This window comes from Opisthocomus hoazin, chromosome 12, assembly GCF_030867145.1.
Source record: "Opisthocomus hoazin isolate bOpiHoa1 chromosome 12, bOpiHoa1.hap1, whole genome shotgun sequence".
NCBI lineage: Eukaryota > Metazoa > Chordata > Aves > Opisthocomiformes > Opisthocomidae > Opisthocomus > Opisthocomus hoazin.
This window is the reverse complement of record NC_134425.1, coordinates 369283-512927: the sequence shown is the minus strand read 5'-3', so window position 1 is coordinate 512927 and position 143645 is coordinate 369283. Positions and strand designations below refer to the sequence as shown.

Sequence of the window (143645 nt, the reverse complement as noted above, 5' to 3'; positions counted from 1 at the left end):
GACAACACCCATATACAATGTGTTTGCAATAGCAACAATGCTGGTTAACGGGACAACCAAACTCTCTCACTGCAGCTGACCGTTTTTCATTGATTTCACTGAGCTAAGAACATGGAACAACAAATGAATCTTTATGAATATCTCTTTTTATATATATATATATATATATATATATGTCTGAATAGGAAAAGCCTGAACTTGATCCAAAGCCTTCTAGAATTTTTTTTTTTTCATGTGCCTTATGGATGTTATGATCATTTCAAATAAATTTCACCGGTAACCACACATGGCTATGAGTGTTGGATGCTCAATTGTGTGCAGGGTTAAGCTTTTTCTACTAAAGCATTTAACCCTATTGAATGCTGAAATGTCATCTATACACCAGTAGTGTCCACAAAACCATGAGTGCACTTAACCAATTTCATTTCTGCATTTGTGATCATGGAGTATAAATAATTATAGCTTTGACCTTTTGGGTAGGGGCCAAGCTATAAGTGTAAGAGGTAAACACAATAAATAAATACATGTAAAATACAATCCCCCTGCTCTGGAAACAGTAAAGTATTTTCTGCATTTCCAAGCTAGTTGTGAGAGAGTTAGCTGAACACTCGTGCACTTCATAGAGTCACTGGTTTTAGTTACTAGAATAATAATGCAGGGACTGTAAATAGGGTTTATGACTTTTTATGAGAAAGCCATGTGATGCTTTTACAACTCTCACAAGTAATAAATGTCTACATCAATTTGATTGTTTTATGTGGGTTTTCTTCTTGCTTTACACCATGGAATGGGTTGAACTTCACTGGAAGTCCACTTGAAATTCTGACACTTCAAAATTTGTTTTAGTGCCAAATCAGAAAAAACCATTTGAAAGCCGCATTTTCTCTTCAACCACGTTAAAAAAATTATTTGGGCTGAATTGAAATAGCTTGTTCTGAAAAAATTAAATCAGAACAAAATACCTTCCTTTTCAACATATATTATTCAAAGCATAAAATTAAATCACTTTTGTTATGAAAAGACAGTACAAAAAATCATGTCATTTCACTCCAACAAGGTCCAAACACTATACTTCAACCTAGTCAAAACTGTTCTTTCTAAAAAACTGAAACAAAACTGCATTGACAACTTATTCTGATCAGAAGTCTTGACTTCAACCGGATGGCATTTTCCATTGAAAAATTGCCAGGGAAAGGCTTTTTTCTGCTAGCTGTAATCTGAAGTTATCATGTACAACAGCACTTGGAGTTACAAATTACAGCGCATTTTGAGATCTCCCAGAACATATTTTCTCCGACTCCAGCAGCACTGCTGGGCTCTGCCAGCTGTGAGGTAGAGCACTAAGCAATGGAAACTATCTGTCAGCAGCCAGGGTGCCCTTACAGATGGGTAATGAATTGGTAAGCATCCCTTCACAGAGCACTGACATGAGGTTAGTCCCACCATGGCAGGAAGCTTTCCAGGAGGGTCCCTGGTGTGTTCGATAGAAGCAGATAATATGTGGATACTCTCTCGGAACATCCCTGACATGCAACTTGCAGTCCCTGCTGTCTTATCCCATGCTACACCCCAGCAAACTCTGCATAAAGGAGTAGGAAACAGAAGCACAGCCTCTGGAACCAGGGACACAACTTCGCTCTTTGCACCCACTTGATGAAGCTCATTAGATCTGCTACCAATAGAGCATTATGTGCGTGGATGATGACTGAGCCTAGATAAATTTTACTATTCATTGCTAGAAACTGGCTTGCATCACTGCTATGCAGCTCTGGACAGGGTGACCATAAAGGGACTTCACCTCTAAATTGCAGCTCATTAAAATTGTAGGGAGCCTACAGTCGTGTGGACAGAGACGTGTACAGAAAAGTTATCAAGGTCTATACAAAGAGATATTGTTACGGTTATATCAGGGAAAGTGGTATCAAACTAGAGTTTATACTTCAGACCGCGACTAGTAGGGTATTTGGTGGTCCTTAGCTCCTGTAGAGTAATAACTTCGTATCACTCATCACTAGATAAATCTCTCTGGAAAGAAGGAACAGCTGTTTTTACAAACTGTTGTACTGCTGAAGAAAACTCCAGGAGTCTGCAAACCTCTGCACACCTTTGAGTACTCGCAGTAAGCACACTGGGCAGCGCTGCTTCCGAGGCAGGTCTCGTTTCACACTTTTGTCTGAGTCCATGTGATGCCAGGTTTGAGACAAGAGTTCATTACTACAGCCTGAAGAATCTTGCTACAGCAACTAAACTCATCCATGCACACAAGGAGCTGGAGTTGATATTTACCTTTTGAGATCACTGTTTCCTGTGCAAAGGGTGCAAGATGAGGTGGCCCTTCGGTGCTGGCACAGCTGCCTTGGCCTCATGGTGAACCTGCTGCTCCACAACATCCTTCACTCTGCTCAAATGCACACGGATGCCTGGAGACACCACAGCTGCCTCGGGTCGCTTGATGGAGAAACTGTCTAGAATAGTCTATCCTTGGATGAGAGTGGTAGCACCAGCTGACCCGCAGGATCCCACAGTTTCATTGAAAGCTCAGCTATTGCTCAAGCCAGAGCTCTTAAGATGTCATGAAAGGCAGTGAAGGATCATGGGAAGAGATGAGCATTATGGGTGGAAGAGAAATATCCCAAAACAAATGAAAAAAATCTGTCAAAACATTTACAGACTCCCTGATAATTAAGCAAGGGTGGGGAGGATCAATTTACAGATAGTGTCTCTTTCTCTCCTCACTTCTCCCTTCAAGAAAATAAATGATGAACTGAAAAGGAGAGTGAGTGAGAGAGTAAGTTTTGGAGAGAGTCACGAAGAGTTTTATTACAAGCCTGTTCCTCATTAAGGCCTTAGCAGCCTCACACACAAAAGCTAATTACTGTTTTTATGTCATGTTATTTTGATTCATATTTCCTGTCTGGAAAACAGACGGGAGTTTTGGGCAGCCAGCCAAGGCAAGGGCCACGGTATAGCACAAGTGGGAACCTGCCCCAGCCATGGAACAGAGGAGACAAGAGCCTTATTTTTTTCGATTTTTTTTTTTTGTTGTTTTGAGGAGGAAATGGGAACTTTCCATGTAGGCGTAGTTTGCTCCCAAAAAAATGTTGTTCTCCAGGGGTAGTGGAAAGAAAGAGATGTCCCACTGCTCATTTCTGGTCAGGAAGTGCCCCTGAAGAGAGGGACGTGTGGCTTTTCAGTCCCGGTCACGTCTGGCGTTACCCATGCTCGGATAAAAGGGAAAGTGATAGCTTTGCAACCAGTGCAGTCGTTAGGAAATAAATTAATTCTCTGAGGACCAAAATGCTATTCTTGTCCCTCTTATCAACACGCAGATATGATGCAGTGCTCTCCGCGGGGCTCATGTCGAAGTGCTGCAGGGGGAAAAACAAAAACAAGTTGCCACTGTTGCTGCCCCGGGTTTCCATGAGGTGGCAGCAAGGAAAAAAAAAAAACCCATCCTGTGAATTCTCTCCTCCACAAGAAAGAAGTCCCAGAATATTTTCTGCCTACATAGAATAAATGTTTCACCCTTATTTATACCCTCACTTCAATAGCATTCAGGTGCTTCTCAAGCAGACCTGAAGCCAGCCTCTCTCCCTGCCTTCAGGGAACACAGTGGGGTTAATTTACAGTTTGGGAAAGAAGGAACAGATTAAGTGAATCGTCCAAGGCCACACCATTTTGCTTTCAATCCTATCAATAAAAAAACTATCTTAGCCTCAGCAGCAGTTGAGCTCTTCTTCTGCAGTATAGTATTCCAGATAAATGTAAGATACTCTGTATTTTTTTAGGGCTACAAATTTTGGCTGAGAAATGCTGATGGCTAGGAAGTAACTGGTTGGAGCTATTACAGATACCTTCTATAAATGGGTAACAATAAAAAATCTTCTATAAAAATTAAAAAGTGTTACGTAAGTCATAATTAATTTTTCCTTTGCTGAATGTCACCTCCATTTCTATTTGCTTATTTTCTGCATACTTCTTGCTGAAGTTAAATAATTCATTACTCCTACTAAGTTAAAAAACACTTTAAATAAATTATTTGAAATTCACAGATTTTTAACTGGACAAGTAGATCACAAGAAAGCTTTATATTTTCTGACCCAAGAAGCAGAACTCTAATTCAATAACTTCTAGGTTTAACCCTTCACGTACGTATTCATCACCACTTGTTGCTTTGCAGGATATATGGCTTGGAAACTCATCCCTTAGACTAGTATGAAGAACAGGCATGTCAATTTGTAAAAGAGGCTTGTTTTTTTAAAATGTACTTATTATGGAGATTTTTCTACTTTTTTCTTTTTTTTTTCTAAAGTTGCTAATAACACTGTATGTGATACACTCATTCAGACTGCAGAAAGTGAATTACAATGCTTGAAGCAGAAGTGAAGTTTTCTCAGAAGACTAACAAAAGATGGAGCATCAGGATGAGGCAAAATCCCAGAATAACTCATCACAAAATAGCGTGCATCTTCCCCGAGTCTCCTACTGCTGCTTTCTAGCCTGTCCTAGCAATGGTGGCTAATGGCATCCTGGACTTTTTGACCAGTTGGTTGGGTTTCCCCTTGCATGGCTCAGTGCTGCTGTTGAATTTCTACCCTCTTCTGGCCAATACTTGCCAAGAGGATAAAGAAGGCATCTAGGTGGACCTTCTTCTGTAATCTGCCGGCTTGCAGGTCAGGGTTCACCTCTAGAGGAACTCAACCCTCATTTTTACACCCCTCACTGAACTGCTTCAGCTTTTTGAGTAGGTCCTAGGACAAGCATCCAGAACAAATCAACAGGCAAATATTTGATGGGTGAAATTTCAGATTATCTGTGTTGGCACCTCCCCAAATATCCAGGGCCATATTCTCACCGTTGCCCTAGAACACCAAGGGATATTTAAAGTTTTGTAAAGAGACAGGATATGAGCTTTATTTCTGACTCGAGACACTGAGATGCAATCAGTACACCACCTCATCAAGCTCACTTACTGGGGGTGCAATGTTGTGACTCTTGCAGACGAAGTTCAGCCTTCCTCTTGGACGCTCATATCTCTGCCTGCTGCTTGCCAGGCTCCTGCCAGCAGAGAGAGGTAATTGCCATGTGCAGAGGAGGCATCCCAAGGAGGTGACACGGATAACTTGGGGATAAAAAAATAGAAACAGTCAGAAGCTACAGAAGAAATATTACAAAGATTAAAGTTGTAAAGAGTACATTGCAAAGATTAATATTTGACCCTTGTAGCTATTTTCTGGCGTCTGAGCCCTCACCTCCTTTGGAGAAACCACACTGTCTTCCAAACCCCATCCCTGTGAAAGCTGTGGGGATGCAATACAAATTAACATGAACATCTGGATTTTTTACACAAGAGGAGGAAAACAGTCCTTTTCTTTTTTTCCCCAGCTATTAGATCGTTCCTCCTTTCTCACTGTCTCCCATCATGGCAGTCCTCAGCGAATTGCATCACCCTTTCCAGCCTGAGCGCTGCCGCCGCCCTGAGTAAGCAAGGGCTTTACGAGCGAACTCCAACACAGTGAAACACGGGTCTGCAGAAAGAGAAAACTTTGGCTAACTTTAATTAAGTTTGCATTACTTTTCCCAGTAGGACCTCAAATTTAATGGTATTACGTTTTAAGCTGTTTGGCAACTCTTGAGAAAACAGTTTAGTGTATTTCACTAATAAAAACAAAAGCTGTGTAATAAAACAGGCCTCTGTTGAATCGAAATAAGAAGACATTGATCCTTCTGAGCGCAAAGAAATTTCATTTGAAAGATGACACTGTTGACTGTGTGCTGGGACTAAGGGCTTCTTTCCCAGTTCATCCTTCTTTTGTCCTGACTCAAGCAAAATTGCCATCTGCTTCACTGTGAACCTGACTTGAGAAAGTGGGCAGGAATTTGACCAGCACCTTAGAGAGACAGTCTTTTTTTTTTTTTTTTGGATTTGCAGTACTCTAAATTTACCGTCTGCTTGGGACTATGGTAAGAAGGGGAGGAGTAAGGAAAGATGCACCTCTGTAGCCTGCTCCCCTCCCTCCTGCATACTGGGTCATGAAGCACAGAGCCCTGAATATGGTGGACTGGGATGGAGGACCTCATTTCGAGGCCAGAAACGCCAAATGCAACCACTGGATGACACCCCAGCTATCACCACTTACCCTGTACTGGGAGCAGGAAATAGCTGGAGGCTTCAGATATCACTTCTGGTAAATGCTGACTTGTTAATAGTGACTAAGAACCTGGTCCAAAGCCCACTAAAGTCAATAGAAAAGGTGTCCCCTGACTTAAGTGACCTTTGGATGAGCCTCTAACGTGCTAGAGCTGTAACTCCTACAGCTCTGTTGGAAAGAGCAGGAGGACAGAGGCTCACTGGCAGGAACACACTACATCTCTAGCAGCAGCTGACTACAGAGATTTATCGACCTTGTTAGCAGGTCAAAATGGCCTCAGCTGTTGGAAAGGACAGAAAAAGAGACCTGAGAGTCTCATGTAATCACCTGAAACTACTGCAGAGTAATGACAAGGCAAGGTGAATGAAAGTGGCTTAGATTTTGTTCCCCCCTGGCTTGTCTATGCTATGGAACTGCCTTCATGGTCCGTGGGATGCGTGACCTCAGATAACGTTGGGTTAAGAGAGAACATTTTCTCATGCAGTGACCTTGGGTCCATCCCATGAAATGAGATACTCAAAGCCGTGCGGGGCCTGATCCAAAGCTCACTGAAATGAGCAGGAATGTTTCCATTGGCTTGCCTGGGCACTGGATCTCTAAATATTTGGTAACTCAAATCTAAAATGAAAGCTTTCTTAAAACTTTGATTAAATTCCTGTGCGAATTCAGAAAAAAGATCATTTCAAGGTCAAGGATGCTGCAATTATTTCTTTAAAACATTGTTATGACTGTCTGTTTATGGGGTTGACTCTTCTTTTTCTCCCTTTTTTTTAAAGTTACTGCAAAGATCCTTATTTAAGCTTTAAATTGAATTAAAAACTCACATTTAATATTTAGTTATGATGTGGTTAAAAATTTTATGTGCCAGGCAGTTGCTCTTTTATTTGCTTACAATGTTGTCTTTAATGAATGCCAAAACCATGCAGCTCAAATGAGCAAGCAGATGCCAAGTTATTAACAATCATTACCTTTTACAGTAATTTTTGGCAGCTTTTCACTTTTTTGGTGGTCTAATAATTTCAAAACAGGGAACTTTGAAATATTACACCAAGACCAAACAGCACCGTGGATTGGTTGACTTCCTCTTTTCTGACTTATTCCAACTTGTTTCCTATCGTGAAATATTTTTCCACCCAACATTTGCTCAGCATGGAGTGAGGTTTACCCCTGCAGCTAAAAGCCATCTTCCTGATGAACAACAACAACTACAGAGGTCTACAGACCATGTCCAACTACTGTGTACAGCACACAGAAAGCACAGTCAAAAGCACAGTGCAGGACTCAAAGGGAGTCCTGAGCTCACTCTCAAAGTAAACAAAGGTGCATGAAATTAATGAATCTTCCCAAATCAAGATTAACTCAGCTATGTCAAAGGCCAGATTTAGAGCCCCAGGTGAGGCCCCTTTATTCTGCTAAAGCAAAGCAAAAAGTCCCAAGGCCAACACCGGGGGTGCTGCTGAAAGCTTGTATGCTTTTTAGAAGAGAGAGATAGTTTAAAGCTGGGCTGAGGCTATTCACTGCTCGTAAATTTGGTGTTGGGACCATGTAATACTGTGTCATCCACAGAGGCTCTGAGGATCACTTTTCCATACCAGGTCTTCTAATGTTCTTTATATGGTTTTCAGAGCTATTTTTTGATAGTCCATCAGTGTGCTGGCTGGAAGCAGGCAAGGCTAAGTTAGGCTGCACCCACATGTGATACCTATTTCATTTTCTGCTGTGGATTTACATTGCTGTTAGTTTCCTACGTGCTTCTCAATTCCCAGCTAATCGCAATTTCTCCATTCTTCTTATATTTTCAAGGGTTTTTCTCGATTTGTTTGTGGTTCTTCTCAGATCTTATTATGGAAACAACCGTGAGCGACCTTAACATGTCTTCTGCTTACTCTTGAGTGTTGAATCTTCCTAAAGTAAATCTTTCACTCTTCATTTCTTCTTGGAAAATAAGAAAATTGCTTAATTATATTTATTAAATTACAAACACATTGGCAATTACATAATTTTCTAAATAATATTGTTGATAACAGTCAAAACCTATGAAAAAAGTGGAAAAATCCTGGAAGGCTGTGGTGGTGCCATGCTCACTGTGAGGGGGTTCTCACACATGGGTGTTTGTGTGGACTGTGCTATTTAACAGCTGGCTTTTCCTTACTCCCTCCCCACAATTCTAAATAGCAATCAGCGTCCCCTTGTCTTGCAACCCGTGCCCAGAAACCTTGCTCATGAAACCGCAGCAGAACAGAAAGCAGGATCGAGTGCAAAGTTGAAAGTCACAAAAATAGTGGTGTTCATTCATGAATGGCTGAAGAGCTTGTGTTTACTTTGAAGAGCTCAAGAATTGTGGCCAAATTCAGGCTTGATCTTAATGGGGGCACATCTTGCTTTTCTTAGGTTTGAATCTGACCTATACTGTTTACAAATCCTGGTGTCAACGCTACTTTGGATCTGCCAATCTTTTTTCATTGTGACAGTCATTCCTTTCAGTGCTATGTCTTGGTTTTCATAGGATGATTAGTTTTCCATCTGTCTCTGGAGTCAGCAGAAACTCCTGTTTCTCCACAGTAGAGACCAAGGCTTTATAGTACCATGGCCATTCCTATAAATATTTGTGGTAGCAGTCACACAAGGCTCATCCACAGCCCCCAGATTTATCACCATATTGGCAGAAGCAGTTGTTCAATTTTTGGTCCACAGCCACCTACTATGGGACTAACAGAAGGGCACAAAGAAGACCACAAAAGCAGACCACAGAAGAGTGGCCATTTGGCTTTGAAGCTTTCTGTTTCCACCCATCTTGAGGTCCTGGGCACTGACATTTACTGAAACTTTTGCTCTAGGTAGGAGTCTTGTACCACTATTGAAAAAACTTGATTCATTTTTCTTCTTAATTCTCGGACTGGAATATTTCAGGGAAAAACAACCTTTCCAGACCTTTCCTTTTTTAAGTTGATTTGTTAGTGTCATAGATACTAGATTTTTAGGACAAAAAAAAGATGCTGAATAAAATTAAAATGAAATACTAACCCTTATTATCAGCTATCAAGGCCTCTTGTCTCCCTTTTGTGTGTGTCATATTTCATTCTGAAGAGAGGGTACATTTTATTTATTTATTGCACTTTAAAACAACTTGAGTGGATTAAATTCTGTTCCTCTAACCTAAACATTTGAAGGATGTTTCCTATCACAAGATGATGTTGCATAACTGAAGCAAGATTTTAAAAGTCACTGGGGTAAAGTCTGTAAAATTTATGGTGTAATTTATTAAAGGGACACAGTCTGCTACTTCTTATAGAGATGCGAGTATGTGTCGGGTACAAGGGTAGCAGTACCCCAGCGAGCAGCTCCGGCTGGGTATTGAGAGTCAGCAAACAGTTAGCATTTACATATGGTAGCAGTTTATTAGGAAAGTGGTTTACCAGGGAAAGAGATTCAAATATTTAAAGTTCCACAAGGGGAAGCCCTGAACATCCCTTTCCAAGATTTAGACGAGAATTAGGGAGACGAGCTCAATTACTGAGCTCTCCCATCCTGTCTGGACCAGATACTTTCCATGCAAACTTGTCTTTCCAACAAAAATCTTGTAGGCATCAGGACAAGCAGCTACCGCAGCTTTATCTTCTCTGGAACATGATGTGACCAAAGCAAAACCTCAAGTGAAATCCCAGAAGAAAAGCAGAAATGGCAGCCACCGGGTTCATGATATATCACTGGACATTTATTCTTCTTTTTTGGTGCCTGTAACTGCTCAGAAGCCACATGGTCTGATTTCCTGAGAAACCCCTTCCAAGGTGAAGCTCTTCTACTTAATAATCCATGACTAATATTGTTATTTTTACTATCGTTATGCTCATCAATAATAATGCTCCCACACATGGTGTAATTAGTCACTGTGTTACAGTAGCACCTACTTAATCCAGGATTAAGGCCTCCTTGTGTGAAGCATTGCATGGACTAATAACAAAGAGGTCCCTTGTAACGATTCCTTTGAAAACAACATTTCCTGTTTCCACGCTGAACAGAAATGAGACCACACAAGATTTACAATGAGGGAAGAATTGATTACAGAGCTTAGCAGCCATTTTCATTTTTAGGTTTATTTTTAGTGTTATTGTTATTATTAGTTCTAGGCTAAATAATTCAGGAAGAATATACTTCTCACTTGGAATTTCTAGCTCACAAAGAGCTTTTCATAGTACTGATAATCTGCAGAAATTTAAGAACAAGCTATACACAGTAAAATACCTACAATTCTTTCACATGTGGTGTTTGCACCCTACCCTGTACCCGCTGGAGACATACAAGAGGTCAGATTTGGTCCTGGTTAAATTCTTTAGCTTTCCTAACCACTTCCAGCTCTGGAAGACACCAAGATTATAGCCTTGACAAGCCTAGAAATTATATTTTAGACATTTTATTGAAATTGCTCTTTCTGTAATTCTGAGCTCTGTATACTTATGGAGTCATGAACTCCACTGCAAGTAGCAAAAAAATTACCACTGACTTCAATAAGGGCAGGATTAAATCAAAGGTTATTGGGGGTGTTGGCTCTCTTGGCATGGTTAAATGAAAAGTAATTTCAATAGCTCTGCAGCAACCTTTAAAAACCTCCTTAGAAATGTCCTGCTGTGCATGCTGAGGATGCGTGTTGGTTTTCTGTTCTGCGGGAGAGCTCTGGGCTTTTCACATCCCTCTATACCCCCTGGATGGTTTCAGTATCGTAACATACATCTCTATCTTCATTCTGACAGTATGCCAAACCCACACCCTGATATTACTGTGTCCCTCCAAACACCTGATATCCATTCTCATCTGTAACAAAACAACCTACGCCTATATGGATAGATTTGAGATCCAGTTATGGGAAGAAATAATTTATGCTGTTATCAGAATGTGAGAGTTTTTATTTTAAATTTATATTTCCCTGAAAAACATTATTTCTCCCTCTCTCATCTTTGGGAACATTGCAGACAGAAGAGTCCACCAGGCAGCCTCAGCTCATCAAATTTTCTTGAAGAACTGAAATTTGGAATGCGTCTACTTAGAGAGAGACATTAAATTCCCTGCAACAGTATGGGATGGGAGCAGGAGGATTTGTAGTGTCACCCACGGGAGGTAAATAGCACAAGAAAATCACTACTAATTGCTTCTTTGCATCCCTGGCATTTTTGAAAACCCTTCAGAAATGTAACTGTTTGAGAAAGCCACTGGTTTGCAAAGGACAGATATATTTAGTGGAAACTCCCCTTCTCTGTCCTGTTCCCGGGTCTGGACAGGAACTTTCTGTCTAATTTGCATTCTTAGACTTAGCAGCCACACTCTGCCTCCTCTTAATTTTTCTTGTGCTGTTTCTTTCTTTGTTTTCTTCTCTTGCCTGTTTTTGTCTCCTTTTCCGTGGGGAGGGGATAGAAGGGAGAGAAGTCTTTTCTAGCCAGCAAAGTATGTCGCATCACTATATTTACAGGCAGAAAGGAAGGCAAAAAGACTGAGCTGGTACTTTTATATAGCTGCTTGCAAGAGGCAGAGTCGACCTTCCAGCTACAGGAGGACCCATCACACCATTTCCCTCCAGTGCTGGGGGGAGGTCTGGGGGGATGCTCCCTTGTAAGGACCACCTCAGCAGAAAAGGAGAGGGGAGAGAAGCGAAAGGGCAGCCCTTTGGGAGTCTGTAAATATCTTATGATGCTATATGATGGTGGAAATTTTCTTGGGGGGGCCAGATGGAAGCATCCTACTGGCTGCATTCAAAGCACTAGCTGCCAGATGGAAAAGTCTGGGTGCAATAACACCAGTGCGGTTAAAATGGAATAAGCATTCCACACAGGCAGTTGTATCTGTGCAGATTATCCACGAAAACAGACAGGAGTAAGTTGTTCTGGTGTAAAATAGCAGAGACATGGCAAGCTTGCAAATGCAGCTCTGGGTTGCCAGAGATTGAGGAGAGAAGGCAGAGATGCTGTAACGGTGTGATGTGAGCTGGAACTTGACCTGGTGCTAATTGAGGGGACTAAAGTCATTCCTTTTGCCCTGTAAACTGGTCACAGCACTTTAACGCCTACTTTTATAGCAGTGTTGGTAAAAATTTGCACGTCCATAACCAACGATATTGGCACTAAACCACAGGTAGTCCAGACCTTAAATGTTTAACTAATCCTTTTGCATTGGAGGTTCTGTACTTAGAAGAAAAAAATAATAAAGAAAATATTAATAAAGAAAAAAATCTAGTGCCAGTTTGTTTAGAAATGACAACAGAGAGCAAATAAATTATTCAGGTATGTGAAATCTGTATGCAACAGTCATATTTTATAGTAGTGCTTCCCTTTGAGAATGACTTATAAATGGCAAATAAATATTTAAGAGATTTTTATATGAAAATTGAAAACATGACTAGAATTTGTCAAACATCAGTTAAAACACATCAATCTGAGTTTTTATAGCTAGTTATAAACCAGGGCTATAAGCAAGCTTCTGGTCTCTATAAAAATGATTTACCATTTATTAAAATGGCTATTTCTTACAGATAAATAAACTTACCCTCTGTTAACTACTTCTAGGTGCATCATTAATAGACAGTGTTATTGTACTGCAGCAGAAATGTTGAATGTCTGACTTGCTTGCTGCCAACACTCGTAAGCTGTGAAGAACAGCACCGTGTACCCCCTTACTCTAAGCACAGTCCAGTGTCTTTCCAGCAAGCGTGCAATTGCTCCAGACCCAGCAGAGGCTACAGGCTTGAAAGGACGGACAAGCATCATTGGCCTGCATTTTGCCTAGGAACAAAATGTTGACCCACAGCAATCTGCAAAGTGATCTGGTGATCTGTGTGTCACGTCTTAGGACTCCAGAATGTGCAGTGCTGGGGAATATAGGTGTAGGGCATTTACGCCAGGTCAGAATAAAGGCAATTCCAGCCTGTAAGGATTTATTAACCCTGGGAACAATGGCCAAATACCATCAGCTGCTGTGTTTTTGAGCAGATCTTCAGTGTTTTTGCCAAACCTGCCTGGCTTTGCTTGCAGAGGAAGGGCTGTGGATAGGAGCTCACCCGTGTATTTCAGGGCATATCTGTTGCCTCTCCCTAACCCCCTCGTGATCTGGAAAGCGGCCCTAAGGGCACATACCATTGTTCTGAAGTCAAACTTTATTATTTTTTTTAAGAACAAGCTACTCCAGACCTCTTTTTCTTTCAAACTAGGGAGAGTCCATCTGTGAAGTAAAAAGATCGTATATATCACCCTGCTAATAAGTTTTCCTCAGCAGTCGCTAAAGTCAAGTGTTAGTCTTCAGCTGGAGTCTCATAAAATAAAATAAAATAAAATAAAATAAAATAAAATAAAATAAAATAAAATAAAATAAAATAAAATAAATAAATAGATATCTCTGGCTAGGGGATGAAAAGTATCCTTTCAGCCACATTATAAACTTACCTCCCACCCCAAAAAGAATTAATATTTCAAGTCATGTAGCAAAAGCATTTCAGGGCTGAATGTGGCAGAGGAGAGAGGGTTTGTAGGGGCAATTCAGGTGTTTTTAGGCCGTGAATAAAAATATCTTTTATAGGTAATTCTTAATGTAATGGCTTTTTCTACAAATCTATTGTGAAAAAACATAGAGGAAACATTTTGATGATGAGCAGCAGCCTCTAATTGAGGGGGGGGGAATAGGAAGGTCACAGAGAGAATATTTTGTTGGAGATGCTGACACATTAATTTTTACAGGTTGGACACCGGTGAGAGGAAAAGATCGAAACCTTTTTTCTTCAGAGGACCTTCCCACCATCTGATGTCTGATGTTAATGCAAACATGTTTTTGATCTCTTTGATATCTTTTTTCTCTTCTCCATTTTCTTTGAGGGAAGTCCAAGTTTTTAGTGCCGGGCTGTGAATTAGGACTCCGTTGTTATGTGAACTGCAGGGAAACCTATGGAAATGCTTAGTGAAGTCTCTAGGGTCATAAATCCCCCTCAAGCCCATCTTAAAAAGTCCTTATCTTAACATCTCGCGCTTCACGGGTTCCCAAGGCACAGTCTGAAACCCCTGGATGTGGAGCACATTTCAGCACACCCGTTCAGCTACCTCTGAGATGATGTGCTTGAGCTGGCCACCCTTCTCAGCTCACTTCCATTGACGCTTTGCAACTGAGAACTGAAATTTTGAAATTTTTTTGTATGTTTCCATGATAGAACTGAAGAGGACTAAACTCTTCTTGAAAATGAGCTTGGAAAATGGGGTTAATATATAATATATTAATATTCATACACATCCTCTTGAGAAAAGGAATAGGTATTGTCAGGAACTGAATGTGTTCAGAAATTCAGTTTTCATTAGGGATCACTCACAGAAACACTCAGCAGCATCTCAGCAGGCACGTTTCAGATGTTCTTGAGCATCACACACCCTGTCTTACATCCCCCTTTGAGTACTCCCAGGGTGTTTATGCAGAGAGCTTTGCAGGCTGGGACTTTTCTGCAAAGCAGACATTTGGAGATCATCAACTCCCCTTGGAAGGCTGTGACATGGTGGTGGAGATCCAGTGGAGCAGTGGGACTAGCTGGTCAACACAGAAATACGCTGCTGTAAATCCCCGCAGGCAGTCCTGGGAGCCTGTACAGGAGCTCACTGCATATTTCTCCAAGCTATCATGTATTTTACAGCGCAGATAATACTCTCGTGTTATCTCTGAGAAAAAACACAGAACATAATCCCTCCTGTGCCCTGTGTCTGCAACATCCTCCTCAGGCTGCTTTGTCCCATGACTACCCATACTGTTGCCAGACCTGCTTCAGGATAAACTATCTGCCTGTAAATTTAGGCTGGAAATTTCTATCCATTACAGCAGGACATGCCTTTCAGTGGGATGCTTGTGTCCTGCTTCCCAGATGACCTTGGTATTAAGGACGGTGCTGTATGAAAGGTGCTGTGTGATACAGGGAGGTCTCCTGAAAGTTTGGACTTGTTGACTCCAAAGAGCAGCAGATCTAAGGTGCTTGTCCACAGCTGAATTAGGGCTGTAACTAAAACACAACCTCCTATGCAATACAGTCCCATAATCACTGCTTATAGTCACTTTTAGCCATGGTTCATGACGCCAAACATATAACACGCACAAACCCCAACAGTGACAGGAGGCATTCATAGTGGCTTGTTTGGCTCTGAAAATGGAAGATGTTGGGTAAAACCATCTCTTCCACCGTGAATGGGACAAAGCAATAAATAATGTGACGAAAGGAGTGGAAAGCTTTCTGGTGGGACATGCCATCCATTGGGCACTGGAACAGGACAGGCTTTCACCTGGTGGGGGGCGCTGAGCTTGCCGGGCAGGCATTTGCATGAAAAGCAACTTGTTTGTGCAGGCAGCCTGGGGAGCCCTCCACTTTGCTTAACACAAGGATTTCTGTCTACCACAGACAGGTTTCCAGCCCATGCCTCCATCTGCCCCAGGGGCCTGATCCACTTCCAAAATTCCCTTTCAACTGGGGTGGACCCAGCACCAGGGAAGACAGACAACAGCCAAGACAGGGAGTAGGCAGAGCACCTACCAGCCCTGTAAGTATGGAAATCACAAAAAAAATAATTACCTGTCATGGGTGCTGCCTTTGTCTGACCTCTGAAACATGGTAGCATTCACAGCAGATCATTGGCGCTGAAGTGAGGAGTTTTCTCATCATGAGTCAGCTATGTCTCGGCAGAAATGCTTCCTTTTTTCTATTTTATAATTTGGAAAGGATTTAGTATGGAGATGGGCTCTGGCCCTGATGCTTGTGATGTGGCAGAGCTCATCCTTAGTCTGCTCAGTGCCAAAATCTCCCAGCCTCAGTATGGCGAAGGTGAAGGACTATGCTTCCTCCCTTTTGGGTGGTTACAGGGGAGGAGAGCTTTCTCATGGAAATAAAACAATTTTTTTTCTCATTAAATATTTAAGTTTGCTTACTGGCTTACCTCTTATGGAGGTGCCTTGTGGGAAAGGCTTAGTAGCAGCCTTCCCCTTCTGGAGTCCCCCAGATGGTCCCAAGGTTGCATACACATCAACAAACTTCTCCTCACACCTTTAATGCACATTTATTTGAATAAGAACAGAGCAATATAGGGACATAAAAAATACCATCAGCTGTGCTGCTCTGTGCTGCAAGAAGGCCACCTAGCTCTTCTGGCAGGCTCCTCTTGCTGTTGGCTGAACCCTGAGGTCCCTGTTAATAGGATAGCACTGTTTATTATCTCATAGAGATCATTATAAATAGATGCTGTTAAAGATAATGCCACATTGTAAATAAAGGCGCCATATGAAATCACAATATTTAACTAGCTGCTGTTGAGGTATTTCTTTTCAAGAGAAAATATTCAACAGCCAACACTTTGCTGAGGCAAAACCATCCAAACAATCTTGGTGATAGATCCTTTATAAAAACACTTTAATTTATGCAAGAGATAGTTCCTTGCGTGTGTCTATTTTACCTAATTGAGTGGATGTATTGATTTGGAACCCCAAACTGATACAGAACCTGTCATTTTTAAACCCTACAAAACCTTATAACAGAAAGTTTGTTGCTCAAACAGGAAAACTGAGACACAGGAGATATAAACAGGTCATGTTGGCACCAGGTTTTTACCAGGCTGTGTAGTCAGATTCAGATTTATTAGTCTGGAGACAAATGTCTCTTTGGGGGGAATGGAAACCAAATGTTTCTGGCATTTTAGGTATCACATTCACTGCAGAAAATACAAACTTAGAAAAAACCAGGAAATGTACCCCCCCCAAAAATTGCTACTCCATTTACCTCAAAAGTGCCAGACTTCAGCAAACTCCCAACAGACACCCCCTCCCTTCCCCCATGGTTACTAAATGAGTGGAAACCAAAAATTACTTGCAAATTGCCCCTTCCCCAAGATTTGATGGCATCCCCCTTTGTGCAGTTGCTAGCCTGGCTTGGCAAGCAACTTAGTTCCAGGCAGCCCTTCACTTTCCAAGGACATGAATGGGATGGTGCAGCATCATGGAGAGGCCTCGGGGCTGAGATGTGGTGAGAGTTCACCCCACCTAGTGCAATTCCCACCGCAGGGCTCACAGCGGATGGCAATCACTCCGGGAAGTCTGATAGCCCAGAGAGGCTGAGAGGAGAGCATGGGGCCAGAGGGGAGGGAAGCTTAACCCTTGCATCACCCAAATCAGCTCTAGAAAACTCTTTCAGGATCAACACAAGATGAAAGCTCATTTGCATTCAGAGCTTTAATGTTTAACTTGAGCAGAGCCTGTGGCACAGCCCTCAGTTTGCAGTGTGGCATGTGCAACATAGTATGACTCCTAAGAAGGTGCTGGAGTCTGCTATCTTGGCCCAAGTTGTTTGTAGCTTTGGTGTGCATTGCATGGAGAAGGAGGCTGATCAGTACCTGTCTTCTATACCAAGAAAATATCTATGACAAAGGGACAGAGCAAAGCCACCATGGAAAGCACTCTGTTGCTTAGTGGACAGTTCTATGTAGGCAGGACACATCTCAAACATTTATCCTTGCCAAGTGATTCCCATATCAACATCTGCAGAGACCAAAATCCCCAACTCACATTCTTTGAGCTGTCAAGGCAGCCCTCAGCATTGGGATGAAGTTATAATTATGCAGGATGAAGGATTTCACTTAACACATCGTAGAGGAAGCCTGACTCAGGCAGAAGCAGCAGTATCATAAGTCAATCAGGGCAAAAGGTCTGATGGCTATTTCCCTTCCAGAGAATGGGAATAGTCATCTGGGCAGGGAGAAGCACTTTATTGTCCCTAGACAGCCTATGGCTTTTCTCTGTAAAATACCCACCCCAACAAGAAGCAGCAGATGTTTCATGTAAATCTGCCATAGGACTGAAATGTCCAGAAGGTCGGATGACCAGATGTACAGATAGGGATTGGGAGATGGAGGAAACTGCCTTTCCCCTGGAGGAGTACCAGGAAGGAATTTTCATTAGCACTTTGGATGCAGGAAATGCAAAGCCTGAGAGCTATTAATAGAAATGGCCTCTTATATGGAGGCTGGAGAAGACTGGACCTCCAGGAACGAGGAAATGACAAATCATTACAAATCCACAGAGGCTGCTTCACTCATGAGTGAAGCTGCAAGAAATTCCTACCCAGGTCCTTCCACCAGGAATTACAGACCAGGCTCCTGGCATCCATTTAACTTTGCAAACCCTCCCACCAGCTGACATTTGGGAAAGAAGGGCAAGATGTAATTTGGCTGTGGAAATGCTCATCAGAGCATTTATGCAGAGCCCATGAGGCTCTTTAGGGTTAATGTAGACATGTTTTTCAAGAAAGGTGGCTGTCTTTGGGGAGTGAAGACAGGGTACCTGAAGATGGGATCTGAATTTGAGAGGGACGTGAGGGTAAAGTACGGCTTTTCTTGTCATGGATGCTATGGCCTTGCTGACCCACATGCTTTCTACAGTGCTGGATCAACTTGGGCACTGACTGTGAAAGGAATTTAATATAGGTTCTTGAAAACTGAATAAAACCGCCTCCTTTGTCACAAACACCTTTGCAATCAGTGGGGCTATGGGGGAGAAGGGACAAAAACATATTTTGCTGCAGCTGAGTAGTCCCTGTAATCAGTTATCTCAGGGACTTGTATAAACTGTACAGTGTCTCACTGCTTAGGTTTCCCTTCATATGGACATGTGAGAATAAATGCATTAAAAACAGCTAGGTTATAAACTGCCTAGTTTTGCAGAGGATAGAGGACTCACCATGCATGGTCAGTATCATCCTTGTAATGATCCTGAAGCGGGTTAATACGTCTGTGTCAAGACGAAAAAAGAAAAGCCAAGAGAGTATTTTACCTTAAAAAACTGTATAAGGCAGTAGAGCATCCCTGTGGTTTGCCTTTTAGTTCTGCAGTGAGTACTCTGTGTCTCCTCCTAGCTGCACCATAGTACTAATGTTCTTTATCACCTCAGAGATTTATTCATCTTGCTTTCCTAGTCTGTGAAATGGAGGCAATGTTTAGCTATTGCGCAGATTAATGTCAAGCTACTGCACAGATGTAAAACACTCTGCTAGTAGTACGTAATTACAATATTATGGTCCTACAATAACACAGGCAAACCTATTTCATTTAAGTGTTGGCAAGGGTAACATCTCACTGTATGCAAAAGTTCATTCCATTTCTTTCCAGTCTGCTAAAATGGCAAAATAGTTCTATCCATTCCCTGTGGTAGTAGCATTTACAGTAGTTAAAGACAGCAAAGCAAAATTAGTTCAAAATAATGAAAACAGAGCACTATATTGTCATGCTACCTATGTTGCTGTTGCTGAATAGCTAGCATTGAGGGAAAGAGAAAGGAAAAAAAAGAAGGAATTGTTTGACACTGCCAATGGAACGTAGATATTAACAAGTTTTGTGGGCAAAGTTTCAGTTCTCCATTATTCTGTGTACACCAGTTACTTCAGGCACCTTAGCTCATCTGATCAGAGAAAGTGACAATTCTATGTCATTCCAATTGCATCACCATTTGTATTTGTCGCCTGGCCATTGCCTCATAGACCTAACATCATGTGGGTGTCCAAAGGAGAAGGAGGAACGCAATGGGGATAGAGATGCCTGCCCCTTTCCAGGGGTGAGTGGGGGTCCAGGTGGTGGGTGGACACCAGTCTGCCCCATCACCATCCTGTCAACTAGTCTTTGATTCATCCCAAGTCCCACCTAAAATGGAAAAAACTGTGCAAAGGGGAAAAATCTGAAGGACAGGTTTGCTAACGTTGATTAACAGAGGACATCTTCCAGCTGGTAGGTGCGGTTACCTTCACAAACGCTGCTCTGTGCCCCGAGAAGAAAACGATGACTCACACATAATAAACCAGATTTCTCCAACTCGCAGGAAGACACAAGAGCAAATGCTCTTTATGGTGTGAGAATAACTCCCGATAATTTCAGCAACTCCTTTGCTTTGAACAGTTTGCACTGGTCGTTAACTGTCCCTGTTGGATGTTGAAACAAGAGGGTGTGGGGGATATTAGTCAATAAAGTTGTCTCTTCTGGATTATTTTGCCGGTCACGAAGGTGTTGTTAGTTTTCATCATCTAGTTTGGATAACCTGAAGAAGCCAAACATTTATCTGTTGGTGGATAAATAATACACAAAGGTATGGCATATAATTAATTTTATTCTCTCTTTCAAAATACCACCTCTCCAGGCAGCAAGAAGAAACAGATCTCCTTCTCCCTGTTCTGGCCCTTTCTTTTTTGGATCATATTTTCATGAAAAATCTCACAATTTCACCATTTTGAAAAAAATATTTTCTACAAGAACTCAGTGTTTTCTTGTGAGTTAACACATCCAAGCTTTTCAGATGAGATTGGGGCACCAGGATCACCAAGCACAGATATTTCCTGAAGGATTTGCAGCTCAGTAGACAAGCGAAGAAAGGTAGCACTGGGAAATGGAGACAGGAGGGGATTGCCAAAACCAGAACTACAGTTCGGTTTTCTCCAGCCTTTTTCCATTTCAGGTATGCCACACAATATACCCTTAGCCCGTTAGGTCTCACGGGGCAGGCTGCGGTTTGAGTTTCTTATTGAATTGCAAATGTGCAAATAACCCCTTGAAATTTCAGATAAACATATTTTCCTTTTAAATCTTCTCCTTATTCAGAGCTGTGAATTACACTGATTTGAGTCATTAGCTTCTCCAGCTTCTCTACCTCTTTGTCGTGTCAATCCATTGCATCTTGTCTTGAAACAAAATCTGAGCCTTTTTATGGGTTCTCTGAACTTTTGATTAATTCTGTGAATTAATGACTGCACTTTATTGCCTTCAGTAGAAGCTCACATGTAAGGTACAATAAAAACCCTGCTGGAACCAAGGATCTTTCAGGTAGAAAATTATTTCAGGGACTTTGGCGAGGAGGCTGTGATGTCCCTAGGAGTCATCTGTGGAAATCCTTCCCAGGCCACTGATGGATGGTGAATCCTTTCTCTGGAGGTGTCTGTCACGTCACATCTGGCATTCCTCAAGCCAAAACAAGAACTGTTGGGCTTCACTTCATAGAATTCAGTCCACTGAGGGCCGCTGTGGTTTCACTGGATGGGGGTTGTGGTTGTGCACTTCTGAAACACACCTGCAAAATCTGAGCATCTTGCATTCACAGTCACACAGGGGGGGGGGGGGGGGAGGAGAGTGGAGAAATATGGTAGATTTTAGGAAAAATAGACTGAATATTTTTCCATCTTGGCCTGGTCCTGTTCAGAATGTGTGATTTTACTGGCTTATGCCAAGGGCTCATTTTTGGGGGGTTAATTTGTTTACATAAGAGAATATATTTCACTGTCAATATTATAGCAGAGAAGAAAATCTTTTGGAAGAGACATACATGCTCAATTGCTGGGCATTATATCCTCTTCTTTTTCTTGCTTTCTATTTCTCAGCAGCCTCTGTGCTCTCTCACTATGGGCAGTCACAACAGCTCTCAATCCAACAACCATCTTTCTTTTTCTCCTTCCTGAGGAGCTTTTAACTTTTCTTGCTACCTTCAACAGCTCAGTGCCATCAGAGGTGAAAAAGGCCTTTAACGGCTCCTCTGGTGGAGTGATTGAAGGATGCTCCATTCGAAGAGGCATCGCCAATCATGCTTCTTGGGTAGCTGATTGACATGGCCATTGTCAGCTCCCAGCTGGCCCCGGATGGACAAGCACCTGAATTCACCTGCGATCGAGGAACATGTATCATTGCTTGACAGCCTGAGCCCCATTAGCGGAGCAAGGGTCATTAAAGAAGCAAACTGCTGTCTTGTTCTTGCCATGACAGCGTTTCGCATGGTCCAACTAAAACAAATGTCCGCATTGACATTCCAAGCATAATAAAGAGGTTTCCATATCCGTTGCACTTTCATTGCACAACACCCTTCAATAGAAGTGTTCAACTAATGGAAAAGCAAAATTGCTCAGAAAAAAGAAAGAAAAGAAAAAAATCATCCATTTTTTCAACATCCTCTTTGCTTTCAGATGAGAAAGGAAAGGGGGATGTAGAGAAGAATGCAAAGAGCAAACATCTTAAAATGCCAACAAGAGCCTTTTGGAAGCTGATTAGAACCATTTGTGTGTGGTCAACAAAAAAAATTGGAGTTTGCAGAAAATGGGAGACAACCTCTGCTCTGTTCTGAGTCACAGAACAGATGCCAGCGTTTCTTCTGACTTTACAACTTTTTCTTGGCCTATCCGGGTGAAAGACTGATTAAAAATGGGGGCTGAGAATGCTTGTTGAAAAACCTCCCAGATTGTAATCCTAGCACAAGGGCAAACGGAGACTTGCAGTAAATCATTCCTGGCGGTCTGGATCACTTATCAAATACAGCAAGCAAAGACACCCAGTCACGGCCGCAGGAAATCGCACGTCCAATGGCCTGCTCCTTGCAAGGGGTCTTCGCCTTGTATTCAGTGAGAAAAAGGGAGCAGAAAACAGACTATATCTGAGTTACAGCTGAAGGGAGGGGAAAAAAAAAAGGAAAAAAAAACCCGCCAAGATTTTATGTAAAAAACCCATAGACAGGGATGGAAAGAGATTTATCTACTCCAAAACCATTTTTCCTTCAGTGGTGTCTTAGGTAAAATGAAATAAACCAAGAGGATTGAATTTCACTGGGAGAATGACTGTGAGGTCTGCTGTGCAAGCCAGATTTTCCAACCATACATTTAAAAGCAGTTACTCAAGTTTGGGTAAAAAAAAAAACACTTACCCAATTTCCGAGCAGTCTGTGAATCGTGAGGTTCAGAGATACAGAGAAACAGAGCTCTTATTTACAGCTCACATGGAGATCTTTCCAAAGGACGATAGTGTCAGGACTTTTTTTGTTGCCCTCTTGACCTCTCTGGGGCGTTTGTGTTGCACTGTGTTTTATTTTCTACCATCAGAGGCTTTAGCGAACAAAAAATTCCTTTCCCCATCAATGCTCCCAAGAAAAATGGGCAGCCAACACAAGCTGCCAAAGGTCTGCTAGGTGCCACAGCCATAAGCACTTTGAATTACTGGAGTGCCAGTTAATCAAAGGCAGCCGAAACTGGAAATATTGTGCTCATGGTAAATTTAGCATCCATTATACCCACTAGTAAAACCACTACCAGCTGAAAACACTGGAGACAGAAACTTAAACTCCAGAAATCAAGGAATCTCATTCAAGAAGAGTGTCCTTTATAAACGCAAGAGGTTTAAAATCTGGAAAGGGTAAAACTGAGAGCTCAAGGAGCATTGATTTACAAGTTGAGAGACACATTGAGTGCAGGTGAAGGAAGACTCTTTTTTGTGTTGATTTTTACAGGATTAAAGGAGATAATTAATTTGATACAACTTCATCCAAAAGAAAAAAAATGAGAGGTTTGGCCTCCAGAACTGGTGATAACAAAGTGTCTCAGAATTAATACTGATCCAACATTCAGACCTTACAAATTATCCATGAGGTGTGCTAAGGATTTCATCAGCAGTTGTTAGTAATAATTCAGTCACACTGGGTCAATATTGAGCCAAAATGCAATGGTTAAATCCCTGATGGGGATTTCAATCTATGACACCTTATTAACCTCCAAAAAACTAGCTTCTACTGTCATCTGGCATAACAATTCTCCCTGTAGCACCTGTGTCGCTATATGGACCAGTCAAAAAAATTGCACTCATTTTTCTTGTTGAATGCTTTTTCCTAGCAAACTTGGTTTCTATATTTAACCTGACTTTCAGCGGCATCACTATAGATTTTGGGTTTCTACTGAATGTTTGTAACTTTTTGGCATATTATAATCTCCTGGCATACCCTAATGCTTGTAAATAGTGGTAATATAAATCACTCCTTAGCCTTTTTAATCCAAAATGCTTTACGACATGATCTTAAATAATAGTCTCTCAAACTGTCCAGCGGTGTTGTAATGGTACAAAGCAGAGAAAGAAACCCAAAATCTGAGGAGGGGACAGTCTTCTTCACCTCTTTTCCATAGCTTTGCTTCTAATAGATATGAATTCAGCAGTGGTGAGAAGCAAACATATTCGAAACCAGAACTGCACTATTACAGAGAGTAAGACTGGACACGGTTCAGCTTTCATTGACAGAGAAAAGTACTACATTTGGGATCTCTGAGAATGTAGGTAGTTCTATTGTAGGAAAGGCTCTCTCAAAATAAGGCTGTTTCAAGGGAGATTTACCTTGTAAGATCTATCGTATGACCAAGCTCCTCTAACATAAAATCATAGTAATTTACGTTGGAAAAGACCTTTAAGATGATCAAGTCCAACCATTAATCCAGCACTGCTAAGTCTACCACTAAACCATGTCCATAAGCATTACATCTACATGTCTTTTAAATACCTCCAGGGATGGTGATTCAACCACTTCCCTGCACAGCCTGTTCCAATGCTTGACAACCCCTCTGGTGAAGAAATTTTTCTTAATTTCTAATCTAAACCTCCCCTGATGCAAATTGGGGCCATCGCCTCTTGTCCTATCACTAGTTACTTGGGAGAAGGGACCAACATCCACCTCACTACAATCTCCTTTCAGGTAGTTGTAGAGACCAATAAGGTCTCCCCTCAGCCTCCTCTTCTCCAGACTGAACAACCCCAGCTCCCTCAGCCGCTCCTCATAAGACTTGTTCTCTAGACCCTTCACCAGCCTCGTTGCCCTTCTCTGGACACGCTCCAGCCCCTCAATGTCTTTCTTATAGTGAGGGCCCAAAACTGCACACGGTACTCAGGTGCGGCCTCACCAGTGTTGAGTACAGGGGGACAATCCCCTCCCTACTCCTGCTGGCCACACCATTCCTGATCCAAGCCAGGATGCCGTTGGCCTCTTTGGCCACCTGGGCACACCGCTGGCTCATGTTCAGCCGGCTGTCGACCAGCACCCCCAGGTCCTTTTCTGCCAGGCCACTTTCCAGCCACTCTTCCCCAAGCCTGTAGCATTGCACTTGATTCTTCGACTGCTTTAAAAATAACCATAATGTTTGATATTTGCCTCCTATGAGCAGAATCCAGCAAGGAGAAGTTATCAATTTAGCAAAATCTATTGCTAATGCCTCCCTAGTTCTAACACTGCTTAAAGCTTACCCCAAATACCAGAATGGTGAGGCAGTGGATATTCTCATAAATTCATAGCTTTACCTATCTTTTTTCCTTTTTTTTTTTTTTTTATTTCTATCATGGCAAAACAGTAACAGCCTGGCCGTCCTCCAGCACAGGAACTTTATTTTTAACCAGAGGCATGGGCAGAGCTTTTTATTTGTGGAAGGGCCCCCCTGTGTCAGACTCACACCTGGAAATGCATTAGGTGGAGGAAAGGGAGCACTGTCCATCACCAGTGCTTGCCCCACTGGTAGGTCCAATGCTGTTACCAGCAAAGCTACTTCCATGACATATGCACCACTGATGCTAATTTATGTCATCAAAGAGTGAGAGATTGGCATCAACATGCATTACTGAGAGACCAGGTGAGGCAAGTTTGCAAAATTATTGTCCCTTGCACATAGGTGCATTAATGGGGACAGGAAAAAAAAAAAGAAAACAGGGCTTAAGCTTTCTGAGTTTTCTCCATAATTTCCAGCTGCCTAAACCTTAACAAGGTCTCTTTGCAGCCTCTGCACAAAAGAGCTGTGGTGAAGCTGTACTGTTGCAAGGTTACTTTAGCTAATTCTGAGGTTTCTTGTCTGAGACTGCCCTGAAGTCAGTGCCCAGTCCCCTCTCCAGTCTTAGCTAAGAAGTAGCTTTCAGGAAGCAGGTAACAGATCTACTTTCCTCTTCTTTCTTTCTAACAAAGGAAATTGGTTCTGTTTTCTGTCTCCAAGGAAGTAGCTTTATTTTTATGATCCTAATGGGGAAAACTAAAACTCTAAAATCTTTCTTTTTCTGATTTTATTTTTATGGAGAAATTTTGTCTGTCTTTCCAGCTTTATCCGAGCTGCAGCAATATTCTAACAACTAATAACCTCTTCAAAAGGGATTTTCTCTTTGCTGCTAGAGGAGTGGGGGAAGAATTCAGCTGTATCTCTTTACCTTCACTGGAAGGAAAGAAATGAGACAGATATATTACATTTCTTATCTTTTTCCCTGTGTCTCACACATATGCTATTGGAGCGAAATTTCAGTTCAGGGAACATGCCAAAAGTTAAAGGAGGATAACCATGCTCAGGGGATGGAGATGGTGTCTGTGCTGATGAGAGTCTGGCTGCGGAGAGGTACAAGCCCAAGGCTACAGCAGGGATAACTTGAAGTTACTGCTCTCTTTATATGAACAGGAAAGAAGGAGCTGCCCCTTCCACTCTTTCCTCTTCTCCAGTTAGAAAGAAATTTTCTCTCACTTCCTAACTCATCGAGAGTGCAAAGCGATGCCTCTTGTCAAATAAAATTAGTGAAAACATTTACTTTCTCAGAAATACTGCTGATAGGCTTACCTTTTGGAATGAACCCTAGCAACATCCTGTTCTCTTATTTTTCAGTCCTTGGCTACAAAATTTGTCTTCTATTTAATGGACATGTCTGAAGCTTGCAGTGATAGTGGAAAAAATTTTGTCCACTCTCTTAATTCTACATCATAAAAACCCTCCAAACTTGTGTGTCTAAAATAAGCCTGAGATCAAAAAGGAAAATATTGGCATGCGTTAAGATTGCGGCATTTATTCTGCCTGCCAGCTCAGAAACACCCTAATCTATAGCAATACACTCCTAGATAGCACAACATATCCTACAGACCAAGTTTGCTCTCCTGAGGACAGATATCTTTGTTGCTGTCTTCTTTGAAGAGAAAAAAATATCTTGCTAAGAGATGTTAAAATCAAGCCTCTGCTGTTTTTTTGCTTACTTGCTGAGAATTCAAGAAATCTTATTACTGCTGAGGGGGGAGTCGCAAATATAAACTGCAGAACTATGCAAGTGTTTGAATAATTACAGACAGGGGTTTCCAAATACACCTCCTTTTTAATACTCTATTACTTCCTATTCTTCCTGTCAAATGTTTCAGGGAAATTATTCTGGAGGTGAATGAAAAGAGGGTGAAGAAGTGGTAGAAATTAAGACGTCTTCATGCCTAAAGAATTTTAATGTTTTTATCTGTGGGGAAAAATGCATTTCATGTGAGTTCTCCTTTTTTCATATTCATTATTCATATTCTTCATATTCATACACTCTTCTTCTTGAGTTCTATGCTGTAATGTAGAAATATGATGGAAAAATTAGAATTTCTGTGATGAAGATGGGCAGCTTTCACAGAGGAGTTTTGATGCTCAGTAACTGAGCCTGAAGAGGACTCATTTGCTTCCAGCCAAGGCGCCCACAGGGGTAAGTGAGGTTTCAGAAGCACAAAGGACAGGATCACCTTCCCTTGACCTTGTCATCTTATTAAGAGGTGGATCTATATTCAGCTCCCTGTTGCCTCCTTTGGGTCTCCGCTTTCCATCTCTGGCAGAAACTGGTACCAATGCCAACTTTTGCACTGACAAAGATTTGAGCTGACACTGGTGGAAGTACATTTTCTATAAATTTGACACCAGACACCAGAGGTCTTTGCCATGAGGTGAGACCATTCTCCATCCTACGAACGCAGATGGATCTCTTTCGAAACTGTGTCAACTTCCACCTCTCTGCAACTTATTTTGCAGTAATAATACTTTCCTACAAGGGGAAATCCAGCTAGTGAGATGTGATTGTGGTGCACTGTCAGCCTGCAATGGCAGTCAGGAGAGTGTGTCAGCACTTCTGTGTTTATAAGCCACCTGATGTAATGGTAACAAGATGCTAACATGAGAGTCTACCTCCATAATCTGCCAACTGCTGGCTGCTCCACTCCTTTTTGGTTCAGAAGTTTTAACAAGATGTTTCTGGTCTGTAATCAATGTAAACTTCCCAAACAAAATCTGGTGGAATGTCCTGATTCCTGAATAAAATTCTCAGTGCTTCGTTTTCTGTCTAAGCATAACTTTGTCCTGCTTTAAGCCACTACTCTGGAAACAAAAGCAGTTTCTAATCTTCTTTTGTCATCTAGCATTTTTATAAAACAGGATGGAGCTGGCAGGTGAGATATCAAATAGAGACCAACCAGCACAGCTGGAATATCTTGGAACCAAAATGCATCTCACAGCCTTCTTGACATCGGCAGCATCTCGGACAGAGTCCTATTGATACATATCCATAAGGCTTGGTTTTGGTTTCTCTAATGTCAGAAAGCTGTCAGCCTCAGGGGGACTGAGGCTTATGAGAAAAGTTATTTGCATGCATAACTACTTAAAAATGAGACCCTCCGTCTGTTCACGGATTATGATTTTTAGTATTGTGGTCAGTGTCAATAAATGAACTAATAATTAAGCACCATTAAGACTATATATTGGTTCTGCACTATAGGCACAACTTATCCTGGCACTTTTGTTTTATTGGGAGACACACTATCTGTTTGATGGAGTGGTATATTTAATGGCATAGCCAAGCCTGATCTCCTGGTGTTCACAAGTGTGCAAAGGTGAGATGTGAGCAAGACACCCCTGAAAATAAAGATCATAAATTCAGCATTGATTTGGAAAGGAAGTCAATGGTGTGTCAGGAATACCAGGTTGATGTAAACCACAAGGTTTTATTTGCATTCGACTCTTGCAGGCTATGGGATGAGGATAGACAGTCAACAGCATGTGCCCAAAAGGCTCAGCTGCCCACAGTGTGATACCCTGTGGCTTCCCCTGGGAATCACAGTTCCTCCCTGTGCCAGCTAGAAATCCCATGAAACCTCCAGAAATGATCGAGTCGATGCTGTGCTCCACCTCCCTGTGAATCTCATATTGTTCTTGACTAAGTCCTGTCCCTTCAGGTGGGTTTCTGGAAACAGGTTTGCTTTTGTGCGTCCTGTGAGGGCTCAGAGGCATAACTGCTCTCCCAGTTCAGAGAACAAAGGCATGGCAACCCTTTGAGGGCTACCAGGGTCCCTAGCAGTGATACTTTCCCAGCGTGAGCACAAAATTGATTTCTTTCTCCTGGGTCTCAAGCAAAGCAACTTGACTTTGCAACATTGTCCCCCCTCTTGACTTGAACCCAGGCCTCCCAGCTGCAAATTCAATAGAAAGTGCCTGCTTTCTATTGAAAGCTGCTTAATTGGCTGCTGTTCTTACTCCTCCAGCCGAATTTGCATTAAAGAAAGACCTGCAATCTTTGACATTCCCATATTTAGCATATAGAGCTGGCAGTTCTCTTAACACCCACATCTGTCTCTGCTCGCCACAGCTGATTTATGTTTAATATCTCAAAGGCATGTGGTGCCAGTCCCACGTTGAGCTCTGGATTGTGGTGGTCCGTCTGTATTTGTTGAAATTGGGCCCAAAGAAGCTGGCTTGGAGCAGAGACTGCGAGGAATGCGAGCCAGTGGCCGTCCAGACAGCTCTGTCAGCAAGCTCAGGAAACTGGCTGAAAAATACTGGGAAGAGGCCCAGATTTCAAACAACCTGTGGAGCTCTCATGAGAACACAGTGTTTTAAAACAGAAAGTTGAGTGATATTCTTAATTACAGATTTAAAAAAAAAAAAGGAAGGTTAATGATGTCCTTGCCCTTGCAGAATGCAAGGCATGTTCCCCGAATTGCAGTCAATGAACAAGCCACTTTCGTCCTCCTGTGTGGAGATTTCATTTCCATGCATCGCATTAAGCATTTTTTCTTCCCAGGCAGAGATAAAGATCAGGACACTCTTGGGGTCCCATAGCTATGGGTTGACCTGTAACTCTTTACAGCAATGCTGGCCATATAGAAAAATCTTTGGCTCAGGGGTTGGCATGCGTAGGCTTGTGCAGGCAGTCTGGTGCCATCTCCCATTAGTTACCTTGGAGCTGGTGATGGGTTTTGCTTTTTAAGGCTGTCGTCCCATAAAACAGAAAGCTATCGGCCCCAGAGCTTCAAGTCCAAAGGGCAGTTTTATCTCCTGAACTAATGAGCTCCATGGTCTTGTATCAGGGATGGGATACCTTGAGCAGAGATATGATTTAACTAAGCACTTACTTTAGGGCTCGACACTGGAGTAATAGAGGGGAATGTAAGAGTCTGGGTTGTTTGCTAGATGATCTAATGGTCCCACTTGGTCTTAAATTTTATGAATTTAGGCCCTGGATGGAATCCGGCATATTGTGTTGGTCAGCATCTAGCCTGAGAATGAATTACAGTGTTTAATCATGAAGAGGCGCCTTGTATCCCGTCTGCACAGTTAAAATAGCACTTAGATGCTTTCTCTTGAGAAAACCTCATTGAGTTTTTTCTTTTTTATTTATTGGTCATGTGATTGGATCAGCATATCTGGAGCTTGGGAAATTGCACAGATTTAATATTGGGCTGCAATTCATTATATCTGAGCATGAAGTCTATATATGTTGGGACAATGTTTCTGTGCTTTTTCAAGTCAGGAAGTGACTATCCTGTATCCTGACTTGCACAGAGCTTATAAAGAAAGATCCTGTGTTCATGACATTTTATTCATAGTTCACTTGATTTTAAAATATTTTATCTCAATTAAAAAGTACTCAGATGATTAGTTCTAAAACATTAAAAGGGACTGCTCATAAAATGTAAATAGGGAAAAACCAAAAGCAAACTTGGTAAGAGTAAACTGTTTCATTTAATTTAAAAATATTTCATATGAATGGAAAGAGATTTTTTCCTGTATTTAAAAACTGATATTCTCTTTATTCTTCCACATGTCAATACTCTACAAACTTTTTTGAATATCATTGATGACATTAGGAAGGGGAATAAACAGAGAAAAACACATTAAAAATAAGCTTTTGATAGTGACTCAAGGTTAAAGAGAATAAAGCCGTCCTTGGAATATTTGTTAGAGGCTAAATTATGTGGCGCTCTAAAACTGTAACTGTCACTGTGTTTCACAAAGATTATCTGTTAAATACATGCTTCTTTCGGTCAGCAGCTTGGTGGCAAAAATTTATGCCAACTGGCCCGTGAAAATTAGTTTATGGTTCAGTCCCGATTCTCTGTTAAAAGTGTCTGTTTGATAAGTAGGGTTGTGAGGGAAGGAGAGGACTTCGGAAGTTTCAAGTGGAATGGAAACCCAGTGTAAGAGAGCACTAGACTATTTAATATCTATATTTAGTACCTCCTGATCCCCGATGGCTGTTATATGGACAGATACTAAATGCTGGCCTTGATGGAGAATTCTGCACAATTTAATAAGCTCTGGACAAAGCCTCAAATTACTGGTCCAGAAACAAGGAACTGCAAAGAACTTCTGGGGTCTGTTTCCTCTTTTTAATTACTTTGCTGCTTACTCTGCTACTTCTGCAGGAAGTTTGTTCCAGCCTCTCGCTGCCAATGGAAATGACTTGGTCTGAAGAGACCACCAAATTCAGCAAACTAGACGTTTTTGGATCATTTCTTTTCCCTCTAAACCCATAAATGCCTTTCTGGCCAGCATGTGCTGTGTATGCCAGTAGTGCTCTTTATCCACTTCTCCCTCTTCGCCAGCATGTTTTCCTGGATGCAGTCTCAAGGGGACAGTTGTGTCCCTGCTTCATCTCTGCTTTCCTAAGCTAAACAGAGCAAGGTCCCTGTTCCACTGAACATCCTCGCACCTTCCCACTGCATCCGTTCAAGTTCAGATCAGATAACTGAAGGCATGTGGTATTCCAGATGAGGACAAGTGTATTTCATCATGACATTCCTATTTTCCTCTTCTTAATGCATTCATTAGTGTTTCACTGGTTTCTTTCAAAAGAGGTCACACTAGCAGCTGGTAGTATGATTGAGAATGAGTATATATGTCAGGTCTGCCTTTTCCTCTGTCTTTTCCTACCAATAAGAATAGAATAAAATAGAACAGAATAGAATAGAATAGATTTCGACCTAGAGAAATTCGCATCCTCATTCCCTCAACTTCATATCTTGCAATCTTAAATCTAATGTCTTGTATATTACTTCATCCTTAAGGATCCTCTAGCTCTTTCCAGGTGCTATGCTGAACTACTTTTGTAATGATTAGGTCTCCAGGCTTAATCTTGCTCCTTTGTCTAATCTTGCCTGAACTTTGGTATTATGGTTCTTGAGAGCATCATTTAAAATTGATCTCCAGATGGAACTTCAGGAATTGCTTATAACCTCCCACCATCCAACCACTCTGACAATGTGATTGGCTCCCATTTAGCAGGTTTCTTACTGGGTTACAGTTTGGTGTAAGCTTCCATCTTCTTCACTTTAACCAAAGACTTCCTCTGAAATGCTACATGCTTTTTTAGCTCTGCTTAGAGAATGCAAAAAGATCAGGGAAAGACTTTATGTTAGAATTACCTCAGGTAAACTCGCATCAAATTTTGTTTATTTTCTTTACCTTGATGCCTGTATTCACTCTTATTTTCTCCTTTTTTTCCCTAAAGATTTTCAGATTACCGAGGACAGCTGCAGGCATCTGTAGTTGCTTAGGTCACCCCAGTTGGATACATTTATTTCTATCACGGCTAATGGACTGTGCCAATTTTTCCACTGTTCTGGGTGATTTTTTTTTCCCCTCTGTACACTGATTTCAGCATATTGAGTCCTCTGAGTTTCCTTCTCACTTCAGATGTGGTAACTTCCATTCCCAGTCACTCATGAGCCATCCAGCCTTTACCCCATATTCTATACAATCTGACTGAAAACACACTCACTGAAAACACATGCAATGCATTCATTTAATTTTGGGAATTCTAGTCAGTTTCTTTCAATCTCAGCTCCATCCTTACTGTGTAGCAAACCCAAGTCTTCTTTTCTGGTTCTCTTTTTATTCTTCTGGTTAAAGAACTTATGTTGTTTATTTTAATATCCTTTGCAAGGTCTAACTCAGCTTGACTTTTGGCAATTCTTACTTTACCCCTATGCTTGCTGACATCCAAAATGCAGCTTCCTTTGCAGATTAATCTCTTTTTTCCATTCTTATCCCTAACACACCCTATGAAGTGAGCCAGTTAGCTCTGGACCCTTCAAGCTTTTCCTCTCTTATTTGCAATGTGAGTCCCACATCAGTTTTCCACCTCTGGTGCACAGAATTTTCAAACAACCTGCAAATACAAGTTAGCAAAAGCTTAGAGCTGGAGCTGACTGCCCTAATCAGAGCCCTTAACAATCAGAGAACACTCTTTGAAATAAAATCAAGCAAGCAAGCAGACCTGATAGCTACAAAATTTGGGATTTTTATTCCCTTTCCTTCTTTGGGTCAGCTCACAGTGGCTGAAGTTTTATTCTGATTCTCAGTCTTCTCTTTCAGAAGATTGTCTCTCAGTTACAAACAAAAGGGACTTGAAATGCATTTACTTTTGAAGTTTTCTGGTAGAGGTATCTAACTGGTAATCACATCTCAGGCTAACCAGGTCTTGCCATTACTAGTAGTGTTCATCCTTCCATCTGTATGGTCTCACATATTGAAACAATTCCTTACCACATTACATTTTCTATCAACATTCCAGGTCTTTATTAAAACCCCTTAAATGTGAACAATTTGCTGAGAATTAAAAGATATAGCACTACTTTGAGCTTGACATTACCATCATGGTGATAGATAACGTGGTTTACCTTAAACAACAGACCAAGGTACTCCAAGGGAATAAACTGGGATGTTACAAAACGAATAAAAGCTATCTCTGACTCGAGCTCACCAATAAATTAAAAAAATATCAGCACTGAAGCTGGGAAGATCCTTCAGATGATATGGCTATTTATACCCGCAGTAACTTGAATCCCTATGTTTAGAGAATATACAAATATACTCTCTATGTCTGTCATGCACTCATATATAGCAAGACCAAGATGTATGATAATTGACTTCAGAGGTGCTATCACACTTGAATGAAAGCCTGTCCCATTGCCTGAAAGCAGGAACAACTTCCTTGCTTGAAAGAAACTTCTATGATATAGTCCAAGGCTTCGATCCCTGTAAGTAAGTAAAGAAATGAAAGTTACTCATTACTTGGGCTGCCTGTAAACATTCTTCCAAACCATTATGTAACCAAAAATTATATGCTTTAATCCAGTGAGTTTCTCCAAAAGGTGGTTGCTTTTGTTGCCTTCATTTTTAAATAGAAGCTTGCAAGGTTTCTGCAATATTTCCAATGAGAGATGTGGGCTTTCTTAGTAATTTTTCAATTTTTGCACTTCAATTTTTGTACAATTTTGCTTTTGTGGCAGAAGTTTGTAAATGCATGAGTAATTTAGGAAAACAAATACACACTGTTGAACAAAACTTAGAGGAACATGCAGCTCCTGTCCTACAGAAAACAACAAAGTACAAATGGAACCTGACAGCTGAAACTCCCATTGAGATATGAGGGCTGAAGTTGCACAATCATGGCTTAATCCTATGTTACTATTTGTTTTATGCTTGCAAAATCTGAACAAATATCCAGAGATCATATTTATTCAGCATCTCTGCCACAGAATGTCATGGAGGCCAAAAGAATGCATTCAGGAAGGGATTAGACAAATTAATGGTGGATAAGTTCACTGGTGGCTACCAAACATGGGAGTCCGGATGCAATGTCTGGTTTACTTAGTTCCAAAGATGCTGGGAGCTGGAAGGACAAACCAGGGAAAGGATCATTCTGTTCTTGTCCTTGTTTTTAACCTTGCTTCCCTAACAGTAACTATCTGCTACTAATAGAGCATTACTATTATTGTTACAAATGATCCATGTTTCATTTAAAATTAGAAGTAGCTGCATTCTGCTGCATCTTCAAATCTTGTATTTTCTCGTGAAACTGAAGTCTTCCAATCAAGACTAGGTTCTTCAATCAAACATAATTTCATCAGGAAAAAAAAATTATTCTCTATAGAATACTAGATAGACTCATAATCCCATCTGACTTCAAAATACCAGTTATTGTATCTTCTTTAGAAACAAATCGCTTTCATCATCACTTAATCATGGAAGCATTTAGATGAAGGCCCTTCCTGATTTTGATGGCATCCAAATTTTTTTACAATAAGGGTGATGAAACACTGGAACAGATTGCCCAGAGAAGTAGTGGAGGCCCCATCCCTGGAAACATTCAAGGCCAGGTTGGATGGCGCTCTGAGCAACCTGGTCTAGCTGAAGATATCCCTGCTCATTGCAGGGGGGTTGGGCTAGATGGCCTCTCCAGGTCCCTTCCGACCCAAAGCATTAGATGATTCTTGGAAGTTACCAATAAAGGATCCCACAGCTGCTCTATACCTCATTTCTTCTCTCATACTACTGGTTCACAAGATTTACTTCCACTAAGCTGTTCTGGGATTAATTTCTCATTGTCCAGCTGGGACAGTTATGTTACCATCGCAATTCACTTTCAATGTCAATTGGTTTGATCTAAGCACTAGTATGTGGTGGCACTTGTTATGATTGTGAAAAGTCTCACCTTTTTTACAAAGTGCTACTTAAGTTGGCGTTGAGGAAGAGTTAAAGTTGGTGGCACCTACAGCACTGGTTTCTTGCTTTTCTGTGTAAATCATGAGTACTCAAGAAGTATCAAACTCACCAAGACACAATTAGAATGTTGTTGAGGGGGGGTAGGGAATGCCTTTTTTTTCACTGGGGGGAGAGAATCCTTTAAACTAAATTTCTACAGACATTTTAAGTGTAACATTTCTGAAGCAAAGGACAAGATTTTTTGTTTAGTTCTGTTTTTAAAGTACTTCTATCCATGTTTTTTTTCCTAACTAGTTTGAAACTGTATTGATCCCTAGACTACATTCTACTCTATTGCAACTCTGTCAGCTAAACAGTAGAGGCACAATCCAAACCCACTGAAACTGAGCAACACTGATGCAAAAACAATGGTAGATATCAATTCACTGGGTAATTTGACTATTCAAACTGGATTAGAAAAGAAAACAAAAATAGAAAATGTCATTCTCAGCCAGCCCACATGATTCTGTATCTCACCAGTTTCATTCTTCCTCCTCAAATATATAAATGTTTGTAGCACTTTACTCAAATTATTAAAACTACTTCCAGAATGTATAATGAGTAAGTTGGTTTCTGGTTTACCAGATAAAAACAGAGCAGAAAGAAACCGCTTCTTTTTTAACTGACTAGCATCCAGCCAGACAAAACTGGATTGGTGGCCACAAAATACCGTTACAATCAAATCTGATATACACAAAGATTTTTTTATTTGCTATATACCACTGGTAATTTTATGCCCATCACCAGATAAAAATTAACAACAAATATCTAATGTGTCTTGAAATATGTTTTCCTACTGGCTCATGGAATATTTGTGAGCAGTTCAAAATGGCCTTGAATATATTTGTTCTCCTGCTTTGTTTGCTGACAATCTATATAGTTATATTATTTCATCAGACCCTAAGCTTTTTCAGAAATGTTGGAATTGGAACTTTATTGGTCATTTTTGAAAACCACATAGTATTTTTCATTGAAAGAGTATAGCAAGGATACTTAAATCTGCAAATTTAAGGTCTGGTTTCTACAATGCCTTGCAAATTGCTTTCCACAAATGTTTTCCCAGTATACTTCAATTCTTATAGTCCCTTATAAAGCAAAGTGCCTAAGGATTTTATTTAGATGCAGAAATGTTTTGATGAACCGGAGATGGACTTAAGAACATGCTTAAAGTTGAGTACATAAGTAAACACTTTGCTGAATAAGCCCAAACTATTGCAAAGTGTGACTTTTTCCCCCCCCTTAAATTCAAACAAATACTCACAGAAATGTTTTGCATTAATTTCCCATCTGGTATTTGGACAAGCAAGCAAAGAGGCAGCACAGTCTACTGTAGCCACAAGTAAATACTGCAAAGAAGGTTTCATGCTTTGGACCATCCTTCACACAGGCAGACATTTGAGCAATGGGGACTCCAAAAGGTTTTGGCACCAGGGAGCAGCAGCAACCCCACGGGAGCTGCCTAATTACTAATTACCTGGTAATAACCAGCTGAGGAGCATTAGCTTGATCCAAAGAAGACACATGCAGAGATTTCCATTTATACTAAAATACAAATATTTTGGAAGACCTATTTAAAATAATGGTCACATGCATGAGCATTATATTGCATTATTTAGATAACTTGCTTCTCTGAGAGCTACTTGTATAGCTAATTATCATATTTCCTAATACTGCTGTGATATAGTTTCCTGGACCATTGCACAGGAGACATAAAACTGTGCCCTTGCTGAAACAAATCTGTTGGTCAACCAACTCTGTTCAGGCTCTAGCCTGGTGGCCATGGGCTCACTAATGTCATCCTTATTGAGGTGAGCTTTCTGCTGTTAGTAAAACAAAATTAAGAACTTCAGGATCAGACCCGGGGGTGCTGCCAAGCTATGCAGCGAGTCTTTTCAAATTACTTCGTCTGCTGTACTTCCCCTGCACCACCAGTGTGTTTTGCAGCCCATTTGTGGAAGGAGTGAAGGAGGAAGGATTCCTTTCCAGAAAATTAAGGATTTCTCTAATCTTTCTGGGGTCTGTCATGCCGAAAGCATGGCAGGTCAATGGCTCTTGTGCTCTTGCTCCTGCGACTGGGCAATGGGCATTCACTGCTTTCCTTTATTAAATTGGAGTCCTTGGTGGGCTGCTGGAAAAAAAAAGGATTGGGAAAGGGGTACCGGGGAGGGGAGGGCGAGCGCGTGAGAGAACCACATGTTAACGTTGCCTGTGTATGAACAGCAAGCTTTCTGGCTTGACATTTATTGAAAAAATAGATCTTACACTGTATCCACCCAACACCTGTTGAGAAACACTGACCCTGTTACAGAGGTTGGATTTACACTGGCTCTGTATAACACCCTATAAAGGAGGCCACTGGTGCAAAAGATTAAAGAATGCTGTTAAGTAAGTTGTTTTATTTCTTTTGAGACTGAAAGAAAGCTGCAAAGTGAGAGAAAGCTTTCCTCGGTTATTTACTCTTCATTACTGGGGATCTTGAAGGGCCTTGTATAAACTGCTCTAGTCGGGTCATGACAACACTTTATAAGGTGCAAATGTTGAGGTGGAGCCAGTGCTATACTGCCGGGGAAGCAAATGGAAAGGTCCCTCCCGACTAAATGGAAAGTTAGTGCTAATAAAAGCTCATGACTTTGGCACGGCTTCTCAGGCACAAGGGGCCCATGAACACGGGTTTGCACCAGGCCTGCCGAGCCCCGAGCAAGTGCCCCAGCCCCGCACACGGCCGACGGCTGCATGTGCTGCCCTTGGTGAAGTTTCTCCACGTGAACTTCATAAAGTCCTTGTTGGAGCTAAAAATCATATGTTTAAGGGCCGGGGGAAAAAATCCCTTCTTTTTACTAGCTGCTGTATAATGAATAGCCCATTTCAAGGAATGTGTGAGTTCCTATTAGGCCGGAGTGAATGCTGCAAAATATTTTCAGTCAATGTGTGTCCCAGTTTTCAAACAAATGGCTTTCTGTGTATTCGCTCCCCTCTTCTCTCTGCCCTCTCCAGTCATCTGTGGGATCTGGTTCTACCTGGGCAAAGGCTGGCGGAGACGACTCCCCTGCCTTCACCAGCGGTGGGTTAAGGCTGTGTCTGCCTCTCACCCCCTTTTCATTCAGTGAACTAGTGCTTGTGATGGGAACCTCCACTATTTTGGGGTCAAAAAAGAGAAGCAAGGCTTGCAAGGGGTCACAGATACTGAATAGTTACGTCCAAGTAGGACAATAAAGGATTGACCTTGACCCAGCCATAGACTTTTAGAGCGTGAATATAGCCTTGATACATCCTGAAATATCTGAGGCACCTACAAGGGGCTGCCAGATTTGACACAGGACCCATATCCTCTGGGAGCAACTGTTGGGGCCAGAGAGACCCCTGAGGAGATTCCAAATAACTTTAAACAGCTACATGTGGGTTGAATAACTTAAGCCCTTTAATCTCCTTCTGTCGGAAGTTTGGCTGGAAGTGTGGAGACTCAGAAAATCCCCAGCTGAAGAAGATAAACACAAAAGTGATGTGTCCACTGCTCAAAAGAGAAAAATACAAATGAGGCACATAAGCAGGAGGTGTTTGCTTTCACCAGCAAAGATGTAGACTCGTCAGAGGGGTGAGGACCCCAGTAAGAGGCTGTTGCACTCAGACATCATTCAGCAGAAGCATACAGCGCTTCTGCACTGCCTCAGAATGAGCCCTTTGCTTTGGAGAACATACAATGCAAAGCCTGAGTTCATTTTTCTGTTTTCCCACGTGTCTGAAAAAAATTGAACCAGAGCTAAGACAAGATCTGGAGAAGTGGGCAAAGCAGCTCAGAAGTCTGCAGAGGTTCAATGCTGGCTTCAGGATGTCTCATGTTTGAGCTGTGACACGATGCATCAAAGGGCCACTTCAGGCAATTAGTTCCTGTCCCTCCCCCAGTTGCTCCTGTCACCAAGCTCTCTCTGGCTATGGGCAGGGATGGATGGACTGTGGGCAGCAGATGTTGGGGTGTGAGAAAATCTCCCTTTATTCAACGGGCCTTTGAGGCAAGCTTCCTTCTCACCCCACCCCTTCCACAGCTCTGTTTGGAAACAAACACAATTTGTGTGTAGGAATAATTCCTTCATAGCCAGGAAACATACCCTAAATAAGACTTTCTTCTAATTTTTTTTTTTTTTAGTCCCTCTGGGCTGGGAATAGTCCCTTATTTTCCATGTAGAGATGTAAGGCTGGCATGTGCTCTGCATTTGCAATAGTTAGAGCAGCTGCATGGAGCTTGCAGAGTTGGGCTTCTTGTGTGTTAGGAGAACTAAGCCCTGCAGGTTCAATTAATAGACTTTGGAAATGAATCAAGGCCTGACGATCCCCAGGCTTGTTTTAAGTGAAGGAAGGTGGCTGTTGGAGGAGAATTAGACCTGCCAGGATCTTAATGCAGCTGGGACACACAGCAAGAGCCTGGAAAGCCAAGAGTCTGGAACCTGTGCTCTTATGGCTGCCGAGCCAAGAAATCCCGTTCCTGGGACAATAAACAAACAGGAACGGTCTGTGCAGATGAATGCATCGTCTTTTGGTTTGCATGCACTGTAAAATCCATATGCTTCCCAAGTCACAAGCCTGAGCATTTAGCTCTGAGGTCTTTAATGAGAGGGATGAACAGAAAGCAGTTTCAGAAAGTGGGAAAAGGGTGGGATTTTTATTTAAAAAAAAAAAATCCAACAGTGCTTTTCAAACACTTAAGGGCCCATTAAATTAAAAAATCTTTCCATTACTAATTTCAGTTAATTACCATCTTAAACAAATAAAGACCTCAGTTACTAGGATCAAAGGCTGGTGCTTCAAACTAAGGCAAATTCTCTTGAAGTCACAGATTTGGAATAGCGCCTAAGCACACACTGCAGAGCTGGTGATGCAGAAGGCCAGGGAAGGTGAGCAGCACGAGAGCTGACGGGGAAGACAGACCTGTCCCCACACCTCCCTTTCACCTTAACCTGGAACGTGGGCACATCCCCCTGTAGTTTCTACCATCCAGTTCCAGAAGCAATCACGGGGCTATTCGCCAGCTGCTGGTCGGCTGGGTGTTCATGTTCCCATCCTTCTCATTAAGTCTCTGCATTTTGGCTCTGACAAAGCCTAAGGTCAGAGTAAAACGTACTTGGTTGCTGATGACTGATGACTAATTTTGGGTGAAAAGTCCTGCATAAGGAGTTTTCCACCCAAGAACCTAAATTCTCCATTCTGGCACTACTTGAAATCCATTCAAAAAACAGATTTCAGGATAAATCAACCAAGCAAGAGGAAACTGGCATGCTGGCTGAATATTTAATTGTTGTATCTGTGCAAACAGTAAAAGACAAGGAGTGGGGAGGCCAGGAGGGAGGAACAGAAATGCTCTGGGATGACTGGGAAATGCACAAGTTTTTGTTTATCAACTCTGTTTATTTTAAAATACTTCCAACTGGAACATTAGGTGCAGACATAAAAATTAAAATAGAAAACATCCTGGGCCAGGCTCATAGAGGATGCAAATTGGCATGGGACTTCCCATGGCTTCCTGCAAACCCTGCTGCATTCACACCAGCTGCACTCAGATGCTCTCAGTTAAGGCAAATAAAGTCAGCTCCACCACTGCAGTTGATTTTGCAAGGAGAAAGAGGGAGGGAGAAAGAGATGAGGTCTCTGAGGTACCTGTGAGCTAAATCATTTGGGGCACGGTGGGTCTGACTGAGACCAGAAATGAAGGGGAAGCCAACACGGGTCAAGGAGCACAGGTGTGCTCCAGATACGAGCAGTGCTACAGCTCACTGCCGCTCCTGGGTGGTCCAAAGGTGTACTCCCACTGAGGGCTCATTGCAGTAAACCAAGCCCTCACCTCCTAGACTTGCCATGGACTCGAGGGAAGCAAGTTCAAGTGGGGTCTGCAGAAAGAATATGATCATTGAGTGGTAACAATGCATACAAATTACCATCAGACTGTGAAATTCAGCCTTGATCTGTTAAAAATGCTGGAAATGCAGAAACAAAGAGTGGAGTTAAACTTCATCTGCTCAAAAGGTGATGGTGAGACCTTTCCTAAAGTCTGCGTGATACTTGTTGCACATTATTTTAATGGTATTAATAGGAATAATCCTATGTTTCCTTAGTGCATAGATTAACCCCTTGCTGAAGTGTCAGAATGGCTGGACCAGGCTATGATGGAGCCAAAACTGACTACAAATCTGTGGCAGCCCTAGCAGATATGAATGACTACGAATGGTCACATCTCCAACTGGAAATATGTTTTGCCTCTCCTCAAACAGGCAGGAGTCTCCGGGGACATTGGAGGTTCAGAAAGGCCATTTTCTGCAGGAGCCTGGAGCCTGTTTTTCAGTAGGGAGAGCAAAGCAGAACCATTTAAAACTGAACAAATGATGTAGGAAATAGAATACTTACTCTACAGAAGAACCTCAAATGAAATTACGGTCAATGCACATTTGATCAGTTTTGCCTGCTTAATGCACCTTTATTAGCTGAAGATAAGAGCCAGTGACTGCGCTTGCAATAATACCATCACAGAAAAATGCCCCAGTGAACTCTCTCTGAGATAACATCTTCAATAATCTTTCCGGTGTTAAATAAACAGCCAGAAAGGCAAACAAGAATGGATCCAAATATTCCTTTCTCCCTAGCAGTTGTGTTTTGGGGAGTGGAATGGTTCTGGATGGAGGATCCTGCATATGGCTTAGTTAATGGATCGTGATACGAGTGAAAACCTTCCTAAAGAGGAATTTAAAATAAGGGCTCAAAGAAGAGCCTTTCTTGTCATAATTTATGGGCTGAATGCTTGCTTGAGGAATGCAAATAGTCCCTAGCAGACATGCCTACCATTGACATCTATGGGAACAGGCACTTCAACCAGGGAAGCTGGTTTTTGGGCTGCTGAGAGAGATTAGAGAAATGTGGCGGCATGTGGTAGTACCTCTAAGGAAACTATTAGCTGAGGAAGCAAGTTACAGTTCTCTAATTTTATTAGCATTGGCCAAATCTGGGAGTTCTCACCTAGACTTTAATTGGCCAAAATTTCTCTTGAAGTCAGTTGGAATCTGCCTGAGTTATGGGCTCCGTAACAGCTGAAAAAGGTCTTCAAGACTAAACGCCACTGCCCTTTCTTGTACCAGATGCTCTGATTAAGTGTCAAGAAGTCCCCACAAGGCAGTTTATAGGCAAAGGTTATGGGCTTGAAGCTGTATAACCACTGTGGCTGACAGCGAACAATATTTTCCCTTGCATCTGAACACTATTAGGGAGAGAAAAGAAGACGGAACCACACTTGAAAATGTGAAGCACAAGCAAAAATTTAGATGGAGACATCTCCAGGTCTGCCAACATCATTAAGAGCACATATTTTGCTATTTCATCTCCGTTTCTACCATTTTCCATAAAACAGCATGCTAACTTCTGGTCTTCAGGGGTGAAGGTAGAGAAATAATCTCCATGAAAATTAACCACTTGAGGAGCAAGTTCTCCAAACAACAACTTCAAAGAAGATTCAGAGAGCACAGGGGAACTAAGCTATGCCCATGACTCTTCAGCTACCAAAGGTAGCTCATCTGGAGATGGAGCACAGATTGCTGCTTCATAGGCACATTTGTAGAAGAGAACAGCACATGAGGTCCATGATATGCCAAGTCCCTTCAAGGATTCCCTCTGAGCTGGATCTGAGTCAAGATTATATACATTTATGATGGAGCCAAAATCCTCAGCCATTTCACTAAGCAAGATGCTGAAGTGAAGACTGATATAGGTTTGTAAGTGAAGGCTCTAAAATCAAAGCATGAAGATAAATACCAATTCAAAAGTGAAAAAAAAAATCATGAAATGTCTGTCAAGGAGAAATCTTGACAAAACCCAGAGAAAAGATGGACTGAAAATTGTCAAGCTTTTCTTCATTTCTTACTGGAAGCAGTTGTAATTTGGTATCCCCCTGGAAGCCACAAACATCTGTGATTTGGGGGCCATGAAAAATGATCAGTGATGAATCCAAATTAATGAAATTTGGAAGGAAAATTCTGTGGATATATTTGGGACTTGCGATGGAATTTTTTAAAGACCTTTAAAATAATGATGGGCGCAGTGTCAACTCTATTCAGCATGCTACTTATACCACTTCTATGCTTGACCTAAACAGCTGTTTGATAGCTTATTTTTCAGCATGTTTTATCCACTCTCTATTTTTTTTCATTTCCCAACAGATTTTTATTACAAAAACATCAGTGCATGTGTTTTGATTTAAACAGCTAAAATGCTGGTTAATATGGGTTATTTTAAATGGTTGAGGCTTGTTTCAATATATGGAACTTTCCTTTTCTTTGGAAAATTGTAGGAAATTAAGACAATGTTCTTACCTTGAACTCTCTAAGCTTATATATATTAAGGTTTGGATGGTGGTCACGTGTGAGTGTGTAGGCACATACATATATATGCATGTATGCATTCATGTATGTATGTGTGTATGTGAATCGAGAAGAATGACCTTGAACATATTGGGAATTTCCTAGCAGTAGAAGTGATAGGCCATTTTTCTTAAGACTTTTATTGGGGTCTTTTTTTGGGCTAAGGTGTGAAAATTGGCAGCTCTTAGCATTTTCTGACAGACTGCTGAAGATTGGCTAATTAGAAATCAAGTCTGATTCCAAGTCAAACAAGCTGAGACCACTAAGTCTTCATAGGATGTTTGTCTGAAACATTTCAGTGAGCGCTAACATTTTCAGAAAGAACAATATTGTTAACCCATGTTCACAAGTGCAATATAGCACTTGTTATAAAGCAAAACCAGTATAAAATTTGCTTTATGTGAGTGATCAGTCTTCACACTCCTTCCAGCCAGGAAATAGAGCCCAAACCATAAGATTTGTTTGTTATTTATGCAAGTGATAACACTGATTTAAGTGCAGAAGCTGGCTTTTTAGCAAGTGTTTGACGGTTTATTCAGTTTCCCAGCTGGGGTGATTAAAGTCAAAGGATTTCCCAAAGGTCACAAAATTCATTGATGCACCAGCCCCCGTCGAAGCCCTGCATCCTCATCCACTTGTCATTCAGCCGGCTCCTCTGTGCTCTAACAAGCACCACACCAGTGAGGCTGAGGACAGAATTTTGGCCCCATTTCCTCAACCTTCTTAATTTCAAAGTGCTCTTCTGCTAAATACACACCGCAGGCTTCACGAATCCACAAGCTGGCCCGAGAGACCTGGTAGACAGTGCAATAATTTTCACCAAAGACATGACGGAAGCTTCATAATACAAATCACGCAGAATTGGGTCTGACAAAGCATGGGCAAACATGCTAGTGTGAACAGAGTTACTTTGGCAGAAGGAGTCAGAGTGGAAGAAAACTTGCTCTATGCTCTTGTGCACCATTACTCACCCTGTGGTCTGCAAACTACTGGTGGTCCGTGAGGCATCAGAACATGGCCCAAGAGATGATAGCAATTTGTTTGTTGTGTTGTTTTTAATAGAAAGGCACATTCTAAAACAAAAGTATATGAAAGGGGATAAAATGTAAGTCCAAAGCACTTAAACTTAGCCTCATTTTTATTTGGTTGTAAATGCAAGCCCTCACGGCAGCACCACACAAGATGGTCCTTGGATTTTACATCCTGCAGAAGTGAGGTTGTCCATGAATTTAAGGATGCTGAGATGCATTAAGGCAGAAGATGGAATGGCTGGAATGAGAGAGGCCACGTGCTCTCATTCTGCACTGGGGCACTGGTAGTAATATCAAGCTTTCCAAATGATCGGGTCATATGATTTCTGATTTACATGTCATATCAAGGTGTTGATTATAATGCTACATCTGTTTTGGGAGTCAGGAGTTCTGCTTTCTTCCCACCACATCTGCTTTTACTTGGCTAGTCGTTTACACAACTTCTTATGCCTCTCTTTGCTTGTAGTAAAATCAGGACCATTTTAGTGAGGGTCATGCCCTTCTATCCTTTTGAGGACTGTCTACACCATACAAACCATCTGGAAGTGCCCGATATGCTGTTAGAAGGTCACTTCCATTCGTGCTGTCTGAATCTCTTGTTCATCACAGCCCTTTAGTATTATGAATGATGCTGACTGAAAGTTTTGTGATGAAACTTTGGATCCGGTGGGCAAGGGGTGGGTACTATGAAAAGTGAGATTATTGTGAAAAGCTGCTTTGACAATTTGCATTGCCAGTGCGCTTTTCCACAAACAGACAAAGTAACAATATCATGAATTGTGAGGCTACCTGGCTTCACAATCGCAGCACAGAGGAGATTACCCTAAAGTATTTTAAGGATGAGACAAGACTTTGTGAGAAAGCAAAGAGGGCAATTCTCTGTCTCTGAAATCAGCTATTTTTATTCATTCTGTGTTGAGACTGAACCCACATAGAAAGAAACATCAATTTTTTCCACTGTGAACATTTAGCCAGAATAATGCCAAAAGAATGGGAGCATCCCCCATCCTCTCACATCAGTACTGTCGGATTCCTTAGGCTTTGTACATCAGTATGATGTTAAAATGATATTAAAGCATCTGTGATTTCATGGCCATCATGGAGCCATGTTGAGGTGGCCTCAGAGGTGATCTGCATTCCCGAGATGTGTGGTCTGGACCATGCAGGCTTAAGAATGCTCTTTGTGGTGCAAATGTTAGCCCTAAGCCTGTTTTATTTGTTCTGACTGTTTAAACCACTATCTCTTTTTGAACACGGCCATTTTTTATAGATTGTAGAGATCATTATTTGTACAGTTAACTGCTCTCTCTTTCGTTTTTAACTGTTTTTCTTATATACATATGAAGTACTTTGGATCCAGCAGAGTTCATAGAGTACAAAGACCTGTGCAGGAAAAAAATATTTGCATTTCGCTAGTATTCAAGAGAAAGGTCAATAAAATAAAGCAAGATGAGAAATCATGGGGTGAAATGCTGGCCCCGCTGTAGTCATTGGGAGTTCTGCCATTGACTTTAACGGAGGCCAGAATTTCACCCGCGTTGCCTCAGATATGGAATGACTCCTTTTTGTCCACATATTTCAAGCCTTAGGAGGCAAATGGAACAGAAATAAATCAATCTCCCATCAGAAATGCAGATTTCACCTTGTCCTTTATGTTTCTGAATTCATAAAACATAAATTCTGGGCAAACTTTGAACTTTGTTTTTACTGTTATTCCTTTGGATTTCAGGAAGGCTGTCTATTACAGAAGTTGCCTGAATGGGTTCTATAGGTGGAACAACCTGAACGACAGAAATGCACAGCATTCTTATGAGATGAAAGCATCCCTCATACAGATCCAGGACCGGACAGGCTGCCTGCTCCACACAGTAACAAAGACTGAAACCATATTGGCGTGGAGCCTGATACAACACTAAATGCTTCCCTGTGGCTTTCTGCTCCCAGGGAGAAAGAGCAAAGAAATCAGCGGGGAGACCAGTGGAAGTCATGGTTTGACAACATCAAAGAGCAGCTTGGACCCTATCCTTATAGAGAGAAAAAGGTTGCCAGGATCCCATGAGTTGGCTGACTAATAAGTGAAGTGCTGCCAATGCTCTGATTCAGGACGACTTGGGGTGACCCAGTGAGTGATGGCCATTGCTGGTGGAAGAAGTTAACAGAAAAAAGCAGGGAGATAAAGAAAAATAACCAAGCAAATACAGGAATTGGGAACGCGTAGGAGCACAGGGGGAGTCGCCTCTTGAATCAGAAATGTCTGTGTTAGTAGTAAGGTCAACAGTGACTTCTGAGAAGGCATTTGCAGTCTTTATTACTGCTTCCGTCCTCTGACAGAGACACATTGGTGTGTGGTGCTATTTGTCTTGTCCACACTGGTCAGGATAACAGACAACGTTAGGGGGGAAGGAAGAAAATACATCATTTAGAAACCAGGATGTCCAGATGTACATTTGCACTGGGATTTCGCATATTGCATGTGGGTCAGCTGCTGATAGTTATTATAAATGACCTTGTGCTCCTTTATGAAGACCAAGTCCCCAGCGAGGGCTGAGTGACTTGTTTTGCTCATTTGTGTGACAGAAAGCAATTATAGTGTGTGGTGGTCCAAGGGACTCTGTGACAGACAAGGGACAGCCAGCTGCCTTTGGTCAAGGAAAGGCTTAGTGACTGTTTATTGGGTGAAGGACAGCTCAGGGTGCATGGAAAATGTTTCCTGGTTCTCTGCAGGTTGAAAAATCCATAAAATGGATGAAAATTATTGCAATATTGAAGTTCATTTTCCTAAAGGAGAAATTCAGAGGAATGTGGTGAGCAGGGTGGCTCCCAGTTTGCTGTAAATCATTTCTCCTTCTGCTATATGCCAGTAGGCTCTGTCCCTGCAGCTCCTGAATTTCAGCTCCTGCTGAACAACATTGCAAGACCTTGTTTTCTCCAGAGGAGATCCCAAGGCAGTATTCAAGTCAACATCTAAGAAAGGAGAATGATTTTGGCCACAGCTACACCTGTGGCAGTTGGATCTTGTCTTTAGCTGGACCACTGGCTGACCAAAGCGGTGGGGAAGGAGAGCTGCTCCTAGCCTCCTTATATTTTCGGCAAATCACTTCCCTGTATTGCCTTACCTCTGATTTTTGCCTTAGCTGTTTAAATTGTCAGCTCTTCAGAGAGGTTTTGTACAGCACCTATTGCAACAGGACCATAATCTCTTCCAAGGCCTCTGAACACCACAGTAATATAAATAGTAAGAAAGCATTTATCAAAGCATACAAAGGAAACTCTTTGTGCTTTGATTTAAAGCATGTAAAATGAGTCTTGGAAAACATTCCTCTAAAGGAGCAGAGGATTAATTAACACTTACCCAGCCCATTGCGACCACAGGCAGCGCTAGGAGCCCTCAGCACTCACTGACTTGCCCCCAGGATTCGCTTTCATCAAGACGGGGTACAGACAGGCACTGGATCTTACAGGGCATTGCAGACATAATGGCATCTCCTTGCTTTATCTGGGTTTGCTTTTCTGTACAAAGAATTCAAAAGAAAATAAACGGGCACAAAATTATGGCGTATTTAAAAAGATGAGGAAGGAATAATTTAGCATCCTTGAGACTTAGAGTGCTTATTGATGAACTTCCATACCCTGATATGTATTTGATTAAGAACTGCCTTCAAAAATTGAAATCAGCAAATCTCCTCCTGAACTGAGGGGCTGCCCACAGAGCGGCCAGCTCTGCCCCCCAACTTCTCCACCACAGGTCCAGAGGGAGCTGTGCTGTGGCACTGAGCAGCATTTGCGGGGACATCGGGAGTCCTCGCAGCTGCTGAGAGCAGAGTTCCCAAAAGCCGTTTGGTCTGAGTTCATCAGTCCTCCTCGCTAAAAGACTCAAAGTTGGAGTCAACTGTGTCAGCTGGTTCAGATTGCAGAGCACAAGAAGGGAGAATGGTTTTCCAGCTTTTAAGCCAGGACGATTTGTTTGCTTTATTTTTTTTTTGTATTGTAAAAATGGTTTAAATCCACAAAGTCACTCTTCAGAGTTATAGAGCTGCAATAAATCCTGATCTGTTTGGACTCAGTTTCCGATTAATTTTTTTGCCAAGCACCCTAATAAAAATTGATTAATTTAAAGCTATGGGGCAAAAACATCCATAGAATTTTACAGCAGCCATTTCTTTAGCTGGAATATGCTTTTTTTGTACGCATGTTTGAACCAGGGTCATAGCAATAGAAAGAACTGGTAATTACATTGCCTGTAAAAAATCATTAGACAGGAATGGAAATTTATAAAACCCCACAGTTAATGGCAGATGAATACATGCACACAAATACACATATGTACTTGAAAAATATTAATATAAAGCATAATTATGGGATGTGGACAGGAAAGGAGACTGCTCTGAGGTTTAAATGAGTTATCTTCTAGGTTAGTGGGGTTTTAGCAGTCTTGAGGAGCCTCATACATTCCTTAAAAATGAAATTCATGCTGTACCACCACCAAGAACATCCCTGCAGCAGATTCCTGGGCAAGGAGTGATGTGGGGTGAATGTGGATGCAAGAAGGGCACCCTATTCAAGTGTGAGGAGCATCCTACCCTGCAAAGCTTGCTGGATGGGAATGTCCAAGTCCACAGCAGATCCTGAGAGCCGGATACACGGGTTAAAACGAGGAGGGACTGTGCCATTTCTGTAGCCAGCCATAAAAGCAATGTGCCCTAATTTCTCAAATTGAAGTTTGTATAAAACTGTGAATGTCAGGGCTTGACATTTATTGTCCACAGTCCCAATCACCGTCTCAAATCAGGGACAGAAAATAAACTCTCTTGACTTGAAAGAATCTGTTGTCTGCAGAGACCTGAGTGTTTCTTCCTAGGAGTATTTATGAACCCCAGTGCAATAGGTGCTGCCTGGACAGGCAAAAATCATCCTTTGGATCATCCGGGAGCAAACACAGCCTGATGTAGGCTTTTTTAGCCTAAGAGAAACAAAATTCTGCCAACCCCATGGGACCCCTCCAAAATTTTACATGGGTGTGATGCTGCAGCAGGATCTTGCCGAGCCTCCATTCCTGCCCTGCTATGGAGGTCTTGCTGGCATCCTGCACGTGCAGATGGTGGAAAACTGCATCGCGGCATTTTGGTTGTGGTTACAGGGCAGCAGGGCTGCAGCGGCCACCCCCTGCCGTGGGAGAGGAAGGTGGGAGTTAAGCTACAGGTCTTGGGAAAGAAGAATTGGTGTCATCTCTGTTTAACTACTCAGCTTCCACCTCTCCCAAGAAACGCGCTCAGGAAAGATAGGGATATGTGTTTCAGGGAGTGAAACTTCGGAAAGGGATGGGATCCCGTCACCTGGGAGCAAATCAGGGAGACCTCTGGGTTACACCTCACATAGGTGGTCTGGGCTAGTCTTAATGAATACACAGGAAACAGAAAAGTATGGGGGAGAAAATCATTTTTCTTTCACTCGGCCATCACAGTACAAAAGGATTATTCTTAAACTTCTGCTTTAAAAGCATCGTCAGTCCTTGAGGCCAACTATTATTAAATTTTAAAAGGAGCAGCAGAAGCTCAGAAGTTGAACATGAGGGTTCATTTACATGCTCAGTTCAAAGAAAATTTAAAAAAAAAAATCAAACTTCAAGAAAAATAATCTCAAAGAAGTGAGATTTTCTTGCCAAATTAATTCAAAGGATTTTTCCCCTCCTATCAGATGCATTTGTATCCAAGGACAATGTTCTTTTCCCCTTTTTGGAAAAGATTTGGGCTGATGTTTGTTTATCATATCTTATTAGAATTTACTAAAATCTTTTCAGCATAAGACCCATGGCGTCAGCTCATCTTTCTTCACTAAACCAATAAGCATGCACTAAGACACGATGCGTTGGGCTTCCTGTTTACGTCCGCAGATGGCAAATTAATGCGTGCTCATTCCCCCGATGTATTAATCTCGCCTTTTCGCACATAATCCATAAATGAAGTCCAGATGGAAAGAAATAGCTTGAAATCTCTCCCTCCTCCTGCCCCCCCCCCCCCCCCCCCCCCCCCCCCCAGTGTTGGGAGAGGGGTTTTGGTACCACTCATTACACTGCATGATTGTTCTGTGATTCCTTTAATTCTTAAGTATATCACTATCTCCCAATACCAATATAGGATTATACTGCTGGTATAATATAGCACGTGATATATTATGGTTTCTGCGCTACTTCTCTGCTTACAAGACCAGGGTTATGAAAAAGAAACTATTGGACATCTGTAAAGCAAGTAGCTAGAAACTAACAGACACTAATCCGACCTCAGTGAATTCCGCGAAGAGACTGACAACAGACATGGGATTATATTTTTCCAAGGCTTACAAAACTAGACTTGGTGAATGTTGTAAACTCTCAAATTGTTTATATGCTTTTCACAGTGGTCTTGCTGGGTTTAAGATTATGTTCTACATTCCTCATTTTTCAAGGGAAAAAATTTTCATGCGATGCCTACAATGCCTTTTGTAGATAGCTCCTTCGAAAGCTTGGGTGGCTGTTTCTTATGATACCTTTGCCAGGTGACAGACTGTAGAATTAGTATTACCAGTTGTGTTTTAATCACACTGGCATTTAAAGTTGTTTCACGGTGTATATCTATCTGGTATTTCACAGGACTTAAAACACAACCACATGATGGATGCCTTCCCCACACAATTTGGAAGTGGAGAAATTACAACGTGAACTTGTGCCCTAAGGGACCCGGAAGAGAGTCATGTCCAACACTCTCTCCCTCCATGCCAAATTTCTTGTGCCTGTTAGGACACACCTGCCTTATGAACAATATTCACCATTTTCCAGGCTTCAGAGGCATTCCTAGACTTCTTGATACCCTTTCCCCACCTGCTCCACTTGGTCATCTCCAGCTGATCAACACTTTATGGGTGGGAATATCCCGTAGTGTTCATTTTCTGCAACCACAATTACGTCAGGGCCAATTTCTGATCGTCCTGCTGGGAAGAGCTGAACCTCAAGTGAGTCTGAGCTTACACAAAGGCTTTCCAAACTGACAATGAATCTTACCTGTCTAGTTCATGCCATGGGAAAAATTCATCAAAGGAAACTAAAGAACTGAACCAGCTACACATTCATCTCATCCTAGTAAAAGCAAAACCACAGATACATGATTTTAATCCTCAATGATTAAATTGCTTAAAGGAGTTTACTGCACCGGGGAACGCTGAAATATTTTAGACACAATGCCAGCAATTTGTTTGAAGCCCTGCATGCTGCCGCATGCACTGAACTACCCGTGAACTCGGGGTGGCTTCAGCGTTCCTAACACTCAGGTCATGCCACAGCATCGGTTCAGATCACAGAGGAGTTTGAATCCCAAGCGAAAAAAATCACTTTGCAGAGACTGCAGGAGCAGGCACAACTCTGAAATCATGTGCCAGGGGTTGAGCTGACAGAAATGTAAGCCAAGAAGCCACCTCTTCTGGGTTTTATACCACCACACTCACCTCAAAGCAGGGCATCTTCCTGCAGATGTTGGAAAATTTGCTGGAGAAAGGACTCTTTCTTCAGTAGCTAATGAATAGGAAAAGCTCAAAGATCAAAATTAATGGCCATGCAAATTGCAACATTTTAAAAAGGTTTTTTTATATAGGTGATTTTGGAGTTCTTCGGTTCTTTTATTTTATTTCAGAGCATTTTATAGAAATGTTATTGTTCTCTTTGAATGTGAGTACTTTATTTTAAAATATTTTATTTACTTGAGAAACAACCCCCTCTGAGGAAACCAAGAAATCTGTGCCAGCAATGAGGAACTGAAAGCCAAAGGAAAAATGAGAATCAAACTGAGCAAATGAAAATTACCAAAAATATAAAAGTAAACCCAATTTAATAATGAGCAGCAACCTTTACTTTAACCTTCAAAAAGGGAAAAAATGTCTAGACAATCAAAATATTTGCAAGAAAATTTGCAATAAAAATACTCATCTCTACTCCACTAAACACGAAGGTAGGATCTGGTGGAGGGATTTTTATTTCTCATCCGTAAATGCTCTGAAAAAAAAGGAGTAAAGGAAAAGTTATGCAACTTTAGTCTGAGTAGTTAATTGTTCAAGGAAACAGTTTCCTCCAAGACTGATAAGTGCCATAGGCTATTTCAAACAACGGAGCTATAAATCAAAGAGAAGTCCTGCTACATTATACAATGAAATAAAAGTGATTTGCAGAACCCTGACTGTTTCTTCATTACCCTTAATCCTATACCATTAAAGTAATGAGGAACTCTGATAAGGGTTTCAGACAGTGACAAGGGAACCGGAAAATTATAGGCAATTTTATTTAAAGCGTTTTCTCTCAGAGTTTTTGGTTTAAAATATAGTGAAATATTGTAAATACTTTTACGAGGTTGTCATGAAAAAAAAACTATAAATGAACCTAAAACTGTAAGCTTTGTTAAAAGTTGAGAACAGGATTGAGTCATGCTGCTATCCTGGATTAAAAAAATGAATATTTTATATCTTAGTATGCTTTTTTGCATGGCAAAAATTCAGAATATTTAAAAAACCTAAAGCATTATTTTTCAGTGGCACATGAAGCCTATTCAAAATGTAGATAACTAAAACAGTTTTTTGTAACCAGTATAGAGAAGACAAGTGAATAATTAGTTGTTTCCTTGAATCACAGATGTCATGTACTTTTGACAAAATATATAATAGAAACATTACACTAGATCACTGTCATTTACAGACATGTACAGAACAACTTGTAAAGATACGATATAGTTAATATATGTAGCAGATGTGCTAGGATAGAGATCATACCTCTTTTTATATAATCTAATTGTGTGTACAGTTGTAGTCGGAATAAATATATGTCGTACTCCTATTATGCTACAGACTTTGTGACATCTGTATCAACATTTTCATCTTCTGGCTAGACACACACACGTACAGAGACACGGAAGGAAATCCAGAGCATCAGGCATGACTTTCCTTTCTCTTTCTCATGAAGCTGGGCTTCCTTCCTTGGCAGCAGAGGACTTTGCTTACTTTCTGGTTTGCTTTGGGCTTTGCCAACTCCTTGGAAATTTTCAGGATAGCAGATTATTTTCTCCATCAAATTAAAGTGGGGCTGCACGTGTGACTAGGTCCAAGCATCTCTGCTGCACGCAGCACGAGGGGACCACAGACAAACCCTATTGACTATTTACCGGCAGCAAAAGCAGCAAAATGCCGCCTGGGCTGACCTTAATCTGGACAGTTCATAAAACGCCACACTCCCCAATGCCGGGAACACTGCTTTAATTCTTCTGAACTGGATTAAAAGAAACATATGCTAATAGAGGGGTTGCTGTTAGTGCAGCTGCTGTACACAACCCCGCGTACTGTGACAGAAAAGCCATAACTCACTGCTACTAGTGAGCTTTCTGCTATTTATTTATTGAGCTCAGCCAACAGACTTCTAAGTGATTTAGATATTCCTCAAGATAAAAACAGTATAGTAGTCAGGATTTTTTACAAATCTCGCATTGCATCAGCAACGGAAAGGGACCAGGCGGGAGGGCAGAGAGGGGGGAATCTGTTGGGTGTAAATGAGCATGGTTTAGTCTTTCTGCTGACCAGCATTAGCAAAGACCAGGAGGTTTTACTGCTCTTCAGGCATGTATTTTGTTTGTTTTCAGTACAGCAAAACAGACAACATACACATGGAGGGGCAGAGTATTACACTAGTGGAATGGTGACAGTTCTCCGAGATGCCAAGTAGAAAGAAAAGTAATAAACAGCAAGAATCAAAACAAAGGAAGCTCTGGGGAAAGAAAAAAAATCAATTACTAGAGGGAATAAAAATGTCACTGTCAGAGGATGACAGGAATTCCTAATATAAGGGATTTAGCAGTGAAGGACAAATCCCTTTTTTTTTTTAACTTAAAGGCAAAATATATGTTAATTCTGATGAGCATTTTTGAACTTTGAACTCTGACCTTTAAAGCCTCCAAAATAAACCCTGTCGAACTCCAAAGAAATGGCAACAAAATGCAGAGTCTGTCCCTTGGGTGGCTTTGGCCGCACACCCGTGGCATCGTTTGGCTGTGTCCAGTGCCACCGTGGTGGCAGCGGATCCTGCGGACGGACAGACAGACAGACAGCGGCCAAACTCTGCTCCTGTGCCCTATCCACCAACCAGAGTCACCTGGTGGATGTTTTTCAGGAGTTGCTGGCATTATGGCAGTGGGTAAAAGAATCAGGCTGGGGAGACAGACTGTTGGTATCTCTGCTTTACAATGGATACAAGAAAGACCACATTTTACCCCAGACTGCACCTTTCCTCCCTCCCCCAGTTTGCCCAAGTAAGGGTACAACGCAGTGTTAATCACGGAATAATTTATGTCAAGGTATAAAACACCCAGAGCCATTTTAAGTTAGAGAGTCCTTTAAAACCTGCCCAGCTGAAAAAAAGCTGTTCTCAGTCACTCCATAAGCAACTCTGGGCCTTAGAGGAATAAAAATGTCGCCCCTTCTAGCCCACTTTTAGCAAGTTTCTGGGAGCAAATGAGACCTTCTACAGCAGTTTGCAGTGATCCGAATATTTTCCGAGCAGTTAGCTACAGATATTTAATATGCACACAAACGCATCTCTGCCTTCGCGTGGCAACGGGAGCTTACCAACCCAAGAACCATACAGGACAGAGATCGTCCTTAAACCTTAACTTTGCAAAAGACTCCGTGTGAGCAGAGGGAGGTGAGCAAATCACGTGGAGCAAACCCTGCACCTCTTTTGCACTGATCTTGGTGGACCATTTTTGCATTGAGTGAGAAAGAGGAAATCTGTGTTTATAACATCTCCTGAGCTTTAGCACTCCCTCTCTACCTGTACTGTGTCCTCAATAAGTATAAAATAGTGCCATCTACTGACATCATTGCATTTTAATACTCTCACCAGACGGTTGAAACAACTCCTGTTTACTCAGCAAGAGACCTTGAAAGCTGATTTTTCTATCCCTTCATCGTTGTATTAACTCTCTAACCAGGACATGCTGCTCAGACGGTACCAAAGCAGCTGTAAACTCATACTGGAAGAAAATATACTAATACTACCAAGGCTGTTGCAAGGGATTAAACTTAGTGATGTCAATCCAGAGCTCCTAGTAATAAGGCCAAGATATCGGGCATGTCTGGATTTTCCTCTGCAAAACTCAGGAAAGTGTAATGGGGAAGGCAAGGATGGTTAGCTGTCATCAGCAGTGCTCAAAAGGCATGTTGGTGTGCGAGGTGCACGTGAAATCCCTTGTCACGTTATTTAAGAGAAGAGGAAACACCTGAAAGGAAGGACCAGAGACAAGGCGATGTGGCTTGCGGCAGTAACATGAGTGGGGCCACGGGCGTGTTATATATGCGGAAAAAAGTATGCTTGGGAGCTGCACACCTGCAGAGGAGGATGTGTCATCTCCTGCCCTCTGCTGTCAATTAAGACACTTTCGAGAAAATTACTTCACAGAGTTAACGTTTTCCAGATAGGTCCAAAAAAGGAAAGAGGAAAGGGAGCGTGATTTCCCTGGTTTGGAGATCTGTGGCTGGAACAGGTCAGTGTTGATATTAACATTGGTTTCTGATAACACCAAGATCACAGGATAAAAATGAGAACCTCCCCAAAGGTAGAAATACTCTGCATACTTTCACGTTGCTCATAACCACTCTAGACCCAAATGCCAATCACGGGAGAAAAACAATGTGCCATGTGCATACCTAATGCTGCTGATATCCGTAAATGAAAAAATTCCACTTACCAGAGTGATTGTAATTAAACTAAACTAGATCCTTGCTGATTTGAGAAGACGGGAAAGCTTTACAATAAAGAGGTTCCTCAATAACACTACTTAGACAAACTTGACTTGCTGTTTTGAGAAGACAGGAAAGCTCTAAGATAGAGAGGCTCCTCAATAATTCTACCCCAGACAGCTCAGCCTTGGGAGGGCAGAGGTACCAAGCTACAGAGATAAAGAGGCACCAAGAGGGCAACAAGACCGGAGCAAAACAACCTGGAAGGACACGGTACACGTGATCTTAGAACTGAGTTTGTGCAGAAACAAAGGTTAATCAGTGGACACAGTGATGAGGAGTATAAGCCTTCATCTTGAGACCCCCAAAGACCACCTGAGGACGCTAACAGGCATGCGTGAAAGATATTAACATATGATAATTAGTTCTTGGAAAAGTCATGAATATGCAAAGCATTTCTCAGAAATATAATGAATATGTATATTGTGATTGTATTTAACCTGAAATGACAGGGTGTTTGGTGCGCACGTTTGGAGGAGAGATCCCCCGTGTGCCCTGCGCCGCAATAAAGAATCCCTGCTTCATACCCCTCCGACTATGGAGTCTGCAGCTCCGGCTTTTCACAGCATCACTGCTGAGGAGGGTTTGTTTTGAGATACACATATAACCCAGGTTTTCAAAGCATACAAACTGCATAGAAAATGTGTACGTATCTCAGGACAACCTTGATTTAGGAGGTTCCTTCCACCTGCAGTACCTACGGCAGCATGTCCCAGTGGGTGGTTTCCCATTTCCCAGCAGATTTACTCAAAACCCAACAATTCCTGCATCTCCCTGTGCTGGGTGAGGTGCACCCGATGTCTGCCGGTGTGCAGTCCTCCTGCAAGCCGTCCACTTTACTGCTCCTTCATCCTCCCACCCATCTAATTGCAACAGGCTTTGGCTCCTTGTCCAGAAGTCCCCGAGTGACAAATGAATCTGTGTAACTTTCCATTTACCAGCCTCCTCGAAGAGGATAAGCAAGCGCTTGATTACAGCATGTTATCAGATACCAGCACTGGGATTTTTCCCTCTCCTGTTGTTTTTACGATGACGATAAGTTGTTACAATCTTTATTTTACAAGACAGCACTCATTGCCCGGCCAACTGAGTGGGGTCGCTGATTGCCATGACTTCCCTGCAGGTATAAAGGCTGGTGATTTATGACAGGGGAAATTCATATTAACCATAAATATCTTAATAACTAGCCATCTGGGAAAGAGAGCAGGCTATGCATCCAACACAGACTAATTGCTGTTTAATGGGCAGCATCTACAGCACTCTGTAAAACAATGCTTTTGGCAGCGGGTGTTGCTGAGGTTATAGAAAGGGCTTTTAATCTGCAAGAGGAAACATGCCACAGCGGTGCTGACTGCTGCTCTCGGCTCAGCCCTATAGCCTGCGTCCCACAAGAGCTGATTATCTTCTTTTAGAGAGATGCATTCTCCCACCCCTGGCCAACACCCGGACCTGAAACACCCAGCCACAGCGTGGTCTGCCGTCAGCGTGGCTGTGGCCACCCTCCAGCTCACACGTGCCCAAAAGGAGACTCACATCTACCAACCTCAGGATGAGGGTTGTACACTCAGCTAAAGGCTCATTAATATTTTGTGTCTCCTTTATTCAGGAGGGCTTACAGGTAGTTAGGTGCTAAGTTGGCAGAGGAGGTGGAAGGTGGATGCTGGGACACCATGGTTTTCTACATGAGCTTCCTGCACAGTAAGATGGGAGGTCTGGAGACCTCACAGCTCTGTGTGACCACCCCGTGGGCCCCATGTCCAAAAAAAGCTGCTTCTTACCAGCTCACCCATTGCTATTTTGTTCTTAACCCAGGAGAGACCGCTCTCTGGATCAATGCCTTCTCCCAGATACTGACCTCCCCACTCCTCTCTTAACTCAGACTTCAAAGGAACCAAATCCCTGTAGCACTTTCACTGGAAGGGGAGATAAATGAGTCTGAGGATAGTTCCCATTTTTTAACATAAACCCCATACCTTTCGGTTCACAGGGTCTCTTTTAACCCATAGGGAGTTTTCATCTGTATTACGTCCTCTGCAGAGGTCTGAGCCAAAGGACCTCCTCAGGGTTTACACCCAACTAAGGTATTAATGAAAATAAAGTGAATGCGATGCAACCTGTGGTTCTGCCTAGATGTAGGATCATTTACAGTTTCTTTGAGATCAGCTGAGGTCTGGCAGGAAACACTGTTCATGTATTAAGTATGTCACCCGCCTTTGTATTCGGGATCATTGTTATGAGAGTGCCCTGTGCAGAAATGAGTGATGAGAAGCCACAAAAATAGTTCAAAGGTCTGGCCATTCCCCTGTTCAGTCACACTGTTTGATGGAGTGTAGCTGAAAACATTATTAAAGAACTCTACTGTTTTAGCAAAATTCTTCAAAGTTCCCTGGACCAAGCGGAAAATATCTTTCCACTGATCTTCCTTTTCCTCGCTTCTGATGAATTTAAAAGCAAGAGCTATGAAACACTTGTTATAAAATATTTTTGGACTTCAAAACAGATCTAATGTTCTGGAAATAGTCTACAAAAAAGATTGTTTGGGTTGCCTATCATACATGAACAGTAGATAGCAAAATAACTAAATCCTGGGGTGACTAGAAAAGTTGCTATAAAAGAAAAAAAGAGAAAAAAGGACCAGTGTACCCCTGGAGAGTAGAACATGCCCTTCGAGGCATTCACGAGGCATCAGATTTCTTTAAGTTAATGGTCAAAACAAGATGTCACCTAGGAGTAACACAGTTGGTGAAACACTTGAGGAAGGTGACAAATGCTCCGTCGCGCTGTATGTGTTTTCCAGCCCTGCAGCTAGTTTGTGTACGCCACGCACAGCTGTCCTGAGGCCAGGCTGGCTCCTGGAGAGCATGTCCTCAAACACGCCAGAGCAATAAACATGGGCTGCAGATGCTGCTTTACGAGGCATATGCCCAACAAATCACTTCTGATAAATACAGAAAGTGTGGAGATGTTGCTCCTCCTTCTCCATGCCTCTTTTTTTTGCTACCTGTCACTCCGTTCTCACTCAACGCTTTCACTTTGAGCGTCAGTATTGACAGACCAGTGTGTCAGCTGCAGGTAATTATAATTGTTCAGGTGTTTAAATCCTCTCATAGTCTCCTCAGCATCACTCAGAAGAGTTTAACATGTCAGAACCTGATCAGAAAGTTGCCACACTCCTCACCACAGTGGACAGCAATTTAAACAGTGTTTAATAAGCACTCACATAAGGGAAGAATGGCTGGTGGTCAGAGGAGAATTTTTTTTTAATAGGAGATTTAAAAAACCCAAAACTGTTGTTATTTTTCCTTTGTGATTTTGCAAAAAACATCTTGACACCTTTGTTATAAGACACACTGCTCTTCCTCTCTGCTCTAACAAGAACCTTTTTGTATGCATGAGGGAAAATCCATCAATTCTCTGGCAGTCTTCCTGGATTGTCCTTTGGGAGTGAGGAATCACAGAAAGGAACTAGAGGAATCTTTGTCATTCTGCAAGACTCTTATCTCGGTTTCTTCACTTCACTTCTGACACATCTTTGCCCTTCAGTATCCACAGCTCCAGGGACGCCAGCTCAAGGCTGCCACACCACCAGTTGCAAAAAGTTGTATTTATTAGTCTCCACATAACTTCATTTCTCAATGCCAAACACAATTTTACATGGTTCAGAGACCACTTTTCCAAATACCAATTTCATTGCTTTTTCTTTTTTCTCCCCAGCCTAGGACAGCAATCTGGCTGCACTTTAAAGATTTTACTTCCCATCTTTTATCTCTTGGAAGGGACTTGGGAGGTTTATTGCATACTGTGATCTTATCACCAGTTACTCCAGCACAGTCCTTGGCGGTAAATGGGGAGGGCGTCCGGGGTGTTCCGTGGCAGCTGTGATTGCACCATGGCGTTCGTGCAAGGGGTCCCTTCCCACCACGAGCTTCTGCAAAGCTCCTCTGCACCTATACATATATACAGTCCTTCTCAAGCGTCGTTGGTGGTTTATTTAAGCACCAAATGGTCACTGGAATATTTTGATGGGATATTTATGAGGACTTTAAACTACTTTGTCATAGTAGTGGTGATGTTACACCGCATGCTGAAAGCCCTTCCAACTAAAGGCTGTTGGACACTTGTAGTGCTTATAGCAGCTACAGCAAAAAAGAAATTAATCTCCTTTTTAAGTTATCTCTGTCATTAATTGCCAGCGTAGCCAGTGGGTTGGGTAGCCCTAGCGGATCAGTCACCTATGAAACAGGTTTAATGTTTGACAATCAATGCTGAGAAAGGAAATAAAGTGACTTGAAAATTATCTTCTTTCAATGTGTTTAGCGCCTACCAGGATCTATTTATGTGGGTGAGGATATATCTTCATGTTTTCCAGCATCCAAATTCACCAAGATTAAACACCAAGAGCTAAACCCTTGTCTGACAGAAGCCAGCTTCTGTGGGATAATGTTGATTTACACCTGCCCAAGAGCTAATCCTCTGAATCCAGCCAGAAAGCTTTTTCAGATATCTGAGAAAAATAAAACCAACAATGCCTATTTGCTCTAGTTAAAGAAAAAAAAAAAAAGATAAACAGACTGAGTGATACATGGGAGAAGAAAGAACTCTCCCATCCAAAAATAAAAGTCGGGGCAATCGCCAAAAAGAAATGGTATCGTTTAGGGGCAGATGAAAGAACACGTAAGTTCAGCATGATGTCATGGCTGTTTATGCAGTCAAATCGCTCTTTATCATACACCAGACACATAATGACTTTCTAAGGCTCCCACTGGACGGATGGTCTGTCTCTGTAATAAATGTTGACAAGTTTTATATAAAACTGTATATCATTTTCTATTCCCAGTGTAGCCATTTGAACCTGTGATTAATAACCTCGCAAATCTTATCTGTTTGAAAATAAGAGGAGCTGGGTTTGTTTCCTTCAGATTAGGATTCAGGACTTAACAACAGGAAAATAGCCTGCTGAGATCACTCTGGTTTTCATGGCACATAAAAGTAAAAACCAAGAAAATAGAATTTAAAAATACGCTAAACATTCATATCACAAAGCAAATAAGATACTTCATGAGTCATGATAACATTGATTCATGAAGTCTGTAACCACACAATTGTTCTATATCAGGCAGAATAACTGTGAACAGAGAGACAGGCACTTGTACATTTAAATTAAAACACTAATTGGCTGATAAGATGTACCACAAAACATAATATCCAGACTCAAACTTCTTGGTCGTTTGTCAAACTGAAATAAGAAAGATTTAGGCAAAGATAGAGAGCAAAATGGGGCAAGAACTTGGGATTCCAGGTCCATGTTTGGCCTGGGTACAGCTGATATCTAGGATTGCAATAAAAGGGAGAAAAACCAGGGAAAAAAAAAAACCTCTCCTGTCACCTTGCTCCAGTCTTTCTCTGATGTCTGAAAAATACCCAGAATTTTATTACGAGAATACGCTGGTTTACAGTCAGCACAAGGAGAAGAATAAATTAAAACGTGGTGATAAAATTACACAGTTGTAGGAGCTGAGTCGAGCGTCCTGCCGAAGAGAGAAATTTCCTCTAAAATCCACTTAAAATCTGCTTAGAGCGCAGTATTTAAAGCATTGCTAACATGGCTTGGGAAAAGAAGAGCTAGCTCTGAACCTCAACAGCTTTAGCCTCTTCTTTCCAATTCTCCCACTAGTGCTTTGCACCTACAGCCAAAGCCACAAAGGACAATGAAAAAATATTGCTGGGTCCTTTCCCCTGCAGAAAAATGGCAGAAAAGAATTAAAAAGGAAGCATCCAATCTGTGCTTTTCCCCTGGCAAAAATCAAAGTGTATTCAGCTGAAATATGTCTTGCTCATTTGGTTTTCAGCTCTCCGGTACATCAAAATTTTCCTGTGAAATCAAGCACTTCCTGCCAAGATTTTAATTTATTTTAGAAATGTAGCTTTCTGTCCAAAATTTTCATCAGATTTTCTCTTAAAATAGCTTAGAGTTATTGCAATATTAAAAAGAAAAATTACCTTGCCTTTGACTTCCACACAGTGGGCTGCTCACAGAGGCTGGAGATAAGCACTGAGAACTCTGAGAACTGGGTGCACTCTTTAATTAAGTGCCCTTAATATAAAACTTTTTGTCTGCCTTTAATTTTATGGCACTTTCATGCAAAACCAGGGCAGTGAAGAAAACAGCCATTTCTCTTTATGCTTTTCGTTAAGAGACAACATCAGGGTCACCAATAATTCACCTAAGGGAGGAAAGGATGGAACTGGAAAACGAGGCGGATCGTGGAAAAACATCAAATAATCTCTGGAGAAAAAGCAATTTACCCTGCACTGGCAGATGGGTACAGAAATGTGGATTTTGGTCTAACACTTGTCTCATAGAAGGCACCTCCTGGGGCCTGGACCCAACCAGGTTAACACATTTCTCAGGGGAAAATGTTGAGGTTTTTCTCATCAGTAAATGAAAATTTAATCACCGGTTTATTTCTTGTTTAAGAGTGGTGGTTTTCAACCATTGAACACCTCCTGGCAGCCTGAGAAACATGCAGTAACCCCAGATTTCCCTCTGGATGATGGAAACTTTCTGCTTTGCGACAGCAGAAAAAATTGCCAACAAAAAATAGGGGGGGGGGGGGAATCAGTAAAATCAAGGAACTGTGATAGGTTTTTAGGATAAGAAAAATTAGCACATTCCAAATAATTTCTGGTCAACAGTAAGTACATAGGAATAAAATTCAGTGTTGCTGTTTTAATTCTTCCTCCTGTAGCGTCCATATTGTCTAACAAGTGAAAATATTAAGAAAAAAAGCAAACCCATTTTGGCCAAAAGCAATAAGGCAGCTGTGTGAATCCAAATGATTTTCACTGCTGTTTATCACTTCAGAATACAAAGATCATAACATAAAAATAAATTGCAGAACAAGGCAAAGTGAGAAAGTAGATAAAAAAATTCAAAATATTATTTTCTTGATCATCACCACCATAGGACCATAATCAGTCTTTGTGTCACCATGGACTGCTAACAGTACCAAACCGGGTTAAGGTTTGGGAAATAAATGCAACCTATCTCTAATGCAAACATGTAACATGAAGGAAATAAATGTGTTTGTCCACGAGAGGTCTCTAGAGCCCTGAATAATCACAGGATATTTCCACGTATTCCTCTTCTCCTGCTTTGAAATGAAATGGGTGTTTGGATGCTCATGTCCCTTCACCAACTCATGGGGACCTCCATATGTGCCTCCTCTGGATCTGGCACTTTTTGGCTTTCCTCACTCAGGAGGAGAAGGAGGATGGATGGGGTATCTGCACGAGGGGTGGTCAAATGTCTCCAATGAGGAGAAAGCAGTCATTGTAGCAGCAAGGAGCTGCAGAATCACAGAATCACAGAATCACAGAATCACAGAATCACAGAATCACAGAATGGTAGGGGTTGGAAGGAACCTCTGTGGGTCATCTAGTCCAACCCTCCTGCTGAAGCAGGGTCACCTACAGCAGGCTGTAGAGGAACTTGTCCAGGCGGGTCTTGAATATCTCCAGAGGAGACTCCACAACCTCTCTGAGCAGCCTGTTCCAGTGCTCTGTCATCCTCAGAGGGAAGAAATTCTTCCTCACGTTCAGATGGAACTTCCTGTGCTTCAGTTTGTGCCCATTGCCTCTTGTCCTGTCACTGGGCACTACTGAAAAGAGCTTGGCCCCCATCCTCCTGACACCCACCCTTCAGATATTTGTAAGTATATATTAGGTCCCCTCGCAGCCTTCTCTTCTGCAGGCTGAACAAGCCCAGCTCCTTCAGCCTCACCTCGTAGGGGGGATGTTCCAGTCCCCTCACCACCCTGGTGGCCCTCTGCTGGACTCTCTCCAGTAGCTCTTCATCTTTCTTGAATTGAGGAGCCCAGAACTGGACACAGTACTCTAGATGAGGCCTCACTAGGGCAGTGTAGAGGGGAAGGAGAACCTCCCTTGACCTGCTGGCCACACTCCTCCTCATGCACCCCAGAATGCCATTGGCTTTCTTGGCAGCCAGGGCACACTGCTGGCTCATGGTTAACCTGTCGTCCACCAGGACACCTAGGTCCCTCTCCGCAGAGCTGCTCTCCAGCAGGTCCACCCCAAGCCTGTACTGATGCATGGGGTTGTTCCTCCCCAGGTGCAGGACCCTGCATTTGCCTTTGTTGAACCTCATCAGGTTCCTCTCTGCCCAACTTTCCAGCCTGTCCAGGTCACGCTGAATGGCAGCACAGCCTTCTGGTGTATCTACCACACCTCCCAGTTTGGTGTCATCAGCAAACTTGCTGAGGGTACATTCTAACTCTTCATCCACGTCGTTGATGAAGAAGTTGAACAAGGCTGGGCCCAGTACTGACCCCTGGGGGACACCACTAGTTACTGGCCTCCAACTAGACTCAGCGCCGCTGATGACAACCCTCTGAGTTCTGCGATTCAGCCAGTTCTCAATCCACTTCACTGACCACTCATCCAGCCCACAATTCCTGAGCTTCGCTAGGAGGATGTTATGGGAGACAGTGTCAAAAGCCTTGCTGAAGTCGAGGTAGACAACATCCACTGCTCTCCCCTCATCTACCCAGCCAGTCATGCCATCATAGAAAGCTATCAGATTGGTGAAACATGATTTCCCCTTGGTGAATCCATGCTGACTACTCCTGATAACCTGCTTTTCCTCCAGTTGCTTGATGATGACAGCCAGAATGAGCTGTTCCATCACCTTTCCAGGCATGGAGGTGAGGCTGACCGGCCTGTAGTTCCCTGGGTCATCCTTCTTGCCTGTTTTGAAGATTGGAGTGACATTGGCTTTTCTCCAGTCCTCGGGCACCTCTCCTGTCCTCCAGGACCTTTCAAAGATGATGGAGAGTGGCTCAGCAACGATGTCCACCAGCTCCCTCAGCACTTGTGGGTGCATTCCATCAGGGCCCATGGATTTGTGGGCGTCCAGATTGCTTAAGTGATCTCTCACGCAGTCCTCCTCAACCAAGGGAAAGTCATCCTCTCTGTAGGCTTCCTCTCTCACCTCCAGGGCCTGGGGTTCCTGAGGGCCTGCCTTGGCACCGAAGACTAAAGCAAAGAAGGCATTCAGTAACTCTGCCTTCTCTGCATTCTCCATCACCAGGACACCCGCCTCATTCAGCAGCAGCCCCACATTGTCCCTAGTCTTTCGTTTGCTACTGATGTAGTTGAAGAAGCCCTTCTTGTTGTTTTTGACTTCCCTTGCCAGATTCAGTTCCAGGTGGGCCTTGGCCTTCCTCATTGCATCCTTGCATGCTCTGACAACATTCCTGTACTCTTTCTGCTTTAGTCAGTTATTGATGCAGAAGAATTGCCCAATGTTTACAGCACATTCCAAGAAGACTTTGTAGAACAAACATATTCTAAAAGTATTTCTAGATGGCAGTGGACACATTTGCAGAATCTTTTCTCACAATTTCACAAGAAAAAATTCTGTCTCTTTCTGTTTGTCTAAACAATAAGTTGCAAATTTCTGGCCAGTCTCATCATTTACTTCTTGTGGGATATTGTTTCTTCAGTCTCAGTAACTGCTCTTCTGAGTACATGTGAGATTAAATCCAGTCTCTACATATCATTCCCACAAAGTGTATCTCCTTGATGAAGAGCTGGAGCATTCCCAGCACCTGGTGATTCCTCTTACTGCCCCCTGACCAAAGACTAAAGCAGAAGACACATATTAAACAGCTCACCTAGAGACAGCAGCAGACTTTATTTTTGGGGCTCTTCATTCTCCTGTGTTAGTCACTGTGACTGGGATTCGCACAGGGTGCAAGTGGAGAACATGAAGGGAAGACAGAAGCTGCAATACGCTGAATTAATGCTGGTTTTAACCAGAACTTTTGACAATCCCAGCAACCATTTTTGGCTTGGCCAGCTTTGATACTGTTAAGTCTCATCAGAGCGTGTCACAAGGAGAGCAGAATTCTGCTCTAGGAGTTTCAAAGAGGAACAAAATAAGTCTTTATTTCTTCTAGCACACATTTCGCCAAATCCCCTTTGGCTGTCCTAAGCAGCGCATAAATCTCCATAGCTAATACCTTTGCATATTCTTCCTTGGAAACCTTTTCATGTGCTTCCTTTACCAAAAATGGAAACATATCCCTGAAAGATAAACACTGCCTGCCTGGGAGCGGCACCCCCACCCAGCCTCAGGCGAGCGGGCTCTCCGAGTCAGATCTCAGCACAGGCTTCCTCAGATCACGGCCCCGTGGAGCCTCTGTGAAGATGCCGGCCCCCAGAAGTTCTGGGCTTTGAACAATGAATGCCTTAAGTGTGGTTTTCAGCTTTCCCCCCTCCCCGCCCTGATTTGTGGACCATTAAAAATGTTCCAGCGGGGATACAGGATACCCTTTAAAATATGGAGATTTCTGTGTAGCATATGTGAACTCTTCTTCCTAACTCTCCTTTCATGGAGCCCCAGGGAGCTGCTGGAAACGCCAGCCCTGGGAGATCAAACAAGCTCAGGCTCTGTGAATCAGACAGGGGAAACAAATTCAAGAGACAAGGCCCTCCCGGAAACACCCTCCAGAGTCGTTAGAGAAGACAAATTGGAAGTGCGTGTCCCAGCAGACTAAAGGTTGAGAGACAGCAAAACCACCCTGAGCTCATGAAAGGAGAACGCAGCAACATGAAGTGAGCAGAGGTGGCCAGGGTGATGCTTTCCTCTGGGACTGCATTGCCGATAGACGCACCGGAGCTTTCCACCAGGACTGACGGTGCTGTGTCAACGCAACTCCAGCTAACGTGGAAGGCAATGAACACACCCCTGTGCATTTTGCTCCCAGCACCCATTTACCCATGCACTTGCATAAAATTGCCCAGGGTCCTTGCTCCTCAGTCAGTGTGAACTAACAAAGTGCCATGAACTATGTAATTTTCTACAAAATATTGCAAAATAACACTAACAAATAGCATTTAAATCAGATGTCTGGTGTGGGTGAGGAAGGATTTAAATAAAATACATGCAGAATAGCATCTCCATGTAATGATTCGATATTTTTTCCTTGAGACAGAGTCAGTCAAGTCCATGTAAAAGAGGGTGCAGCATCACAACTCCTCAATGAAGCTGACAAAGCCTGAGGGAGAAAGAGATGTGAGAAATGGGTCTTCATCATCCAGTTTATACCAGTTACAGAGAAGCCTCAAACATCAGAAGAGCTTCTCTGTGCTCCAGCACTTCCCAAACACCACATGAGCCTTTGAAGGGCTTACTGTTGGCCAAAGTCAGGACCCAAGAACTGAAACCAAACTCCGTAACTACTTCACACAGCAGAAGCGTTCGGCATTCTGGTTATATCAGGACTGGCTTGTCCATGGACAACTACTGTGTTTTGGAGATCCTAAGTGTGAACAAAGATCCTGAGTCATCTTCTGAGCATCACTCCATGCCTGTTTGTTTCCATGTAGAGCTGGACTTCTTTTGCATGCTTTGCCATGTCCTTTTCTCTCTGAGACAGATGTAAAAACTTGGAAATGATGTTTAAGGAACATTTTATCCACAGTTCATTAAGGTGAGGAATAACTGAGCTAATCATCACTCATTTCAGTGTTTTTCCACCACTTCCAGAATACCAAATTATCCAGGAACAAGGTGCTCCACCAAATATCCAGATAATGCTAACTGTGCCACTTCAGCTGATCTAGTCATCACTATGAAACCCAAAGACTAGCAGTGATTTGAAGGAAAAACCTTGGTATTATCATTGTGTATATTCATAATATTTATTAAACCTGAGGATTTTTCATAGCCATTGAGCTCTTCACAGTCCGAAGCAGCGATTTCCAACTGATAACATGCAACATAACTTCTGAAAAAATATTTTGTCATTCTTTGCAGTCACAGATTTAATGATTTTACTGGGGGTGACTGCACAGCATTTACTTGATGCAACACATACCAGGTATCTACAGCAGGTGCTACCTTGTTTTGCTCATGGGTTTGACTGCGTTTTTTTTCTTTTGTAGACTTTCCCTTTTCTTCACCTTGCTGGCTCCATATCCTACCCAAAAATGCGTAAAGGCTGCTGTACGTCTGGGCAGAGCTCACAGGAGGCTGCAAGGGTGTACGGAAAGCTATGACAAATGTAAAATAAACTCTTGGGTTAACATTTAAAGAATGCTGCTATAGAATTGGCCAGACAATTTCTTCTGCAGAGCTTTCCCGTGGGTAGAAGACAGACCATAGCTCTTCCTTCCCATGAAAGGCCCTTTGATCTCCCTTGATGAAATGCTTTATGTATTTTGGGAGTTTAGAGTAATTGGCTTTGATGGCTCAAGGCTCTTCCCCATCCCCAAAACTTACTCTATGTTGCTGTTTGTTCTGAAAGCATCATACAACACACGGCTCTTCCAAGTGCACGACAGATCAAGACGAGCATATTCATGGCTTTGGGAAAAATCTCATTAGAGGTCATTTAAAATACTCCGTCTTTATTATGAAAAAAAGTTTTGTATGGCTTCTTTGTCTTACAAATCCCATGTCATCAGCAAACTGCCTGACATGTACAATTATGAATTTCTCCACAGCGGCTGCAGAAGAACTCAGCCATGTCTGATGGGACTTAGATATTTGGACTAAACACTACGTCACCCCTCCTGTCACAGCTGAGGGTTGCCAGCCCAGCAAAGCAGCGGTGCAATACTGCGGCTCCCAGGAGTAGAGCATCGTCACGAGAACAGAACATTTCTCATCAGCATGGAGATGCACAGCTACATCTTACATTGGCATTTATGCCGAGCAACTCTTGTTTTCTCACCTCTCCATGAGTTACAAGACTTATTCACAACTATTGTTTTGGTGTGGAGAGTACGGTAAACAGGTTGGATCGGAAAAGTCACTTCTTTTGTTAATCTAATAGAGGAAGGAAAACTTTCCTGACATTATGGTTTTATCAGCTTTCAAACATGTGGTAGAAGCCTACATACCTTAGAATAACAGCAGAAACAAGACTGGGAAAGGAAACACTGAGATCTGGATGCTTTAGTAAAGGCAACCAGCAGCACAGCACATTGTGTAATCTCAGAGCTTTTCCCACTCCTCATGTCTGCAAAACTATTAAATGTTCACAAACTTTGGGGTCCTGTAATTAGTTTTTTTAATCCCGTATGAACTGAATAGCTAGCCCTTACTCAAAGGACATTGAGGATTGACACCAAAAGCAACAAACAGTGGAATTCCCCATGCTTCATCCAAAAGGAAGGTTTAAAACGTTAATCATAAGGTATCGAGTATGCGTAATTTGGGCAATTTAGCAGAATTTAAAAAAAATTGCTTTTTCCAAGGAATAGGGATGCCAGGAGTGAAAAACACCATTGTCTCCTTGCCTGAATAGTTACTACTTTCTTGGCCTAAAAACATGAATAGCATTTTTGACCTGTACAAAGGTGTAAGTCAGCTCCTGGATGTCCTCATGGTCACTTTTTCTCTGTTTATAGATACATACACAATGTTGGCTCATGTCACCACAGAGATGTGCTTGGTACCATGCCTTCAGCCATGACACTGCTCTTGGCCCTGCCCTGGCACAGCGGCTTGCTGGGCTTTTTGGGCAGGCCAGTTGTTATCCTGTTGGTGTTGAGTTCCATAGTCCTGTCTGGATGCATTGTATCCTGGCCCCTTGCCATAGGACCTGACCAAACCTGGCCTCAATCAACTTAGATTTTATGGTGGAACTTCTTCTGATAGGGATAATCACCATTTTCACCAGATACCAGAATATTCAGTTGTCCACAACAGCACTTTTTCTGCGCTGGATGCAATATGCAGGATGCAGATCTGTCCCTTCAAGGTGCAAACAGGATGAGACCAAAGGCCTTTCATCCTTTTCCCATCCTTTTCATCCTCTCATCCAAAACCACGCGTACCTCCTGACATAGAAATTTGCTGGGTTCAGTGAAAAAACTCAAATGGCAGAGTCATACAGGAGTTAAAACCAAGGCAGCATCTGTTTATGTGTTTATGTCTTATTTGTTTATGAAAGTCTCAATTGTTGATGGTTGAAGGAACCACCTTAAGACTACTGTAATTATTCAGTCCTGTTTTCTCCTTGTGTGGGTGTTTTCTTCACCAGTGGTGGGGTTCCTGCTTTGGCAGAGATTGGCTATGAGTCCCTTTCAGCCCAGTTTTGAACAGTCAAACTTTAAACAGATATGGGAAGTTATTTATCCTTGCAATTGGAAACATCTAATTAGCATTTTATAAAGCCAGTTTTATGGAGTGAGGTCTCTATGTACTGCGGAAGGTTACTGCATAATCATAGGACCACAAAGGCTAGAAATTTACACCATACTTTAGAAAAAGAAAAGACACAATGATGACAATTAAAAAAAAAACCCCAAACCAAAAAGATGCTTCAAGCCAACAGGATGGGTGGGAAAATTAAGGTCATCTCTCAAGCAGAAGGACAAAATGAGGCCATAGTGTTAGTTGAGGTCATGGGGCCCAGATGTGCTAGAGACTCCCCTGAATGCAGAAACCAAAGTCACTTGGTCATCTGCAAAAGAAATCTCTATCTTGTTTAGTCCCTCTGACAAATACTGTTAGAAGAGACACTCTGTAGAGGTAAAATTTCACTCCCCCATGCCTGATTCTCCAGGGCTGGCACAGCCACGGGCAGCACCCTTACCCTCACTCCTGTCAACATCTTCTTGCTCAAACAGCATCTGACAGACCTCCTTCTGCAAATCACTTTTCTAACACCTATAGCAACCAGAAATTCCTCGCCAGACTCAGATGTCACAGGGGGTGTGACAAGGACTTCGGCTATTAACAATTCCCAGGTTTATTGTGCACAGGGCCCTTTCTAAGTTACTGCGACCAAAGCACTGCAGATGAGCTCTTAAGGCATGCTGTCCCATGCACAGCTACCAAGCAATGCAGGAGGACACACCAGAAGAGCATGGCACTCCTACTTTCCCCTCTCAATCTTTCCTAGGTAAGATGATAAATATGTGAGTGAGGCTGCTGGGACATGTCAGATATGCATCTCCACCTCCCTGCTGTGGATTAAGAAAAAAGTAATCATTCACCACTCAGCATTTTTAGAAAGTCTCGTGTGCACAGAGCAGACACCTCCAGACATCTCCTTTGGTGATGTTATTTATAAGTGGACCAAACAGCTTGTTAGGCTAATTGCTCCTGGAGGGATTTAACTCTATTGAGAAAGCCTGAGCAGGGCTCAGCTGTTCCAGAGCATTAGCTGCCACTCCTCCCTTTGATTTACAGCCCTCATAAAATTTTATGGCCAGATTAGAATGAACTTCACTTGCACTGTGCTTTTAGTAAAGTTTTTATTGTGCTGAATAAAAGCAAAAATCAATGCTGTAACTAATTACAGCCTCAACCAGGAAAGGAAAATACCTCAAAATGGGGGGGACCCAAGAAGCCCCCTAGAAAAGATCCCTTTGGAGGCCCTGCTTCAGACACCTGAGCTCTGAGTCCAAGTACGTTAGGAGAGCCACAATAAAAAAGTCAAGGTTTAGGGAAGAGCAATTTTGGATGGAGAAAGACAAGATGTGGCTTTTTATGGTAAACAAGAGGGAGCGTGAGGCAGTTGGGGTTCCAGTAAATGGGAGAAGGGAGTGGGTGGTTATCAGTCATTTTGTCTGGTATGCCTTTGAGTCATTTGGCTGCTGAGCTTGTTCTTATGGAGGGAAAAGTCTACTTTCGAAATAACTGGTTGCTTTGCAGAGATAATTCAGCCACAGAGTACATTTTTTTGATAAATTACAGAACTCCCCGGACTACTCTTTGCTTCACCAACTGTAAGGCTAGGACATAAATCCAAAGAGAAAAAAAAATTTTTTCTTGCCTTCTTTCTGCTGGTGAAATACAATGTCATTGAAAATGGCCTTTATATCTATATTGTGAATACATGAAAGATTGCATGAAGGAAGGAGAATAAATAAGCCTAGTAAAATATTTACCATTCTAGACATCAGTAGCCAAGGCCAGATTGATGGCAAATGCTTAGTTTGGGGCTGATAGCCTTTAAGTGACCTCTTTACAAGTGCCTGAATCATGAAATTCAACATGCATGTGAGCTCCAGTGGGACGTGCAAACATTTTGCGCAAGCATTTTGCCGTGTCAGGCACTGGCCCGTTGACAGCAGCAGGAATTACAGGTGTTCAGTTCCTCCCAGACGCGCAAAACACAGATGCTGGAAAGCAGCTCACCCCGACAAGGCTCCAGCTGCCTCCCTTCGTGCTGGATGAGAGCAGATCATATGCTACATTTCACTTCTGGCCAGGACTTACCTCCATTTACTGCATTTTTTCTCGAAATTAATGATTTTGGGCTGCGGAAGCATTTCCCAAAATGGATTTTTCCACCGAGAAAGGAGCCGCAAGAGAAGGACCACTTCATATGGTCAAAGCGTGGGGCTCGGTAGATTTATTTTAAATTAAATAAGTTATTCCATGTGTCTGGACACAAGCTCACTATAAACTAATTTGAAATCCAGTGAGAAAACCCTCGACAGTCAATTTTTCAGTCCTTCAAGCTGAAATACCGTACCAGTAGTTCATCACCTGGCAAATAAACCTGCCAGCTCAAAACTTTCTTAATCATTTTCTTTACCCTGCTTGAACTTTTCCAAACTGAACTCTGGAGTGCTCTAATTCTCCACCCACTGGCACCAAATGAAACAAGTAAAGAGCTCAAAAGGAGAGCGATGAAGACTAAGTCATCCTCCTCTGCCTCCTCCACTGCAGGAACACAAACTTCAGAGACTGCGAGTCGGGGGAGATACCTGCCGTTTACCCCACAGCATCCCTAGCTGCAGCCCAATTTCTGTGAGTCAGAAACAGCCAGACCAATACCTTCCTTGATGGGCTGGATTTTTAATTTTTGACCTGGACAGGGAATTTTTTTAACAGCAATTTCTCTATTTTTCCAGAGTAATAATTAACAATTTAATTACCTGCATTCTCCGACATCCTCCAAAGACCTTGCTTGATTATGTGCCTGTATTCCTTCTTCTAAATATTCATGTTTTAGTCTTCAAGAAACAAACAAACAAACAAAAATAAAAACAAAAAGGAAATAGATGACAAAAACTCCACAGAAAAGGGGAACAGATGTTCCCGAGATCATAGCAAAACAAGCCACATACTTAGTAGGAACAAATGGTGATGTACAACATAGTTATTTTTCTAAGCTTTCTAAAATTACCTGTTTGACTGATTTCTTATGTGTAAAAAGAGGCACAAGGCCTTCCCTTCTGTCCAAGTACCATTGTCTCGAGTAATTTAAAAGCTCCCTGTTTTGGTGCATTGAGACTTCCAGCACACAGACAGACTTAAGACATCTTTAAATTTGTGCAAGACTCACAAGAATGCGTTTCTTAATACCATTGCAACTAGAGAAGTATTTATAGGAGAAGTCCGGCTAAAATCCAAAGCTGCGAATCAATGACTATCCCAAAAGAAATGCAATTGTAAGCCTGCTCCATGCGTACAGCCGATGGTGTGGGGTGCAAGGAGGGGCACACACTTGCACCTCAAATCTGTGCATTCGGTGGGGTACAGCTCACACGCAAAAATGCAGGACAAGGACAATGTTATTAATTAGGGAGTGGGAATCTCTCTGCCCTACTGCACAGCTGCAGAAGAGACTGCTGATAAACTCAGCCTGTTACATCAGATCAGGCTGTTGCTTGCATCATCCCAGCCTTGTTCAGGAACGCACCCCAAATTTGAACATGCAGTCATTGCCGTGATATATATAGGCTGAGTAATTTTATATTCATGCACCTCTTCTGCACATAACGCTGTTATAGTAGTAACTGTAAGAACCATCTCAGAAAGTATAATTCTTTAAAGTCTATTAAAGTCTCCTCCAGCATGAACCTAAGCAGAAAATACACGTTATATACACGTGCATCCAGATTTCACTACTTTCTTCAGTGAGGTGGAGGTATTATTACAACAAATCCTTATGATGCTCCCAGCAGTTGCATAGCATTGCTGCCTGGTATAAAGAATGAGGCACCTTTCCTTAATTCCTTCTGTCCAGATCTCCCATGTAACTATTATTTCTTGACATCTCGTAAGTATGTTTAATTTTTAGTACTTAACAGCAAGATGCATCTAGGTAGGGAATGCACTGTAGGTTACCTTGGGCCAGGAGCTATCAGTGACTAACATGGGTGTCAAGATTAATATGGCATCTAAGTTCAAGTGAATGATGAGAAATTCAGATTGTCTTCTAAATTGAACTACCAGATCCTGGCTTTCCTTCAGACACGGAAAAAATGTGTTTCTATCACTTATTTCATTGGCCATTAATGCTGTTCCTAGAAGACACCTCATTTAGATGTGCTTTCTCATACTTCTTCCAGTTCAGCTCTCATACAGTCACAGACAAGACTATTGAATCAGTGTAGTTTCCTGTAACAGCTTTTTCCCATGTTTTAGTGACTATAACAACCAGAGAGTTCAGAAAGATAGAGTTTTTATTTCAAAAACAAATCTGAAAGAACAGAGGAACTGCTGCATTGGGTCAGAGATCCATGTAGCCCAGTGTCCTGGTCTTCACGGTGGGGAGCAGCCGTCAGTTTAGGAAAAACACCAAAAAACAAGAGTGTGGAGTGACCCCTCCTAGTGCACTCTTCCTGCAATCAGCTGTTCAGAATTCTCCTTTAAATTGCCTCCAGACCACCATGGTTAGCAAGGTGCACAACTAAAAATTTATCTATCGTCTCATTTCTCTCCAAATCTCTTTATACCCTCAACCTCCGCAGCATCCTGCAACAAGTTCCACACTTAAAACTGTGCATCTTGCAAAGAATAGCATTTTTTTTGAAAGCTGCTGCTTACTAATGTTGCTGTGACAAGCTTGCAAATGCTCACGGGGGAGAACCATTGGTTGCAGGGCACCAGGAGGAAAGGTCAGGTCCTTCAGCTTTTGAACCAAGCTGCAAATTTGGAACCAGCTGGGCGGCTTCGTCCCTGCAAGAAAAGCAGCGATGCTGAGCTCATTTTCTGCAGAAAGGGATGAGAACAAGGCACCCACCCTTTAATTTCTAACATGGTTTTGATTTGGAAGCAGATACGAGATGGGAGCCTACGGGAATTTTGTCAGCATTGCCAAATTGAGCCTTCCTGGGATGGATCTAGAAATGTCCAGCACTGTCCGGACTTGCTGAGGGTGCCTCGTTTGGGCTTTAGCGGAGACTTTCCGGGCTGGGTCATTTCCTCCACTGTGCAGGTTCTGACAGCCAGTGAAGGGAGTGGAGCGGGTACCTGGCAGCAGCTACAGGCCACGCTTTTCAAGTTCAACCAGCAGGCGTTTGGGGGTTTAGTGGTCTATTTTATGTGCTTTAGATGTGTCTGGTTTTCAGAAGCTGAGCTCGCAATCTCCTGAAAGCCATCTGTGGCATTTCCTCTGACAGCCAAGAATTAGTGTTTATTTTAAAAAGCAAACTAAATGTAAACAACCAAACTTGCCCTTTTTTTCATGAGAGAAAAGACTCAATAGGGAAAAGGTTCCAGTAAAAGACTGTGAAAATCATGTGGCAGGAGAAACAGCACTTCACCGAGAAGCACATATTTTGTCGATGTAATCCTTTCCTCTAGAAGAGGCGTTCCTGGATTGATTTTCTGAACATTTATCTGTTCTGTGCTCTAGTCTGACAAATACTTGTGTGAGCAAATTTCACCCTGTAAACAGTTAGCCTGCTGTTCGGGGTAGAGGGCTCATTATTTTTATAATTTGACAGATTGCCTAATTATTGCCTCCAGAATGGATCATCCACCAACTCATAAACCTATATGGAGACCTATATAAAATCCTTCATAAACTTGTATAACAAACAACTGAACAAGTGCCCGTGGTTTGTCTGAATGTATGAAGTGCTTGCACAATCATTCTTTTTCAAATAATATATAGAGTGTTTGCCAATTTAATAAAAACATGAAGCACTACATGAACAATATTTCCTAACATCAGATAAAAAGTCTGTGCATTTATGCTTCAAATCTCTACGGAGCTGTAGCCACATAGGTCAATACAGGAGGATGGGAATTCTTTATGTCTGCTTGCCCGTCATTATTTTACCTGTAATAAAATTCAACCAAGCCCCAGCCTTGCGTTAAGCCGTTCAGTCGGAAATCTGCAATGCATTCATGGAAAACGCCACTTCCAGTCAGGCCATTATACACCACGGGGCAAGCCTGCTCATCCAGCGTTGCAGAAACATCAAAGGACTCGTCACCTTTGGTAAAAGTAAAAAGGGAAGAATGTCTCCAACCTTCAGTAGTATTTTATCTCAAAAAAATCCCAAGATCTATTATTTTTACGTATGGTTTTTTCTTCTCTAAAGAGCAATAGTTTTCTTGTCTGCTTTGTAAATTAAGTAAAAGCTTTGATCAAGCTGTATTTCCAGAGCAGCTTAATCCACCTCATAACGTACACTTTGACATCCCAAAAGTGAAAATCACATCATTTCTCTGGATTAGCAGAAGCAACAGTCACCACCAATGGAAACCATAACTCTCCGACACAGCTGCCTGTGGCCCTGGTCCTGCAGTGGACACACACTATTTCACTGATGACACCCTGCACACATGACTTCACTTCAGCACAGGAGTAAATTTCCCAGGGGGTAAGATTATGCATTTAGCTTTCAAACTTGCTCCAATGACCACATGGAATTTCACTGAATAGTCTTTCCTCCACTAAATTAACTGCGTGCCATAAAAGCTGCAGGCAGATATAGCTGGGCTACATTTAGCTTACCGGCAGTAAAACTGACTCTGTATTTGTCCTTGATAACACCATCCTCAGCAATCTCGGCCAGCGAAGCATTAGACCACTCAATGCCAGCCTTCCTCCCATCGGGGAAAAAGACATAACCTACAGTGAGGCTGCAGGGGAAAGAAACAGAGCAGAATTGAAGTTCAACCAAAGCTCAAATGGACCAGACCATTGGCCTTCCAAGGGAGCTCAACGCTAAGCATGGCCTTCATCCCGGAAAGCAGCAGGAATAAATAAAAAAGGTTACATTGTGGGATATTGTGAATGCTGAGCTGAGGAAGCCATGCATGCAGGAAAGATGAGGCTTGCAGGATGGATTGTGGTGGGCAGGTGGGACAGGCAGGTCACTTAGTCCCACTTGGTCACAGGGCCATGAACGCTAGTCTTGAAGCTCCTGGACGCAGAGAACACTAGTCAGCAAAGCCGGGCTCCCTGCGTAATGCCCCATTACAGGCAGACGCACCTTCTTCAATAGCTGGGAGTACTCTATTTGTACCTCTAAATCATCTAGACAGCAAGACAGGCAAGACAGCTGCTTCAGAAAAACAGTAATTGAACAGGAAGGAAGTAACTGACGGTGAAAGCTGCCCTAGTGACTAACCGCAAATGGAAAACTGGGCGGAGGGAGTGGAGAGCAAGAGGGTGTGGATGCAAATTGGGCTACACAAGTTCAAATCAAGAATGTCCACATAGGCGTCCTGCAGAGCAACTTCTGCCACATTTAAGACGTATGTTTTTAGCAGCGTAGACTTCCTTGGTTACTTACTTAGTTGTGGTAGCCGGAATATTAATAATTGTTAAATGTGCTGCGGTCCCATCCTGTAAGTGAGCAATAAAGAAAAAGCAGTCTAATTTGTGAAGACTCATTTGTGTGGATCACAGGCTGACTTAACCAAGAAAACATTGGATATAACTCAGGTTATGCAGTGTGCTATGACTTTGTATCGCTAAATCTTCTCAATACATCTTCTATGAAAATCTGGCTGCAAATGAGAGTCCAAGAATATAAACCAGAAACATTAAGGACAAATTAAGGACATCAAGGACAACAGAAAGTCCACAGCAAGCGGACATAAGAGGCGGGAAACAATACATGCAGGTATGTCAGCTAGCCATGTTCAAAACCGATGGGCAACCTATCAAAGCGGGCCCCGCTTTGACCTGACATCTCTTCTAACCTATATTGTTCTATGCCTGAGAGGAGCATAGAAGAAAAATGTTAACTAAGATGGAACTGGAATCTCTTGTTTTTATTCATTTCTCTTCCATCCTTCCATCCCTGAGTCTGAATCCCTTCATGCTCCGCTTGGGCTGCTCTAAGGCAAGTATAAGCCTACACTGCTATGTACAGACACTCAGGGTATGAGGACTCCAAACTTCAATCAGCGATGAACTTCAATTCCTTCTTAACAGTCAGGTGGCTTTTAATTAGCAGAGGAAGAAACATAGTTATTTTGAGTCCTGAATAACGATGAAGAAAAGGGAGAGCTTACTACCTGGCTATACACATTACAGTGCAAAAGCACAGTCTTATGAAAAGGAACACAGGCATACGTTAAATCACAGCAGCTACTGGATCTGCACATATATGGGATATTCCAGGGTGTGTTTTTGTGCCAGCCAACATATAGCTGGGAAAAGAATGTTTATTCTGAATTCAGTCTTAACTCCTGTAATGCTGCCTATAACAGAGAGTTTAGACTTCTTTACGCCTGTGTTGGCAAAGGAAATGCCTTTTCAGGAGCATCTGTTCGGATTGCATGCCAGCTTGCAACGCCAGCACCCAGCATTTCCCCAGGCTGTGTGCTCCCAGCAGCCACAGCGCAGACACTCCTCTGGTACAGCCACAAGGGCAAAGCAGAGGTCAGAGCCGAGAACAGGCAGAAATATTTGCTGACTGCTGTCATGAAGGCTTAGGATGCCTTCACACACCTCGAGCTCTCAATTTTTGTGAATCAGCACTGCATTAACTCCATCGAGCACTGGATATCTGCGGCAGCTGAGAATCTGTCCTGCAAAGCTGTCTGTCTATTTTTTTCTTTAAAAAGCCAAACCAAACAGTTTCAAGTTACCAAAAAAACTTTTGGTTCAACCAGTGTAGCAAAATCTCAGTTTTTACACATGTAGTTCTGCTTTTGAAAGCTGCTTCCAACATTGATATGGGCTAATGATGGCACCAGTTAGCACTTCTGATTGCACACCATGGATGCTCCCAATGCCTTATTTCTGGGTATTTAAATATGAGAACACTTCCATTTTCATGGTTTAGTTGCATATTGGCATGCTAATACCTACCTCAAAGCGTGCCAAAATCATGACATACCGGTAAATCTCAGACCAGTTCCTGATACCTTCAAAAAAGATCAAAATCACCCAACCTGAAGTTAACCATTGCTGGAAAACATGAAATAATGGTACGTGGCTTGACATCAACTTTAAGTAAAGAAATTCTCCAGTAACTGATAACAGGCTAAGCATGTCCCCAAAACAATAATGGAATTGTTCCTCTTTTTCCATTAGTTCGAGGCCTAATGGAAAGGGGAGCAGAGTAATATGTCAGGTCAGACTGATAACAGGTCTACATACTGGCCAAATCCAGGAAAATGTCACAAAACATTTTAACAGCTCCAAATGTGTCAATGACTTTGCAGCAGGTCAAGAGGCATGAATGGACCAAATTCTCTCCATCATAAATCTCTGCACTCATCTGGCCCACCTGTGAGCTTCTATCCCATCTCCCCCTTAAACAGGAATATTGCTGCCTTGAGGACCACCAGCCTTAAATGAGGTGAAGAGAGGATGGTGGGATTTGTGGTTCAGGGAGACTTCATGCCTACTTGGATCTAGGTACTCTTGTACCTAAACTTTGATGGATAACAAGGACAAAAGGAGTTCTTTGCTCACACAGGCTCTTGGAAAGGCAAATTGTTTCGTCCTCAGCCACAGTCTCTCAGCCTTAGAGGCTGTACGAGCAAGCGGGAGTAATCCCAGGACTGCAGGTGTCTTAGGAACAAGCTGTCATGTTTCTTCTTCATTTAGAAACTGTACCCGCAAGGATTCAATTCAGAGCGTTATGACGTGTGAAGTTTAGCATAAAAATGGTATTTCCTCTGAAATGTCTTAACTTCATGCCCAGTCATGAAATTGGTTATTTCTAAACATAATTTTTAGTCCCATTGTCCTGCTAGTGCCATCTATAGTGAAGGCAGTCAAGTGAGTGAATTGTTTCTGGTGCTGTTACCATAAGAGTGGCTCCGAACACCTTTGAGGGAAAGTTCAATTTTCTCATGATTTTCTATTTCAATTTCTCCAACCGACTGGCCCCACTGCTCATGTCGGAAATGTTGTTCCCTTTGTCTGGGAGAAAGAAAAGAGTGAAATGACACAAACAAAATCAACAAGGCAAAGTGAAGGCAGCCCCAGTGCCAATCTGACAGACTTTCATCCCAAAATGCAGGACAGATTTCAGAGCATCTGGATCATGGCTATGCCAGATTTTACACATTAGCAACCACTTTCACATTTCCCTGTTACTGCTACATAATGTCTTACGAGACACCTGAGAATGAAATAGCAGCAACCTCCCACCCTGACAGACTATAAAAATGCCCTTTGTTTGAAAAAAACGCTGTACAACCAAACAGCTGCTGCTTACAAGTCAGCAGATATCACCAAAACCAACACGCTATTGACACTCATATTTTCTTCCTGTATTTGTAGCTCTCTGAAGCTTGTATAGTAATTAAGATGCTCACTTTAGCCCTCCTTTCACACAATTACATTCGATCCTTTGCTTAGATATACCTGCACCACTGGTTTTGAAAGAGGTCTAAATCAGGTTGTTAGCAATGAAAAAAAGAGAGAATAAGAAATATTCCTAATGCTCAAGGTTCTACAGACCAAAACTGAGAGCAGGTCGCTCCACCCACATATCAGGACAAACCCGTCTGTGTGCGGGATCCTCCTTTGAGGTTGCCAGGTCTGGTGTGGTATTGAAACCAGGAGACACCCAACAAGAGCCATGTCCTTTATTAGCTCACTTCAAATTAAACCCATCTTCTAAAATCACCCTGAAAAGATCTGTAGAAAAATTACTATTAACTCCAGAAGAAATTAATCTTGCCTCTCACTTTTTGACCCTCTGGAAGAACTCAATGGTCCACGGTTCCTGGGCAAAAGAGCGTGCAAATGTGCTGGGGTGACTGTCGACACTAAAGTTAAAGATTTCTGTGAAGTTCTCCCATCTAGGAAAAGAGAGGAAAAAATAAAAGACATTATTAGCTTCCAGGTGATACTAGGCCAAGTTGTGCACTTGCTACTCTGGCAATGGCAGTCTTTGTATTTCATCGTTATTGGCGAACTTTGGTTTTCATCATTTTAAATACATTACAACTTTTCATGGAAGCAAATAAAAGGAAACTGAGAAGAGCAACAACAGCCTGCAAGGGTCAACAGATTACCTAGGACGGGAAGCTGGCAGGGCAGAGCCACGAGCGAAAGCATGCTGCTTCCTCTCATGTAGTCTGTTCAGAGGTGCAAATGCAGCGTTACGCTAGAAATGCTGTGCTACTTTGACAGCAAATCCTTTTTTATCAGACAAACAGAGTCCATAAAGAGAAAGCAGAAGCAAGAGCTTCATGCGTTACCTTGTGCACATGACCCTTTGCAAAGAGTTACCAAATCTCTAACCGTGAACCCACTACACATCCCAAAGCAAAAGTGAAATGCTCTTACTGGAAAGCAAATTTAACTGGTACAAGTTCGCCTTCTTCTTCACTCCACTGCCGACGGTAAGGTCCTTTTCTGTAAGGCAAAGCACTCTAACTTTGTATCACTCCTAAACAAACAGCAAAAAGTTTCTTACATGTTTGGAAACAGATGCAGTAGGGGACACTGCAGAAGGATGGTGCCATTGTGTGCTAAGGTAGAATAGTAATGCTATATTACAACCCCAGACTGGATGCAGACGTTACTAGCTGTATTTTCATTCCATAAAAATCTATTGTTACCACATGGCTTTTGGTTCTAGTCGGTTGAATATATTTCCAGGTAGTGTTCAAAAAGCTTTGGTCTTAAATGTAGATAAATGAAAGTATAGACTGCTGGAGTACCTGAGTAATCCATCGAAGCTTATTTTCCAGCATGTTTGGGGCTCTACGTATTCAATAGTGAGACCTCCTCCACTCCAAATCTCTTCAGATTCATCACTCACCATCATGTTTGGATGTTGCGGGTGCTAAAAGGATGTTTAAGGAAAACGCTTAGTTCAGTTGTGGGGATGCAACGCCGGTGAATTCCTGCTCTGATGGTCCTCTGCAGGAGGAACATTTGATTGAAATGGGTTTTCAGTTCTACCTGCTTCTGGTAATCACAGAATCACAGAATCACAGAATGGTAGGGGTTGGAAGGGACCTCTGTGGGTCATCTAGTCCAACCCTCCTGCCGAAGCAGGGTCACCTATAGTAGGTTGAGAAGGAAAATTGCATCTAAAACACCCAAGTTATATGATAATACATTATTGTTTCAGATAATACATCTGAAATACTTGTGTGAAGAGAGGTCACTGCAAGAGCTCAGCTCCTGACGCTAGTGACTCTGTCAAGCTTATAGCCACGCTGACGCAGGGCTTTGGGGGTAAATATATTTTTAGACTGAATTTCATGAACCTCTAAAAGGATTTAACTTCCTAGTGCATGCAAGCTTCCAAAACTCTTCAGCTGCTCTTCAAAAATCTGTCTTGTTTCCTATAGCTGCCACCTTTGTAAAAGAGAGCTCATGCCTGTTGCCGGAGGGAAGGATCTAAGACGGTCCTGAACTCAGCTGGTAGTTCTAAGTAACAAAGCCACAAAGTAGTATTGTTATACTAAATATTACTAGAAAACCAAACAATGCACATCAATCTTCTCTGGTTCGGTTTTCTGCAAATAGGATGTCTCCTGCTCCTTCTGGTCATGGCTATTCAGCAAAACAAAATGCTGAACATAAAGTTAGCTGTGTGCAAAGGGGTTTATGCCAGATGTTCCCCCCTTCTTTACTATGTAGTCATTTATTTATTATTAAATAAAATTTTATTTATTAACTATTAACAAAAAAGAAAATCCACAGTCAAAATATATGATTAATACTGCATTCTTTTTAGCAAGAATGAAGCAGATGTACATACAGCTTCCTAAAAGCTTTCCTTTCTCTTTGCAAGAGGCAATTCCATGATTTTTATAGCATTCACCCATTTAAAAAAGGGAAAAAAATCAACCATAACCATACAATGTAACCTATTACCCACATGCTGCACATTATCAGAAAGACTGAATGCTCAAATTCTTCCTGGGAGACTTACCAAGAGCTTTTTTTAAGAAAAAATGCCACGTTTTGTGCACTTAATCAGCAAAAGGAAATGAGTGTCAGATACCTACTCAAAAAATTAGACATAACCAGTAATCTGGCCAGTTCTACCACTGTCTTTAGTCACAGCACCAGTGTCTTACTGTTAGGATATTGATGTACTGAAGATGCAGAGAACATGAAGATGCAGAGAACATGAATTTTTGCTTGGGATTCTAACACAGGTTCAAGACAGGAGTTCAGCATTGCTCTTGAATGTCCTCCACACCCACCACTTACTTCAAACTCTCCTATTCCATCCACCCTCAGGAACAGCCACATCTCACAGATCCCATCGGGACGTTTGGCGAGACGAGCGATCACAAAGGTCCTGTCGCTCTCTGCAAAGCCGGTGAAGTAAACCGAGTCCAGCGCCTAGGGAAAGGGAAACGGGTTTCCGCTCCAGCCGGAGGCAGGAAGGGAGGGGGAGAAGGTGAGTAATTCTTTGTTTTCCGTAAGTTTCTTCTCAGGACTGAAATTTTACTTTCACTTTTTGTATTTAATAGCAGCCACCCCAGAGAACAGCCAGTGAGTTTTGCTAGCAGCAGTGAAGCCTCATTCACAAGACAGGCCAGCCTATGCACTCAGAAAACATTTAGTTAATCTGGCATACAACACACACACATCAATTATTGACACAAAAGCACTTTTCTTTCCTTGTTTGTCCATTTCCTAGTCAGGTCACACACAGAAAGCAGAGAGGAAGCAGATGAGAAGCAGTTTTAGCGAGGGAACATCATTATCGCATGATAGCCATGGACAAGATGAAATATTATCCTGAATTAAGACGATTATTTTGCAACGAGAAGTTCCCTTGACCAAAATCCTTATGAAATGTGTCCTCAGAAGGTGTGTCTGCAAGGAAGAAACTGAGCCAGAAACATGCTATTTCCCCATCTAGCTCCAAACTGTATCTACGACAACTTAGCAGAAACATATAACTAAAAAGGAAAAAGGAAGAGAAAGAAAGGAAGTCATAGGAAACCCAGCACTTTACTAACACGATCGGCAGCTGTGCTGGTGTAGGGCCAGTTAACACCTCAAATCTCAAAAACCATTAGGCACAGAAGTCCGTAACTTCAAATTCAGATGCGTATTTTCACATATTTGTGCAAAATTCACTCAAAGTGAAGTTTTAAAAGCTGCAAAGTGGACATTAAGATTTATGTATGCGTTTTTGGGCATGGGTGATGATCTGCTGCTGAAAAATTATTCATCGCAAAATGCAAAAAAATACTAAAATCAGATTATTATTGCCTTTACGCATACAGGTAAGGGGGAATTTTGAGGGCACTAAGCCTGGAACTACACACAGAGTGAGCCTACTGGATACCAATCCAAAAACTCAGAGACATCATTTCTGGAAGTATTTCCAGATCTGTTTTCAGACCTCTCTCCTAAGTGTTGCTCCAGTGCTCCTGCTTGGAGAAGCTGAGAAGAAATCACAGACCCCGTGGCTGTATCTCAGAACACCCTGGGTGTCAGTTTGATTCGGAAGATGGTGTCACTCCTGCCCTACCCAATTTGGTTGAGATTGGCAAAACACTTCAAACCGCTCCAAGCGGCAGCTTAATTAGTAGAAAGGAAAAGGTACAGAAAACAGCTTCTTTTTTTTAAAGGCTAAGCAGCAGCCTCAATGGATTTGTTAAATAATGTGACTCCAGCATTCCCAGAAGGCTCCAGGAAATGTTAGCAAGTTGATGTTTCAGAAAAATGACTTGGAATCCAAAATCTCAGCTGGCATCTGCAAGCCGAATCTTGATGCGGTGAGGGAAATCGAGGGAAATGCTGTATCATCAGCCTTTCCGCTTCCCCCTCTCCCCAGATAACACAGCAAAGCCCACCCAAGCCTCCCTGTTAGGCACAGCGGGCATTTTGGCAGGATGGCACGTGAGCACACGCAAGGCACAGGTTGCAGACGGAGGGCTTGTTATTTATTAAGCAGACAAGTACACCTAGAAAATTAGGTTCAATTCACCAAGTGTGCAAAAATAAAAGGCTTATGTGTCTCATAGCGTGTCTGCTTTTTCCCAGCTGGTCTGATTGGAGGCAATCCCCTTCCCTGCAAGGGACTGCCAAGGCGACGTCCCCACGCTGCCCTCCCTGGGATTTGTCGAAGGGAGGGGGACGAGGATGTGGGTTCCGAGGCTTCAGGGGAGTGCCAGGCACCAGGATGCAGGGGGTGGGGGGCCCTGAGGGATGCAGGTCCCAGGAGGATGCGGGGTGCTGGGGAGCAGGGAGGGGTGCAGGTTCCTGGGGGATGTAGGCTCTGCAGATGGAGGGGGTGTGGGTCCAGGGGGGTATGGATGCAAGGGGAGTGGGTGTCAGGGGAGAACGTGGGTCCCAGAGGATGGGGGTTCCAGGGATTGGGGGGTGAAGGTGCTGGGGTCCCAGGGGGACGGGGGGGTGCCAGGGGTGCAGGGAGAGGGGGGTGCCAGGGATGGGGGAGACAGGGGTGCCGAGGAAGGTGGTGTCACGTATGGGCTCCGGGAGAGGGGGTTCCAGCACTGGGGGTGCCGGGGGGGGGGGGTGGGGGGGTGGCGAGACACTCACGTGGGGGTCGGGGCGGAGCAGACGCGGCCTCCGCGGCTCCGCGGCAGCTCCGCCGGCCGCGCGCTGCTTCCAGGCGCCGTGGCAGAGCAGGAGGCAGCCCAGGGCCCAGCGCTTCAGCGGCACCCAGGCCCCGGCAGCGCCTGGGCGCTGCGGCCCCAGCAGCGCCGGCAGCGCCAGCAGCGCCCCCAGGCCCAGCAGCGCCCACAGGGCCGACAGCCCCAGCATCGCCAGCAGCGCCGGCAGCGCCGGCAGCCCCAGCAGCGCCAGCAGTCCCAGCAGCGCGGCGCGGAGCGGGGAGCGGGACTGGCTCTGGCCACCGCCAAACCCCGCCTCGGGCCCGCGGTGCCCCGGGGCCGGTTGCGGTCATTTCCGCGAGGGGCTCGTCCCAGCTGCCGGCGCGCTGAGGTCACGCTGGGAAGTTGCATTTGGTCCTTTTATTTTTTTTTTTAATTTTTAATTTTTTCTTTTCCCCCGAGTTTCGCCCAGCCGTATGGATCCTGAACTCCCCTCCGAGCCAAGCTTCTCGGGAGCCCTCCGGGTGAAGCGTGGCGGTGCAGGGCAGGTGGGCGTTCAGGCGTCGGGGGTACGAGGGCAGTACCAGCGGCTCTTCCCGAGGGTGGAGGCTGTTGATGGTCCCAGCGCTTCGATTCGGACGGCGGTTCGTGTTGCAGGTTTTCTGGCCCTGGTTTATCGGGCTCTCAGCCTAAGCAGGGCCGTCGCTTGCTCCCGCTGCCAGCTCCAGCCAACGGGCAGGGAAAAGGCTTGGCAGCCCATTTCATCCAGGACACCAAAAAGCAAGTCGCAGCGGGCGTCCCTTCAGCATCTTTTGTGGGTACCATTTCTAGAAGCCGTATTTTTGAGGGCTTTTGGCTGGCTGCACAATAGATCTTTTTATTCCTTTCGCAATTAGCAAGCATTTAGTCTCATTTCCCTACACTGAAGTAAACCCAGCCTCTCAGGAGTGGCTGAAGTGTGGCTGACCTCGCCTTGGAGAAAGACGGGGCTCTCAGAACCCACGTTTGCTTTTGTTTTCTGAGTGTTCCAACTCCCTCTGAGCTCTAAGACTTCCTGTTCCTTGGAAAAGCATTTATTGTACATTTTTATGCCTTGTCTCAATTGTCCCTCAATTTGGTTATAAAACCACCTCTGCTGTGGTTTGTCTCTAACGATCAATGCTTATGATTATTTTGATTTTCTTCTTTGAATGCGACTCATTTTTAACAACCTCCTTGGCTCTGCTCCGTCTTTTTGCCCTTTATCTAGTCTCCTCTGATACTGACGTGCACTTACTCTGCCTCTATGATCATGTTTCAATCTATCCTTCACAAGTCTTCAGTGTCTTAGATATTACTTTTACTTTCTTCTTAGAAAGCTTCCTTATTTTTACACAGTTCCCCTTTTCTAACACCGGGCACAACTGTTCTGTATTGCTTTATCACTATCCATAGAACACATCAAATGAAAAGCAGAAGAGAACTAAAAAGCAGAAGACACCAGACTTAAGACAATAAGGTTCAGAAATTTATTTCTGTAAATCGTCATTGCTTCAGTTAATATTCAAGGGGTGCATCTTAAAGTTAACCACATACAGTAGGCAGAGAGCCAGAGAGATAATAAGGTTATTTTCTTACTTCAGATTGTGTAGCGGAGGGACTGAAAATGGTCTAAAAATAGATGTGTCACAATGTTATCACCCTGCACCGGCAGCACAACAGGTACGGTTCAGCACAGAGAAAGGCTGCAAAGGGAATGGATTATGAAAAACAGCTTTTACTTTTAGTTAAAATTTAAACACAGTATTGACACAAAGCAATACTCAATGGGGAAAGATCCACACAAATGAGGAAACCTTTGGGACTTTATAAACATGTGCATAATTAAACCCTCATCAGCTCTGGTCTGCCTGAGGTGTAAGGGCCTGAGGCAAATGACAGATTCTTGTAAACTCTTCCTTTTTCTCTTAACGGAATCCACGAGCAGCTTCACTGCCCTTTGCCAAACCGTTGGGAGTCCTTACACAAATCATGTGAATTTCAGTATTGGATTTCTGAGGGCAGGATAAATGGGGCATGAATATTTCATATGTTCCGCTGATATGTGAAGTATTCAGAAACTCCCACAGCCTAAACAACGCATCGGTGCAGGTACTGTGGCTGTCTCTACGGAATCCGTAACAGAGATAAGCTCCGTTCCTTCCTACGAGGACAGAAAGCACGGAAACAATTTCCTTCGTGCAGCATTATGTTTCAACATTTCTTAGATAATTTGTTGGAGGACTTGACGCTATCTCTGGCAAACAATTTATCTTGGCAGTACTGTTTGCTGTGGAAATGGGTTCCAAACCAGCAAGACTTGCAGAGGAACCAAAGACCTGACATGTCTGTAATGTTTTTAGCATGGCAAAATCCACGCTGTGAATATTAACACAAGTCTAAGATCTGCTCCACACACCTAGCAAAAATGTGGGGAGAAAAATATTCAACTGATTTATTTGGTTTTAAGTTCGGGAGGAAATGAGGAACCTGCAACTGATGCATGGCACTAAGAATACAGAGAACAAAGCAAGCTGAATTTAGGAATTTCTGGTTAGCATAAATTTGCTAACTTGCTCCTAAGCATTTGCAATATTGACCATCAAACTTCTCATTGCATAATGAACACTTTAAACAGCACTGCCTCTTTTAAATCCAGCTGCCTGGCAAAGGAAACTGGTATGTTAGGACTATATTCCATCAGAAAAAATACTTCGGCACCCTCAGAAATCAAGGGCCTAGCAAAATTAGACTAAGCATAGCTCTGAGGTCCAAACTGGTTCTCAAGATCTTTGCACTGCAGTGAACACTGTATTTGCTGTGCAAAGCTATCCAGTCTCTCTAGCAATGTCTGAGCAGAAACCAAAGCCAAGGGAAAAAAAAAAATGCATTGTGACCTCTCCTCCTCCAAGAGCTACAAGTGTAACTGGATTTTCAGAACTACATCCAGCAGTAACGGCTAGACTCCCATCTGTAGTATGAGACCCAGACATGCCTGTACTTCAAGAAAGCTCAGATCTGCGACAGAATTTGCTGGTTTCAGCCTATATTTAAGTTACATGTCATTATATGTGATGTTTCTTTAGAAAATTGTTAAATAACTGCTTTATCTATACACCTTTTCTCCCTGCATTGGCATCTGGAGATACGCTGTTTGCCAGTGTTGTACGGTCAGTATGACTAACGCTATTTGGTCTGCCCCGGGGGCTGCAGAAATAAGTGATGCGCCATCCAGTGGACAAACGCACGAGTTACACTGCGCTGACAAGTCATTAAACATCAGTTCCACCGAAACCGACTGCAAAACTTCCACTGAATTAGAAGCTCTCAGCAATGAAGCATGTGTGGGAACTGCTGAAGTGCACAGCCTCCCGGGTGTGGCACCACGCAGAGTCCTGTCTAGCTGATACTGCTAAAAAAACCCCAACGCGGTACCTAACTTTTTTGTAACTTCTGGGTAACTGTCATTTATGGGCCATCCTGAGAAAAAAGCAGAAGGAAGGCAATGTGTTTCGGTTTGCTCACTATAATCAGCACTGCACCCCCATAAGCATGTACCTCAAAAAAATGCTTTTCTTAATTTTGTTTTTATTCCTGGATAAATGACATGTACATCATATTACGGGAAACATGGAGGGAGAAGGATGTTTTAGAAAAACATCAGCTCCTATGATTTTGCATCTATAGATGTTTACATACTTTCATTTGAATAGCAGATAGCGTGGCATCAAGTAACTTCTTTCTTTTAGAGTAACCCAGCTGTTGGGAAATAGAAGACTACACACACACAGAAAGAAGCTTTTCTGAAGCCCCTAATGTTTCAGCACAGAAGCAGAAGGAAATGCAAAAAAAAAGGTAGAAATACAGATAAGACACGTGGGCAGCTGTATTTTGTTGCACTCACGGACAGAGACAACCCCTTACGCGCTTGCTGCCCGCATCCCACTAGATGGTGTTCAGCTACAAGAAAAAAGCCGCTAGCAGAAGCGAGCCTGAGCGGTGATAATTTCTCCTATTTCAGCTTTTTCACCTTTTGCGTTTTAAAGCTATTGTCAGCTCATATACTGCAAGGTTTGCTATTTTGCATCTCATTTTTAAAGCACCTGGGTATTTGTTTTTCCTAACTTGCAGTGGAAAATTCTGAATGAGTGTCATGCAGTAGTATTTCCACAGAAAACACTTTGTCTAATTTAACTACTGATGTTGAAGCCTAGGTTGACCAAATATAGTAAACGGCCACAGAACACGTTCTCCACTTAGACGCCAAATCACCCGAGACTCCCTGAAGCTAACGAGGGACCACAATGACACAGCACCACGAAAACGCGCGTGGGCACACAGCAAAAGCCCCTCCCAGAAGATCGGGAGTAGGACGCGCCGGATCCGCACGCGGTCATCGCAGGTGCGGGCAGCTCTGCTGCTGCGGGGCAAGGCCTGCACAGGGCGGGAGGCAGGGCCGGGCCTCGGGGGCTGCTCCCCCAGGGCAGCACCAACGCGACGGCCTCGGGCCGTGCCCCACCGCAGCGGCCTGCGTGCTGCCGGGGAGCGGGGCGCAGCCCGCCCTGCCGGCGGGCCCCGCCGCCCTCACCCCGCGCTCGCCGCGAGGGACCGGGGTTTCACCTCAGCAGCCTCACCTCAGCGCCCCGCGAATTCCGATTTTAGCCTCAAACCGTGATTCTTTGCAGACCCGAGGGCAACACCGCCCAGCTGCAGCGGCCGGAGCGGGCGAAGCCAGGCCGCGCCTGCGGCGAGCCGGTGCTCGGGGCCGCGCAGCCCGGCCGGCGGCGCCACGCGCACGCGCGCCGAGGGGCGGCCGCACGGCGCCGAGGACGCCCCGCTCGCCGCGCGCACCCGCACAGCCGGCCGTACCCCCCCCCCCCCCCCCCGCGTTGGTATGCGCCTGCGCAGCGCACCCAGGGGCCAGCCCCACCCGACGCGGCGCCTGCGCAGTGCGGGACGCCCGGCTTCCGCGTCCTGCGGCGCTGCCCTTCCCGCTTCCGGGAGTCCACAGCTCCGCGGAGCGCCCGGCGACGGGCACGGTGGCGGCGACGGCGGCGGGGGCTCGGCCCCAGCTCGCCCCACCGCGCCGCCGGCGCGGCGCCAGCCGCAGCTCTGAAGGCAGCGGGGCCGCCGCCGCTGAGGTAAATCCATCCCCGCTGCCTCCCCGGGACACCGTCCCCTCACCCAGTCGGTTCCCCTCAGGGCGCCCGCCGCCGCTCCCCCGGGCGCGGCCGCCGCCGGCCTTCCCTGCGCCCACCAGCCCTGGCCTTCGCGGAGGCCCGACCCCGCGAGGAAGGGACGCGGTGGCCCGGCGAAGGAGGAGCGGGGAAGGTCAGCGGGGGTCAGCTCGGGCCCGGGGCTGGGCGCCCCGCCGGGCTCCGTCCCCGCCGCCCCCCGGTGCCGGCTCCTAGCGGGGTGTTTCAAGGTCTTGGCTGTGCTCCTGCCTCTTTTCGGGATGTTGAGAGGAATAAAAAAGGAAAAAAATCATCTGTCAGCAGCCGTGGAAACGAGCGCGTGGAAGCGCCCCTGTGCCCCAGCACGGCTGCGGAGTCTCAGCTGCCGCCGTGGGAAGCTGAAAGGAGAGGGAACAGCAACGGCTGGACGCGCCGCGCTGCTCGCAGCGTCCTGGCCCTTGCTCCAGGGAGCTCTGCTGGTTCATGTGCTGCTAGTTCTACTTATTTCCAGGAGGGAAGGACAGCATTTGCAGGACGTGGGAATGCAAGCAGTTCCCACTCTGAGAGGGCACATTCGTGCAGCACAGTGTGTATGCGATCATTGCCGTCAAAAAAGGGTTGGGAAACCACTGGCTATTTTCTATACTACATATACGGTTGTGTAATGGTATCAGGATGCTGAGTTGCAGTGATGTAACTGTTCGTTCTGCTGAAGGCATAATTAGGTTTAAGTCACTGTGACTGTTCACATTAACAGACTTAAATTAGATCTTTTGAAGTGGATGCTCTCTGAATTTGAGAATTTACAGATGAAGTAGAGCTGTACTGATTCATGAGTAGATGAAAGTGATGTAGAATTTTAGAGGTTTTAGATTGGAGTTAAATAGCTGAAAGCTCTTTGTGGCTGAAAGAAATTGTTAATACTTTTCCTCTCTCTGAAACTTCATTGGTTTTGCTCTAAAGCAGTATGTTTTATATTGTATGTATCTGATGGATTTCTTTTTTATGACTTTTGTAAAGACAGAACTTTTAAGGGCAGTAAATGAATAGAATTCTGTAGCAGTTAGAAGGCTGGAAATGAATGTAGAGGAGATGTGAGGCTTTATTTGTGTGTAATATGAGGAACCATTGAAACAGGGTTTAACACTCCTTCAATCAGTATTGAAAATTTCTAGTGAAAATAGTTCAGGTTTGATCCGTTGCATTATTTTTTAGGACCTGGAAGGAAGACTCACGTGTGGATATGTATATACTAACTGACAGAAAAATGTGCTTGCCAGCCAGATATTGCAGTGCAATCAGTAAATGCAATACCCAATGGAGTGTGAGGATATAGCATATATTGACAAATGTGAAAATTAGAGTAAAAAATTACACTCTAAAGTAGAATGTGATGCATCCAGTTGCCCTTGGCAAAGAAGGAAATCTTTCCGTTTCCACATAACAATACTGGTACTGGTTTAAGCATCTAGCTTTCTGGAATCTAATCTGAATTTGAGTTTGTGGCACTGTTCCAAAATAGGTGAGATAAAAAGCGCAGCCATTACTCACATGGGTTGTGTTCGTGACCTTCTCTGAGGTGAAGGTTGTTCTGTAATCCAGAAGTGTTCTGTCCTTGCTGTTGTAGCTCAGTGAAGCCTTTGTGTATTGGATAGTGTGTATCTGGTAGTGTGTGTATTTGCTGGGCACCAAAGTCTGTGAAATATATTTTCTTTCACTCCCACATCTGTTGGGAAAAAAAATCTGTTACCAAAAAGATAGCTTGTGGAACATCTCAGATGTTATTTGTTACTTATGGAAAAGTGACTTGGTGTCACCAATCTGTTGGGTTTGCTGATAGCAAAGCTGTTTTAATACTTTTTATAAAAATGTGTTCTGAAGACATGCATAGTGGTTTTTTTTTCTTTCATTTTGCATAAATTGTTTTACCCAGAATTTTTATTGCTGGGTTTTGAGGAGGTTTATAAAGATGCTACCGGCATAAAGAGACAAATAGTTAGAGGACCGGCTTCCCAGTAAGATGTCTATACTTATGCGTAAGTACTTCTTCTATACCCTTTTTCTGAGATCATGTAGAAGGAGCATAACTGCTTTGCAAAGCTGAAAAGAAACAATTCCAGTGTTTTCCTGTGGCCTGGTACTTGCCATGTAATAGGCAACTGGTGTGAGGAGAAATCATTACAATAGCTTGAAACTTGATTGTGTTAAATATGTATTTACTGAAGGTTGTCTCTTGAATTTGTTGTCAGGTGTTTGTAAAAAGCATCACATTAGTTATGTATTTCCAATGTAAAATGTCACTGTGTGCCTGCAGTAGAGTAGATATGGGTCAGTACAAAGAAGGACTACAAGGCATAAACAGGAAATTAATGAGAAATATGGCACAAAAGATATTAAGTTAGAGCAAAAACAACAAAGATTTAGAGAGATGATGAGCTGTGTCAGTGAGGGTATGAGATAGATTTGGGGATAAGTTAATAATAACACTTTGAATTTGTGTCGTGAGTTGCCATCACAAGGTGTTTCAGCTGCTCTTTTCCAGAGTTGTGTGCGCGGTGTTGCATACATCCCAGATTCTTGAAACTGGGCATATCTCTTTGTAATTACAGATAGCAAAAGTTCAGTCTGTCAGGGCTGAACTGGGATTATAGCCGATGGAGTGGTTCTTCTGAATACTTGCTACTCTAGCCATCCTTACATGTGTTGTGGTTGCTGAGAAGGGTCAGCCTTGAAGCCTTAGCAGAGGGCTCCTTGCACAGAGCTGGGCTGTTGCTGGGGCTGAGGTAAAGGATTCTCAGTGCAGTTACTCGTTGATAGAGTTATTGGAGTAGTTTTATTTGTTTGCTATGAGGTTGTTTGCTAGAGCAGTCACTGAGAAGTTGAAACAAGCCACAGTTTACTTACTAAATGGCTTTGCCGTTTGGATTGCATGTACCTGTAATAAAAAGTATGTTGTTAGGTGTGATTGTGTGTAGACGTTATCTGATGGATATTTATCTGTCAGCAATGAAAGGTCCAAATTGCCCATGGAATTAAATGCAGTAGTAGGTGCGCCCGTTTGGGTTACTTAAAATTTTTGCAGTTACTGATGTTAATGTTTACCCTGTAATCTTGTAATGAGACTACAGTTCTGTGAGTTTGATTAGTCACAGATTCTGTGCTTTCTAGGCAGGATTTAAATCCACTGTGTGTAAGCGCTGCGGGATTGTTATTCTGGTGTGCAAGATGTGTTAGTGCCCCTACGACTATTTACTTATCAGTACGCAGAGATGTTGAAATAAAGGCATTCTCTTTAGTGCATTGTAACTGAAATATGAGGAGTCTTAGCAACTGTCCATTGTATAGCTTGAACGAAAAAGCAACAAAAAAAGATTTAGGATTTGACATCTGATGGATTTTTAGCCTGTATATAAATTCTTGTCTCTGTATCTGTTAAAAAAAAAAAAAAAAAGCAAACCACACCTAGATTTTTTTTCCTGTGACAATGTTTTTCCTTTCTTCCTCAATAAATAGCAGGGAAAAGGACTGTGCTTAACCGTGAATTGCCCTTTTTTAATTGACAGTGCAGGGGCCTTGGATACAGTAGTTGTATTGTATCATTCATCTTCCTAGTGTCCTTGGTAACCTCCTTCTTCCAGTAAAGTTAGAGAAGCGAGGTTTGCTGTTGCAGTGGATCTTGTTTAGCCCCATTAGAAAACTAAAAACAGCTTAGGCACAGTCACAAGATCCATCTTTCCAGTGATCATGAGTTTGTAGTGTAACTTCTTCAAAAGTTTAGGGGGTTTTTTTATTCCAATAATATATCTGCATTTTGGGCCTACATTTCATTAACAATGAGGCGCAGGTCTGATGAGACATTCTCAACCTAAGAATTTAAAATAACACCTAAGAGTAGAATGGCATCGGATTGGGTTTAATATAATCACCTGTGCAAACACATGACATTTTGCATGAAACATTGAATAATTTAGTTTTATCTTCCAATGCTAGATAAAGATTTTTAAATGGTGACATTAAAAACTGTTTCTTGGCATATTAGAGATTAAAGTGTCGTGCTTTGTCCTGGAGGGTTTTGGTGTAAGTATACAACAAAGACTCAATGTAAATTTGCTTAGGACAGGCATTGAAGCAAATAAATTCATAGTCTGGAGGAAAGCTGTGAGCGTCTCGGTGGGGATGCTTAGCTGTTCATAAAATCTAACTGCGTTTCAAACATTGATCCTCTTCCCTTTGAAGGGGGACAAAGGTGAGGGATAATGGTGTAGGCAGCTGGAGAGGAGAACAACGTGGAGCTGCAGGGGAGATAGAAGGGGAGGGAGAAGTCACATGAGAATGACTACATCTGTTACTCCAGCAGAAGCTGAACTGTGGTGGCACTTCCACATAAACCAGTAACTGATGAGGCTACAAGAAACACTGAGATTTTGCACAGAATTGCCTTTAGGATTAGGTGGCTGACTGCACAAATCGCATCTCTGTCTTGTCAACGAATTCTCTGTTAACAATTTCAAATGATTACTCTGACTTTAATGTTTCACCTGCGGAGGCTCAGCATGTCTTCTTCTATTGCTTGTCATCTTTGACTCAGAGAATGGGTGGGTGACATTGCAGATTAATGTGAAACACTCAACCGGTGTCGTCTTGTGTGTTTCTACTTAGCTTCCACAAAATGCCATGTCAATGACATCTTAATGATTGTAGATTTCACAATATTGTGAAAACTAGTTTAACAGAAGTATAAACACTAATCTGCAAAGCAAAACAGAAAGCAGTCAGTAGCTTCATGCGGTTATGTCTGCACAGTGAGCATCTGCATTACCTTTTAGGCTTACAATGGAATATGTGAGTTTGTTTAAATAAGTCAAGAGGCTTCTCGTTTTCAGGGGAAGTGTGGATTGGCGTAATTCCCCTTGAATTGAGATAATTTGAAAATGTATACTGAAGAACTCCATCAGTAATGTAGTATTTGGAATATTTTTTTTGTAACAAGCTAGTTTCAGAAGCTTTCCTTTAGAAGTAAGTGGCTTTGTGTTTTCTACAGCTGTTAAATGTCAGAATCCTTATATTACTTTCAAAATATATTAATTTAAATTAACCTTCCAAATAAGAGAGTGAAGCTTCCATGTCACAAAGCTAATTTTAAATACTAGAAATTAAAACAACTGAAGAAATAAACCTAGGCATTTCTTTAGCCAACTTTAATCAGATGCAAATTTGAAATTCCTACTCCAAGCTAGTCATTTTATTCTCTACTACATAAAACAAAGCAGGAAAAATCTTCCTTGATCACATACTGGAGATTTAATTGTCAGGCAGATGTTATTGTTTGCAGCAGTAGGACTGGGTGAAAGAACAGCAACGGCAGCCAACGTTGGTGCGCAGGGGTCGCAGCTTAATTTGTCAGAAAGCAGTGCGGCAGTGCTTTCTGTGCAGCATCCATGTGGTCACTAACTTTTCCAGTCAGAATTTCAGGCCCACACCTCTTCTGCTCTCTTCCCCAAACAGACATCTAACTCCAGGTATTGTGCTGCTGTCCTGCTCCAGATGCCATGTGGTGGTTTCCAAAAGTTAACTGCTAAAATTTTCAAGCTTTGAAGTACCTGGTTTTCTAAATAAAAGAAGTTAATTCTCCCCTTCTTTCATTATGAAAAAGGAAATCTTCTACACTTACGAAACTACTAATCCTCTCTTACTTTGCACAGTCTGTGTTGAATTTGAGTATTGTGTCTTTGTGGAAAGGAAGGAGTTTGATCGAAGATTGTGGAACATTTGTATTATGAAATTAAGCATGGTTAGAACAGCTTATGCTAGAATTTCAGTTCTTATAATGATTTGTATATCATAAGTTGTATGGTAATTATTTGCCTATATGGTGGAAATTCTAGCAAGGAGAACTTTCTAAGTGCATGTTCACTTTGGCATAGTTGTGGGCCATTTTCTTTTATATACGGATTCTGGAATACGTAGCTTCTTTATTTTAAATTGGCCATAGCTTAGTCTAATAATTAGAGTTAAAATAATTTTTTTGTTATCTTAAAATTAGAAGAATAGTGCTAGGCATGCATGCTAGTTATTAATAACCTGCTACCAAAAACATTGCTGTAAGCTCTGAAAACAGTCGAGTTTAAGATAAAGAAGGTGATTATTTTTTGTGTACTCTATTAGTCATACAGGAGTGGCGAACAGGAAAAAGTAGTAGGTCTTTGGATAATACTAGTTTGTCATGCTAAAATCTGTACATCCAACTTGTTTTAAAAAACAATGAACGAAACAGAAATAATGTTACTTGACACACTGTTTAGAGTTTTTTAGTTTGTTCTTTGATAGGTTAATCTAAAAGTTTTTTCCTCTTGATCAGAAGCTTGTTTGCTGTAAGTATATGCACTGTATTTCAAAGTACTACTAAGTATATTATTTGTGCTTAACACTGTTTTCCTGATGAAGCAAGAGTGCTTCACTAATCAATTTGATGATGTCTTTTCAGATTACATCAGATATGACTATGTGAATAGCCTAGGATAGCCCAAAGGAAGGACATGATGTCAGAATAAGATACAAAACATTTGCGAGGTATGTGGTTGTTTTTCTGTTGTGCTAAAAATTTTCTTTGTTGTCTTTAATATAGTTGAACAAAATGAATAGAATAATTGTATGCCATTTTATTTGTATGCCAAAGGAACTGCTTGCAGAATTGATCTAAAATTCACATTTGTCATGACATACTCAAATACTGATTTTTTTTTTCCAGAATCTTGATGTCTGTTCTGATTTAAGCTAATTTGTTGATTTCAAAACTTGCCTTGATTGTAAAATAATTGTGTATTTCTTCTTCTGAGGTATTGTACCTTAGCTGGAAGGAATTCCAAATCTGTGTTCTATAGGAAGTTTCAGAACTGGGAGATTGTTTTTGATTCATTGATTCCTCTCAAATACTTTGCAACATCTGTGCAACAGGATGTCTTGAGGGAGTGGGGCTTCTAAGTAGTCCTTTGGTGGGGAAAAAAAAAGACATTTTGTTTGAAAAAATGTTCCAAATTACTTATGTATTGACCGTTTTTAAACAAAAAGATAAAATTTGGGAAAAAAACAATGCTAAAAAACCAGAAAAAGCTAGTACTTCTGCTGTTGTGAATTTGGTTGAATTTACCCTAGATTTGAGTTAACAAGACCAGAATTTGCCAGAGAAAAGATATTGTGACAAACTACTAACATGTGAATGCACTGTATTTGAGAGTTTCTGCAGTACTGCCATTTATCTGTTGAGGAGTTTGGCTCTTTAGAGCATTTGTTGGATATTTTGTGTGTGTGATAACTTTGCTTGGCTGTCAGGTTTTCGTATACTTCAAGGCTTAGTTGAAAGTTTCCTGTACATACTTTTTGTGGGTCCTTTCTTTTTTGAGAGAGAAAAAGTTAGACAAGAGTATTGCTTAGAAGTTTTAGATTTGTGATTAAATAATAGCTGATTTGCCTAGTTATCTTCATGTTCCAGCTGCTAATTATGTAATCTTCATGAAATGTGACTTTTCTTTTACGAATCTTGACCAGAAGGAGTAGTTGATGTCCCAAAGTGCTGTTGAAATTAATTGGCATAGATTGTAATTTTAACAGTTAACATTTAGACATATTAGAATAAGTTTAAGTAGCCAAAAAGAGAGGGCCTTTACTTATCCAGGTTACGTTGTTTGAATTGCTTTTAAGGGAGGCAAAGTTTATTCTTTCCTGCAGTATTTTTTGAGTGTGTGGCTACCTTCATCCATGTCTTAATAGCCACATTCTGGTAAGAGAGGTGACTTTTGTGTAAAAAAAACCCCACCAAACAAACAAACAAAAAAACCCTCAAAACCCCATATGGGGATAGAAAACCCAGTGTAACTACTAGATAGTGTAACATTGCATTGTTAGGGACTAGATCCAGCACCAGAGCTATATTTCAGTTTTTGTTCTGTTTAACAACCGGAGAGTGTAGCCAACACTTAACTGCCTCCTATGAGTATCCCAGCTAGCCATTTTAACTGTTACTCTGGGACTTCTACACTGCAATCTGCATATACTTGTTTTCATTTGTAGTCTCTTGGATTATTCCTGCCTAGTTCTAGCCTTAAGATCTAAGGATCCTAAGAATTTACTGGGCAGAATATGTTTATCAGAATTGATTCCTTGTAGGTAGGACTGAGAGTTTTATAAAGGATTTTAAAAATGCATAGCTTCATCTGAAAACTGTCTCAGCGTGAGTCTCTTTCCCTGATAATGGTCATTTTGACCATTTTAGACTAACAAAGTGATCTCATATTCAAGGTCTCAGGAGGTAAACTGAAGTGCCATAATTCCTAGCAGTCATATTACCATTAACAAGGGGGAAAAATGGAGGCTTTGGCGTGACTGTCAGCAATCAATATAAATGCTTTCAGGTTTCTCTCAGGCATGGCCTTTAATAGCATGAATCAATATGATTTTCAGAACACAGTATACTTTTAAAGTAGCAGGTTATTCTTGATGCATAATGTTTAAGCTTTAATTTGTCTCCTGCTTGTTGATAGCACTTCAGTTCTGTTATTTTGTTCGTGTCCTTGCTTGCTGCAGATATCTGGAAAATAATTCTGTTTTCGTGAAAAATATTAAGATTTCAATTCTTGTTTTTGTTCCACATTGGAACAAAACAACAACAAAGCCCTAAAAGGGTTTTCTTGAAATTAAATAAATGAATGTGTTATTTGAAAATCTGATTCATGTAATCCATTGCTGGGCTAATTTAAGTACTACCATTTGTTTCCCTTAAATTTGGTCTAATCTGAGAGCATTTTGTAAGTTATCCAGAATATCGTTCTATCAGGTTTGTGGCTTTTTCAACACAGTAGCGCTTTTGTCAATAAACTAGTGGCTTTCTGACTTGCTCTGTTTTTTGTTGTGAACCATGTACTAGAACAGCCTGATTGCCATTCTGTTTTTTTCTTCTGCTCTTCCCTGGGTTGCTGGAGCAGTATTAAAAGTCATCAGTCTGGTCCCATAATTTGCAGTTTTCTGAGAGACGTGGGATGTAATTTAGTGAAGACTTCTCCATTTTAGTTTGAGATAAAAGAAAGAGGTTGCCTTTTTAACAAAAGGGGAAGAATGGTTTACGAGGACAGCAAGATGGAAATGAAACCATTCAAAAATCCTTTTGTCAAGCATTGAAGTTCCATGATTATAAAACAGTTATGGGATTATAAAGCTCAGTAAATGACTTACAAAGCTATTGATGAAACTTTGTAAATGAGTATCTTTTGGTAACAGAAATATTTCATCTTTTCATGGTCATAGATTTTTTTTTTTTAGGTTTTGATAAAAAATCTCAGTAATCTATTTTCAATTTAGATATGTTTTATCTTAAAGAAATAAAAATTGAGAGCCACCTGTGTTTCCAGTTTCCTCATGCATGACAATGGTGTCTTTGCTTCCTACAGGGCAAGGCCAGAAAACCATGCAGTCATCAGGGCACAGATTCCGTGATGTTGAGCACCACTCGCTTCTTGCTGAAAATGACAGCTACGATTCCTCTTCCTCTGAGGCTGACATGGCAGAGAGGGTTTGGTTCATCAGAGACGGCTGTGGTATGGTCTGTGCTATAATGACATGGCTTCTGGTTGTCTATGCAGACTTCGTAGTGACTTTTGTCATGTTGCTGCCTTCCAAAGACTTTTGGTACTCTGTGATCAACGGTATTCTCTTTAACTGCTTGGCAGTACTAGCTTTGTCATCGCACCTGAGAACTATGCTAACTGATCCAGTAAGTATGCGATCGTTCCTTGACGTTGAGTTGTTCTCTCCTATAGCTCTGCAGAGAAATTTGGAGAAGTGGTATCAGTGTCCTCCTGCTAGGAAAAGTGGTCTTACATGCAGAACCCTCAAGTCAAAGCGATGATATCTGTACTTTTCCTGTTGTTCGATTAATGAATCCATGAATAATTTTTGACTTGAGGAGCAGGCAGTATAAGATTAATTTATAAGGAAGAGGTAGGCTCATGAGATGTACAGTTTATTTGTTAAATGTTAACCCAGGTTCTGAAGAAGCTAATAAAACTTTAGTCTTTTCCATCCTAATTTTTCTTACTTTTTTCATCAGATGTGTTTTCAAGACGTCATAAGGTGTTGTAGCTTCATCCTGTTTTATTGTTTGAAATGTATCTTCCATTTATGGCACGTGAAAGAACTTCTAGAGGTAGACATGCTGAAAAACCTCAGTCACATATTGACATGAAGTACAACCTACTGTCCTACGTGATTCATGCAGTATTGTGTTTAGGTATTTAGAGTCAATGGGAAGGGAGATTTACGTTGAAGCCCCATTGCAACAGTGTAGGTGTAAGAGGTCTTGAAAGTACGAATTTCTTAGGAATTTTACTCTTCAAGAGTTCAAGAGATGAAATTGTTTATTTTGTACTAAAATATGTTATTCTTTTTAGGGAATGAATGTGGGGAGAGAGGGGTGAGGGGAAAACTGTCTATTTTCTCCAGATTTTTGAGACAGTAGTAGTATTTATAGAAGTTATGGGAGTGTTTGAAAAAACAGCAGGGTCTTGTAGTCAATAGTTTTCTAGGTCTTTGATTTACTTCTGAGCCCACGCGTGGTGATGAAATGTTATGACTTCTACAGACTGTGACAGCTAAGAAAGTTAATGGTTTAAGGATAGATTGCTTAAAAATATGTCCTTGTAAAACTGTTTGTCTTTCTAGACGTATGTTGTTCTTTATGGATAGACCTGATAAAAATTGAGATGAATCACTGCCTTTTTTGCTCCACTCCTTTCCTGCTGACTCCCAGAATGAAAGACAGGACTGTGTGATAGAAACTGAGATTGAAGGAAAAAAGGAATAAGCTACCTCAAAACATATGTGAATTAAATTTGCTCTTATAACTGTAAAAATAGATTTTTCATTGAAAGGAATTGGTGACTGAGACTATAAAAAATGTTTTTGAAATAGAGCATATTTTTGTCGGCAAAATGCTAAAAGCATGGCCTAAAGTTATCGTCCTTAGTGATAGGTGAAGAGGTGAATGTGAGTTGTGTTTTATACTTATAAATTTACCTGAAACAAGATAAATTTGTGCTTTAGGAGATCTCTCTGAGATAATTCACTGTATTTGCACCGAAGTATTAACTTCAGTGGGAACATTCGTATAGCAGAAAGCACTTCAGCAATTCAACATGAGTGTTTAAGAAACTCTGCTTCAGTTCGTATCCCTGCGAAGGCCGGCTGGCTCAGGTTTGAAGCACCACTTAGCCAAAGAGTTCACCTGGGGCAGATCTTGGGCTGTGTCTCGGGTAATACAAACACAAGATTGTTGTTCCAGGCAATAGGCAACAAAAGCTTTCTGCCTAAGTAGAGAGGTGTTCTGCAGTTGAATCTGGAGTGCCTGCTGGTTTGTTAATTCTGTCCTGAAAACTTACTGAAGGTGTCTGTGTGAAGTGGTGATGTTGCCGGTGGACTTTTTTTGAATAAGAAATAATTATAGAATGTTGCAGATGATTTAAGGCAGCCTGGAGAAGGCTATCCCTGTGTGAAGTAAGTGCTGGCCAGGAGAAGTTGGTACAGAAAGGCCATTGAGCTTTCACATCCTGGTTTATTTCGCGGTCACTTCCTGTCACAAATAAGCCTTTAGCTCTGTGAGTAAGCAAGGTGACAGTGGTACTTTCCATTAGTTTCTTCTTGCTAATCCAAAGTTGGCTTCTGATCTCGTGAGGTTGTAGATTAATGCTGTAACTGGAAGAAGCAATCCTGCCTACTATTCCCATCCATTCATCATCTTCCTCATTGTGTTGAAACAGCTGCTAATACAGCTCTGTGGTGAACAGCTCAAAGAACTAATCACTGAAAAATAATTTCTTTTCCTGATGGGTGATTTTTGTTCTGGATCAGTTCCTTCAGCTGTTTACCGTGCAGCTACACAAAGTCTCACAGTAGCAGAAGGGAGCAGAGCATACTAGATGTAGAATAAAGAAGCCAGTGGTGGTTCATGGTGACATAATACAGCCAAAAGCTGAAGTATAAAGGAAAAAAGAATGACTCTTGGTTCACAGAAACTTGTGTTCATGGGGCAGGTGGCTAAATCTTGGATTCAGAGAGTTGTAGTAACTTCTTTAACGTAGTACTTGCTGATTTGATTTTTGTGGATGGTTTAGCCTAATAATTGAATGTCACAATAATTAACATATGCTGCCGTAAGAAAGCGTGTCTCTCTTAGGAGTGCTTGTTCAGAGTAACTTCTCAGGAGATACTGTACCTGTAGTGCTTGTGTCTGTGTGTAAAGATGTGTCTTCCTCTTAATTTTATGTATGCTGGTGACAGCAGATTCTATCAGGATTGTGCTAATACTTGGCCATAGATGAATTGCTGAAACGAAACTGATTTTGAGGTCAAGCAGAGGTAATCTATTCATTTGGAAATGATTCTGGCTTGTGGCACACTAGCTTTAAGTAAGTGAACTTATTTCAGCAATTATCCTGAGATTACTGGTATGAAGTCTATAAAATGTATTTTTAAAAGCTCTCAGATCATTTAAGAAGCTTTCTGTCCTTTAATTGGAATGATTTCAGGGGGCTGTACCCAAAGGAAATGCCACTAAAGAATACATGGATAATTTGCAACTGAAACCAGGAGAAGTGATCTACAAGTGTCCGAAGTGCTGTAGTATCAAACCTGAACGTGCACACCATTGCAGGTATGCCATAGCTTTCGTTAAAGCAGTTATGTGTGTTGAGTCTTTGAACAATGTTCCTGATATGTGTTAATTTTTTTCCCCCAAATTTCTTTTGGTATCCAGTAAACTTTCGAATTCATACATTGCAGAGTAGTTTATAGATATACTATAGTGTGGCCAAAAATAAATGTGGATGAGGGGGAAGAAGCAAGAGACTCAAGAGTGTTTAAAAATATTCATACTGTGGAGTCTTAAGTACTTTTTGATCTGTGAATATTTTCCATCGGATCATTCTAGTTATTGTGCTGTACTGTTGATAATGCAAGGCAAAGGGAAGAATCTCAAGGAGATTTCTGATAGAAGCTGATTTGAGGAATGACTCCTGCAATGTTAAAATAAGAAAATATGTATTAGTTTTAAACTGTCACTTTAATTTATGTCTTTGTAGTGTCATTTGAAGTTATATGTGAATTGGCAGATTATTTTCCCAAAGTTGTATGCATAATTGGTTAAATGCACTTATGTTCATTGAAGAACCGTTTTAATAAGGACAGAAATGATGATAATTTGAATTTAACATGCTATGGAAGAGATAATAAATGTATCCATTTTTAATTAATTCTCAATCTTTTTCAGGCACTGTGGTTATGCATTTGTAATGTTCATTATGTGAGAGTTGAAAATAGATATGCGTGCATAGTTAAGACTTATATAAATATGTAAATGTTCCTGGTGGCGCACTCTAGGTGCAAGGAGTGATGTGTGTTACATTGTGTGGCGTATTAAATTTGAGTCTCAGAGTTAGTGCCTGTCAAAAGTACAGGGTGAAGTCTTGTCAGGACTCTCAAATTATTCTGTAGGTTTGTGGTTTCTGAATTAAATGTCTTGGTGTGTGTCACTTGTCTGTGTGAAAGTTATGGCTGAGAAGCTATTTCCATTATATATACTCTGCCTTGACACTGAAATCTTGTTCTTCTCTCAGATGTGAGTGGCTTTTTGTATCTGGAGTGTGAGGCGGAAAGTTTCATGTATAAATAGCCAAGTATAGAATTATCTTCAGTTTATCTGTGGTGCAGGTTAGCTTTTGCAGGGATGCAGGTACCAGGCCTGCCTTGATGTGCAACGAGTTTGGTTCTGGCTGGCTTTGTTAGCTCTGGCCGTGTTACATGAACCCAGCTATACCGATTCTCGGAGCAGAGTACCAGCTGTTAACCTCTGCGGATCCGAAACAGCTTTGTGCAGTCTGTTTAGGTATCCTGGCACTGTGTTTATGGGATGTGGTAAAGGGACGCCTGAGAGCCTCTGCGGAGTGTAGGTTGGATCTTGCTAATTGTCTTGTCTCTGATTCAGGCAGGCTCCTATGGAGACTTTGCAGGTATTTTTGTGAAGTTTTTCCCACATCTTTGGTGAGATGTTCCTCATAAGGACAAAGTGTGCATTTTAATGCTTGCACAGTGCGTAACTGACTTCACAGAACATCGAAAAGAGAAAGCCAGAGCCTGAAATTGTATGTGCTATCCTTTTGTAAGCCTGCTGTCGTGTTGTTCTCAGCAGTTGAGTATCTGGTCTAATTGCCTTTGTTTCTTTCATTCATACAATACATGCTACTAGTAGTTGCTGTGAAATTTTCTTAAGTAAAACGAAGGATTTTTCTGTAATTTTTTGAATGTTGAATACATACTGCATAAACCAGCTACCAGAATCTGATTCTTTGCCATAGATTTAGCACTGCAGAAGTGTACTGAATAGAAAAAAATAGGTTTGTTTGATTATGCTGCCAAAATTTTATTGGCTTACAAACCCATTCCAAGGACCTTAAAAGGATGGTCTAGTCCCAAGTATTCAAAGTGGCTATTTGCTGATAGTAGAGACTTGAAAATGGAAATTGAAGTTGGTTCCTGTTGGGAAATAGTTATGCTGAAAGCCACAGTGCATGTTTTGAGTAGTAAATTATTAACAGAAGAGGCTCTTATGATGTAGTTATGAAAACTGTTGTGCAACACTGCAGCAGAAGTTCTTTTGAGGAAGAAAAATAGTTTCATTATACTCAGTAGTGATGGGGAAAAAGAATAAAAAACATTTATTTACAGTTAAATATCTAGCCCCCATGAAATACATTAAACTAATATTTTACTGAGTAGTTAACATTTTCAGCAGAAGGAAGGGGCTTATCCCGAGCGACTACTCTTTTGTTTTCACTGAAGGAGCACAGCTGTCATTATTTCTGGTTTATTCTCAGTGCTTGGGTTTGTGTGGGGAACAGTTATTCAGAATCCAGTCACTGAGATGTTTCCATCAGTCTTCCTGTGAATTTTGGTTATCCAGACCAATTTCTCTTAAGCCATTAGCTGTATCTTTCTGAATGTTATCTTTGCCATTCAAAACTGTAATTGCCTCTTCAGTTGCCTGAGCGCATTCAGCAGCAGTGCCAAGTTGGAGAAGACCTTCCCTTGTCCACAGCTGTTTGTTTTCCTTACCGTATTGCTGATTCTTCTTGTGTAGGGGTAAGTGTTCACGCATGGTGAAATGACCCACGTTGCAGCTAATGGAGTGACTTCCCAAAACTCTTACTACAAGGACATCTATGCTTGGACAGGGGAAGGAATAGAATACAAGTGGTGGGGGCAGGAAGAAGGCAGAACCACTGTTTTAAGCATTGCTGTGAGTTTGTTGGCTGGAAGCGTTTGCTGAATTGCCGTGCGAAATTGGAAATGAAGGCAAGGTTCCAGACATCTGATGTCTTGGAGAGCTCTGCGTGGGCTTGTGAGAAATACTCAATGAGCAAAAGTGTGTCCTGCCCACCTCACATCCTCCAGCATTTGACTTGATTGAGTCTGGATGTGATTTTACTCAGTACTTCACATTAATATTCTTTTTAGAGTAACAGCATATATTCTGTGTTACATTAGGAAGCTTGCATGGCTGTAGTGACTGGAGTTAGCTCACCTTCCCACAGAGCTCAGGAAATTAATGAGAGGCTGAACTTGGAGGCAGCAGGCTGTGAAATGAAAATCTTTTGGAGACCGTTCTGAATGCCTTCTCTCGAATGATAGGAGTTTCTTCTGCACTAGAGAATGGTTGCCGTGTTTAGTTACGGTATTGGGATTTTCATGTGTACCTGGCAGTACTTGACAAGTAATTTGCATCAGAGGATGAATTGTCTTTAACGTCCAGAAAACAAGATGCAGTGGGAGCTTAGAGGCTGGGTCATGATACCTCAGGGCAAAGGAAGCTTCAGAGGAGCAGTGAGAGATTTGGGATTCTGTCATATAACCTGCACAGGAGTATGTTCTGCCTCTTGCTGAATTACCTTATAATCAAGCATTTGTGGTGACTATGCCTTGGAGCATTGATTTCCCACAGACACAGGCCCTTTTTTTCACACTAGTGACAATCATCTAGCTTTGCGTTGTGGCTTGTCGCTGCAGCACGTGTAGATACCATGCACAAATAAACATGTGTTAAAAACAAAGGATTTTGAACAAGAGTGCCTGCATTTTTTAGGCTTATTTGGCTTTGTAACTGCTGAAATGAAAATGCTTGATATTTTGGATGTTCTGTAGGAAAATCTGAAACACTTTGAGTGTGGGGCTATCTTAAGTACAAAGCTAGAAAAATGAAACACGAACATCATAGAATTGTTTGGGTTGAAAGGGACCTTTAAAGGTCATCTGGTCCAACACTGCTGCAGAGAGCAGGGACATCTTCAACGAGATCAGGTTGCTCAGAGCCCTGTTCAGCCTGACCTGGAATGTTTCATGGGATGGGGCATCGACCACCTCTCTGGCCAGCCTGTGCCAGTGTTACACCAACCTCATTGTAAAAAATGTCTTCCTCATATCCAGTCTAAACGTACCCTCCCTTAGTGTAAAGCCGTTACCCCTTGTCCTATTGCAACAGGCCCTGCTAAAAAGATTGTCCCTCTCTTTCCTAAAGACCCCCTTTAAGCACTGAAGGGCCGCCATGAGGTCTCCCCGCAGCCGTCTCTTCCCCAGGCTGAGCAGCCCCAGCTCTCCCAGCCTGTCCTCCCAGCAGAGGGGTTCCAGCCCTCGGATCATTGCTGGGGCCTCCTCTGGCCCCGCTCCCACAGCTCCAGGTCTGTCCTGTGCTGAGGGCTCCAGAGCCGGATGCAGGACTCCCAGGGGGTCTCACCAGAGCGGGGCAGAGGGGCAGAATCCCCTCTCTCGCCCTGTGCCCACGCTGCTGGGATGCAGCCCAGGGTTGGCCGCCTGGGCTGTCAGCACACACTGCTGGGTCATGTCCAGCTTTTCATCCACCAGTACCCCCAGGTTGTTCTTGGCAGGGCTGCTCCCAATCCCTCCATCCCCCAGCCTGTATTGATACCTGTATTGATACTTAAGCTATTGATTTAGGGAAGAACTTCAACACATGTTGCAAGTCTTCATTTTCTCGTATATTACTGTTGATGTTTGGCTGCAGATGGACATGAATAAAAGACAAATGAGCCCTCTGGTGCTGTATAACCTAGCACATGTAAAATGGACTTACTGAAATATTTTCTTTCTGGAAGTAACCTTCACTTAAAATTGGGCAGAAAGTAAGCAACTACTTGCAGAACTAGCAAGGAACAGTAGTGTTTAAGTATTCATTTAAAAGTATGCAAAGAATGTGTGCTGCTTATAGTTTCAATATTTTTGTTTTATGTCCAGGAAGTGAGGTGTGACACTGTAAGCTGTTCTTTAGTTGTGATTTTGATTACATATGTTTAGAGTTGCACGGCCAGTCGAAACCTCAAGAGTGACAATTTCTCTTTAAGAGGTGAATTTCTTTTTTTTTCTGATTCACAAGGTAAATTTATGACTTGAAAGTCTGTAAACTTGAAATAATTACTATGTCTAAAAAAGCTTCTACAGAAAGGAAGGGTTTTTTGATACTGAATGTAGAAGCAGCTGAAGCTTTTCTCATTCAGTGCCACAAATGTCTAAAACAAGTAACTGGGTTCACTTGGTTGTGTGTTTGGATATGTAATGATCTTATATTAATACTGTTTTTCTGATGTGAAGAGTCTTATCTACACAGTTTTCTAAGAAGCAAAATCTGAGTTTTAAGTGAGCAAATGAAATGTTAGTAAAATCGCTGTTTGCAGTTTTTCAGGAAAGTAGATTTCAGCACATCATCTTATGACTACTGGTTACCCTTATTTCTAGATTAAAATGAGAAGTATTGTTTCTCAACAGAAGTCTTTCTTCCTTTCCTTCAGTATTTGCAAACGATGTATTCGAAAGATGGATCACCACTGCCCGTGGGTGAATAATTGCGTCGGGGAGAAAAATCAGAGATTTTTTGTTCTGTTTACGGTAAGCAAAAATCAAGAGCAGCTTGATCTCAGTATTAATCAACCTTGATGATAACAATTATGGTTGTGCTTAGTAGTGAGTAATGGTTTAAGGTCACAATTGTTTTGTGTTGGGGTTTTTTTTTTTTCCCTTCTGTGCAAGATATTCTTCAAGCAGGAATATACTTATACTCATTTTAATCTGGTGAAGTGCTGTTATTTTAAACTATCTTAATTTTGCTGTGTTTTATGTAGTAACAATTGGTTACTAAATCATAGAAATGGTTCTGTGATTTAGGGGGCTAATCCTTAAACTTGTTATTGCCCACATTTTTAGATTCAGACTTAATTAGATTTTGTTTTTACATCATTGTATTGAATTGAAAACTGAAATAGGAAAGTATATTTACTGTGCAGTGGTGAAGGCTGGCTGAAAGGAATGTCTTATATACTACCTGGCAGCAGTCAAAAGTAAGCACTCTCTTTTATTTTCAGATGTATATAGCCCTAATTTCAGCTCATGCGCTCATACTGTGTGGGTTTCAGTTTTTCTCCTGTGTCCGAGGGCAGTGGACTGGTAAGCAAATACTTCACTTTCACTGTCATAAGCTAGTAGATATTAAGGGAAGGTCACAACATTCCACCTATTTCTGTCCCATGTATGAAATATTACAGAATTTCAATCTTTTTAAAGTGAGGTCCTGAAAATGTTTCATACCTGTTTACCTATCTCTTTCTTTTTTTTTTTTCCTTTCTTTTTTTTTCCTTCCCTTTAATCATTCACTGTAACAACTGCGGCTGTCAAGGGCGTTCTCGCTCCCATTCCACATAGTAAGAGTTTACCACTTCTGTAACAGGACAGAAACGGATAGCTGGTCCTCAGCCACCTCTGCAGTGTATTACCTGAAGCTGCCAGCTGGGCTTTGTGTCCCCCACTGCAGTTCGGTGAACGGCAGCTGAAACATAAGCAGATTTCTCCCTCATTCTGTTACTGGAGCCAACTGTGGGGCACCTGTAGAAAAGAAATTTCCTAAACCGCCCTAGTTGTTTGTTTAGGGCTCTGACTTGCATTTCTTAAAGGTCCAGTGTGCCAGAGCTCATTCTGATCTTGTGCTTTTGACAGAAGATGGGTGAGCATACGTTCTTCCTGGTACCTGAAGCAACAGGGGAATCCACGTGCCTGTTTTTTTTTTTTTTTGCTGATTGTTCTGTTGAATTGATGGAATCTTAGTCCTTTTCTTGCTTGAAGCATTCTGCTTCCTGTATACTATCCCATTTCTTATTTGTTTAACTATAATTGAGATAATCAGTTGATCAGAGGATCTCCAGAGATGTGACTGTAAGTGTAGGTCAGAACCTGATTACTTTGTGTAGTGAATTAAAAAATAAAGCAATTGCAGCAACAATGGAACATCTGCATTAGCTAGCAAGTCAGAGCTGACAGGGGTGATAGTTTGTACAGCATTTGTCATGAATGAAACTTCAGGCTGCTCTACATCTCTATGTATGTGCAGTTCTGAGTACTTAAATCATCTCATGTGCAAACATTTATTTGACCTCCTTGAAATACTGAGGCAGGATTGCAGTAATGCAGTACCGTGTACTTTATAGGAAGCCAAAAGTGTTACTTCCTTAACATTATGTATTTCCTTGGGCAGCAAATAAAGCTGCTGCAGTGCTAGAAATTAGAAATCTGTTATGATTGTGAAATGTAGTTTCAAGTGTCACATATTTAGCTTTTATTGCTGTTTGCTGAAGAGGGGATGTCTCAGTATGAACATGCTCTATAGATTTTTTTTTTTTTAAATTTTATGGGTTTTTTTAACTACATACGGTGTTTTCACAGAATGCAGTGACTTCTCCCCACCTGTAACTGTGATCCTGATGATCTTCTTGTGCCTTGAGGGTTTTCTGTTTCTCACTTTCACTGCAGTCATGTTTGGCACCCAAATCCACTCAATATGCAATGATGAAACGGTAAAGACCTCTACTTTTGTATGCTGTAACAATTACTCTAGGAAGATGTGATTAGATGTTGTTTTATTTGCATGAGGGGAGACTCTTATTTTGGAGAAAACCCCAAATCTGAAGTAGCCTGCCATTTTTATTTTCTGGAGTTGTAAGAATTGAAATACTTTCCTGGGGGTTTCTTGCTAACAGAAGTTCTTGCATTCTTTGCTTTTCTGACATAAATTTTATAATTAGGTTTTCAGTTACAAAGACTGCACAGCTTCTGACTTCAATTGGACTTGCACTTCTCAGCTGTCACAAACTGCTGATAAGTGTTGTGAGAAATGACTACTTTTCTCAGGGTTACACTTAAACTAGCTATCTGGTATCAACCCTTCACACCCTCTACTTTCATATACTTCATTAGAGTACAACCATAGTTTGGATATTTGGCTCCCTTGCCCTTAGATCTGCAGTATTAAGCCTGGAGAGGATGTTTTGTGATGGATAATTGACTGGAAACATAAGGAATTTGAATCTTGTGGCTGTTCCGAATTTTCTCATGTGAGACTGTTTAAAAGTGTACCTCTGTACTGAAGAGTAACTGTGAAAAACAACTGGTAAATACTTAGCCTTCATTAGTGGGAAGCACAAGAAATTATCATCAAAATAATGCATTTGGGAGGGTAAGCCCAGATTCAGTAATTGCAGTACAAGAGCCTTCTTGGAAGCCTTATTGCCTGGTTTCATTTACTGAGTGAACAGCTTCTAGTGTTAAGTATATTGCGTGCAGATTCTTTACTTTAACATCAGCTTTTGTGGTTATTTTGCCTTTTAGTTTGGGAATGAGGTAGAGGGCAGAGGTAGAGGTAGACCAATGTTGTACACTGTGTATGTTCTAAGTCTTCTGCCCTGTACCTACAGGGCTAACTCAGCCATTCTTCTTTCTTCCTTACTGAATAAATAACAGTAAGAAACTAATCAGCTCACTAGCTGTACATGAGAAGAATGCAAAAGTGTCATCGGTTTTGATAACTGCTGTTAGACTTTACGAAACTTTGGACTTAATAGTGCGTTGCTGCGTGTCTGTTTATATGCAGGAGATTGAAAGATTGAAGAGTGAAAAGCCAACGTGGGAGCGGAGACTACGTTGGGAAGGAATGAAATCTGTCTTTGGGGGTCAGCCTTCACTCCTGTGGATCAATCCTTTTGCAGGATTTCGAATCAGGCGACTTCTACTGAGAGCAAAGAAAGGAGGACCTGAGTTTTCTGTTTGAGTCTAATTATGCTGGAACTTGCAAGAATACTATAGAATATTTATTTGGGGCCAGAGAAGGCTGTCTACGCATAATCTGTGACAAGGCGATACTGATATAAGATTTGCTTGTAGCAAGCAGAGTTTTATATGTTTATTGTCACAGATCTCATTAACTTTCAGAGACGTGAACTGGATCTGTAATGGTCTGAACAGCAAGATAACAAAGGAGAAGCACGTGGTCACACTAAAGAAGCCAAATGTCATGCTACTGTAATTTATTTTATGAGATTAATTACCCATTTTTGTTAAATCCTTTTTATTTGATAAATGTTTGGGGAATTACCTGATTTTTATAAAAAGTATATACTTAGGTGCAGTTGTCAATCATAAGGAGGAGCATTATGGTGAAAGTTATCTCAAGTGAGACCTAGCCTTCTAAATCCAGTTTTCAGGGAGTAGTGGTTTGTTCAGTTTTAATTTATATTTCAGCTTGTCCTAATAAACAGAGCTGTACACTTGTGTCCCACTTCAGGCACACATTCCTCATATGCAAGTGATTCAAAGGACTGGTGCACACAAGAGCCTAACACACGAGAGGCACTGTTACACCCCTGCCAAATGTCTTCCCAGGCTCACAGAGCGTGTCTTGTGTTTGGCAGTATGAATGTCATATGGCATTTAGGTAAGTTCGAAATCTTCAGTAAACACCACTTTCAACTAGCGGCTGTGAGCCCAATTCTGCCCTCAGATATGCATCTTCAATTCTTAATGCATTGATTTTAGAGGAACTGAAGTGTAGGTGTTTGAGGATTGTATCTGCTGTGTGCCAGGGGAAAGTGGGACCAGTCACTGTATCCTCCCGGGTGAGATTGAAATGAATGTACTGTAGGTTGGAGTTAATTCACTGAAAACAGTTGTCTTTGTAAGGTCTTGCCCTGCCTGTTTTTTTATTGTACAGACTTCTCGTAGAAGGAGAGCTTTTAATGTAGTGATACCTTGAACAAAGACATCAGAGGAAAGAGGGACGTTGCCTCTTTCTCAAGTACGACAAGTGCAGAAAGATCTGCAATAGAAGGAATTATTTTGAATTTAACTGTTTTCCAACCAAAATAACTTTAAAAAAATGAGAGCAATATAGATCTGGAACTGCTTTACGTGGGCCTGACAAACAGCAGTGCTAAGAAATTTTTATAAACCTGCAAGTAATGAAATACAAGCTGCAAGTAAGGAAATTCAGCTAAAAGTGGGTTCTTTAAAAATTACATTAGATTATTTTTTTGTATTGTTGTTAATCTGTTCTATAAATTACTGACAATAGAAAGGATAAAGCAGGAACCTCGATGCATAGCTTGAAGTCGTGCCTAGAAAGTAAATAGTTCCCTGTTCTGGGACTTGCCTTAAAATTGTCCTGTTCTTGCTTTTGCTTTGCCAGTAGCACTGATCTGTCCCACCTCAAGCAGTTCAACATGCTGAAGAATCTTGCGTTATAAAGTTTACGTACTACAGCAGCTATACTTTCTGTTTTCAGTGACCTGCTTCTCCATTTCTGTGTATCTCTTTGTGGCATCTGGATTCCAGCTTCGTCAGGTTTTATACCGTTGGTTGAATGAAATGACTAAGGGATCCATTTGTTAGCTATGGCCCTGCGAACAAAGCTGTGCAATACTGCGTAATACGTTCACTTTGCCTGGGGAATGATGTGTAACACCGGACAGTTTCTAGGGGTACACACCCAGTGAAACTGCAGTCATATGAGCAAAACTACGTCTCGTGTGACTGAGGGGAGAGTTGGAAGTTCCACAAGTATCTTTGTATATTCAGCTGCACATCTTAAAGACTGGGGGGAAAAAATGTGTCTGGCTTTGTCATGAGGCTCTTAATGTGTATATTGTTTAATAAAATATCCTGACGAAAATCAGAAAATACCACTTCAAGCGGTTGAACCCTGTGACTTAGCAAGTGTGTGTGTGTGTGTGTGTGTGTGTGTGAAATCAGGTTTACTTGGCTTTTCAAACCCTTGTTACATTGTAATTTTTTTAATGTAAAAAAAATAAAGTAATTAATTGAAGTCTTAGTTGATTAACTTCTGCTCTATATGTCACTTCTTTTGCACATATAAGTGCATATTGACATCTATTTAGATTACAACAGCTTCAGGGTAATGGTCTTGCATCGTTTGGCTTGTAATTTGTATGTACATGCATATCAAGTAACAGATGATACTGCTCTGAATTGAAGATGCTTCACTGCTTATTAAGGCTTTTAAGCTGTGCGTACTGCTTAGCTGTTCTTAGGCATTTCCTTTTCTGCATCCTCTAGTGTAACTGCTTATCTTATTAGTACTTGTTTGTCTTAACGTGGGAAAACACATGGCGAATACTTCCTATTTGAAAACTCTTGAACAGGTTATCTCAGGCTTCAGACTTTCAGGGTATTTGTGTAAAATACAGGTTTGGACTACCTAGTTCCTCTGTGCAAATGTTGACTTTTTCCACTAGTTCTGTAGCTCCAAAGACAGTTAATTACACAGCCTAGCAAGCAGCAGTTCAGGTAGCTGTCAGCACAACTGACCCAACAAGGATGAGGGCGAGGAGAAAACAAGGTTTACAGAGGCAATAAAGGATGGACAGGCTGGAAACAGTTTATTTCCCATTTACAACAATTCTAAAAAAATACTTTGGTACCTTTCCTGGGTGTAATGTCACACTTTTGTACGCTGCTGTTTCTATGGAGAAAATAGCTCCAAATCCGTTTGTATAAACCTTGGGCCACTGCTGCTTGTATTTTCAAGCAGGTTAATGATTTGATTATATTTGTATGCCGCAGCAGTTAGGCTGTGCTGTATTTACATACATTTTAGGGAAGAGCTTGTTTACTCTCCCAACTGGAACAGACGGCTCTGCAGATGGATTCTGCTAATTTATCTCCTTTTTATTGTCTTGTTTAATTTCTAGTAGTAATGTCAGGTTGTTTCATGAACCCTTTCTGAAGTTTCAGACTGCAGCAGTGACAAGTGAGAATTTATTTATGGACTTCTTAATGCTGCTTCTGTGTGGAAATGTGTTCCTATGAAAGTTCTCACTTCTTTCTATTGACAGTGTTAATATGTGAATGTATTCAATGCTGCTGGAGAAAGAATGTGGCGTAAGAGGTTTTGAAATACAGAAATTGCACTGTAAAATGATTCTGGAATCTCTTAATAACACGATATGCACCAGCATTACAGTTCTGTATATTTTTTAAGTGTTATTCCTCTGAACAGAGTAACAGTTCGATTCATGCAATGTACCTTGTGGCTGAATATGGATGGGTGCTTCTTGATTGATTGTTAATTTTTTTGCTTGTGTCACTTTTTTTTTTTGTTCTGAATTTCTTCATGGAGAAATACTATCATTCCATTTTTGCAGTACTTCCTGACTGTATTACAGTAGCATATATGATACCGTAATGCACATTGCTCTGGAAAATAGCCAGCATGCATCAAAGCAATCACAGTCTTAGTTTCTGGATAACATAAGTGAAGCTGTGCATCTCCAAAATGTTTCTGCAGTTTCTTTTAATACTGTAGTGCAGGATAAAGTTAAAATAAGACCTAGATTCAGTGTTAATAAAGACAAATGTTGTAATTGGCTAGGAAATTGATAACTTACAGAGAAATAGGTAAGACTTTATTACCTGAGATGCATGATTCATGTTGTTCTGACAAAGCAGCTGGCACTTTGCCGGACAACTTATTTTTAAATGATGGCTTTGAACCTCTTTTGTTAACAAAATCATGATTCCAATAAAGCTGAGATCTAATAAAATAGTCACTCTCAAGGTATGTTTGCATAAGAATATTGGTTTAATTTAGAGTGGGGCATGACATAAGGAAGCCAGAAGGAATTTTTGCTATGAATATATTCTGGCCCTTAATACAGGCCCCTTGGAGGACAGGGAATTACTCTTTCTGTAAACCCTCACCACAGTAGCTGATTACTGGAGACTGAGTCTGGTACCTGCTTGCTCCTGGACAATTTTTATTTTCTTCTGTCAGATAATATCTTAGATTGTTAATTACATCAGTCTCAAGTGAAAGCTGGGCTTTGCAGCCATAGATGATTCTTTTCTATGAAAAATATAAATCCCTAAGGTGGAAATCCCTAAGGTATTTGCATTGGAGAAATCAGTAAAGAAACTTGAAAACTTGGTTTTGAATTAAAAAACGCAAACTGTCCATATGAAATATGAGAATATGGCATTTATTTCCCCAATAGATTTGTTTTCTTACCATCAATGAGTTTCAGCGTACATTTAATTTCTAGAAAAGTAACGTAGTCTACATGATGGAGGAACTGGAAGCAATGTTAGGTAAGTACAGTTGCATCTGTCATGCAGCAGGAATGCCTGCAGTGGAACCTGGTTTCCAGATATAGCTGTTTCAAATCAAAGTTATCAGCATATAACATCAGATCAAATTCATCATAGGCAGTAGAAAAATAAAACATTGTGATCCTAGGTACATTCAACCCAGTCTTCACTGCTTTTCAGATCTCTCTTGCGCTGTAGAATGGCAACTCTGAAATATCTCCCCAAGGAATGAAAGACAAAGTGTTGCCCTTTAGGTGAAGGTTCGCTTTCAGGCAGTAAGATTGCGTTTCCGTGGTGTCCTCCACCCGAGGATCTCACAGTGCTTCGTGAGCGTTAGTGACAGGAGCCTCACAAAGCCATAGCTGGGCATTGTCGTCTCATTTTTGCTGTGAACAGGGATGCGTGTGGGCGGAGAGATTTGTGCGACGTGGCAGAATCACGAATTCTCCATCGTGTCCTACTGTCCAGTGTGGCTGCCCATAACCCCTCGAGAGCTGTCTGATGGAGGTCGTTGGACTTTTGTGCAGATGAGCATACATTTTGTACAAGTCCAGCAGTCTGCTTTCTAATGAGGTTTGATTTATGCAAAACAAACACCGCACCACAGTGACCACACTTTAGGAAAGTTTGAGGTGGATAGTCGTCTGTTGGGATCATTTTACATAGTTGTAACAAGGTTAATGCTTGGTCACCTACTGCTGATTAAGCTGTACATTTAGTGCAGAAGGACCTTATGTTTGAAGTACAAACATGTTTGAAAATACATGTCTCACAGGAGACCTATGTCTCCCTTTGCTTATTTAGAGCTTTGCAGTTTAGGTTGTAGACATTACAAAGATACATAAAGCTACAGCAAAATTATGTCTGTGTACTGGGAAAATGGGGTTTTTTGCATTTTTGGTATGACTGTTTCTTCTTCCAAGTATGTTTGCAGTAAAAGTTCGTGGAAGATAGCAGTTTCTTGAGCTTTCTGCCAGCTGTGGGTTTTTACAAGACCCAGCAGCCACGGTCTGATGCAGAGATCCTTGCTGCTGTCTTGGAGCTGCGTTAGGTGTGCACACAAACTAGAGGATGCATCAAATGACTCACAACTGGCCTCTAGATATACGGGAAATTATGGAAAATAACCAAATGTTGGCATTCCTGATCGAAAGTAAGTGACCAGCATTAATTGTTAGCTGGTCTATATGCAGTAAGACATACGTGTGTGGAATAGGAAAGCATCGGCCTGCTAAAGGTTATGAAGATATTCTTCCTAAAGCTTAGCAAACACCAGGAGAAATGGGAGTGCAATGAAATTTTTAATGGGAATAGACCTTTTCATACTGATGATTCAAGACATGCTGTACTCATTAACGACTGCCAGGAGCTGTGTAAGGCATTTGGCTTCATGTAGACAGCAGCCGAAGGCTTTAAAAGGGTCGTGATCATACTGAGCTAGGTGATAAATGCAATCAGAAGCTCGAAGAGCTCACAGTCTTGGTCTTACTGAAAAGAGCATTAACCCCAATTGCCTGTGGAATGAGGGTGGCGGTGGTGGGAAAACCCATGGTGAGGCTCCTGCTGCAGTCTGGTACCAGGTGCTCGACTCACGGACGGCACAGAGTGTGACCGACAGATCCAGCTACGGGCAGGGGGGTGCTGTGCTTTGCCTCTGTAAAGAGAAAGGGGCCGTTTCAGCACAGTTTCCACATTGCTCCCAGCTTCTCCTTCCACCTCTCCCTATGAAATCTCCTGCTTGGGTATCACTGTCTGAGGCAAGACCTGCACTACAGCGTTGGGACCTGTGCTAGAGCCTAGTTTATAGTCTTCACTGCCTGTGCTTGTAGAAGGAGATGGAAGGGATGTTTCGGGAGATGCTGTGGGAGAGAAAAGAAAGAGAATTAATGTGGGCTTGGCGCTGTTCAATAGAGCAGTGCCCAAATAAAACCAGCGAACCATCCTATGAACCAAGGACCAGGAGCTAGGGGGATGGGGCAGGGGGATCCATCCCAAATTCAGGCACGTTCCAGCACATTCTTCCTTCCTGGTTTGTGATGAGGCACAGGGTGGGCTGATGGGCACGTACCAACTCTTCTCAGTATTTTGCACTTGGGAAATGCCCCCAGCGGCTGTGTAATTCTTCCTCTCCTCATTTTAGGAGAGCTCAAGCCACTGGCCACTGCACTTCACCTATAGAACACAGCATCTCTCTAATCCCCCTTGCTGTAAGGTGGTTTTAAAAAAAAAAAAAAAAAAGCAAGCTATAATCATAAAATCATAGAAAGTTTTGGGTCGGAAGGGACCCCTAGAGGTCATCTAGTCCAACCCCCCCCGCAGCGAGCAGGGACACCACTAACTACATCAGGTTGCTCAGAGCCCTGTCCAACCTGGTCTTGAATGTTTCCAGGGATGGGGCCTCCACTACCATGATGCCAACATTTATATGGCTGAGAAACAGCAAAATACGCTGCAAGAGGTATGTGATTGTTATGGCAGAAGGAGACTGTGTGCAAGACATTGCGATTACGTGGCAGCGGTTGTTAAACTGCAACTCATGTTCTACTTTTTTTTTTTTTAGTAGCATGGTCTGTTTGCTACTACAGTGTGATAAATGCCTGAACTAATATCCACTGCCTAGAAGCAGTGCCCAGAGTGGCTGAAGATGGTCTTATTTTCAGGTCATATTGTGTTCTGGTTGACAGCAACCAAGACGCTTTATGTAGGGAAACTCTTGCCACTAATAACTGTGTGTGCTTCTTTGTGGTATTTCCCAGTGCTGCCCAGGATCGTAGAAACACACTGTCACCAGTCTTGATTTCTTCTTTTCAATCTTGTGATGTTTGGTAGCGTTTCAAAATCCCTCTGGATCATGCTGTTACGTGAAAATTTCAGCTTCTCTTTTGGAAGCATGTTTCCAGACTGCAGAATAAAGGAGTCAGCAAGGGGGAGACTGTGAACTCATTCAAGTGTCATGCTTAAATATATAAATAAACCTAAAAGTCTCTTTCTTTACTGCTTCTCCTATCTAGTCCCTTCATTATACTGACAATAATAGCAGAAAAATGGACACATACGGTCTGGAGCGGTGTGAATCACAGAGCTCATGTTGCTTGGGAGGACATGTCCAGGCAGTGGTTCCAGGTTGAGGTTGGGAGGTCCTGACTGATACTGGAGATCGACGGTGGTTCCTGCAGTGGAATCGGGAACAGACATCACTCTTTTCATAGTTACCGAGAAGCAAGATGCTCTGGGCCGTTTCTTTTTTCCAGAGAATGTGGGAGACCTTTGCAGGTGGGGGTTAATGTCCTGGCTCATCTTTGTTTCCTTCCTGCCCCTCTGTCCTCCTTGTTCTCAGCCTTCTCACTGTCTAGGGACAACCTCCCAGGATGGCTGGGGTTTGAGCTAATAACCGACTGTGCTGTTCATCTCTCTCTGTGCGTGTCCCAGTCACTGCTCTTGTCAGGGTTTCCCATATAGTTATAACTTTTGCATATTGCTAACAAAAAAAATATAATGTCTTCTGGCAAACTGCATCAGTTTGGTACGCTGCCTGAAATTCAAGTGCCCAGCTGGTGTGAAGCACCATAGAGTGTATCCAGGGACAGTTTTATGGACATCGGATTTTCAGAGATAGGCTGGTAAGAATTGTCTTGGGGATCGGACTGGAGCAAGAAGGACCCATGTTCAAGCTACAATTCAACCTGAGCCTTCACCTCCTTCTACCCAAGACCAAGTTCTCTCTACCATACATCCTCCAGAGAAGGACGCAAACCCAGTCACGAAGTCCTGTAGTGGCTTTGAAATAAAAGAACTTTGCCATCCTTTCTCAGTAGGGTTCATACCTCCCAGCAGCATCTCCTGCAGCAAGCTGTCGATCCTGGCCACACCAAAGAGCTTCACGAACTGGACTTGCTCTATCATCTGCCAGGTGATGCTCTGTAGCGGGGGCAGCAGGAGGAGGATGTCGCTGAACCGGCCTCGGGAATCATACTGGCGATCGTTGATGTAGTCCTCCAGGTTGACTTGGACCTGGAAGCGCATGTTCTTCACCTTCCCAGGCTCACTCAGGCCTTTGCAGTCTGAGAGGGGAAAAACTTGGGTTAGTTACTGTAACCAAGAAGTGTTACGCTGTCAGTCAGGCTTGTACACAGAAAAGGATGAGATGCTAGTGATCCTCTGACAACTATCTGTCGGAGTCTCCAAGTTTATCTGACAGATTAGCATTGGGCTGCCCCTATTTTGTATCTCACAAGAAGCAGGGAGACATAGGGGGAATCTGAGGGAAAACAGTAAGAAAAGAAGCCCTTGCTTCAGATGGATATGTTTGGCTACTGCCACTAGTGAAGACGAAGGATTCAGAAGTTGAACCACATCTGTCCTTCCAAGGAAATGCATTCCAAGGTCTGGAATTTTCCCCTGAAAATTTTGAGTCCCCATTACTGCCACGAAATCCATGCAGATTTAGTGCCTGTATGTTGTAATTACACCCACTGCAGCATCAGATTCTTGTCCTTCTTTCCTGTCTTTGGCCTGTGGTTGATCTATTTTTTGTGGACCACTGGTCCAGCTTTGCTTAAGCAAGTAAACGTGCACTCTGGGTAGGGTGAAGTGCTGAGATTTACAGCTTTCCACTCCTGCCTTTCCAGCTGTCAGACCAGTTCCTTCACTGTCTACAAAGAATTCACAAGCACCACGTTTTAGGGATCATCGTGCCAAGAGATTAGATAAAGTGGTCAACAAATTATTGTATGTCAGCAAGTAACTCTAAGGATATGCCTACTTGTTAGCATGAATGGATTTCACTTCTGTAGAGCTTCGCACTTTTCCCTTTTAGATGAAATCACAGCGCCTCACTGTCACAATGATCTAAAGCTTCACCGAGATACCGCTCAGCCAAGAAGGTAATTTGTCAAACTCAATCTGATAATACCACCCTTACTCAGGTTTACAGCAGGCTCTTTGGTGAGTCAAAGTTCATGATGTTTGTAAAACTCTTGTATCTTGATTTTAAATCAGCAAATACAGCACGAAATAACTAGTGGAAGATGCTCTAATTTCTCCATGCTAATAGATGCCAAAGACTAATTGGCATTGTTCTGGACTTCACATTGTTCCCTCATTTCTTCTCCAAGCTGCAGGGCAATACACCCCAAAGGGACTTGTGTGTTGTACTGTGAGGAGGTGGTGTGTGTGCTGTAGGCATGTAGAAACAGGTGTTGTTGGGGGGACCTGGGCCGAGAGAAACCCCCGTGTTTGTGGAATGAGAATACAGCAAGGTTTCAAAACAAGCTTTTGTTTTGCCTCTGTGTTTCCATGTTCTCCATCCTGTGCAGATCAGCCCTGCCCTTGGTCAGTACTGGCTTCCAGCAACATCCATTAACAGACATCCTTGATATTTCTGAACAGTCAGCTGAACAGTCCAGCTCTCTGTGGTTTTTAATGCTGCTTTCTGAACTCTGATGCATACGCCACACTGCCGCTCAGTTGACTTATTTCGCTTATGCGTAATTCACTATAGGCATATATGTCCTTAATAGTCATCTCCTTCATTTCAGACTGATGGGCTTTTCTGAAGCCAAGCTACAGAAGCAACAAAACTCCTCTAGGATCTGCAGAGTCTTGCACATCGGTCTGGCTGGAGTTACTGCTTGCTAAACAGCAAAGTGCTCGGGAACAGGGCACTCCTAACACGTCCTTGCTGCACTGCTAAGTATTGCTCATTACAGCAGAGGCCAGGGGAAATGCAGAGCTGCTGCCAAGGGGTTTTCCTGGTGACTGGGGAGCCCTCAACTCCTTTTCAAGCCCCATGTTTGGCAATCAGGAAGGAGGCTTACCTGGATCAAAGAAGATGATGGCTTTAAGGCAGGCATACTCATTGTCATCAATCTGGATGTCCCGCAAGGGCTTCACCAACTCATCCAAGATTCTGGTGGCCACACGAGCAATTTCCAGTTCTGGGCAGTGCATTGGGATGATGAAGTCATTTCCTGGGGAGACAAGAGAAATTCAGCATCAGATTTTCGCTCTAGCTCTACAGACAAGGTCTCATCTAGAAGTTGCCGCAAGGCATGTTGCCAGATAGTCCCAGTGCCCATGTGTGGCAGACTTCCAGTGTGCAGCTTCATACTCAGATTCACAATTGAGAAGCAATCCATGGGTTTCATTCTTTGGTCCTTAGTTATCTTGTTTGCCCATGTCAGTGCACCCACACTGTACACAAAGCCTGCTCCACGTTCTGCTCTGGCCTACCTTCTGTTATACCTAGCACCTGCTTGCAAATGGTGTCATATCTTTATTTTTGCTGTGTTTTTTTTTAAAACAAAGTTCTCGCTCCCTCTTTTTTTAATGTGTGGATGCTAAGGTCAGTATTCTTATTTTTCCAAGAATAATGCCTCCTATATTTTTGGTGGCAGAGAGCTACATGACAAGGAAATACCTATTTGAGCTGCAATTTTTAATAGACCTTTCTGCTTAGTGTTTAAGCACTGATACCCAAATACCTCATTGCCTGTGTCCTGGCAATCTGAGTTACAAAAACAAGGCAATGCAGTTTGAGATGCCATTTAAATATTGACGGTTTTCTCATCCACAATTTCAAAGCAGTAAGGGAACTGTTGTAAAAGTCCCGGTGAATTTGCTTGCTCCTTTTTACGCTTCTCCAGAGACCTTCTCGAGCACTAAGTCTCGAGGCAGATGTGCAGACCATGCCCAGGAGTCCAGAGGGTATTTCAGGCAAGCAGGGTACTTGGCAATGTCTCAGCTGTGTGAATTATAATAGGAGGAGTGAATTTCCTTACTTTACCTAATAACAGAAAATCCGTGTATGGTATGGACCGCTTGGCTACGCCGAGGAGCAGGTGTTCCCCTGCGTGGGCTCTGAGTAAGGCAACCTGGACATGGCACAGAAGAAAGAGATTATATTACATTTGAAGAGCAGAGAACAAAATGGTGAGCTGTTGCTGTCTAGATTAAGCCAAATTTGGTGTTTGTTTAGATATGTCAGATCTACAGGTAAAGTACTATTAAGAGTTAGAAATTATTAATGTATCTTCACTTTTCAGAAGTGCTATGTTCATGGCAAATTAAATAAAAAGTTATCTTCAACTGAAAAAGCAGAGAGGTGTGAGTAATTTGAGTTCTTGGGAAATAAATGTCTTTTGAGTTCAACTATCAGGTACCAATAAAGGAAAAATGAGTCTTTCTTGACTGGGTTCTTGTGCAGACTGGAGTGACCAACTTTATTATATCTTGGGGGACTTTGGCTACTTGGCTTGTTTTTAATCGATCCCTTATGCTTTATTATTCTTTCTCTCCTGCTAGCTTATTGCTTTGCGTGGGGTGATCTATATGTTAATGTCAGATTCTCCTGCTGAAAGGTATGGCTGGGAATTCCCATAGAAGGTGGTGGGTTTGCAGGGAAGAGGCGTTTGCATTTTACCTGGTCATCAAGTGGGAGCTCACAAAACGCTGGGATGTATTTTGCCCATTCAACCAGCACCAGAAGCTGCTGTTTCATGGACTCACACACATCATTGATTGTTGCAACCTTCTTCATTGCAATGTCTGCACTGTGCACCGGACTCAGCGATGAATACTGAAAGAGAAACAACCTGGTTGCACTGGGACCAGACTTGTGCTGTTTTCCCCTCCTCGACAGGAACAATTCATTGGTAACACAGGGAGCCTTCACAGACAGGAACCTCACTAGGTCGTTGAGAAGATGCTTGCTGTGTGGTTGCACACCTATTTGCTCAGCGGTGTACACTGCCCAATGCACAGCCTCCACGAGATGGTGCTCGGTCCCAACAGACACTCCTCCCTCCTCCACCTCCTTTCCCACTCTCCAGGCTGGCTCAGGACAAAATCTGATTAATATTCCTGTTCCTAGCAGTAACCAGCAGCACTGGGGCTCAGCCTATCACTTAAGCCAGCCAAATGCAGAAATGCATCCAGCCTTCCTCCCCAGGCAGCTGTCTGGGACACCCATTCCAATCTTTAGAGAGCTGCGCAGAGCATAGAGTGTTAAAACACAATAATTTTTTAAAGGAAGCGGATGCATTGCTGCATGTGATATGCAACATCTGGACCGTATGTTTCAGTGGAGAAAGGATATTTGCATAAGAATTTAAAGGATGCACAGGGTGAAATTCATTGTGGAACATGAAATAAGAAAGCAACCAGAGTTAGCTGAAGCCCAGCGATTTTATTAGCTTTATTTTTCTCCCCTAAAAACTGTTGCCCTCTTAAGGAAGTTACAAAAAAAAAAAAGGATGATTGACCATGACAGGAACGTTATGTTCTGAGCAGGACAGCGTGCAGCAAGGAGGGATAAAAATCTGCATGAAATGCAATGCATTTTCAGGGGTGCAGCAGCAATTTAGCCTGGGGGCAGAGGGGACCTGGGGTCTGCAATATCCTTCAGCCCTTGGAATTTCGGCTTTGCCTCTCATGCCAAAGACTGCATCTGCTCCTTGCAGGACCTGTTGTCTTGATAATGCACCAAGGATTTCAGTGTCTGTTTTTTAATATCTCTAATGCATTTTCTTCCTTGTGGCTTTGTGCAAGAGCCATCCAAGGGTGGAAAAAGATCCAGCCCTGATCGTTTTAGTGAGTTCATAAGCCCATATGGAATAGCTGAAAGCCGCATACTCCTTCGGAGGGCTGTCCCCACATTTCATACCTGCTGTGCCATGGCCTCGGCCTGGGTGAGCACGGTGATGGAGAGAGAGCCGTTGTCCTCGTAGCTGCTCCTGCGAATGCTGATCCTGTCACGCTCATTCTGCACGGCTGAAATGAGAGCGAGCAGTGGTTGTGTTAGCAAGAAACTTCCCACACAACTGATGGCTGCCGTTACTTGTGGTCCCGAAACAGGGGTGGATGGAGCTTTAGTGACTGCAAGATCCTTCACCCCTGCTGGATGCTGGAATAAGATTAAATAGGCTCCAGGGGAGAGGAAAAGGCCACCAGAGAGGGAGAAGACCAAGCACAGGAGCAACCAAGGGAAACAGGACCATTTGGCAGTCAGAGCACACGCTGTGGGATGTTAGCTGGTCCCACTGGTGTTAATGCAGCTCAGGGAGAGTCTGGGGATTTGATGTCGACCCTTTTCACCGGGTAGTGCACCCACACTGCTGGAGTCCTGGCCTCTGACACCCTTTTTGCCATGTCTGCACTGAGGACGCCTCTCCTGAGCTCCCAGTACAGCAGGACGCTCCTCAGGTTGCATCACCAGAAAAGCCATCCTATGATCTGACCTCAAAGCAGCCTTGAAGTGTCCCCTGCCCCTGAGGCATCACAAGTGGTGGTCCCCAGGGTACTTCTCCACCACTCCCAGGGAGAAGAAAGAGTCACCTCATTAAGGAAGCTCCAAAGGAAGGAAGTTTAAAGTCACCAATCCCACCTTAAAACCATTCCCTCAGCCTTGCCCATCACGCTGCTAACGTCACTGAGCCCATAACCCCAACGGCGATGGCCACACACGGCTGAGGGAACATACCGAGCCAGGGTTTGTCTCCAGGTCTGCTGGTATCCTGCACAAATCACTGCCGCAAATCAGCTCAGTGTCCAGAACTGTTAATAACAGTGATATAATGCACCTTGGACACATATCGTGAGCACAACAGAGTGAAGATCAGCCATGGCTTTTTGCAAACAGAAAGGTAAGGCCATGCCATGGTCAATTAGAAAAAAACACTGATTTTTTGAGGTCCATTCCACCCTTTAAACCATCCTTTTTCCTGAAACACAAACCACATCTAGCCCCATGCTCCATCAATCCTGCACATTGAACATAGGGCCCTGATTTATTGCACTTGAGCTACTTATTTTTGCAGCACAGGCTCCAGGAACAGACTCGCCTCCACTGCAGCTATCAAGTAAAACAGCAGCTGAGCAAAAAGCAGAATTTAGACTTAGTCCAACCTTTTTTTCAGTGTTAGTTTCTCCCCCAAGCCCTATTTCCTCCACCCAGCAGCAAAAAAGTGCACATGGGGCTGGAGGAAGGAGCCTGAATGCAGACTCAGCATTTTCCTGACGAGTCATAGATCTGGGCTTCATACAGCTCAGAAAGACAGTTGTCAAGTCCTTAAAGCAGAGGAAGCGGGAAGATTTAGCATGTGGTGATAATGCAACACATCCTTCCTCCATGCAGCAGTTCCAGGCTCCTTTTGGTTTTATTTAGGAGGAATGACTCAGACATAGCTGTCAAAGCACGATTCACTCTGTGCTTTAACCCCTTGGATGTGCAACAGTGAGGTTTTGCCTCAAAAGTAGCCACTGGAGAAGATTTTTCCAGCATTTTTTTTTTGCACAGTCAGCAAAATCATTTCGCCATGACTCTTTTGAGAGTTTGCCTCGTTGCTGGGCCTTGCTTTAGAGCAAGCATCACTCCGCAGAGGGCATGTTTGCTTGAATTCATGCGAAGGAGGAGATGTGGGCACATTTTTGTGTGCAGGGTGGGAAGATGGGGGCTTTTTCAGCTCAGATCCAACCACTGCTGTGTTTTCCTAACTGATTCCTGATGAGAGGCCAACAAAGTGAAAGGGCAGAAAACAAGTAACAGTGACAAAAATCAATATCTCCCGTTATCAGCAGGAGTGTAGTGTTTATTTTCCAGGACCTGGGGCTCAGCCTTGCTGTCAGTCAGGACCTGCTCGCTGCTGAGCTGAGTGTGCTTGGGGGCATCTGCTGGGGTCCAGCCACCAAAGCCATTTTGCACCTCGGAGCCAACCGTGCATGAATGGCTGTAAGGGGCTGGAAAGGTACATCAGTTTGTAAAAGATATAACACACATATACATTACTGGAGCTTTTTCAGGCTATAGATACTACATAGAGGTAATTAGACATCAATTTAGAGAAAAAAACAACTACAGCCTTTGGGAGGCTCTGCTAACCTAGTTAGGCAGCAGCATACATTACCCTAGGCATGGAGGTGGTGATGGAAGATGCTGTTCAGCTGGGGATCCCCACTGAAGGTGAAGGTGGTTATAGGAGCCATAATTTATGATTAATCTTCAGAATAGTTTAACTGTTCACAGCTTTTTTTCACACCAGAAAGATGAGCAGCAGCATCCAGCACTCAGTAAAAACACCTGAATCCATGTCATGGCTGACGTTCTTGGAAAGTCCTTACCCAACCTTCTACTCCTGGTTTCATATCAGACGCTCCCCCACGTAGCTCTCTTGGGGTGAGTGGGCTCTTTTTGCCCACTTAGAAGAGAAAGTACAGACTTTGCCTTTCTGACCAAGTTACACATCTTATTTCACATAGGTCCTACAAACCCAGGCAGACCTGGTCCTAGTCCCCAGTGACAGACTCCTTTGAGAGGCTTCAGCCTGTTTTTCTCCCAGGTCCTTTTATGGCACATATTTCAGTGCTTCCCTCATGCTCTGATAAGCTCAATCTTCAAGTGTAAGTGGATGGTACAGACCGACTTTCTCAAGGTGATTTGAGTGTTATCGCTGAAAGTAACCAAGATGCGATGGAATTAGATACAAAAGCAAGTTAATGTTTTACCTGCCACAAAATTAATCTATTACTGTGTGGTAATTATATTGCTATATTTATTGTGCTTGTAAAAGGGAAGGGACAGGTCACTCGTGGTGAGGCATCGGGAGTGCTCGAGGGGTGTGCTGGCCCTGAGGGTGGTCGGGCTCAGATGTGATCTCTGCTTTGCAGTCAATAAAACTCAGCAAGCTTGCAGGAGCGACTGAAATCCCAGTGCTAGATCCCACTGTCTCCCAGGGACTACTATTCCAGTATGTGCCTGGCAAAAACTTTGCTCCTCTTTTTCTTTTCTCTAATCCTGTCCTCTGCACAAGCGCTCCAGTTCCCAAAGCCAATAAACACTGGGAAGGGCCACTGCAGCCCTGCACGAGGGGACGTCAGCGGGAGCAAGTCCCCATGATGCTGCCAGCCACGGACAGCGTGGCCCGACCCGGGCTTTCCCATGAGGAAAGGGGAGAGAGGACAGGATGGTGCCTACATCTCCCTCCGGGGAATTGTCCATGGTTACCGCGTGCCCTGACTGTGGGAAACGGACAAGTAAACAAACACATTCTCCATCTGACGTGGAGGAGCCGTCAGAGGGGTTTTGTTGTTCAGAGCAAGCCTGCGTCCGTTTGCCACCAGCGCATCAAGGATGCCGGCAGCCAGGCAGGCTGCGGAGCACGCACGGTGGCTCTTGAGGAAACAGCGGTGTGTTTGGGGGATTGCAACAAACCCGCGTTTCCCAAACATTTTGTCCTTGCTGCTTTGCCACATAGGCACAGAGCCGGTGACGAGGAACCTCAGGGAGTCCAGTAAACACAGGCACAAGCGTAGGTTGGAGGGGGACAGCAGCAAACCCGTAACTTTCCACAGTAACTGCAGATGTTAAAGCCCTGCCTGCATGGGAGTTAATGTTTCCATTATTATTCCACTAAAAACATCCTCATTTAATGCCGATGGGGTTGGAAATGTATTAATAAATGGCATAAAGAGAGAGCAGCAGGAGGGTGGTGCGAATGCCCCAGCGTGCTGCTGGCAGCATTTCTGTCTCCACCGACAGATTTACCCTTTCTGCTGCCTGGTTAGTTTATATGCGCAAATAATTTTTTTTCCCCAAGCTACTTCTGACTTTGTAGGTGGGGTATATTTTATTTGCAAATAAATCCCAATGTTAGACACACATTTAATCCTTTCACGGGCTTTTGGCCTGATTTATGACTATTGCAAAGTAGGGAAGTTCCTATAAGTTTTCCATCCATCTTTGCAATAAACTGCAGTCCCAGCCTTCTAAAAGCTGGCAGAAGAGATGTGCAAACAAAAGGTATGAAACAAGACAGAGGTCCTGTGAAACGCTAATAAAACTGTCCTATAAACCTGTTCAAGTTACCAAAAATAAATCAAAAATAACCTCAAATCCTCCTGCTGTATTGTGGCCATAAGTGATACAGTAATTCTTTTTACATCTGCGTAAAACTAAAGGAGTTACATTCGTAAATTACTTTAAAGGGGATAAGATGTTAAATATTAACCCCTTTTCTTTCATCCACAAACTGAAATCTGACAGCGCAGTGCTGGCATTTCTGAAGGCTTCCAAGTTTTCAGATGCTCAACTCTGTGTGAGTAGATGACCTGGCTCACTTGAAAAATCGCACCCTATTGATCTATTCAAGGTTAAATATGATCTCAGTAAGACGCTAAAAATAGTGTCCTGCTGTCTTCTTCGGATGTTTAAGTATCTGGTGCACTCCTTGTTCACTGATGCTGTAGTGACCAAAAACCTGTCCACTAGCATTGTGCGAAACCATCGAAATCAAACCTTCTGTGCAAAGAGAGGAAATCAGAGTGAACAGCCGGAAAATCCCCGGAACACCCAGACCACCCTGAGATACAGCCCCAGCCTTACCCACAACACAAGATTAAAGAAGTGAAGCTCCTGTAGAAATCTTCAATTCTGACCATAGTGGCATTTCGGGAAACAAGAAGGGGTTTGTGCTGAAGCAAGCCTTTTCCTCTCCTCTTGTCCCAGCATCAATGATTGTTTCCTTGTAGTTATTGAAGTGAATCACTGATACCAAAAATGTGATTGGGATAGGGGTGTTTCTGAATGAGCTAATTTCTAGGAAATCTGAGGACTGGAATTTCGACAAGACTCAAGTTTTGGCCCTTGCTTGCTCTCACCAGTGCCGACGGAACCTGGATCCCATCTCAATGCAGAAGCCTGGAGGCATGGGGCTCCTGTGTGGGACAGTCCTGGTCCTTTCTGAAGGCAGGATCAAGTTCAGAGTGTACAGACAAGACAATCTGAAGGACCCCACTGATGCTTTTCTAAACAACCTCTGCCCAGCTGCCCCAAACCCACAGACAACCTATAGCCTGACTGCACTCTGCTCCCAGGACCAGCCCATGCTGAGACCTTCAGCCCTGTACTAATGCTGGTGGCCTTATAGACAGCCAATTTAAAGCTAGCTTGGGTACCTGCATCGTACGGCTTTTTCTTTAGGCAGAAATTTCGCTTCTACCAGGCTAGATAACATAGCTCCTCACAGTTTCTTATCCACTAGAATTGTTTCCAAAATAGAAAAAAAGAGAAAAAAAAAATATCAAAGTGTCACATCACATCTTACAGCACAGGAAGATTGGGCAAAAAATCACTCTGAATCCAAAATTCCAGTTTATCAGTTAATTTTGCTGGGGAAAAGCAAGTTTTCCAATATTGCACATGCACCCTTCGAGCAGTGTGTCAGTGGGGTGTTGGCAGTGGGGAGCGGGCGAGGGTGACACAACCCTGCTAACCCCACCCCAGGTGTACTGTCACAGACAGGCTGGGAAAAGGTACGTTTCCAGATTCTTCCTCTCTACTATGAATAAGCTATGCTGTTACCACGCCCTGGAAAGTCTGATTGCTGTTATATGGGCTGGCTGAGAAGTAGTGTGCCAGAGAAAGACAGTGACAAACCCTTGCGTGCCAGTGCTGGGACAACGGGACACACTGAGTGTGGAGCTGTGGTCTCCCAGCATGAATCAGTGCATGCCACCAAAAAATTATGCACAAATATTTGTATCATCCTCATGCTGCTCTATCCCAAGACATTGCTTCTCTTTTTCCCTTATGCTTCACAATGCTGTTTAATATTAATCTAGAACCACCCTAAAGTAAATAACTGTGTTCTTTTTGTGCACACGATTGGGCAAGAAGATGTCATTCACAGTCCTGCACATATGCTTTGGATATAGCTCTGGTCATCTAAGCTAATTGCTGCAAAGCAATTGCTCAAGGTGCTTTAAAATCTTCCTTACTAAATACATGAGCAGTTTGTGAGCACACAACCTGACTGTGCGCTCATAAAAAAGTTTCAAAGAATGTGACTATGTGGAAGTTGGGATGAGTCATCTTCCATTGAGCTGCAATCAATAATGAAGGAATGAGCCAAGTTTTTACAACTTTTACCATAAAACAAATAAAAGTCATGCTTCAGCTCAAAGAATGGAGCTGATAACCAGATTTCAGCCTTTCCAAGCTGTGGAGCTTGCTGCATCGGCAATTGGTTCCAACCCCATCTAGAACTGACCACATATGCTTTGGTTTGGTCCTTATTAGTTTGAGGGCTATTTTTTTCCCACCTGCTGTATTTACTCCATTTCTCCTAAGTTTAACCCGCAGGCATTTTTGCTACATCCATGACCTATGCCAAATTGCAAGCCACCCTTGTTCTCCAGAAAAACACGTGGTCGGAAGGTTGGAAAGAATTTTTCATCACCAGTGAAGTCTTATGAATTACCAGAAATCAGTGACAAATTTCCCCTCGGTTTCAGTGGGACCATGACTTCACCCCGTGGGGAAGAGGTGTTTAACTTGGTGGCATGGAAAGAAATTCTCAAGTTCCTTTCTAGCTCACTCACCCTTTAGCTGTCAGTGGGCTGGAAAAGAGCAAAACTGAAGGGTGAAGAGTGCTGAGACCATCACCCAACTACCTGCACATCAGGGGGATGTACCATCAGATGTGGGTTGGACCCCCCCTTTGCTAAGTACTCAGTGTGCAAAGACAGTCTCTGCCCAGAAAGCTTGGAGTAAGTAAAATAGTATCATCCATTCTCTCCCCCTAAGCAAACACTGAATGAGCAGAAATCAGAAATGCAGGATAGGTCCCAAACTTTCCCAGGGAAGCTGGCTGTAGGGAGGTGCGGCATAGGTTAACAGAAGCGTTTTTTCTCTTGCTTAGCCTTAGGCCACTGTGACACTTGGTATTGCCTTTAGTGCATTGGAAAGGCACTTCCCAATGTTCACTGGTACCCAGATGCCCTACAACGCTCCACCTCCCTCTTAGTACAGCCAACGTAAAGGGCAAGAAAAGGCATCAGCCAATATTGGATTGGCCCTTCAGTACTAGTGCTAATAGTGGCTCTATAGTCGTGCCATAGCCACCGTGAGGACAGCACTACCGAAGGGTTTGGCTCTGACTCAGGTCCCAGCTCAGGGGACACAGGAGCTGGCTGCCTCTGGGAGTGCTGCCCGTCTGCCCTGTGCCACGGAGGAGCAGCTCTTGCACTGTAAGGCTGTACCTTGCCCAAAAGGTTGCACCAAGCTACACGAGCATCAGCCAAGTCAACTGCCAAACGCTACTCTGCAGTAGACAACTGTTGTCATTTATGAGATTGAGGACAGCAGGTCCTCGCTGAGATTCTCACAGCTGGGATTTGGAGTCTCACTAGAAGGTACGTAGCAAGGGAATTGCTGTTGTGAAGTGCTTAGAGACCAAATAAACACTGAGGAAGACCATCCCTTTCCCAGTATAAAAATATCGGAAAGAGCAGCCTCCCAGGATGGGTGAATAGTGTCACAAGGCTCGAATTCAAATTCCCATCTAATAAGATAGGAAATGGGGATTTCAGCTTCGACAACAAGGAACCTCACACTGTGACATGTAAGTATCATCTCCCTGGGCTAGGACTGCTGCTGCTCTCCACCATGCTCTGCAGTGGGAGAAGGGCCAGATTCAGCAGCATGCAGTTTGGAAATGTCTGTTACCTTCTTTCTTCATGCCAGCTCTGAAGCACTTCTTCAGCCTGCAGTACCTGCACTGGTTTCTCTTGTCTTTGTCTATCACACACTGTCGGCTGAACCTGCGAGGAGATGGGAAATAAAACATGGAGCAACCAGCCTGGCATCCACACCCCACTCACTCTGACACCGTCCCAGACCTCACTGAGCTACGCATTGCCTGAACCCAGAGAAGAGTTGAAGGTTTGCAAGAAATGGATTGAATCGGTGTTGGCTTGGCCCAGTTCCTCATCTTCACCACCACCATTCCAGCCAGCTGGAAGCACAGTGATTGCAGACCACCCAGCCTGCGAGGACTGTGATGGTTTTGGCTGTGAAAGAATGACTGTGACTCAAGTTGTGCTGGTGAAGGAACTCCATCTCCCACTTTCAGACAGTTATTGGGCGTTTGGCATTGGGCTCATTTGATCCTGCTTGTTAACCACTGTTCTGCCCTGCATAGAATAATTACATTATGGGCCACAAGCCTTCTTGTGTCTGCAGCCTAGTTTTAAGGCATGTGGCCTCCTAATTGCTGTTCATTTCAACGGGGGATTTAGGAACTTATGTTCTGTTCAAGGCATGGCCCACGTAGACTTGGCAGCTCTTGCCACGGTGGGTGAAGTGATGGAAGAGGACTCTGCCACGCAGAAAGGAGATGGCATGGGTTGCTCTGGGACCATCATCAGGCTGTAAAAGCTGAGGCACTTTCCCAGGCTGGTAAAAAGCCAAAAGTACAAAGGCGCGAAGACTTTCCAAGGAATTCACGCCCGCGATAAACAACAGAGGTCCAAGCTGGCCTCATAGAGCTTGGCTCGCCAAATAAGGATTTGCAGACAAATGAGCATTTGCCGTTTGCTTGGCCTTGCTGCTCGGGATCTTCTCTGAGCTGCCAAATATCACAGAGCTTCGTGGATTCCTGGGGAGGGGCAACAACTTCACTCCCAGGAGACTAAGAGCTGAAATTTCAAAGAAATCAGTAGTAGCTGTTGCCTCTTCCTGCAGGCAATCCACAGCTCCTGGGATAGGCACTGTGTGGGTGGACACTGCTGTCATCCTGGGCGTCTTTCATGGCTGTTGTGTTCTGGAGTGATAAGGACCCCAGGAGCATTTTGAACAAACAGGATGACTCGCATTACAAAAATTTGGAACACCTTTAAAGGAGGAATAGCTCTGGAAGGGAAGGAAAACTTCCAGGTTTTAATTAGAGATGAAGGGCTGGAGTGTATTCAGGATTTTTTTCCCCTTTCCTCCTGTGCTAAAGCAAACACCATTTTTCTAAGGCCAACCAAGATAGCTGCTGTATAATTTATAGCCTCCTCTTCGTAATCATTTCTCTCAAATGTATACCTGTGTGCCAAAATGGATGTGAATCATCGCTGGTCCACGCTAGGTTCTCAGAAGGCTTGTAAAATCATCAGTGATATGTCAGCGTACATAGTTTAATGTGTTTCAAAACAAAAATGGAGAAGCTGTGAGGGAGGTGGAGGCTTTGGAGGTGACAAGTTCTTGGATGCTTGTTGATTTTTACTGGGAAAATCAAGACAGACTGCATTTGAGACGAAATCTCTGGAGCTTTGGTCCTTTGCCACCTTGGCTTTCCCTCGCTGGGCTGTGACGAGGTCATGGTGTTACTCCACACCCAGAATCTGTACTTATGCATCATACACAACAGCCAAACCTCAGGTCTGTAAGTTTCCCTTGATTTACACCTTGGGGAAAGCAGTGACAGTGAACTAGCCAAATGGATTGCTTGGTGCCACAAAAGTTGTCAGGGTCCAAGATGGGATAGGACTTATTTTACTCCTTGGGTCATTGTCCTCCAGCCAACAGTATTACTGTTGCTATTCACAGCATGGTAATCTGGCATTTGGGATACGGGCCCCGTTGTACAAAGTGATCTTCACCCCAAATTATTTACAGCATCAATAAATTGTATTTATTTATTGCAGAAAGGGCAGGTACCTGCAGGAATAGACATGGTTCTTGCGGACGCTCCTCCTGAAGAAGCCTTTGCAGCCGTCGCAGCTGGATGCCCCATAGTGTTTGCCGGTCGCCCGGTCCCCACAGATGGAGCAGAGGGAGCCGATGCCATTGGTGAGCAGGTTGGTGTTTGCTGATTCGGCTGCGATGGCCTCTGCAGGCAGAGAGCAGGGACCATTAGACCCATCTGTGAGGGAAACCACAATCAGTTGACAGCAAGCTGGTGTTTTTAAGTGAAGCACGCCCTGTCCCAGCCCCGCCCCCCTCACCCCCCACCCCCATGTGCACATGCAGTATGTGTTGCTAGTAAAGCCTCCAGATTGATGGTCATGCTCTTCGCAACCTCAGCTGAGTGAAACTCAGTTGCTTTGCTTCTGATATTGGTGTTTTCCTTTGCTTCAGTGAACAGAGAGATTTCAAGCTGCATAACCCAACAGGGTCATGAAAATTTAACAATTAGCACTACTTTTCTTGACAGATGCAGAGATACCTTACCTGGATGTGAAATATATGCTTTTGAGGGATGGGGAGCCACCTCCCCAGTTAATCACCTGGAGAACCTGGGTCAAAGCTGGTGGCCGCAGAAGACAATGGAAAGAACATCACGAACTTGAATAAGTAGAAAGCAGAGAAGAGACAGCAGAGGCAGGAAGGATGAACTACTTCATGCACATGACAGAGGTGTTGGAGACAAAAGGCTGCTCTTCAGAGCCCCTCTGAAGCTGCAAGACAGAGACAGCAGCTCACACAGGGGTCACTTTAGCTCTCCTAAGTCTGGTTCCTGCTCTGAATTGCCCTCTGAAAAGGCTCGTTGCTTTCCACTGAAAAGCAATAGAGGGGTTCAGGAAGATTGACTTTCTAATTTAGGGACCTAAAATTAGGTCATATGAATGCCCTCTGTCATGTCCTCTGTTTGCACCCACTCATTTGGGGCAGGAATAGCTCTGCCCCTGCCTGGCCCGTGTATACACTGCTGAAAACTCCCCTTTAAACTTCTCCCTTGGCCTTAACCACCAGACTTGCTGCCCTCTTAATCCTCCCAATTTGAGGCACAGCTTGGGGAAGAAAAAAAAAAGGGGGGGAGGGGGGAAGAAAAAAAAGGAGACACTTGAGAAGACACAGATGACAGTGTTTACATCTCACTGAGAGGAATAATGTTTGTGGAGTCTGTCCTGACCTGGGCACTCACTGCAGGACAGTTTTGTGAATTTATCACACCCCTGGGATCACATTCTTCGCTCCTGGGGAGCCGATCTCGTGCTACAATGACCTCAGCAAAGTCTCTGGGACAAGATACATCCTGCCTCACAGAAAGGACAATTGGTGATGAGAAAAGCTCAGCTGCTGTTGTATTGAGCAATGACAAATCTTAGAGAAAATTACTCAAAGAGGAGGAATTGGCATCTGAGCTGGACAGTCTAGAGAAAGTTTTTGAATGCATAATGCTTAAAAATAACTTTGGATAATCCACCCAGAGCATGTATATGTACAGAAAGAGAGGTGGCTATTTTTGTACGTGAATACACATCAAAAATTTATAGTGAAAATATTTGCTATGCAATGAAAATTGTACTCCAAAGCCAAAAAAAATTAAAAAGCCAATAAAGCTGTAGCTTTTTGAAAATTGGAAAGTTTTTCAGCTAAGGCTAAGACATTTTTAGCTAAGACTTCACAAATGCAAAGGTCAGACTTCCTTTCACCCTCTCAGAAAAAACTTTTTCATCAGTATTTCTTCTTCTAAGGTAAGAATGAATAAATAAGTAGGTTGTAGCAAGATGGGAGCAACATGACAAAAAAGAATGACAGCATCAAAATCATTCTTAGGTCATAATGACAGGAACTGAGATTTACCTGTTCCCAAAATCCATCTAAATGCTCCCAGCTCTGACATTTGTCAGTAAGTGGCACTTGGGTCCTTCGGGAACATTGTCTGCATCAGAGGTGCATAATGGTAATTTACATTGATTTTTAGTTTCTTTACATTTATTCTTCATTTTATTTTGCTTGTTAACTCAGTATTAAATGAGCTGTACTAGAATATTCCTTCGAGGGTAACTGTACTGCTAAACATTCGTGCATCTATTGCTCCATCTATTTTTTAGAAGGAACACATGACCATAAACAAACGCACTGAGTGTGCTGGATGCCATTTAAAAAAATTGCACAACAGAAATAAAGATAAGAAGGCAAATTTTCGCTCCACTCGTGCTTTCTCTACTGACTTCAGAGGAATTAAGCCGAGGTCATACAATTTGGGTCGCTAATGGACCGTTCATGCTTCAGCTGGGTCCAGATTGCAAAATGTTCCTGATGCTGGAAAGCATTTACTTGCCAGAGAAGACTTTTTTCCGTTATGTGAGTAGGACAAGTGAGGACTGCTTGCTGATCTAGGGAAGAAATTAATAATCTGGCCTTAAACAAAGTATTACTGGGGGAAGGACCATCAGCACTGACCACGTGAGGGCCCATGGAATTTTGCAAACCAAATTTTGCTCTCACTTCCACCCATGAAAAGACAGAGAAGCCCATGGACTGCAGTTAAGTTGGGTGGCTCTGTGTTAGGGCAGATACAGAGCTAAAAGTTCAGTCCCTGTTATGTAGCCACATGTACTTTTCAGCTTGGTTGAACATGAACAGAAATTAAAAAAAAAAAAAAAGAAAACGAACCCCTAAGCCAGTATGGACATGTTAATTATGGTGATAAATTTTAATTACAAAATCCTGTCACCAACTAACAATGAGTTCCAAATGAGAATTATCTCAGAGAAGAGCAAAGGCACCACTGATACTGTGCGCATCAGGAGAGTGTTTTAATGTGGCTTTCAAACCTACCCAGTATTTGGGGAATGTCTGGGATTTCCCTGGACTGGTCACTGCTAGGAAAGAGAGAGGAAAGCCAGGATCCCTGCCAGCACAGTCGCCTGTCTGTGAAATCCACTGAAAACTGTGGACCGTTTACTTCAGCCCTGCCTGACACAAAGTGATAACCTGCTCGGATCTTCATATGACATGTTGTGCCTCACTAGAGAGATTGCTACCTAGAGCTCGTCACCACAGTGAGATGGGCTTTGGGGCTGCTAGGATGGATCTGGTCAGAGTCCAACTGGCTCACAACAACTGAAACAAGCTCACAATTGTCCTCACTACCCTGGAAAGAGATGCTCAGAGATGTGTACTGGTTACACATGCTCATCACTGTGGTATAACAGAACAGTTCCTAAGCCATGCCACAGTGCCTCTGAAATGTTGTCTGGAGAGAGGCAACTGATGATGCTCTCCAAGAAGAGACCATAGCTCATCTTGACCTTGTGTGGGTCCCAGGCTGAGCTGAAGACCTATGATTGTGACCAGACTCCTCACTAGGACTGTCCCAGACCCTGACTGGCAGAAAAATCTGGTTTCAGCCATCTTTTGCAAGTTATCTATAAGCAGCGTGCAGATTGGGAACTACAGCCTACCTAATGTTGATGAGAGTATCCCAGTGGCTTCAGCAGCTTTGAGTCCAACCATGCTCGCAACTGAAATGCATATAAATTTCTGTTACCTACTGTCTCTGTATGCAAGTCATTACCTAACCAGAGATGAAATGAAGATGCCAGGTTTTACAGTGATAAGAAATGGCAGTGAGGATGGTCCTAGTGAGAAAACTGCTGGAGAATGGTATCTGGCTTCCACCCAGATCTGGAGCTCTGCACAATACCTGACCACTGGAGACCTCTTTGCTGCTTTTCCTTTCAGTTATGTTACTGGCTACATCTCTTCTAGGTGCACATTGTATAGGAGAATTGGCTTACAATACTTTCCAGAATGTCTTTTACTTTTATGTACCCAGAAATCCAAGCCAGTCTTGGTGCACACAATTTGCAGCTAACAAATCCCCAAATTACATGTGCTGGGCTAGAATGTAAAGAGATCATATACGTGGGTTTAGGGCATGCACACACAAACTGGGTGGCCAAAGCCAGCATTGCGAAACCTGTGCATACAAGTGTAGGGCTGGATGGGGGCTAGCACTGAAGCGCTGGCCATGTGCAGGTCAGCTGCTTTCTACATCAGCTTTTAACAAATAGAGGGGGAGTTTTTGACATGAAAAACATAGCTTTGACTTAGTGTTCCCAAATCCTACAGTAATAATGACGAAGAGGCCAGCCAGAAAGGCCAGAGCTCCTTGCAAGCAAGCGTGCTGCTTGAAGCATGGTCAGGCACTGTCAAAATATCTTTGCTGGTTTTTCATGGTCTGAATTGGGTCAGACTGCAGCCGGGCTGGGAAAGGTGTTTCACCAACCTTGTGCCAAAGTCCCAGGGATCAGCATGGTATTTGAGTGCTGAGACAGGAAAGCAAGCACCACTGTGGCAGAAAGTGTTCACTGACACTCGACTAAAGAATTAGTGAAACATTTCAATAATGCTTCGTATTTTAAGCAAAATGACAACTCTGACAGGAGTGTGAGGAAATGAGTATTAGCAGCACATAAAAACCAAGTGAGAATATGGCTTGTAATGCCAGCCAAGGTAAAGGAAACAAGTTAGTACAGAATGAGAAAATTTCTTCAGTTACAATACATATTTTATAAAGGAATGACAGGATCAACCTTGATTTCTGTTCATTTCCTTTTGCCATTCTTTCTAGTTAAAAGAGACAATTTTTTACACTGCTCCTCCACTCCCGTAACAGATTCTATTCTTTGTTTTGTATTAGTCTCAAAATATTTGGCAAATTACGGGCTACTTAAAGGTGGAAAATCCAGAATATATATCTAGGCAAATCTGAAAAAGTAGCAGCTTCCTGAAGCAGAAAGCTTAGCACTGGAAGTGCTCCTTGTCATTAATCAACCCAAAGTTTTGACGAAATAATATTCCAAAGAAGGAAAGAGTTGGTTTCAAGAAAGCAGGACCCTATTTGAAAATAATCTAATTTTAACTTTTAAAATTGTTCAGAATGTAAGAAACGGTCATAAGTCGGTAAAATAAATATTGTATCCCTTCTGGTTTGTCTTTATAGAGGGCAAAACTGCCGTTAGATTTAGTAGAGGAAATAATACAGATGAATCTTGCATAATGGGAAAGATATGGCTTAAAACAATCCAGTGTATTTTTAAAAATACCTAAAATGAGATTATTTCTTGACTCTAACAATTGTGAAAATATTTCTGAAACTACGGAGTATCTGTGTGAACTGTTATTTTGAGTTACCTATAGGAACTGAACTCAGCTGGTTAGCAATATATTTCCATGCATGGACATTTCAGGTCTCTTTTGAAGTCATTTTTACAAACTGTAGAAGAGGACACTTACCCAAGACAAACAAGCTAATTTCAAAACAGCTAGTTCCTGAGAGAACTGGTTACTCATTAACAGCTAGACAAATAATACAATACTGATCTAGACAAACTTCAGAAAAAACTCAGCCTGTCAGTTCCACTGCATGAAACAGAGAGCCCCAAACAGGTTTTGGTAGTTAATTTGCAAAATTATACTGAATTTTGCAGAATTTTGTACCACTCCAAAAAGTAAAAAATATCTTGTAGTTCAGAAGCAAGTGACAAAGAGAAACATCTGTGTTAAATAACATTTCTGGAGTAGGATGATAGATAGAAACCTTTCTGCAAGAATAATAAATAAGATCGAGTCTACCTGGAGCTGGCAAAAAAATGAAAATCCTTTATATGGGGACAGACAGAACTTTTATTGAAGTGAATTTTAAATTCAAATTTCTTTTGGCCTTTTAACTTTACTTGTCTGCTGACTTCCCTCCATGTCCCACAATAAGAAGTCTAATGATTTTATATTGTAGACAACAGCCCTACTGAAACTCTGATTTCTTTTGATGAGACAGCTAATGAGCAAACGTGACACCCTGAAAATCCCATCTTAATTTCACTAAGCTTTGTAACAAATGAAATGGAAAGCTGCCGAAACTCTCCGAAGGCATTGCTAACACTGGCGTCTCATTTGGTTACAGAATTACTTTCACACTATATGACTAAAATGTCCTTTATTTTTCACACAGCGAACAGCTAATTTCACAGCATAGTGTTCGCTTTAGGTCAGAGTACTTTTGATTACTCCAGATCCAAATATCACACAATGCACTTTATTTCTGTGAACAAAGCGGAAGTCTGCACATAAACACTCGCGCCTCACAGCCAAGTTCTTCGTGTGCTGTAAAGGGTTTTAGACCATCTTAGCCAGAAAAAATTAGAAGGCAAGTAATGATTTGGATGTTGCTTCTCAATAAAAGTACCTAGGAACAAGTTAAATTGGACACGTGGTGTGTTGTCTGAGTACCAGACAAATGCCATTTGAGACAGCATTTTTTTCCAAGGATTAAATATGTACTTAAGTCATGTATGGGAAAGAACCACACATTTTAAGGAAGAAATATTGGTAATAGCTCCTCTCTCAAGTCATACAGGAGGACAAACCTATGGTGTGCCATGAAGAGCTCTACCAATATTTGCAATAGCTGGTGGGCTCTTCAGGACACAACATTCAGCCCACCAAGCAAAAGAGTAACTCGGAATAGGACCAGCAAGTGAAGGGGTCTCGTTTCAGCCCAAACATCACTGCAGATGCAACTCAAGTTTACAGGTCAGCTGCTTAAATATTACCCCTTCCACCCTTTGCCCCACATCTCCCACCTGCCTTTCCTAGGTGTTCATCTTTATAACAAAGGTAGTGGAGATTATTCAAGAGGAAGCGAACAGAAATCTCACCAGTGTTATTTGGGAGCACCCGAAGATTGTCAAATTCCAGCATGGTATAAGAGGAGTCCAAGGAGTCAACGTAATCTGGCATATCCATGTCCATGATGGACTGACAAAGCTTCATTATTACTTGTCAACAGCAAGGGAATCAGCAAAAAACAGACCTGCTGTCAATCACGGCCAAGGTTTCCTCTGCAAAGAGAGACACTCCAGCCCTTCCGATGACAAATCATTACCCAGCTCTGCCCGCAGTCCCCTCCCCGTGCCAAGAGAGAAGGGATGGAGCCGTTCTCTCTCACGCACGCAGTCCCCTCCCTTCCCAGGGTGCATCTGTGCTCTCTCGGTCCTGATAATATGATGTAGATAAGGCCTAGACTCAAACGACTTGGATTGCATCTTCGGGTCAATATAGCCTGGTTTATGGCTGTTCCTGCGCAAACATTTTGAAAAGAGCTGTGGAGAGGTGTTCACACACATGTGCCGCTCTTCCAGGGCAAAGTGGTGGTCACATCAAGTAACATCTGTGCCGATGCCACCTTGCTCGGCTACTAGCCCTTGGGAAAAAAAACAAATGATGCTACCTGAAGCTGGGGAAGACAAAGAGTCAGTCTCAACACTGGCTGAAGACTGTCAAGATAGGTTGGCATAGAGAACCTGAGGCATTGCCATGAGACACCAACAGTGCTGCACACCAGATCACACGTAGAGTTACTACTGGGAGGGAAAAATGAGGTTTCATTACAGCCATTTGCATGGTTTCATCCTGCCCCACAGGCAGATGTGACCTGACATCTCCCAGCCACCACCCACCATCCCTGTCACCTGTGTCATCCCCCTCCTGACTCCAGACAGCCCCAATGTCCCAGAGCTCCCATAGAGAAAGAGCTTGGTTGTGGCTGCGAGTTTTTAGAGCAGAAGTTTTTGAGGGATAGCAAATGATGAACATGAAAAAGGCTGGAAGGATGCTGGCAGACTCCCTTGCGGATGTGTGGTGTTGCATTTCATGCTAACCCATGCCTGGCTTTTCTGGGAAAGGCCTGTATTACGGAAATATAATTCCAGTTTTTCCCCACAGGACTGCGTAGGTATTTTTCCAATTTACTGAAGTTTTCACAGAAGTTCTTTCCTTCTTAAGACTCATGAGCTGTACTGCAAAAGATTGGAAATAAAACACAGCCATGCAAAGCAATACAGCTTGACGTGCTCAGTTTGTTCCTGGTTTCCTCTACCAGACGCCTTCCCTGACATTACA

General features: G+C 42.6%; 3 protein-coding genes and 1 long non-coding RNA gene across 10 annotated transcripts; 1 reads left to right on the top strand and 3 right to left on the bottom strand.

The window, feature by feature from the left end:
• Positions 1-33590: 33590 nt before the first annotated feature.
• LOC142362892 (uncharacterized) lies at positions 33591-52519 on the bottom strand. Its single transcript, XR_012765353.1, has 4 exons — positions 52436-52519; positions 48315-48472; positions 44903-45004; positions 33591-34032 (listed from the first exon to the last, which is right to left on the bottom strand). It is a non-coding gene; the product is annotated as an uncharacterized LOC142362892 (long non-coding RNA).
• Positions 52520-75202: 22683 nt separating this feature from the next.
• Positions 75203-91242, bottom strand: LOC104326230 (uncharacterized). 2 transcript variants are annotated; one of them, XM_075433759.1, is made up of 11 exons: positions 91124-91242; positions 84145-84279; positions 82635-82759; positions 82258-82326; positions 81654-81767; positions 80765-80880; positions 79819-79874; positions 78290-78342; positions 77506-77633; positions 76825-76981; positions 75203-75716 (listed from the first exon to the last, which is right to left on the bottom strand). In XM_075433759.1, the coding sequence occupies exons 2-11, from the start codon at positions 84184-84186 to the stop codon at positions 75614-75616; spliced, it is 963 nt and encodes a 320-aa protein (XP_075289874.1). In that variant the 5' UTR covers positions 84187-84279; positions 91124-91242; the 3' UTR covers positions 75203-75613. The 2 variants fall into 2 exon arrangements, with proteins under 2 accessions (XP_075289874.1, XP_075289873.1); XM_075433758.1 differs by lacking the exon at positions 91124-91242 and adding an exon at positions 86458-86705.
• Positions 91243-91540: 298 nt separating this feature from the next.
• Positions 91541-114917, top strand: ZDHHC7 (zDHHC palmitoyltransferase 7). Its single transcript, XM_075433986.1, has 8 exons — positions 91541-91630; positions 98148-98233; positions 101104-101426; positions 104236-104360; positions 109561-109657; positions 110131-110212; positions 111482-111612; positions 112686-114917. The coding sequence occupies exons 3-8, from the start codon at positions 101121-101123 to the stop codon at positions 112860-112862; spliced, it is 918 nt and encodes a 305-aa protein (XP_075290101.1). The 5' UTR covers positions 91541-91630; positions 98148-98233; positions 101104-101120; the 3' UTR covers positions 112863-114917.
• Positions 114918-117063: 2146 nt separating this feature from the next.
• LOC104339684 (hepatocyte nuclear factor 4-beta) lies at positions 117064-142639 on the bottom strand. 6 transcript variants are annotated; one of them, XM_009930995.2, is made up of 10 exons: positions 142403-142639; positions 135669-135873; positions 133692-133786; positions 125856-125962; positions 124614-124769; positions 123978-124065; positions 123010-123162; positions 121018-121254; positions 120250-120363; positions 117064-119052 (listed from the first exon to the last, which is right to left on the bottom strand). In XM_009930995.2, exons 1-10 carry the CDS (start codon positions 142515-142517, stop codon positions 118916-118918), a joined length of 1407 nt encoding a protein of 468 aa, XP_009929297.2. In that variant the 5' UTR covers positions 142518-142639; the 3' UTR covers positions 117064-118915. The 6 variants fall into 6 exon arrangements, with proteins under 6 accessions (XP_009929297.2, XP_075290098.1, XP_075290096.1 ...); XM_075433983.1 differs by having other exon boundaries at positions 117064-118847; XM_075433981.1 differs by having other exon boundaries at positions 135669-135840.
• Between the last annotated feature and the right edge of the window lie 1006 nt (positions 142640-143645).

Bases quoted from the DNA above. Each gene is read 5' to 3' on its own strand.
- LOC104326230 (XM_075433758.1), bottom strand. From the start codon at position 86,682: ATGCTGGGGCTGTCGGCCCTGTGGGCGCTGCTGGGCCTGGGGGCGCTG. The intron at 84,280-86,457 runs GTGAGTGTCTCG...CCCTTTCCCTAG, and splicing joins TGCTCCGCCCCGACCCCCAC to GCGCTGGACTCGGTTTACTT. The intron at 78,343-79,818 runs GTAGGTATTAGC...GCTCACTTACAG, and splicing joins TGATTTTGGCACGCTTTGAG to GATGGGACCGCAGCACATTT.
- ZDHHC7 (XM_075433986.1), top strand. From the start codon at position 101,121: ATGCAGTCATCAGGGCACAGATTCCGTGATGTTGAGCACCACTCGCTT. The intron at 101,427-104,235 runs GTAAGTATGCGA...GAATGATTTCAG, and splicing joins GAACTATGCTAACTGATCCA to GGGGCTGTACCCAAAGGAAA. The intron at 109,658-110,130 runs GTAAGCAAAAAT...TTTTATTTTCAG, and splicing joins GATTTTTTGTTCTGTTTACG to ATGTATATAGCCCTAATTTC.
- LOC104339684 (XM_009930995.2), bottom strand. From the start codon at position 142,517: ATGAAGCTTTGTCAGTCCATCATGGACATGGATATGCCAGATTACGTT. The intron at 135,874-142,402 runs GTGAGATTTCTG...TTTCCCTCACAG, and splicing joins GGTGCTCCCAAATAACACTG to ATGGGTCTAATGGTCCCTGC. The intron at 133,787-135,668 runs GTACCTGCCCTT...ATCTCCTCGCAG, and splicing joins AACCATGTCTATTCCTGCAG to GTTCAGCCGACAGTGTGTGA.